The 144,179-nt window shown below is 44.4% G+C and overlaps 1 protein-coding gene and 3 pseudogenes across 5 annotated transcripts; 1 reads left to right on the top strand and 3 right to left on the bottom strand.

The window, feature by feature from the left end:
- Positions 1-25,499: 25,499 nt before the first annotated feature.
- Positions 25,500-53,066, bottom strand: RESF1 (retroelement silencing factor 1). Of its 5 annotated transcripts, none has more exons than XM_012458420.3 (5): positions 52,989-53,066; positions 51,638-51,736; positions 33,826-38,900; positions 32,460-32,543; positions 25,500-26,225 (listed from the first exon to the last, which is right to left on the bottom strand). In XM_012458420.3, the coding sequence occupies exons 3-5, from the start codon at positions 38,831-38,833 to the stop codon at positions 26,068-26,070; spliced, it is 5,250 nt and encodes a 1,749-aa protein (XP_012313843.2). In that variant the 5' UTR covers positions 38,834-38,900; positions 51,638-51,736; positions 52,989-53,066; the 3' UTR covers positions 25,500-26,067. The 5 variants fall into 5 exon arrangements, with proteins under 5 accessions (XP_012313843.2, XP_064233507.1, XP_012313844.2 ...); XM_064377437.1 differs by having other exon boundaries at positions 34,606-38,900; XM_064377436.1 differs by lacking the exon at positions 25,500-26,225 and adding an exon at positions 31,184-32,342.
- A 3,319-nt stretch (positions 53,067-56,385) lies between these two features.
- On the bottom strand, positions 56,386-93,279 carry LOC105721337 (protein FAM98B-like; annotated as a pseudogene).
- On the top strand, positions 74,138-74,215 carry LOC135275592 (U4 spliceosomal RNA; annotated as a pseudogene).
- Positions 93,280-111,495: 18,216 nt separating the features above from the next.
- On the bottom strand, positions 111,496-125,044 carry LOC105721338 (protein IMPACT-like; annotated as a pseudogene).
- Between the last annotated feature and the right edge of the window lie 19,135 nt (positions 125,045-144,179).

Genomic DNA, 144,179 nt, shown 5'->3' with positions numbered 1-144,179 from the left:
CAGACTTTTGCATCCACCTATTTAACTTTCTTTTTTTTTTTTTTTTTTTAAGACGGGGTTTCGCCATGTTGGACAGGCTGGTTTCGAACTCCTGACCTCAAGTGATCCACCCGCCTCGGCCTCCCAGAGTGCTGGGATTACAGGCGTGAGCCACCGCGCCCAGCAACCACCTTCTTAACTTTCTACAAAAAAAAATTACAAGTTTCAAAAAAACCTCCAACATATAAAACATAAAATAAGATATTTAAAACACTTAATAAATAAAAACAAAGAAAAGATAAAGCCTAAACGGGTCAAAAAATGTGTCCTTACCTTTGCCTAAAATTAAAAACGCAAAAAAAGTGTAAGATTAATTAGATATTGCCAATTATAGATTAACTCAGATGCCCTAAAACAAAACCTCTATACCTAAAACTTATCCCAGAGAAAACCTAACCCTCTCCTGTAGACGTCTAAAAAAATCCATCAAGTTGAACCCTGTCTCTACTAAAAATACAAAAAAATTAGCTGGGCATGGTGGTGCGTGCCTGTAATCCCAGCTACTCAGGAGGCTGAGGCAGGAGAATTGCCTGAACCCAGGAGGCGGAGGTTGCGGTGAGCCGAGATCGCGCCATTGCACTCTAGCCTGGGTAACAAGAGCGAAACTCAGTCTCAAAAAAAAAAAAAAAAACACTTACCCATCACTGCCCCTGTCTTACCCCTGCCTTCCCTAAAAAAACCATTTCACCTTTTCATTAACACAAACAAGAGGGTAGCTTTAGGGGTACTTACTTAAAAACAAGGGGGCCGCTTACAACCTGTAGCCTTTCTATCAAAAGTTTTAGACCCAGTATCCTGTAAGTGACCCAGATATATTCAATCTATCGAGGCTACTGCCTTGTTAACTAAAAAACAAACCAAAAAACTAACTTTTGAAAAACCTTAGTGATAAACACACCCCACCAAATTAAAACAATGGCAAATCAAAACACAAAGTCTGTTATAATTAAAATTCAGTTATACTTTTATCCCTAATAATACTACTCCCAAAAAAACCATAACAAAAACACTACAAAGTCTTACTGCTACTTTATCCAATAAGTTAACTAAAAATGTAATAAACAATCCCTTTACTAATTTAATTTAAAAAATTCAACAAATAAAACAAGTCCTCAGTCCTCACTTCCTTTGCCATTATAATAAATATACTTATTTTTATAAAATGTTTTATCATACCTTGTGTCGAAAAATTTGTACGAAAACTTATTAAAACAACTCTCAGCAAAACCTTCTTCAATTTTCCTCCGTCTTATTCAAGTAAGTTTTTTTTAAAAAACAAAACAAAAATAATGTTAAATTTTTTTAATTAAAAAAATCAAAAAGGGGAGTTGTCAAATACCATGATGTAACTTCCTCTTCAAAACTTTAACTTTTAACTTCCTTGTTCTTTGTTCTCAAAATCAACTTCTTGTCCCTTCTCCTAAACGACCTGCTCTACTGTAAAGTGCCCCTATCAGCCAAAACGGCTCTTCCGTGACTACCCTTCCCACCTTTGCCATGTCCTCACAAGCCCAAACATGCCTCATACCACTAAATTCCTCTTCAAACTCAACTTCCTGGTCATAAGTTGTAAGGTTGTAAATCAACCCAAACCCCGCCCCGCCATTACTCATCCCATTCTCTGCTTCAGCCTTCAAAGCTTTCGTTTTATTATCTTATTTTTAAAAGTTTAAGTTTTAGACACTCAAGATCAACTCCAGGCCGGGCACGATGGCTCACGCCTGTAATCCCATTACTTTGGGAGGCGGAGGCGGGCGGATCACAAGGTCAGGCGTTGGAGACCGGCCTGACCAACATGGTGAAACCCTGTCTCTACTAAAAATAAAAATTAGCTGAGCGTGGTGGTGCGCGCCTGTAATCCCACCTACTCAGGAAGCTGAGGCAGCAGAATCACTTGAACCTGGGAGGTGGAGGTTGCAGTGAGTCAAGATCGCATCACTGCACTCCAGCCGGGGTGAGAGAGCAAGACGAAAAAAATTATACAGTCCAACCCCAGCCAATAAAAAAAAAAATACGGTAGGGCGCGGTGGCTCATGCCTGTAATCCCAGCACTTTGGGAGGCCAAGGCGGGTGGATCACAAGGTCAAGAGAGACCATCCTGGCCAACATGCTGAAACCCCGTCTCTACTAAAAATACAAAAATTAGCTGGGCGTGGTGGTGTGCGCCTTAGTCCCAGCTACTTGGGAGGCTGAGGCAGGAGAACTGCTTGAACCCAAGAGGCAGAGGTTGCAGTGAGCTGAGATCAGGCCACTGCACTCCAGCCTGCCACCTGGCAACAGAGCAAGAGTCTGTCTCAAAAAAAAAAAAAAAAAAAAAACAACTACGTTAAAAATAACTCCTTTGTTCAGTGTGCTCTCACAACGACTAAAAGTGCGAGCCACACCCTTCTACAAAAATAAATTTGTCTTGCTGAAAAACCTCTTGTCTAAGTGCTCGTTTTCTTTACAACTCCAAACTCTTGTTTCTAACATGGCACCCAGGCTGGAGTGCAATGGCACAATCTGGGCTCACTGCAACCTCTGCCTCCTTGGCTCAAGCGATTCTCCCACCTCAGCCTCCTGAGTAGCTGCGACTACAGGCCCAAGCCACCGCACCCAGTTAATTTACAAATAACACATTTTTATCTTTTTTTTTTTTTTTTTTGAGAGGAAGTCTCACTCTGTCACCCAGACTGGAGTGCAGTGGCAAATCTTGGCTTACTGCAACCTCTGGCCTACCAGGTTCAAACAATTCTCCTGCTTCAGCCTGCTGGGTGGCTGGGATTACAATTGTGTGCCACCATGTCCAGCTAATTTTTTCATATTTTTAGTAGAGACAGATTTTCATCATGTTAGCCAGGCAGGTCTTGAACTCCTAAGCTCAAGTGATCCACCTGCCTTAGCCTCCCAAAGTGCTGGGATGAAAAGGGAGAGTGCCTTCGATTGGCCCCAGAGAAGCAGTGACCATCCTTTTATCTACATAGGGCACCAGTTCACCTCAGCCTTTAATTTGCCACAGCTCAAATCCTTCATCCAGATAAGAACCTCAGATGGGGTACTTAAAGCCCAGAAAACTTTCTAACTGCGCCCTTGAGCTACTTGCTCAGGCCCACTCCCACCCTTCTAAGTGCTTTCTTGCTTAAATAAATTCCTGCTTTTGCTGCTTCATGCCTGCGTTTCGTTCCTCTACTACTTTGCGCATTTTGTTCAATTCTTTGTTCAAAACGCCAAGGACCTGGACAACTCGTAGTCAAGACCCTCTATGGGTAACCCCTGTTGCGCATATTCCTCCTGGTGCGCATATTCCTCCTGGTACTATTTACATACGTTGTGCCCTGCGGTAGAATGACTTTCTAGCTTCTGAAGCACAGAGGCTTGTGGTGGATGGATTTTCATGTGACTCAGGAGCCCACTGAAGCTTGATCTTGCAGCTGACCACATTTCTTTGTATGGATCACTAAGGGAGAGTCAACCTTCTTTATCATTACAAGGCAAGACCCTGGGCAAAGTGCATTTTAGACCCCGAGAGATTTTGTCCTGTTTGCAAGACATTTCATCTATGATCCTCTTTTTAATCCAGGATGGGCAAAAAAGAAGTTACAACGTTTGTATTCCATATTTGTTGTTACAAAAGAAAGATATTTCCATATTCCAATAGGCAATAACACAACAAAGCAAAATAACAACCACAATTGGAAGGAAGGGCACCAAGTTCAGGATAGTGGTGGCTTTGAAGGAAGAAGTAAGCGAGATTGAAGTTGAGAGGATAAAAAAGAGATTTTAAGCTTTTTTTTTTTCTTTTTTTGAGACAGGGTCTCTGTCACCCAGGCTGGAGTACAGTGATAAGATTTCGGCTCATTGCAAACTCTACCTCCCTGGCTCAAGTGATCCTCCCACCTCAGCCTCTAGAATAGCTGGGACTATGCCCAGCTAATTTTTTTATTTTTTGTAGAGATGGGGTTTAGACATGTTGCCCAGCTGGTCTCGAACTATTTTTTTTTTTTTTTTTTTTTTTTTGAGACAGAGTCTCGCCCTGTCACCCAAGTTGGAGTGCAATGGTGCAATCTCAGCTCACTGCAATCTCTGCCTCCCAGGTTCAAGCAATTCTCCTGCCTCAGCCAAGTGCTGGGATTACAGGTGTGAGCCACTGCGACCGGCTTGAACTCTTGAGCTCAAGCGATCTGCTCGTTTCGCCCTCCCAAAGTGCGGAGATTTTGTGTCATTGTACTCCAGCCTGGGCGACAGAGCAAGACTCGTCTCAAAAATAATAATAACAAAAAGATAAAAAGCTACATAACTTCCTCACAATTTGCCCACAAGGAAATTCCTTGTGGACAAAGGACAGACAGAACTCAAAGTCATCCCTCTGAGGCTCACCTGAGACAAATCCATGTCTGATTGCTTCCCCTGCCCTATTGTTTATGTAAAAATGTAGATTCACTGAGTCAGCCTAACTTGTGTATTCAGTGGAGGAAGATAAAGGATTCAAAAGAATGCAACTTTTTGTCTCTTACCTATGTGTGACCTGGAAGCCCTTGCCTCAAGTTTTCCCGCCTTACCAGAATAAGTCAATGCACATCTTACACATACTAATGTCTCATGTCTCCCTAAAATGTGTAAAAGCAATCTGTACCCTGACCACCTTGGGCACATATCATTAGGACCTCCTGAAGCTATGTCAGAAGCACATCCTTAACCTTGGCAAAATTAAGTTGATTGAGACCTGTCTCAGATACTTTCTGGTTTACGGCAAAATTAAGATTGAGACCTGTCTCAGATACTTTCTGGTTTACAATAGCAAAGTCCTGTCTCTTAATATAAGCATCTAAACAAACAAAAGAAAAAAGAAAAAATGAGGGAAGAGACTATTCTCTCCCTTTTTAAAAAAGCATTTTAGAGAATTTGTCATTGTAAATCCCTTCTGCCCCTATGAGATACATATAAATCTTTCTAAAAGCCTCTTGTAAATTTTTATAACCCAGGAATGTCTTTCTCAAGGACTTGAGATCTCTCTGAAATGTAAGCATCAAAAATGATAGTGCCCCTATCTACCAGTGATAGTGAGATGGAAGGCCTGTGTGAAAGGCCTGTTAAGAAAATTTCCTGAGTGTCTGAATTAGCTGCCTCAGCTACCTTGTCTGCTTTTGTGCTTCTGCTCACCTGCTTCCTGTTTACTAGCCAGAAAGCCCCCTGCAAAACTGCCACGTTGCCTAAAACCTTGAGTTACTTCCCTTGCCCCTAACCTATAAAAGCTGTGTACTGACTCAGGCTGGGGTCCAGACTTTTGGGTACGAACCTATCTGTGCCCGCCGGGTGTAATAATAAACTGCGTTCCTGAGTGCGTTTGGGTTTCTTGTCAGGTGAAATTCCTGGGTAACAATAGGACTCCACTAACTGGAGGAACACCAGGGTTCTTGGTCCTCCTGCTGGTTTAGATAAAACAACATAGACACACGTGGAGTGGTTTTAAGGAGCAGAGAGTTTAATAGGCAAGAAGGGGCAAGAAGGAAGGGAGAAGGAAGAAGCTCCCCTGTACAGAGACTAGGGAGTGTCCAAAGCTGAGAGAGGGAACTCCACCTGCCAGAAATACTGGCTAGATATATATACAGTGGCTGGAGGAGGCGGTGTCTTATTTGCATAGGGCTCAGGGGATTGGTTTAACTACGCATGTCATTCACGGAGCCTGAGAAAAATTGACCCTCCCAGCCTAATCTTTTAATATGCAAATACAGGGCCAGGGCGGTGGCTCACGCTTGTAATCCCAGCACTTTGGGAGGCCGAGGCGGGCGGATCAGGAGGTCAAGAGATCGAGACCATCCTGGTCAACATGATGAAACCCCATCTCTACTAAAAATACAAAAATTAGCTGGGCGTGGTGGCGCGCACCTGTGGTCCCAGCTACTAGGGAGGCTGAGGCGGGAGAATCGCTTGAACCCAGGAGGTGGAGGTTGCAGTGAGCTGAGATTGCACCACTGCACTCCAGCCTGGCGACAGAGCAAGACTCTGTCTCAAAAAAAAAAAAAAACCAAATACAGGGCACCTTGTGTTACAAGTGTAATACCTTGTATTACACACTTGGGGATACATGGGGGCGGCCAGTTTTATTTTCTGGTCTTTCAGATTTGACAGTTAACACTGACAAGTGTCATTTCACTCTTACTAACAATTATCTAAATTATAAAAAATTTTTTTCTCTTGGAGACAGGATGTCACTGTGTCATCCAGGCTGGAGGGCAGTGGTGCCCTCACAGCTCACTGCAGTCTCCATCTTCTGGGCTCAAGTGATCCTCCCACCTCAGCCTCCCAAGTCACTGAGACTACAGGCACTTGGGCACCACTGGGTTTTGTTTTGTTTTTGTTGCTGTTATTGTTTTATTTGGTCTTAAATTTCTGGCTCAAGCAACTTTCCCACCTCAGCCACCAAAAGTGCTAGGATTACAGGTGTGAGCCACTGAGCCCAGCCAAAAACCTTTTTTTAACAGCTTTATTGAGATATGATTCACAATCATTCATCTATTTTTTTTTTTTTTTTTTTTTTTTTTTTGAGACGGAGTTTCGCTCTTGTTACCCAGGCTGGAGTGCAATGGCGCGATCTCGGCTCACCGCAACCTCCGCCTCCTGGGTTCAGGCAATTCTCCTGCCTCAGCCTCCTGAGTAGCTGGGATTACAGGCACGCGCCACCATGCCCATCTAATTTTTTGTATTTTTAGTAGAGACGGGGTTTCACCATGTTGACCAGGATGGTCTCGATCTCTTGACCTCGTGATCCACCCTCCTCGGCCTCCCAAAGTGCTGGGATTACAGGCGTGAGCCACCGCGCCCGGCTTTTTTTTTTTTTTTTTTTTGAGACAGAGTCTCGCTCTGTTGGCAGGCACCAGGCTGGAGTGCAGTGACACAATCTCGGCTCACTGCAACCTCCACCTCCTGGGTTCAAGCGATTTTCCCGCCTCAGCCTCCCTAGTAGCTGGGACCACAGGTGCATGCCACCACACCTAGCTAATTATTGTATTTTTAGTAAGACAGGGATTTCACCATGTTGGTCAGGCTGGTCTCGAAATCCTGACATCAGGTAATCCGCCCGCCCATCTCGGCCTCCCAAAGTGCTGGGATTACAGGCGTGAGCCACCGCACCGGGCTTATTTATTATTTTTATTTATTTATTTTTTGAGTCAGAGTCTTGCTCTGCTGCTCAGGCTGGAGTGCAGTGGTATGATCTCTGCTCACTGCAACATCCACATCCCAGGTTCAAGAAATTCTCCTGGCTTAGCCTCCCAAGTAACTGGGATTACAGGTGCAGGCCACCATGCCCAGCTAATTTTTGTATTTTGTATTTTTAGTAGAGACAGAGTTTCACCATGCTGGCCAGGCTGGACTCGAACTCCTGTCCTCAAGAGATGCACCGGCTTTAGCCTCCCACAGTGCTAAGATTACAGGTGTCAGCCACCACGCCTAGCCTGGGCAAATTATGTAACCTTTCTTGGTCTCAGTGTCTTCATCTAAAATAGGATAATAAATGCTTGTTGCGAGAATTGTATTATGTAATGCAATACAATGTTTCACAACACATAGGCATAAGTGTAAGGAAAAGGCATGAAATCACATGAGAAAGTATCTTTAAATACTTTTCCTTGTTTTTTTTTTTTTTTTTAGGAGATGAGGTTTCACCATGTTGGGCAAGCTGGTCTTGAACTCCCGACCTCAGGTGATCCACCCACCTTGGCCTCCGAAGTGTTTGGATTACAGCCGTGAGCCACCATGCCCGGCCTCTTTAAATTCTTTTCAATTTTATGCAATTAAATCAAGAAGAGTCCTAGATTGTGCCAATAAGATTGTTCATTAACACCACTCTAAAACATTCCAAAGACAGGGTGAGCAGGTAAATCAGCTGCCTAAATTTTTAAAATATATTCTGATTTAGCATTTATTAATTTGAATAAACTTACTCCATCCTCTCCAGGCTCCTTACCCTGAATTCTGTTCCACTGCCCAGGCTTTAGGTCAGGCTCATCCAGGCTCCTTACCCTGAATTCTGTTCCACTGCCCAGGCTTTAGGTCAGGCTCAAGGACAAGTTATTTAGATTTTATTTCTATCTTCTGCCTTTAAGAACATAGATAATATTGTCCTTGGCCTCGGGGGTAAACAAAATCAAGCTATAAGAGAATACTGCTCTCCAGCCAGGGGTCCCACTGTCTTAGCAAAAAATTGGAAGGAAGGGAACAGATAAATGGATGGGGACTGTAAACAACCAAATGTTCTTCGTTTTCTAAAAGTGGGAAATCATCCAAAAGGTGCAAATATTTGGTTGGGTGTTTACATTTTTTTCTCTGTTGTTGATGCTGTGGAACCGGGAGCAAGCTAACACCAGGAGCAAGATAATACCGGGGACTGCAGCAGCCAAAACTCTTGGCTTTCTGTGAGCCGGGTTATTTGTTCTTTCTTCCTTCCTCCTGCTTCTCTGCTGTAAGCCCCCACCTCCCAGCTTTCCCAGTGAAGTGCCTTCTCCTTAAGGGCCTTACTCCTTAGAGAGTGAAGGTGCTTTCCTCTTGACCATTATAGGGTGCACCCCAGGCAAAAGATGTCTTTTATTTAAAATTATTATTATTAGGCCGGGCGTGGTGGCTTATGCCTGTAATCTCAGCACTTTGGGAGGCCGAGGTGGGTGGATCACCTGAGGTCAGGAGTTTGAGACCAGCCTGGCCAACATGGTGAAACCCTGTTTCTACTAAAAATACAAAAAATTAGTTGGGCATGGTGGTATGTGCCTGTAGTCCCAGCTACTCAGGAGGCTGAGGCAGGAGAATTGCTTGAACCCAGGAGGCAGAGGTTGCAGTGAGCCAAGATCGCACCACTGCACTCCAGCCTGGGCAGCAGAGTGAGGCTGTGTCTCAAATAAATAAATAAATAAATAAATAAATAAATAAATAAATAGTACAAGCTCTGGAATCAGTCTGAGTTCAAATACATGGTCTGCCCTTACTAGCTGCCTAACCTTGGACAATGGGGTTTACCTTTCTGTGCCTCCACTTCCTCATCTGTTAAAGGGGAATAATAATAGTACCTACCTCAGAGGGTTATTATGAGGACAAAAATCAGTTTCTATTTGTAAAGCACTTATGGCCGTGCTTTATTATATTTTTTGAAATAAGAAAAATCTTTATTTCACATAAAATTAGTATTTCCGGCTGGGCGTGGTGGCTCATGCCTGTAATCCTAGCACTTTGGGAGGCCAAGGTGGGCGGATCACCTGAGGTCAGGAGTTTGAGACCAGCATGTCCAATGTGGTGAAACCCCATCTCAAAAAAAAAAAAAAAAAACTTAGTATTTCCATAATTAAGATAAAGGAAACACACATTCTTGAGTCCATTATCTAAAGGGGATTTATACTAGAAATGACTTCCATGAGTATGAGAGGTCCTGAATGTTAGTTGACTGTTTCATACATGTTTGTGGGAAGCTTCTGTAGCCTTTTCGTTGTAGGAATTCCAGTTCTTCTGGATTCTTCCCTCTTCTTCAGATATTCCATTTTGCATCCTTCTAAAAGGCTGGATCATTATAGTAAGTGATTAGCCATTCTTTCAAGGCAGAATTTTCTTTCTGGCATTTTACGCCATAAAGATTCTAGAGTTCCTCTAACAGTTGGCAAAATCTGGAACTGGCTCAGAACACCTCTCTGTCCTGTTTTCTCATGATTTTAGGGCTCAAAACTTTTTTCGACCTGGCTGCTCTGCAGGGTCAAGCACTTCCTCTGCAAACGGAGAAGGCAGCCCCCTAGCAGCTCTGGGGCTTGTTTTTGTCAAAAAATAAAAATAAAAAATAGGCGCTTGGAAAAAACCAAAGTTCCTGTCCTCAGAGATTTAAATTCTAGTAGGCGAGAACGACAAACAAATAAGCCTATGATAGAGTGGAGGATTGTGTTAGACACTGTGAGAAAAAAATAAATCAGCCCCAAGGATGCTGGTGTAGTTTCTATCAGGTGACCAGGGAAGGTATCTCTGAAAAATGACATCTGGGGGCCTGTATGGAGTGTCTATGTAGTTATCTAGGCAGACATTGTTTGTTCCAGAGAGACAAAACAGTGTGTGCAACAGTCTCGACATAAAGTCTGCTAAGAACATTTGAGGGCTGGATGCAGTGGCTCACACCTGTAATCCTAGCACTTTGGGAGGCTGTGGCAGGAGGATTCTTTGAGCTCAGGAGTTCAAGACCAGCCTGGGCAACATAGTGAGACCTTGCTTCTAAAAAAAAAGAAGAAGAAGAAGAAGAAGACTTGAGGGCTCCAAAAAAAGGTCAGTATAACTGAAGTGAAATAAACTTACACAAATGTCCACTGCATCCAGAAGAAGAAACTTAGAGCTTTGGAAGGACCCTAGACACAAGCTATTTGAAATATAGCCACATATTAATCATTGTTACTGCTAATGCATGGGATTTTAGATGATTTTTAATTTCTTTTGAACTTTCAACATCATCTTGTGAAGGCCTCATCCTTTTGGAATTAGATGATAAAACAAACTTTAAATATTGTAGAGTGAAGCTCTTCTTGTTTTTTTAATAGGTGAAGAAAGTGAACGAAAAGAACGTACACTTCTAGATGTTGCAGAAGCTTAAATTCTGGTTGGCTGAGTCCTAGTCCAGGGAGTTGTGGCAGCAACAGGCTGAGACCGATAAGCCTCAACAGCCTCCTGAAGGTGCTTTATTGATCAAGTGCCAGGACACTATCACCAACAGGCATATGACAACCGGAGGGCAGTGGTTAGTATAGCAGGTCAGCAACAGAGATAAGCCAAGACAGCAAACAAGCCGAAACTGGGGAGGAATCCTTTTGTCCACAAGAGCTTTTGTGATTTATTTTTATTTATTTATTTATTTTTTTGAGATGGAGTCTTCCTTTGTTGCCCAGGCTGGAGTACAATGGTGCAATCTCAGCTCTCTGCAACCTCTGCTTCCCGGGTTCAAGCAATTCTTCTGCCTCCACCTCCCAAGTAACTGGGATTATAGGTGCCTGCCACCATGCCCGGCTAATTTTTTGTGTTTTTAATAGAGATGAGGTTTGACCATATTGTCCAGGCTGGTCTCAAACTCCTGACCTCAGGTGATCCACTCACCTGGGCCACTCAAAGTGCTGGGATTATAGGCATGAGCCACCATGCCTGGCCTGGCTTTTGGAATTTTTTTTTTTTTTTTTTTTTTTTTTGAGACGGAGTTTCACTCTTGTTACCCAGGCTGGAGTGCAATGGCGCGATCTCGGCTCACCGCAACCTCTGCCTCCTGGGTTCAAGCAATTCTCCTGCCTCAGCCTCCCGAGTAGCTGGGACTACAGGCGCACACCACCATGCCCAGCTAATTTTTTGTATTTTTGGTAGAGACGGGGTTTCACCATGTTGACCAGGATGGTCTCGATCTCTTGACCTCGTGATCCACCCGCCTTGGCCTCTCAAAGTGCTGGGATTACAGGCGTGAGCCACCGCGCCCAGCCAATTTTTTTTTTTTTTTTTAGATGGAATCTCCCTCTGTTGCCCAGGCTGGAGTGCAGTGGCGCAGTCTCAGCTCACTGCAACCTCCACCTGCCTAGTTCAAGTGATTCTCCTGCCCAGCCTCCCACACTGGGACTACAGGCACTTGCCACCATTGCCAGCTAATTTTTGTATTTTTGGTAGAGACAGGGTTTCACCATGTTGGCCAGGATGGTCTGGATCTTTAGACCTCATGATCTGCCCAACTTGGCCTCCCAAAGTGCCTTGATTACAAGTGTGAGCCACCTCACCTGGCGCGGGTTTTGGAATTTGATCTGATATGAGAGGGCCAGAAAAGTGAGACTCCTACAAGTCATTCTAATTAAATGTAGTTACAGCTAAGCCTTCTAAAAATGTGTGTTAAAACTTGCCCATCAGGAGGTCCTCAGCATAGCAAAGGAGTAAGTTGTATTTTAACATGCTTTTCCATATTGGGAGGACAATTATGAGGAAAAGAACTGAATTAAAAGCGAGTTTTAGAAATTCAGTCATCTAGGTGGTAGCTCACTCCTGTAATCTCAGCACTTTGGGAGGCTGTGGCAAGAGGAAAGCTTGAGCCCAGGAGTTCAAGTCCAGCTTGGGCAACATAGTGAGACTCCCATCTCTGTTTTAAAAAAAAAAAAGTCTAAAGAAATTCAGTCATCTGGCCAGTCTCAGTGGTTCATGCCTATAATCCCAGCACTTTGGAAGGCTGAGGCGGGTGGATCACCTGAGGTCAAGAGTTTGAGACCAGCCTGGTCACATGTGAAATGCATCTCTACTAAATATTAAAAAAAAAAAAAAAAATTAGCTGAGCCTGGTAGGGGTGCCTGTAGTCTGAGCTACTTGGGAGGCTGAGGCAGGAGAATCGCTTGAACCTGGGAGGCGAAGGTTGCAGTGAGCCGAGATAGCACAACCACACTGTAGCCTGGGTCACAGCGAGATTCCATCTCAAAGAGAAAAAAAAAAAGGAAATGGACGTTGTCAGGAGCCAGAGGAGAGGTGCCTTTTAATTTTAACAGTATGAAAGCTGTTGGCTGGGCACGGTGGCTCACACCTGTAATCCCAGTACTTTGGGAGCCCGAGGTGGGTGGATCATGAGGTTAGGAGTTTGAGACCAGCCTGACCAACATGGTGAAACCCTATCTCTACTAAAAATACAGAAATTAGCTGGGCATGGTGGTGCATGCTTGTAATCCCAGCTACTCAGGAGGCTGAGGCAGGAGAATCGCTTGAACCTGGGAAGTGGAAGTTGCAGCGAGCTGAGATTGGCTGAGATGGCACCACTGCACTCCAGCCTGGGCAACAGAGACTTCATCTCAAAAATAAATAAATAAATAAAAAAGAAAGAAAGAAAAGAAAATTGTTGAAATTACCTTCAGAAAAAGGAAAAACTATTGAAGGTTTTAGGCAGAGGGTTGGCATCATATTTATATTCTAAAGACATCACTCTGAACTGCCTTGTGAAGAATCAAAGTAACAAACCCAACCACATTGTATTTTCTGTGGATTCGTATATTGTTAGAGTAACTAGGCATATTATAGATGTAAAGCAGGGGAAAAACTAATTGCCCAGCTTCTTCATTTAAAAGACACGAGTCCTAATTTTTTTTTTTTTTTTTGAGATGGAGTCTTACTCTGCAACCCAAGCTGGAATGCAGTGGCATGATCTCGGCTCACTGCAACCTCTGCCTCCTGAGTTCAAGTGATTCCCCTGCCTTAGTCTCCCAAATAATTTTTGTATTTTTAGTGGAGATGGGGTTTTACCATATTGGTCAGGCTAGTCTCAAACTCCTGATCTCATGTGATTTGCCTGCCTTGGCCTCCCAAAGGGCTGGGATTATAGGTGTGAGTCACTGTGCCCAGATTGCATGTTGGTTTTCAGAAGATCCTTCTGGGCTGGGCGCAGTGGCTCATGCCTGTAATCCCAGCACTTTGGGAGGCCGAGACGGGTGGATCATGAAGTCAAGAGATCAAGACCATCCTGGCCAACATGGTGAAACCCCGTCTCTACTAAAAAATACAAAAATTAGCTGGGTGTGGTGGCACACACCTATAGTCCCAGCTACATGGGAGGCTAAGGCAGGAGAATTGCCTTGAACCTGGGAGGCAGAAGTTGCAGTGAGCCGAGATTGCGCCACTACACTCCAGCCTGGCGACAGAGCAAGACTCCGTCTCAAAAAAAAAAAAAAAAGATCCTTCTGGCCTGGTGTGGTAGATCACACCTATAATCCCAGCACTTTGGGAGGCTAAGTGGGGTGGATTGCTTGAGCTCAGGAGTTCAAGATCAGCCTGGCTAACATGGTAAAACCCCATCTCTACTAAAAATACAAAAATAAGCGAGGCATGGTAGTGTACACCTGTTGTCCCAGCTACTCGGTAGGCTGAGGCACGAGAATCACTTGAACCTGGGAAGCAGAGGTTGCAGTGAGCCAAGATCTCACCACTGCACTCCAGCCTGGGCATCGGAGCAAGATTCTGTCTCAAAAAAATAATCTTTCAAGGTAGGGACTTCATTGGAATTGGACCAATTTTATAACAGCAAAATGAAAAATTTGAAGCAACTTTTGATAAGCAAACCGTTGTCAGACAGGCAAACTCGCTGTCCAGGTTGCCAAACCTGTTATCTTAATGGGAGAGTTGTTTCTGCAGATGATCTACTCAGAGAAATTAATTGGCAATCATTTTACAAGGTAGAGTCTTATTTTCAGCTAAAACTAGGCTCTTGTTACATGAGAAAAAACCAAAAACACAAAAACAAGAGTCTTATCTTCCTGGACAGAAATTTCCTGGAACAAAGAATTAGGGCCAGTAGGCTCAAATTCCAGTTTCTTTTCAAAAAAAAATTTTTTTTGAGAGGGAGTCTCACTCTGTTGCCCAGGCTGGAGTCCGGTGGCGAGATCTCTCACTGTAACCTCTGCCTCCTGGGTTCAAGCGATTTTCCTCCCTCAGCCTCCCTAGTAGCTGGGACTACAGGCAACTGCCATCGCACTCGGCTAATTTTTGTATTTTTAGTAGAGACGGGGTTTCACCATGTTGGCAGGCTGGTCTTGACATGCTGACCTCAGGTGATCAACTCACCTCGGCCTCCCAAAATGTTGGGATTACAGGCGTGAGACACCTCACCAAGAAAAATTCTCCTTTTTAAATCCACTTAACTGAGATCAATGAAATATAGTTGAGAAAAATCAGTGTAACAAAAGATTATTTTTATTTATTTATTTTTTTTAAAGACGGGGTTTCACTATGTTGGTCAGGCGGGTCTTGAACTCCCAACCTCAGGTGATCTGCCCACCTTGGCGTCCAAATTGCTTGGATTACAGGTGTGAGCCACCATGCCTGGCCTCATTTTTATTTATTTATTTTGAGACAGAGCTTCACTCTGTAGCCCAGGCTGGAGTTCAGTGGTGCTATCTTGGCTCACTGCAACCTCCGCCTCTGGGGTTCAAGCGACTCTTCTGCTTCAGCCTCTTGAGTAGCTAAGATTACAGGAATCTGCTGCCACACCCGTCTAATTTTTGTATTTTTAGTAGAGACAGGGTTTCATCATGTTGGCCAGGCTGGTGTTGAACTCCTGACTTCAGGTGATCCACCCACCTCGGCCTCCCAAAGTGCTGGGATTATAGGTGTGAGTCACCATGCCCGGCCAAAAGGAATGAAATATTGATACATGCTACAACACAGATAAGCCTTGAAAACATTATGCTTACTTCATCTCTACTAAAAGTACAAAAAATTAGCCTGGCATGGTGGCTGGAGCCTGTAATCTCAGCTACTTGGGAGGCTGAGGCAGGACAATCACGTGAACCCAGCGGAGTGGGAGGGGTGTTGGGGAGGTTGCAGTGAGCCGAGATCCTGCCATTGCACTCCAGCCTGGGCAAGAAAAGCGAAACTCCATCTCAAAAAAAAAAAAAAGAAAGAAAACATTATGCTAAATGAAAAGAGCCAGATGCAAAAGGTCACATATTACATGATTTTATTTTTAAAATGTTCAGAATATGTAAATTGATAGAGACAGGAAGTAGCTTAGTGGTTGTCAGGTGCTGGGAATGCAGAGTGAACTGCTAATGGATATGGAGTTTCTTTTGGAGGTGGTGACAATGTGCTGAAATTAAATAGTGTTGATGGTTGTACAAGTTTATAAATATACTAAAAAAAATCACTGAACTTACATGTCTGAATTACATTTCAATTCTTTTTTGTTGTTGTTGTTAAGGGAAAATGTTGGCCAGTTGCAGTGGCTCACACGTGTAATCCCAGCACTTTGGGAGGCCAAGGCAGGTGGATTCCTTGAGCCTAGAAGTAGGAGACCAGCCTGGGCAACATAGTGAGATCCCTTCTCTACTAAAACTACAAAAATAAGCTGGGTGTGGTGGCATGTGTTTGTAGTTCCAGCTACTCAGGAGGCTGAGGTGGGAGGATCACTTGAGCCTGGGAGGTAGAGGTTACAGTAAGCTGTGCTCACACCACTGCACACCAGCCTGGGCGCCACAGCAACTCTGTCTCAAGCAAATAAATTAAAATAAAAAGGGAAAAAGTGAAAGTCACCATTCCAAACCTTCACCCTTTGGTTCTTTGATTCATGCAGTATTTGGCTATGAGGGAGATGTCGCCAAATACTAGCTACTAGCTTAAGTCAAATATTCATCCTGTAAGACAGCCTTCTAATCCTGCAGGGTACTTTTCTCCAGCTAATGTAGTAACTAAGCTGTTGGCAGGCATTCTGCCATTTTGTCAAGTCCGATGCTTCTGGGTTGTTGGGGCTTGTGGTAATGCTAGTAAATGGCATCAGTGTAATTCTACCTCATTGTGTCCTTCAACTGTAGACAAGTTGCTTAGTGATTTGTATGCGGTATCATGGCAATGAAAAAGGCCTCTGCTTAGTGCCAGCAAGACCATTCTGGCAGGCAAATTCATATTTGGAATATGTCTTTATTCCCAAAGGGACAAACTGCTTCTGTTTCTGTGTAGAAAGGGTCCAACGTATCAATCTACCACCACGTGGCTCATTGGTTCCCTGGAGAATGGTGTGCTCAATCAGGGGCCCAGCACAGCCTTGACTCTTGGTGCATGGGCAGATATGCCTTAGTGAGGGGAAGTCCATGCAGACCTCCTTTCCTGTTGCCATGGCACTTGATAAATGGGCCTATTAAGAACCAGGGTGGCTGCGAAAAAGGCAGACATCCATATGGCTAGATCTCTTACACATCTGTTGAGAGCCTACTGTGCAGTAGATGCCAGACAGGGCATTGTCTACATATATGTTCCAGTAGTTATTTACTGTTGTTTTTTGCCTGTCTGCACTATGCCAGGTTGCAGATGCTACAAAGTACTATCTTTGCTTTTCATTTAATCATGCCCCAGAATTTGCTCTTGTAAAGGCTGTAGTATATTATATCACAGTATAGATAACTCAAAAGCTATTTTTTTTTTATTGAGGCAGTGTCTTGCTATGTTGTCCAGGCTGGTCTCAAGCTCCTATGCCCAAGTGATCCTCCCACTTCAGCCTCCTAAGTAGCTGGGATTTTAAAGCTACTTAAAAGAATTATTCTCATCTGCTTCTGGTAGCAAGATATAATGAGGCTGGCTTTATAATTGTCTTTTAGGGGCATCTCTAAGTGAGGCTATGTAATACTTCTGGTTGGAGTCAGCTTACTGTGCAGATCAATTCATATACCAGGACCTCCCATTTCTATCTTAACTCTCATGAAGCCTTATGTGTGGAATGAGGGAAAGCCAGAGAAGCAGAAGAAAGTGGTGTTATGGAATCCTAAGCAAGCTACTTGTGTTTTAATTGTGCCCTCAGGACCTGCTTGGGCGAGTCTTTTTTATTATTTTTTTAATAGAGATGGGTTTTCACCATGTTGGCTAGGCTGGTGTCAAACTCCTGACCTCAGGTGATCCACCCGCCTCGGCCTCCCAAAGTGCTGGGATTACATGCATGAGTCACCACGCCCAGCCTATTTTTATTTTTTGAGACTTGCTCTGTCACCCAGGCTGGAGTGCAGTGGCACTATCTTGGCTCACTGCAACCTCTGCCTCCCGGGTTCAAGCAATTCGCTTGCCTCAGCCTCCTGAGTAGCTGGGATTACAGGAGTGTGCCACCACACTCGGTTAATTTTTGTATTTTTAGTAGAGATGGGGTTTCACCACGTTGGTCAGGCTGGTCTCGAACTCCTGACGTCGTGATCCGCCTGCCTCAGCCTCCCAAAGTGCTGGGATTACAGGTGTGAGCCACTGCGCCTGGCATATGTTAGTTTTATATATACTATATATACTATTTTCATTTAACAATGAAATGCTGCTGCACGAGTCAAATTTTATAGTTTTGGAAATCAGACATCAAATTCATTAACATCTCAGGTTATACAATTTGTGTTATAGAACGTACTTGTCAGAAAAGAGGACATGGTCATGGGGGTTTACTAGGATTCTTCTAAAATCAAGGTTTCATACAGAGTAGAAATTTACTGTACCATTGGGCCTGCTGGGCCATTAGGCCTGAGGGGCAGGGCAGCTTGCACCACAGCCTGGTGGTGCTGTGAAGCCTTTGCTTGCTTGAGGCCTCACGATAAACTGCTTAGGGTGGCATGTCCATAGGTGGTGTATAATCCCTCCAAACTTCACAAAGCTCCATCAAACATACCTCTTACTTTGTGGTAGATGGTACAATATACACAAGACTACAATCAAACCATAAAAATTTCACGGATGTGGTCATGAATTATTCAAGGTTTCCTTCCCATCCTCTGTCATGCATGTGTTTTAAGTCTTGTAGGATGTTTATTATTTTCTGCTTATCAGATCCAATTGGCATAATATCATCAAAGAAATGGACCAATGTTGTGTGGGGTATCAAAATGACAAAATCCACTCTATTATAACAGAAAGCCAGATATGGAGAGGCACGGTGGCTCATGCCTGTAATCTAGCACTTTGGGAAACTGACGTGGGAAGGCTGCTTGAGCCCAAGAGTTAGAGACCAGACTGAGAGCAACACAGGAAGACCTCATTGCTCCAAAAAATAAAAAATTATCCAAGGGTGGTGGTGCACGCTTGCGGTCCCAGCTACTCAAGGGGCTGAAGTGGGAGGATCACTTGAGCCCAGGTCAAGGCTGCAGTGAGCTGTGACCTCACGGTTGCATTTGAGTCTGGGTGGCAGAGCAAGAACTTGTCTCCAAAATATAAAACCAACAACTATAAAAGAATCACTAGACATTATATATATATTATATATATATATATTTTTTTTTTCTTTTGAGACAGAGTCTCACTCTGTCGCCAGGCACCAGGCTGGAGTGCAGTGGCATGATCTCGGCTCACTGCAACCTCCACCTCCCGGGTTCAAGCAATTCTCCTGCCTCAGCCTCCTGAGTAGCTGGGACTACAGGTGCACGCCACCACACCCAGCTAGTTTTTGTATTTTTAGTAGAGACGGGGTTTCACCATGTTAACCAGGATGGTCTCGATCTCTTGACCTCATGATCCACCCGCCTCGGCCTCCCAAAGTGCTGGGATTATAGGCATGAGCCACTGTGCCTGGCCGACATTTATATTTTATTAAAAAAAAAAAGTAGAATATTCGAAGGCAAATATCTAAGCTTAAAGTACCTACAGCGAAGTATACTAAATGTTATTGGTCCATGTCCTAGAGTTTGAAAGATTTATGATCGGAATACAGAGTTGGCCCTGGTGGTGGGTGCGCTGTCTCAGCTACTCAGGAGGCTGAGGTTCATTCACATGTATATCTCTACAAACCGGCATAGTGCAGACAGGGAAAAGCTAACATTAAATGCCTAGCACATGAATGGGGAATGTCTGCTTTCATGGGCCTTTAGGAAAATTTTGTACAGGCTGAGCACGGTGGCTCACACCTTTGTAATCCCAGCACTTTGGAGGCTGAGGCGGGTGGACCACCTGAGGTTGGGAGTTCAAGGCCAGCCTGGCCAACATGGTGAAACCCTATCTCTACTAAAAATACAAAAATTAGCGGGCATGGTGGCAGGTGCCTGTAATCCCAGCTACTCGGGAGGCTGAGACAGGAGAATTCTTTGAACCCAGGAGGCGGAGGTTGCAGTGAGCCAAGATCACACCAGTGCACTCCAGCCTGGGTGACAGAGCAAGACTTGGTCTCAAAAAAAAAAACAAAACTTTGTACAGTTCTATGACATGCTTCTGTTTTAAGCTATGTTATTAAGAGTTAAAAAGGTCTCATAACCCTGTCTCAAAATGAATAAAATTAAAAATTAAGTTAAATATTTAAAAAGTTCATATAGTTACCATAAGCTAAGATCTATTGAAGTTTTTTTTTTTTTAAAAAGAGAGAGAGAATGGGGAGGAGGAAAAAGGAAGAGAAAGAGAGAGAGAGAATGGGGAGGAGGAAAAAGGAAAAGAAAGAGGGAGAGAGAATGGGAGTATTGCTTTCTTGCCCAGGCTAAAATGCAATTTAGTAATGGGTATTGAAAACCTCTTGTATACTGATAATTATACTTAATAATGTAGTCAAGAAGGAATAAGGGAAGAAGATAACAAACAAACAGCCAACCAATATTTCATTTAAACCTATGAAATGTTATGCGATTACTGAGGAGTGATTTACTTCCAATTATATAGTCACTTTTGGAATAGGTATGAGGTGGTAATGTATGTTTTGTGTATTTGAAGTGGAGAGTTCTATAAATGTTTATTAAGTTTAGTTGTTCCGGGTCTGAGTTCAAGTCCTGCATATCCTTGTTAATTTTCTATCTCATTGATCTATAGAATCGTTAGCTATTCTTGTTGCATTGATCCTTTTGCCATTATGTAATGTCCTTCTTTGCCTCTTTTGATCTTTGTTGCTTTAAAGTCTACTTTATCAGAGGCGAGAATTGCATCTCCTGCTTTTTGTTTATTTGTTTATTTTTACTCTCTGGTTGGTAAATCTTCCTCCTTCTCTTTGAGTCTTTGTGTATTGTTGCATGTAAGATGGGTCTGGATGCAGCATACTGATGGGTTTTGGCTTTTTATCCAATTGCAGTATATATAAGTTTAATACTGGCGTTTGATGCTAGCTGGCTGTTTTGCCCATTAGTTGATGTAAATTTTTCATTGTATTAATGTTCTTTGCTTTTTGATATATTTTTGGAAAGGCTGATATTGGTTGTTCCTTTATATGTATAGTGCTTCTTTCAGAAGCTCTTGTAAAGCAGGCCTGGTGGTGGTGAACTCTCTAAGTACTTGTTTGTTTGCAAAAGATTTAATTTTTCCTTCGCTCATAAAGCTTAGTTTGGCTGGATAGGAAATTCTGGGTTGAAAGTTCTTTTCTTTAAGGATGTTAAATATTGGTCCCCACTCTTTTCTGGCTTGTAGGGTTTCTGCTGAGAGATCTGCTGTGAGTCTGACAGATTTCCCTTTGTGGGTAACCTGACCTTTCTCTCTGGCTGCCCTTAGTATTTTCTCCTTCATTTCAACCCTAATAAATCTGGCAATTATGTGCCTTGGGGTTGGTCTTCTTGAAGAATATCTTTGTGGTGTTCTCTGTATTACCTGGAGTTGAATATTACCTTGCCTTGCTAGGTTGGGAAAGTTTTCATGTATGATATCCTGAAGAGTATTTTCCAACTTGAATTCATTCTCTTCATCACATTCAGGTACACCTATCAAACGTAGATTAGGTCTTTTCACATAGTCCCATATTTCCTGGAGACTTTGCTCATTCCTTTTTATCCTTTTTTCTCCAATCTTGTCTTCTCGTTTCATTTCACTGAGCTGGTCCTCGACTTCTGATATCCTTTCTTCTGCTTGATCAATTCGACTGTTTAAGCTTGTGCATGCTTCGCGAAGTTCTCGTGTTGTGCTTTTCAGCTCCATCAATTCACTTGTATTCCTCTCTAAATTGTCCATTCTCGTTAGCATTTCGTCAAACCTTTTTTTAAGGTTCTTAGTTTCTTTGCATTGGGTTAGAACAAGTTCTTTTAATTCACAGAAGTTTCTCATCGCCCACATTTTGAAACCTGCTTCTGTTATTGGAACACACTCGTTCTCCATTAAGCCTTGTTCCGTTACTGATGAGGAATTGCGATCCCCTGTAGAGGGAGAGGCATTCTGATTTTGAGTATTCTCTGCCTTTTTAGGCTGCTTTCTTCCCTTGATTATATATTTATCCATCTGTCGTCTTTGTAATTACCGACTTTCTAACTAGGTCTCTGAGCGGACGTCCAAATTGTTGATTCCCTGTGCCGAAATCTGAGCAATCCACTGTGCCGGCCAAAACAGCGGTGTTAAGGTTGATGGTGCCTTTCTGCCCAGGAATCTCTGGACTCTGCACCAAGAACTGCCGCTTTAAGGCGGCAGCAAAACCGCTGCACTGGCCACAAGAGTCGCTCTGGCGACCCGTGGAGCTCCTCCGCTGGGAATCTCCTGGTCCGTGAGCTACAAATATTCGTCTGAAAGTGTGGCGTCCTCTCGTTCTCTGTGCTTTCACTGGGAGCTACGTGCCCGAGCTGCTAGTGATCAGCCATCTTGGATCTCTCTCGTGAAGTTTTAAAGAATAAATTTAGTTACAGGCATGCTGCCTCGTGCCTGTGGTCCCAGCTACTTGGGAGGCTGAGATATAGGAGGATAGCTTGAAAATGGGAGGTGGAGGTTTCAGCAAGCTGTGATTGCTGCACTGTATTCTAAGCTGGGTGACAGAGTGAGACTTCATTTCAGAATAAAAATAAATTTAGTGCAACCTAAGTGTACAGTGTTCATAAAGTTGACAGTAGTATACAGTAATGACCTGGGCCTTCACATTCACTTACTCAGAGCAATTCACTGACTTGCAAAAAACTTCATCCTCCAAGTTGCATTCCTGGTTCATGTTCAAGTGCCCAAAGCAGGTACATCATTCATTCATTCATATGGAGTTTTGTTCTTGCTGCCCAGACTAGAGTGCAGAGATGCAATGTCAGCTCACTGCAACCTCTGCCTCCCAAGTAGCTAGGATTATAGGTATGCACCACCACACCCAGCTAATTTTTTTATTTTTAGTAGAGCCCAGGTTTCACCATATTGGCCAGGCTGGTCTCAAACTCCTGATTTCAGGTGATCCACCCAAGCTTGGCCTCCCAAAGTGCTGGCATGACAGGCATGAGCCACTGTGCCTGGCACTATTTATTTTTTATACTGCATCTTTACAATACCTTTTCTGTTTAGAGACACAAATACTGTTATAATTTCCTATAACATTCAGTACAGCAACATGATGTCCACATTTGTGGCCTGTGAGCAATAATGCATACCATACAGATTAGGCATGCAGTAGGACATCTAAGTTAACTACACCTTATTAGAGATGCTTGGGACCGAAAACATTTCAGCTATTTTTTGATCTTGGAATATTTGCATTATACTCACCACCTAGGCATCCCTAATACCAAGATGCAAAATCCAAAATGCTCAAACAAGCATTTTGAGTGTCACATTGGCATTTATAAAGTTTCAGATTTTGGAACACTTTGTTTTTTTTTTTTTTGAGACAGAGTTTCACTCTTGTTGCCCAGGTTGGAGTGCAATGGCATGATCTCGGCTCACTGCAACCTCTGCCTCCTGGGTTCAAGCAATTCTACTGCATCAGCCTCCCAAGAGCTGGGATTACAGGTACCTGCCACTACACCCAGCTAATTTTGTATTTTTTAGAAGGGGTTTCACCATTTTGGTCATGCTGTCTCAAACTCCTGATCTCAGGTGATCTGGCTGCCTTGGTCTCCCAAAGTGCTGGGCTTATGGGTGTGAGCCACCATGCCCAGCCCTGTGTGGGGATCACTCCAGCATAGAGACCCCTAAGTGTCTCCGCCATAATGGAGTTTGAGTCCAGACAGGTTTCTCCCTCCTGGAAGCAGTCGAGCTAAGGGAAAGAAGGAACTGAAAGGAGTTTGATATTGCAAAAGTCTATTTCTGGTTCACTGACCTAACACTATGGCTGGGTGAAGGCTGTGCGGTTTTACTAGACATTGTGTTTCTTGAAGTTCCTGTACTGGGCTAGTTTTATCACTTTGTTTACCAAGTATTCACTGAAGCTTGTGACTATTTGCATGCCATTTGAAATTGTTGTCCTCAAGATTTATCACTTGCTTTGACTGTTGCAAAATGTTATCTTATTCCTGTAAATAGAAAAGGTCATCTGTTTGTTTTATGATTTTTTGGATCAATCTTTATGTACTAGTTTTATCTTGATCCCCAGGCTTGCAATGTTCTGTTCCCCTTTGTTGTAGTGATTTGACGTCAGCTGTTGCGGGCTGAAAAGTATATAATGAGACCCTGTGCACAAAATAAACTGCTGACTGGGACATCGCCTTGTCAGTCCTCCAGACCCCAGCTATCTGTCATTCTTTTCTTCCACGCATTCCCCGGCATATGTGCCATTCTCACAGACCACAACAGCCCTGGATTTTAGATTTAGGATATTCAACTAGGTTTACACAAACCTAGTACATTCTAGGATAGTCACACAAGAACAAAACTGGCCAGGCACAGTGTCTCACACCTGTAATCCCAGTACTTTAGGAAGCCAAGGCAGGTAGAGATCGCCTGAGGTGAACCGATCTCTTATTTAGGCATAATATTTATAAATTTTTACTATCTAAAAAATGAAGTAGGCCAGGTGCAGTGGCTCACACCTGCAATCCCAGCACTTTGGCAGGCTGAGAAGGGCGGATTACCTGAGGTGAGGAGTTCGAGGCCAGCCTAACATGGTAAACCCCATCTCTACTAAAAATACAAAAATTAGCAAGGCATGATGCTATGTGCCTGTAATCCCAGCTACCTGGGAGGCTAAAGCAGGAGAACTGCTTGAGCCCAAGAGGTAGAGGCTGCAGTGAATGGAGATCGTGCTACTGCACTCCAGCCTGGGCTAAAGAGTGAGACTCCATTTCAACAAACAAACCAAGATCACCTAGAGATGCATTTCTCAGAACATATTACTGTCATTAAATAATGTATGACTGTAGGTGTTTCCTAAAGGTTGGCTGTAGTATGAAAGCTAAAAGCACAAGAAATTGCACTGTTTCATGAAAATCCATTGGTCTACCTTGTACATAGTTTATTAAATGAAAATTATAGACATAGCAAGATTTTTTTGAGACGGAGTCTTGCTCTATTGCAAGGCTGGAGTGCAGCAGCACATTCTAGGCTCACCGCAACCTCTGACTCCCTAGTTCAAGCAACTCTCCTGCCTCAGCCTCCCAAGTAGCTGGGATTACAGGCATGTGCCATCATGCCTAGATAATTTTTGTATTTTTAGTAGAGACTGGGTTTCACTATGTTGGCCAGGATGGTTTTGATCTTCCGACCTCGTGATCCACCCGCCTCGGCCTCCCAAAGTGCTAGCCACTGCATCTGGCCAGCATTAAGATTTTATAAAATAACCAACATGCTCTGGATGTGGTAGCTCACATCTGTAATCCCAGTACTTTGGGAGGTATTGCTTGAGCCCAGGAGTTCAAGACCATTCTGGACAACATGGTGAAATCTCATGTCTCCAAAAATATATATATATATATTTAAATTATGTGCTCACTTTGGCAGCACACATACTAAAATTGGAACAATATAAAGATTAGCAAATTAAATCATACATTTTTAATTAGCCAGGTATAGTAGCACACTGTAGTCCCAGCTACTTAGGAGGCAGAGCTAGGAGGATTGTTTAAACCCAGGAGCAGCGATTATAGTGATCCATGATCATAACATTACTCCAGCCTAGAAAAGAGTGAGATCCTGTCTCAGAAAAAAAACTGACCCTCTTCTAGCAGTCATAAAGTAAAACTAGAAATAGTTATATCTTGACTTCCACACTTTCTTGCAATTTCCTGAACCTCGTAAATTTTTGTGTTCTCATCTGAACGCAATCTAAAAACACCTACTGTCACTGCTAATAAGCTGTGACATTTCAGCTTTTGAAAGCACATTCCAAAATGGGTCCTTAAAGGTAAGAAGCCAACAAGAAACTGAGCTGTGAAGATTGCAAATTAGTTTTTTAAAAAATAAATGTTTATTTAAAGTATGAAAAGTAATGTTTAAACATTGTCCAAAAATCATGTTTAGTTTCACAAGTATAAAATAAGACTTCTGGAAAAAAAAAGTTTACGATTCGTTATAAAATACTTAAGAATATACTTTGACATTCACATCACAGTGGGCATTTCTGAAAAATAAGTTTTGCTAATACAGCTTAGAAACCAAAACATATTTACAGTCCCATTTAAATAAACAAGTCCTTAACTGAGGAACAGTCCTCCCTCAGGACGGACAGGATTTCCAATCTATTTGTATAAGCATACCTTTTTAAATAATGGTAAACCTGGTTCAATAAAGTAGACATTCAAATACCTTACAGTTTCCCCGATGAATAACATCCATTTCTTACATATGCCTACCCAAAGTTCTCAAGCTGTTTTCATTAAGCACTTTCAATGAAATACAAAGAAAGTGGGAACCAAACTTTTATTACGGCATTTCTGATTAGTTACAGCAAAATATTCTGAACTGAAAAGGAAAGAAATTTCCCAGTGGCAACTACAAAACCATGTCTTACAATTATTTTACAGGACTGCTACCAAGGCTTCTGCTTCTCTTCTCCAGGAACCTCTGTTTGTAGGTTTCGAATACTGCTTTTGAATCTTTTACAGGGTTTTGTAGCATCTCAAATCCATCTGCACTGAAGCTTCTCTTCGAGTGTCTTGAATTAACATTATCTAAAAGAAACAAAGTTTACTTACCTTAATGTTAGCTGTGGTCGATACATAATCAAAACTGAAAAAATATCTATTTGTGGGATAAAAAATTAAGGCAAGGAGTTGAGCAAAAGTTTGAGAACTGTAGCTCTTCACCCATCGAGTTGTAAGTTATAGGCACATGACAACCTGCCTTTCTTTTGGGAGCTGTTTTGTAATCTCACTTCCTTGCCCCATCCTCAATTCCCTTGGGCTGTTCTGCTCTACCTTACTCTTGGCTAAATAAAATATATCATTGCAAAAAACATTAACGTGACCTTTTAAACAGCTATCTAAACTAGCAATATAAAGAGTACAAGTAGGCCAGGACCTGTGGCTCACGCCTGTAATCCTAGCACTTTGGGAAGCCGAGGTGGGCGGATCACCTGAAGTCGGGAGTTCGAGACCAGCCTGGCCAACATGGAGAAACTCCATCTCTAATAAAAATACAAAATTAGCCAGGCACGGTGGCACATGCCTATAATCTCAGCTACTCGGAAGGCTGAGGCAGGAGAATCATTTGTTTGGGAGGTGAAGGTTGCGCTGAGCTGAGATCGCACCATTGCACTCCAGCCTGGGCAACAAAAGCGACACTCCGTCTCAAAGAAAAACAAAAAAAAACAAAGAATACAAGTATGAGTCTGTTCCCAACAGTACATGAAAAGGATAGTTTTCATATTTTGGTACCATGTCCATACTTTCCTGTTTTTTTAGACCACTTCAGTATTACATTAACTTCAGTATCCTCTCTTTATAATGACCCATCACCTACTGAAAATATGTTAAGGCTAGGTGTAATGGTTCATGCCTGTAATCCCAGCACTCTGGAGGCCAAGGAGGGTGGATCACATGAAGCCAGTTAGAGACCAGCCTGGCCAACATGGTGAAACCCTGCTTCTACTAAAAGCACAAAAATTAGCTGGAGGCTGCAGTGAGCTGATGTTGTGCCACTGCACTCCAGCCTGGGCAACAGAGTGAGACTATCTCAAGAAAAAAATATATATAGATATAGATATATATTTATTTATTGACTGAGTCTTGCTGTTGTTAGCCCAGGCTGGAGTGTAATGGTGCGATCTCGGCTCACTGCAACCTCCACCTTCCAGGTTCCGAGCAATTCTCCTGCCTCAGCCTCCTGAGTAGCTGAGATTATAGGCACCCGCCACCATGCCTGGCTAATTTTTGCCTTTTTAGTAGAGACTGCGCATTTCACTATGTTGGCTAGGCTGGTCTCAAACTCCTGACCTCAGGTGATCTACCTGCCTTGGCCTCTCAAAGTACTGCGATTACAGGCGTAAGCTACCATGTTGGGCCAAAAATATATTTAAAACACGTAACCTACTAAATATCATAGCCTAGCCTAGCCTACCTTAAACACACTCAGAACACTTACATTAGCCTACAATTGGGCAAAATCTAATACAAAGCCTGTTTTGAAAAACAAAACAAAACAAAACAAAACAAAAAAGTGTTCAATGTCTCATGTGATTACAATGTTTTGAGATGGAGTCTTGCTCTGTTGCCAGGCTGTAGTATAGTGGCCTGATCTCAGCTCACTGCAACTTCTGCCTCCCAGGTTCAAGCAATTCTCCTGCCCCAGCCTCCTGAGTAGCTGGAACTACAGGCATGTGCCACCACGCTCATCTAATTTTTATACTTTTAGTAGAGATGGGGTTTTCACCATGTTGGCCAGGATTGCCTTGATCTCTTGATCCACCCACCTCAACCTCCCAAAGTGCTGGGATTACAGGCATGAGCCACCATGTCTGGCCTGATTTATTTAATACTATAGTGAAAATGAAAACAGAATTGCTGTATGCGTACTCGAAATAACTTTCTACTTAATGTGTATCACTTTCATACCATCATAGTCAAGAAATCCTTAGTCAAACCACTGAAGTCAGGGACTATCTGTACATTTCATTCCTCTGTAGCTAATTCCTTCTGAGTAATGGGGTCCTGGTTGTCTTTTTCTACCTGAGTGTGTGGAGTATTCTGTCCTGTTAGTTCTTTATATCTGCTGCAAATTCTACTTCTTTGTTTGCTTTCTTTAAGAATTAGTAACACTGAAGCCTAAGATAATCTCTAAGTTGCTTTCCAAGAAATTCTTGTCATTTCCTCTTCATCTCTTTACCCTAGCTTAGGACTTCAAACATGCTGTAAACTTTGCTACCGAATTTAGGTGTTTGTTTTTCCTGTGTTTTTTTTTTTTGAGACAGGGTCTTGGCTCTGTTGCCCAGGCTGGAGTGCAGTGCTGCCATCAGGGCTTAATGCAGCCTCAACTTGTGGGCTTAAGTGATCTTCTTTCCTCAGGTCTGCCAAGTAGCTGGGAGTACAGGTGCACTCCCCTACACCTGGCTAATTTTTTAGAAAGTTCTTTGTGGCCTGCCCGGTGGATCATGAGGTCAAGAGATCAAGACCATCCTGGCCAACATGGTGAAACCCTATCTCCACTAAAAATACAAAAAAAAAAAAAAATTAGCTGGGCATGGTGGCATGCACCTGTAGTCCCAGCTACCCGGGAGGGGGAGGTTGCAGTGAGTCGAGATCGCACCACTGCACTCCAGCCTGGCACTTGGCGATAAGAGTGAGACTGTCTCAAAAATAAACAAACAAAAAAAAAGTTCTTTGTAGAGAAGGGGTCTCCTGATGTTGCCCAAGCTTGTCTCAAACTCCTGGGCTCAAGCCATCCTCTGGCCTTGGCCTCCCAAGTGCTGGGATGATGCACATGGGCCCCACACGAGGCCAGGTAAGTTTCTTTTATAGCCATCTGGGAGACCGCAGCATTTTTCTCTCACTTTACAGTTGGTTCACAGTTCTCTAGCCTCTTTGTCTGAGGTGTGTAATTCACTATTCCCCAGAGATCCCTTCTCCAGAGCCAGCTTCATTCACCCCTCATAGGCTTCTAAAAATGCCCATGTAGCTGGGCACAGTGGCTCAAGCCCATAATCCCAGCACTTTGGCGGGCCAAGGTGGGCAGATCGTCTGAGGTCAGGAGTTCAAGACCAGCCTGGACAACATGGTGAAACCCTGTCTCTACTAAAAATACAAAAATCAGCCAGGTGTGGTGGCTTGTGCTACTTAGGAGGCTGACGCCAAGGCAGGAGAATCGCTTGAACCCCAGAAGTGGATGCTGCAGTGAGCTGAAATCGCTCCACTGCACTCCAGCCTGGGCAACAGAGCAAGACCTAAAAAATTAAAAAAAAAAAAAAAGGTAAGTAAATAAAATTGCCTGTATATCACCACCTGAGGTTTTCTTTCTTCTCCCTTAGGTCTCACCTACTTGTGTTTTGTCATGCTATGACAGAGATGTATGACTCATCTCTTGGCTAGTCTCACTCAGCTTCACCTTACTGTACTGGTGACCTGGCTTGTGTTTTTCTTTCACCATGATTGAGTATTTTGACCTCACATTTGCCATGCATTGCTCATCCTGCTGTGCTATCTGCACATGTCATTTAGCTCATGCTTATCTCTGAGCGTCTCTGGTCAATCCTGTGTATCTGACTTTTGAGTGTTTTCAGCTTCAGATTTCAAACATGCCTCTTGCTTCCTCTTTGAGATAATGATCATGTCTCTCCTGTTTCCATGGAGCTTTTTTCTTACCCCAATCTCCATGCCCATTTGTATCTTTCTCATTTTTATCTTTCTCCCTTCCAACCCAAGGGGCACTTTTTTCCACTCTCAGGCCTCTCACTGCTCTTCATTCACTCTTTAGGTTATTTGTCCTGTTCTAATTAAGAGTATACTTCTGGATCGATTCAAGTTTTTTTGCATATGCATGTTTCAATGCTATCTGACTCAATTTTTTTTTTTTCAGATGGAGTCTTGCTCTGTCACCCAGGCTGGAGTACAGAGATTCAATCTCAGTTCACTGGAACCTCTGCCTCCTGGGTTCAAGTGATTCTCCTGTCTCAGTCTCCTGAGTAGCTGGGATTATAGGTGTGCCATCACAACCCAGCTAATTCTTCTATTTTTAGTAGAGACAGAATTTCACCATGTTGGCCAGGGTGGTCTCGAACTCCTGGCCTCAGGCAATCCACCTGTCTCGGCCTCCCAAAGTCCTAGGATTACAGGCATGAGCCAGCCACTTCGCCCGGCCTCTGCTCAATTTTTACATGCCTGATTCTATGTATTTGTTTGAAGTTCTCTTCACAACCTTTGTCAATTCCTTTTATAAGATGTGCTTCTTTCTCTTAGTGAAATTCTGCTGCTCTCCATTTTTGAGGCTCTGAACCCCTTTGCCTATTTAATAAACCAAAACTAAGGCAAAACTTTTGAGCTCTAGCTTTTAATTCTCAAAGCAAACCCCTAAAACAAGGTACTTTCACTGTATTAACTATCAAATACTTGGCTGGATGCGGTGGCTCACACCTGTAATCTAGCACTTTGGGAGGCCGAGGTGGGGGGATCACATGAGTTCAGGAGTTTGGGACCAGCCTGGTCAACACAGTGAAAGAAACCTGTCTCTACTAAAAATACAAGAACTAGCCAGGCGTGGTAGTGCACTTGTAGTTCTAGCTACTCAGGAGGCTGAGGCAGGAGAATCACTGGAACCCAGGAGGCAGAGGCTGCAGTCAGCTGAGACCATGCCACTGTACTCCAGCATGGGCAACAGAGCATCTCAAAACTAAACTAACTCAAAACTCTAGCTTCTTTAGTTGGTCCTCAGCCCAAATCCCTTCCCAGCTAGGATCAGTCTCTCATTATTAAAATACAGTCATCCCTCGGTATTGAAGAGGGACTGATTCCAGGACACCTCTGCAGCAGCCACCCAAATAGATACCAAAATCTGGGGATGCTTAAGTCCCTTATATAATGGCATAGTATTTTTACCTAATCTAAAGCATACCCCCTACATACCTTAAATCATTTCAGGATTACTTTTAATACCAAATACAACGTAAATCCTATGTAAACAGTTGTTATACTGTATTGTCTTTTAAGTTTCTATTTTTATTTTTTTTCCCCAAATATTTTCAATCCACAGTTGTTTGAATCTACAGATACAGAACACACAGATATGGAGGGCTGACTATACCTCAACCTTACTTAATGGACTTTGAAGAGAGGGGACCAGGTTCCAGTCCCTATTCAGTAACTAGCAATGAAACGTAAGTCAAATGATGTCACACCTCTTATCAATAAAATGGGAATATCCTTGCCTAAATTGTATTGAGGTTTAATGAAATTTACATGTGAATAATCGAATTCAGGGGCTGGCAAACAGTCCAGCCTGCTGCCTATTTTGGTAGATAAAGTTTAAATAGAGGCCAGGCGTGGTGGCTCATGTCTGTAATCCCAGCACTTTGGAAGGCGGAGACATGTGGACCACCTGATGCCAGGAGTTTAGCCTGGCCAACATGGTGAAACCCTGTCTCCACTAAAAATACAAAAAATTTAGCTGGGTATGGTGGTGTGCACTTGTAGTCCCAGCTATGAGAGGCTGACAGAGAAGAATCACTTGAATTCGGGAGGCGAAGGTTGCAGTGAAGCAAGATCATGCCACTGCACTCCAGCCTGGGTGATAGTGAGACTCTGTCTTTAAAAAAAAAAAAGGTAATCAGAACACAGCTGATACTCATCTACATGCTATCTGCAGCCACTTCCTTGAAACAATAGACTCAAAGCTGAGTAGTCAGGACATACACTTTATGACCCAGAAAACCTAAAGTATTTGCTGTCTGGAACTATACAGGTAAAATATATAAAAATCTTATCTAACCTATTGTGATGAGAATTATTTTCCTGTTGAAAGAAAATTAAGTCCCACAGCATGACAACAGGAAAATGTCCTCCTACCACTCAAACACAAACATTGAATGACTGAAAAAAAGAACATGGGGCTGGGCACGGTGGTTCACACTTGTAATCCCGGCACTTTGGGAGGCCAAGGCAGGCAGATCATAAGGTCAAGAGATTGAGACCACTGTGGCTAGTTTGGTGAAACCTTGTCTCTATTAAAAATACAAAAATTAGCTGGGCGTGGTGGTGTGTACCTGTAGTCCCAGCTACTTGGGGAAGACTGAGGCAGAAGAATTGGTTGAACCCAGGAGGCAGAGGTTGCAGTGAGCCAAGATCATGCCACTGCAGCAAACTCTATCTCAAAAAAAAAAAAAGAATAAAATCATACTTTACAATCATATCATAATCATAATCCAACTTTCATATACCAGATAGGCAGATAAGTAGAAACAAGACTTAAAAATACTTTACCTTTTTCTTGGCTGTTTTTCTGTGTTTTTTTCTTCATAGTAACACATTTTAACCAGTCTTCTTTTGTACTTTTTATTCCTGAAACTATTTAAATATTCATTTTCAGAACTCTAGATATTGCTAATCATCTCCTTTAGTACTACAACAAAGGAAAATCATGTAAGCTGAAAACAGATTTTGGAAGGCACTCAATATAACCATATGTAACACAACTCAATAAAAAGGACTGGAAAAATAATTTCCCCTATTTGAAATGCTTATTTCATCATTAAAAAATGAGTTTATCCTTACTATGTAATTATGTTCCCCTCACCTGAGCTGAACAGGTTAACACATCTCAAGATATTTAAGGACACATGTGATAGAAAGTTACATTGCCCCCACCCACTTCCCATGTTCTGATGACATCCACACCTCAAATTCTAAGGACCCAAATGAAAGAACCTATTGAAAGCACCAATTTTTTACCAAATGAGTATATCCCTATATTCTTTTCCAGGAAAACGTATCTTATTTATGCTATTGTTTTATGAACTCCAACAAACATAGTCAGAAAAGCAAAGACTCCAATTTCCATTCAAATCCTTAAGTTTTCCAGTCTTGAGTTTCTTAGCACAATACTTTACATATAATATCCACAACCTCTAAATGTTCCCTTAGTACCACAAATAACTAGATATCAATTTTCTCCCTCCTTCCTGCACTACATTGAGAAGTCTACCATTAGGTACCTAATATTCATAAGCTGCCAGCTTTGCTCTACAGATTTTAAACTGTAACACTGGACAATACTACCTTCATGGTCCTTCCAGCTTCTGAGTAGGCTAGATGTTACCATTTTAACTATAGTGATAACAGTCATCAACTGTTTCAAAGATGACAATTAGTAGACCCATTTCCATATGAACAAAAAGACTTCATTATTAATAATTACATATCCTCTAATATTTAGAACAAAATTTCAAGTTCACAGGTCTTTCAAATTACAAGTCTAAAGGAAAATTAACAAAACCAAGACTTTACAACACTGGCTACTTGACACTTTTCTGACATTCCCACAAGGAATGTGGAAATGTTTTTCACAGTACAGCCTTTTTGGTACTAACTGAAATACTTCTATTTGGCAAGTTTTATATAGCTTGTCATGACTACCAATTTCCTACAACTTACAATAAGGTGGCAATAAACACAAAACAAATATTCCCCAATAAAACATAGGTTTACCAGGCAAAACAAATACTAGGTAGTGGGCATAACACATTTAAGTCTTTCCCAGCAGCCCAGACAACATAAGAGGTGCTAGCCCAAATATTGACCTATGGCTCTTTACAATGTTGTAGACACCACCAAGAAAATCATACTGGACCTTGCACGCAGGCTTGCTCCTTCCTGGGATGAGGCATTACATCCTTCTGTTCTTCCACAGAGTTTGCATTCTTTAGTAAGATATCTGGACATAATTTAAACTCCAGCATGTTTGATTTATTTGTGTTACCTTTTGCTGATAAAAAGACCTTATGTCTATTTTCCTGTCTCTTCTCTTTATCTTTATGAAGTTTCCTGGGTGAACTGTCTAATCTGGTGAGACAAATGCTTTCACGTTCAGTGCATTTAAACGCAACTCTATTCAGATATAATTTCTTTTGATCCTTTACTTGGGGAGGCATTTGGCTGAATTGAGCTTCATTGCTTATACTGGTTAATTTCTTGTCTAATTTAGTCTGGTCAATAGATATTTTGTCAGACTGCTTTCTATCAACTTTTTCTTTAACATTCTTTAAAATATTGTATGTTTTAGACTCCTCAGAATGGTGGATTTTGAGGTTTTTACCATGGCTTGTCAAGCCATTTAATGATTCTTTAGATGTCTGTACACTGCTGCTGTGTCTCTCATTCGATTTCCCACAACTTCCGACCTGTAGAAATTTACTGGGTCTCATGTGTTCAGAATCACATGGTACATTTTTCACACAGATTTTCGATGCTTTATTACTCACAGCTTCTTTACGCTTCTGCCTTTGTAAATACTCCTTAGGAATTGGAATTCTAAATTTAGATGAACTAGCTTTTGTGTCTAAAGACTTAGTATTTGATACTATCTTTTCCTTAACAACGGCCCTCTCCTTTGGGTTTGACGAAGACTCACCTAATTTGAACATAGCTCCCAAACTTTCATTCTGTTCTTGTTTATCATGTTTCTTCCTCTTTACTTCCATATCTAATATGTTCCCTTGGTCTAACTTCCTTTTTTCCAAATGTTTTTGTTTGAAGCCATCTGGTTTGAATTTCATCTTTTCTGGCGACGACTGTCCCAAGGAACTATGCTTCTTATATAGATCTTTGTTTGACAAAAAAGCTGTTTTTGCTTTTAGTGGGCGTGAGTGCTGTGTTATATGTTTCTTCTGTTGGGTTTCTTGAGAAGCTTGTTCATAAGATGCTGTCGTTTTATTACTGGAGTGAAAGGTTACCTCATGAAACCTCAGTTTTTTGTGTGCGTGATTTTGCAAGGGATCATCTAGTTTATCACATTTAGATGAAAACCGACCAGCAGTTAATTCTTGTTCCATTCTTGGTATGCTTTTATGTTTTGTTTTGGATGCATCTTTTATATTATCGTATTGTATTTCAGGAAAATGACTTTCCCCATCTGGAGGAGTAGGAGGAGTCTTTGGATTATTTAGAAGGATCTTAGATTCAACAACAGGGACAGCTCTATCAGAGGTTCTCTCTCCTTGTTTACAACTGTTGGTCTCCAAAGGAGAACACTGGTCTTTTCCTTTCTCTTCCTCTGAAGTTGAGTTCTTGATGGAATCACACCGACACTGGGGTACTCCTTCATAAATCACGGAGAGCCAACCCAACGCACAGCAGTGGATGTCATCTTTCTCTGAGTCCAGTATCACAGAATCATGACTTTCTCCTCCTGCAGGTTCCTGCAGGTCACAATGGCTACCTACTTCTGTGATGGGCTTTTCTTTCTCAGGTTCTTCCAACTTGTCTACCACACAGGGCTGATCATCCTGTTCAGTAAATATTTCTTTCATTTGCTCTGAGCTTAACATTGTAATTTGTATTTGATCCTCTGGGTCTTTGGAGTCACAACTGGTTTTATCAGCAGTTTGATCTTCTGAGGTCGGGTATGTTGTTTGCTGGCCCACAGAACCATCACATGTATTAACAGCCTCAATGCCATAAGGAAACTCTTTTAAAAGTTCTGACAGCTGGTCATGTAGGTATAAGACAGGTGCCTTATCACTGTGAATTTCATTTCTTGCAGGACCTTGGGCAGTGTAATTGCTGGATACATCAGTTTCCTGGGGGTAAATATCCTCCTGAATAGAAGCTGATGAACACATATCGTTAGCTGTGCTTTCTTCAGTGGCATGCTCCAAACTACTTTCCTCCAGAATTCCTTTGTTTACTTCAAGATTATTAAAAGATGTCTCTAAGGGTGGCTCTGACTCTGGCTGATCACATATTTTATGTGAAACATCTGTGCACTGTACAGGTTTATCTTTTTGAAAACCAAAGTCTTTATTTTCAGTGGTGTCATCTGATTGTTTTTCTGGTTCTCTGCTACCAATCCCTTGCTGATTGGGTAGAGATGGTTTCTGTGGCTCAACCACTTTCAAAGAAAGAGAGCTGAATATCTTTGCAATTTGGGAATTGTAAGAGGTATCACCTTCAACCAGAGAACATATACTGTCAATCTGTAGTACATCACTACTCACAATAGTACTATCCCTTGATTCCTGTGAGGTTTGCTGATCACTCATAGGAGAATGGATAGCTGACTCTAATTTGTTATGCTTTCCTTGACTGACATTAAGTGTGCCTTCTGAATTCCCGTTAGTTGAGTCATTCTGCTTTTCCTTCTCAGTTAGTGGGAAAATCTTGGTTGATACTGCAGTACTTGCTACTGGTCCACTAACATCAACTTTCAAAGCAGCAGCTGTCTTTGCATTTTCTGCCAACTGATTTTGTAAACTACAAACACTGCCTTCTTTAATAACTGGATACACTGTTTCAGGTAATGCTGCAGGTGTTACTCCTTTGATAGATAATGTTTTGACATCTGAGAGAATTAACGGTGAGACTACGGCAATCTGGAGTTCTGTTCCCTTTGTTGTATTTATGCCTGAAGACTCGTAATTGTGCGCTACCACTGACAAAGTTGTTTGCGGTGAGGGATTACTTATTTTATTCTGAGAATTTGAATTTCCCACAACTGAACAAGGACTCTTAAAGTGGATGCTAGCAGGCTTTGAAATTTCAGCTGCTGTTGTGTTTGTTCTGAGTTTATCACACTGCTTTTCTTTTGTAGTTTCTGAAGGTTGCTTTTTCCAAAGAGAAAGACAGGTTGCTAGCACTTCCATGGAACAGCTACTGTCACTTTTAGCAGGCATTCCTTTTACTGAGGATTCTTGTTCACTGCAAAAAGAGTTGTCCGAAATCCCACCACTTACATTAGAAATACTTGGAGTTTCCATGGTCTTCAAATTTAGTTGGTTACCAGTCTTTTGGGTACTTGGGTTCATTTCACAACTGTCTGGTTTAGAATCCTGAATAGTTTGACTAGCATCTTTTAATAGTGTCTTCCGAGTCTTACCTGCCTGTAAAAGCAAACTGATAAGTAGTGCATTTTTATTTTGAATGTCTGATGTACATTCCTCAGTGGACACGGACTTGGGAACAGAAATTGTTTCACAAACTGCTGAATTTTGCTCAACTTTGCTAACATTTTCTGATGAAAGCTGAGTACCCAATATTGCCTGGGTCATCTCAACAGCTGATGTCTTTGAAGTGAGAACTTTCACATCATGAGTCTGGTCTGGCATTGGCTGCTTTTCAGAATAGACAGGATTTGGTAAAACAACAGAATTAACTTGGTTAAACCTTCTGCAATTGATTTTCTGAATGTCAGAATTCAACGTACAATGAGTCTTACTTGTTTCCGTAGATTTCACTACTGTAGGTGGTTGTCTATCTGCATTCTCTGACGTTACTGGAGTTATCTGTGGTGCAGACTGGATTTTGGCAGTTTGTTTCAGAGACAATTCAGAATTCTGAGCTGGTTCACTGTAAGAGGTATTAGTCATTTTAATACAACCTGCTGCCATCAAAAGATCTTTATTGATTTTAATTTTCCTTGCAAGTTCTGAAAACTTCTGTTTTATTTCTATTAATGTTTTAATATCCCTTACTAGCTTTTCTTTTGTAACACTTGTGTCCAGTACTTGATTTGAAGTTGGATTACAAGAATCCTTTCTTTTCTCTTCATTATTTTGAGCAAGAGTCTGAACACCATCCACAGAAGATCTAATGGGATCATTAAAAGGTTGTTTGCTGCTGGTATTTACTTTCAAGTTAGAGAAATTTCCAATTGTGCTAATACTTTCATTAGGGTTTTGCCACTGCTGTTGAAAGCTGGTCCTCATTTCAGATGAGTGCATTTCTCCACTTGGAGGAATTTCCAAAGACAAGTGTTTAGTAATACACTGAGTACTTTGCAAAGGCTGGCTTCCATATCTACAGTTGTAAGGAGGAGGAGGTCTTCTGTCAGTTTGCATGGCATACTGCTGTGATGGTACAGCTGCAGTCTGCTTTGACAATAAAGTTAGTACAGAATTTGGAAGCTGACTACTTTTAACTTGTAACGATGTAGTAAAGTTTCCTTTCTGAATGGCAGGATCTTGTAAAAAGCTTTGTGGTGAGTAACGGTATAGCTTTGGAGGTGGTCTGTAATCAGGGTAAGTCAGTCCCTTAGACATACAGTGTTGTGTCCAATCAACCTGCTGCTCTGAAAAAGACTGGTTAAGTCCCTGGTTTCCTTGGTAAGTCACAGGAAGTCGTGTAGAATTAGAAGGGATCATTTGCATATGCACAGAATAGGTATCTGATGTTACCAATTGACTCTGCAGTGCAGGCATATTGGATGCGTTAGTTCCAAAATGAGTTTGATGAGACCCAGTTGCCCCAATAGGAGAATGCACAGGATTCCTCATTGCTGAGTTCGACCATACGTTTTGTGTAGCTCCTGAAGACATTTGCAAATTTTGAGTTAGCTGTTTGGGTCCATTAACATTTGCATATGTTATTCTTTCTACTGAAGTATGTGAGGCCACAACTGTCCCATTATGCATATCAGAAACAGAGATCTGTTGAGGATAATTCTGGATATTTAGCAGTGGCTGTGAAATTGGATTTGAATTACTGGGATACATGCATGCTTCTTGGTTACTTCCAGGATAGCTGAAAGAACCTGGAGATGTTGTGGTAACTTGGTTTATTACAGACTGCTGCAAAAAAGGTGGCTGGCTTTTCGGATACAGTGGTGGTAATGTAGCACTCTTTGGTTTTGCATTCCAGTTCATTGTCGGTTTGATACAGTAGCAATGTATTCCAAGTCAGTTACAAGTCAGTTGTTTGAATGTCAGGAATCTGTAAGAAACAAAAATCTTTTATTAAAATGCTGTTTTGCCTAGATAGAACCTCTAAAAAAATCAGTAGCTGACTATCCATCCTAATTACTGAAACTTCAGAGCAGCCTCATCGTTAATTTGGGAAGAGAAAGAGCAATAGAGGATACAACAAGGCAAGTGTCAATGAAATTTCTAAAGTGTTTAACAGAAATTCACTCTACACAATTAACAGCTAGCTTTTTGTTACATTTCAATTCCAATCACCTTCTACTTTTACTTATTTTAACAGACTCTCTATTCTAAGTAATCCATGCTAACTGTATTTTAAAAAAAAAGCTAAGATGACAATTAAAAAAAATCTCAAACATATGGTTAACACAACATTAAACTCCCCAGCACTATTCAAGGTTACCTTACTGAACTCAGTAAATTTCTGGCATAAGGCTGGGTGCAGTGGCTCATGCCTGTAATCCCAGCACTTTGGGAGGCTGAGGCAGGTAGATAACCTGAGGTCAGGAGTTTGAGACCAGCCTGGCTAACATGGCAAAATCCCATCTTTACTAAAAATACAACAAATGAGGTGGGTATGGTGATGCACACCTGTAATCCAAGCTACTCAGGAGGCTAATGCACGAGAATCACTTGAACCTGGGAGGTGAAGGATGTAGTGAGCCGAGATTACACCACTGCTCTCAAGAAAATTTCTGGCATAAGCAAGCATTAATTCAAAAATAAAACTTCTTTTAAAACAAATGGAATCCTCCCAAACACATCGTCTGCAATTGCCTGTTTTTCATCTATTTGATCCAGTATATTATATATACACCTCCCATCTACCTCATGGTCTGCAAAGCATTCTACTTTCATCCTGTATTACCTGTGGTATACTAAGAACTGTATTTGGTCTTTGTCACTGGTTCCTCACACAAAGCACCTAAAACCCTTGGAATTTCTTGACTGTCAGGAGTATCTTTTGTTATTCATAATGAAAGCCCTGTGTATGCACACCTGAGTCTATGCTATTGCGATGACTTAAGGTGAGAGCTCCTAGATAGCCTCAGGATAGAGCTGATGGTCACCAAGAACACCAAGTGTTAAAGGGTTGGAACTTTTAGTTCTAACCACTGATCTCCATAAAGTGGTAGGGGAAGCTGGAGACTGCACTCTATAAAAACTCTTGGCTGGATGCAGTGGCTCATGCCTGTAATCCCAGCACTCTGTAAGGCTGAAGTGGGAGGATCTCTTAAGGCCAGGAGTTCAAGACCAGTCTGGGAAACATAGTGAAACCCTATCTCTACTGAAAATTATAAAAATAAAATTAGCCCACCATGGTAGTGCATGCCCATGGCCCAGCCACCTACTCAGAAAACAGAAGGCAGGGTGGGAGGATCACCTGAGCCTGCGAGTTGAGGCTGCAGTGAGTCATGACGGCGCCACTCAACTCCAGCCTGGGTGACAGAATAAGAATTAAAAAAAAAAAAACAAAAAAAAACCCTCTCTGGGTGAGGTGCCTCATGCCTGTAATCCCAGCACTTTGGGAGGCCGAGGCAGGCGGATCACGAGATCAAGAGATCAAGAGATCGAGACCATCCTGGCCAACATGGTGAAACCCCGTCTTTACTAAAAATACAAAAATTAGCTGGGCGTGGTGGCAGGCGCCTGTAGTCCCAGCTACTTGGGAGGCTGAGGCAGGAGAATAGCTTGAACCTGGGAGGTGGAGGTTGCAGTGAGCCAAGATCATGCCACAGCACTCCAGCCTGGACAGCAGAGTAAGACTCCATCTCAAAACAAAACAAAACAAACAAACAAAACACCTTGTGAACAATGAGATTCGATGAGCTTCGGGGTTGGTGAACACATTGAAGTACTGGGAAGGCAGTGACCTCAGAGAAAGCATACTTTGTTTGCTTTATATCCAGGTGGTCAGAAATACAAGACTAGATTTATGAATGCCTTCAAGTAGGGGCAGTCTTGTAGGACTGAGCCCTTTAACTTGTGGTATCTGTTATGGTAACGTCAGGTAGACAGTGTCAGAATTGAATCATATCACAAGCCACCCAGTTGGTATCTGGAGAACTGGTCAGTTGGGGGAAAAAATCCGACACATCTGGTGTCAGAAGTATTGTGAGAGCAGAGAAAAGCATTTTCTCAGACCACCATTTAACCTGTCCTCTACCGATAAAAATTTGGTTTGCTTAAGTTTTGCTTTTATAAACAGAATGTTGGCAACCTAAATGAACTGATGAGAGGGATAATACATGAGAACCAAACTGCTTATTTTAGGAATACAAAGTTTGTTATTTGGAAATCAAAGTAACTACAATAACAAACGCATCATAAGGCCAGCGCAGAGGCTCACATCTGTAATCCCAGCACTTTGGGAGGCCAAGGCAGGTGGATCATTTGAAGCCAGGAGTGAGATCAGCCTGGCCAACATAGCAAATCCCTGTCTTTACTAAAAATGCAAAAAAATTAGCTGAACATGGTGGCGGGCGCCTATAATCCCAGCTACTCAGGAGGCTGAGGAATGAGAATCACTTGAACCTAGGAGGAAGAGGCTGCAGAGAGCTGAGATGGCACCACTGCACTCCAGCTTGGGTGACAGAGTGAGACTCTGTCTCACAAAAAAAAAAAAAAAAAAAAAAAGGGCCAGGTACGGTGGCTCATACCTGTAATCCCAGCACTTTGGGAGGCTGAGGTGGGCAGATCACGAAGTCAAGAGATTGAGACCATCCTGGCCAACATGGTGAAACCCCTTCTCTACTAAAAACACAAAAAAATTAGCTGGGCGTGGTGGTGCATGTCTGTAATCCCAGCTGCTCAGGAGGCTGAGGCAGGGGAATTGTGTGAACCTAGGTGGCGGAGGATGCCATGAGCCGAGATCGTGCCACTGCACTCCAGCCTGAGCAACAGAGCAAGACTCCGTCTCAAAATAATAATAATAAAGAGTCAATGCAATTCCAGTAAACATCCCAGTGGATTTTCTTGGTGTAAATTTACAAGCTTGATTATAAACTTTCCATGGCAATGCAAAACAAGCATGAATAGCAAAGACATGTACTTTTATATATAAAAGATATCTGTTTTATGACAAAGTTAGGAAAAAGTTCTTTTCAATACATAAAGCTAGGTCAATTGGTTATCCATATGCCACGAAATGAAAATAAGCCTTATCCAATTACACATCCAGAGACATACACACAAATCAATCCCATGTAGATTATCATTTTAAAGTTTCTAGAAACAGGCCAGGCGTGGTGGCTCACTTCTGTAAATCCCAGCACTTTGAGAGGCCAAGATGGGCAAACCACCTGAGGTCAGGAGTTTGAAACCAACCTGACCAACATAGTGAAAGCCTGTCTCTACTAAAAATGCAAAAATTACCTGAACATGGTGGCACACGCCTGTAATCCCAGCTACTTGTGAGGCTGAGGCAGGAGAATCTCTTGAACCCAGGAGGGGGAGGTTGCAATGAGCCAAGATCGCACCACTGCACTCCAGAGCCTCAGCGATGAAGCAAGACTCCATCTCAGGAGAAAAAAAAAAGTTTCTAGAAACAATACAAGAGTATATCTTTATGACCTTGGGATAGGCGAAGGTTTGTAAAACAGGGCACAATGAAAAGGTCCATAAAATAAATTGCATAAAAATTAATCACCAGTTTATAAAAAACACCAATAAGGAAGTAAAAAAGGAGTCACGAAATAGAACATTACACTTGCAATACATACCAAAGAACTCATATCCAGCCTATATAGGGAATTTCTTAAAAATAAAAATGTAGGCCCGGTGCGGTGGCTCAAGCCTGTAATCCCAGCACTTTGGGAGGCCGAGAGATCAAGACCATCCAGGTCAACATTATGAAACCCCGTCTCTACTAATACAAAAAAAAAAAAAATTAGCTGGGCACGGTGGCACGTGCCTGTAATCCCAGCTACTCAGGAGGCTGAGGCAGGAGAATTGCCTGAACCCAGGAGGCGGAGGTTGCGGTGAGCCGAGATCGCGCCATTGCACTCCAGCCTGGGTAACGAAAGCGAAACTCCGTCTCAAAAAAAAAAAATAAATAAATAAAAAATAAAAATAAAAATGTAGACAACTCAACAAAAAATAAGCATGAGGCTGGGCTCGGTGGCTCACGTCTATAATCCCAGCACTTTGGGAGGTCAAGGCAGGCAGATCATGAGGTCAGGACTTTGAGACCAGCCTGATCAACATGGTGAAACCTTGTCTCTACTAAAAATACAAAAGTGAGCTGGGCATGGTGGTATGCACCTGTAATCCCATCTACTGAGGAGTCTGAGGCAGGAGAATGGCTTGAACCTGAGAGACGGAGGTTGCAGTGAGCCAAGATTGTGCCACTGCACTCCAGCCTGGGTGACAGAGACACCATCTCGAAAAAAAAAAAAAAAAGCATGAAGCTTAATTAGACACTGTATAAGAGACACTACAGTTGATCCTTGAACATGGCTTTGAAGTGTGTGGGTCCACTTATCTGTGGATTTTCTTTTGTCTCTGCCACCCTGGAGACAAGGTAGACCAACTCCCCCCTCTTCCTCCTCCTCTGCCTACTCAAGATAAATGTGATGAGGATAAAGACCTTTATGATTATCCATTTCCACTTGATGAATAGTAAATATATTCTCTTGTGATTTTCTTAATAAAATTTCCTTTTCTCTAGCTTATTCTAAAAATACAGTATATACTACATGTAACCTACAAAATATGTATATATTAATTGTTTGTATTATTGGTAAGGCTTCCACTAAACAGTAGGCTATTAGTGCTTAAGTTTTGGGGAGTCAAAAGTTAAACGTGGGCTGGGCGCGGTGGCTCATGCCTGTAATCCCAATTCGGGAGGCTAAGGAGGGTGGCTCACAAGGTCAGGAGTTCAAGAACAGCCTGGCCAAGATGGTGAAACCCTGTTTCTACTAAAAATACAAAAATTAGCTGGTCGTGGTGGCGGGTACCTGTAATCCCCACTACTTGGGAGGCTGAGGCAGAGAATTGGTTGAACCCAGGAGGCAGAGGTTGCAGTGATCCAAGATTGTACCACTGCACTCCAGCCTGGGGGACAGAGCAAGACTATTTCTAAAAAAAAAAAAAATCCATATGTAAGTGGATCCACGTGGTTCAAACTCACGTTGTTCGAGGTTCAGCTGCAGTCTCTAGGACTGCAGAATCTACTTTTGGATATAATGTATTCTTAGAACTTTTTATTGTTGTTGTTTTCTTTTTTGTATTCTTAGAACTTTTGAGAATATATTCTAATGCAGATTACCACAGACAAGGTTTCCATGGTTCATCATTATAATTTCTCTGTGAAAATAAATTCTTGCCCCATCTAAGATCTCTACCAGGCCACATCACTGATATTTAAAAAATTATTTTTAAAAAGAATCTGTGCTACATAAAAATAAATAAAAAGAATTTGTGCTTCCATTAAATAAAAAATATGCAGTGAAAATATCATTAAGGAAATTAAAAATAAAGAAATTGAAATGCTACATTAGAAAATACTCATTATGCAAAATAAATCCCACTAAGGAATAAGAAAGGAATAAAGACAGACAAAAACAAAATGTAAAACATTAGAGGTAAATGTAATAATTTAAAAAATATTTTAATATAAACAATTCTGAGAATTTCTCACACTTCTGACACCAGATGTGTGGGTGTTTCACCCCAAGTAACAAGCAATCAGTTCTTCAGTGGACACACCAGCTGGGTGTCAGGAGTTCAACACCAGCCTGACCAACATGTTGAAACCCCATCTCTACTAAAGATACAAAAATCAGCCGGTCATGGTGTCGCACACCTGTAATCTCAGCTACTGGATAGGCTGAGGCAGGAGAATCATTTCAACCCGGGAAGCAGAGGTTGCAGTGAGCCGAGATCGCGTCATTGCACTCCAGCCTGGGTGACAGACCGAGACTCTGTCTCAGTAAGAAAAAAAACCCTAAAATCAAACAAAAAAACTCCCACCATTTTTGACTTATGATATTTTCTACTTAATATGGGTTATCAAGATATAACTCCATCATAAGCTGAGGTACATTTGTACTAATATAAACAACTAATATTTGAAAATCTACTACATGTAAAGAACTCTGTGGAATGCTTCATATACTTTATCTCATTTAAATATCACAACAAATTAACAAAGACTCGCAATCCTCCCTCTGCAGCACAGTGGTGAGAAGGCGCAGAACAGTTCCCTACGCTTCTATAAACGCAGTCTGCAAAAGGACAAATGGATTCATATATTACTAGGTTCAACAGCAAAATCAAGATCAGTATCCCCAGTCTCACAGAATGACACCAAGCCAGATGAGAACACCAAACTGTGGCCATTTTATAGCCTGCAACCATAGCCCCCAAGGTGGTAAAGTCCTAGGCTCAACTGAAACTAAGGAGGCAGATGAGAAACAGCTTTGTGACTGTTACTCACAGGGCTGTTTTTCTCTCACTTTGTTCATGGAGGACCTGCAGGGTGTCTTGCCAGAATATGGGTCAGCCTGTGACTAAGCTTAAGCTTTGCCTGCATGGTCTGTGAGAAGAGCAAGTCATCAGGGCACCAAGGTCAAGCTGTTTACCTACAACTCTGCCTTCTCGTCTTTCATGTATCCAACTACAAACTCTATTCAGAAGCACAGGCCATCCAATCAGATATCCTGATCCACTGTATTTTGTTTTAGGCAACATTGGATTAAAAGGGTCTGTAATTGTGACTCCCAGCAGGATGATCACACCTATTGTGGAGGACACACCACAAGGTTCCCATTGCAGAGCCAAGCCATCTAAATATATCCCAAATACCACACCAAGCTTCACCAATGAGAGCCACAGGGCTTTCTTCGTTTAAAAAAAAAAAAAAAGGAGAAATAAATTGTTCTACTTTTTCTGACTCATTAACACAGATAGAACATGAAGTTCTGGAAATCACATATATCTTGACTGGCCAGCAGGAAGTTCAGACCAATGAAACAATCATCATTCAGGCTAGAATGCTGACACTACCTTGTGCCTTCAGAGCAGAGACAACAGAGACAAATTTCAGACGATGTTTTCTAGTTGTATTATTCCCTAAAATGGAATTACAGACAACAGAAACCAGTTATCCTTCCCAGAATTCTGCCAAGTAATTTGTTTTGGAGCCCTCTGGGTACCCACCTCAAGGAAACATTATCTACTAGAGAAAGCTTGTCCAATCCACAGCCCACGGGCCGCATGCAACCCAAGACAGCTTTGAATGAGGCCCAACACAAATTCATAAACATTCTTAAAACATCTGAGTTTTTTTTGCAATTTCTTTTAAGCTCATCATCTAGTGTTAGTGTATTTTATGTGTGGCCCAAGACAATTCTTCCAAAGTGGCCTAGGGAAGCCAAAAGATTGGATGCACCATGTACTAGAGGTATGGTGGTCTTTAATATCTGAAAAGATCTGACAAATACCCCCAAGTATGCGTGACACATCAGTGTGGGTCAGGCAGGTACAAATCATAAGACAATATTGTGTTGAGGCCGGGCGCGGTGGCTCACGCCTGTAATCCCAGCACTTTGGGAGGCCAAGGTGGGCGGATCATGAGCTCAAGAGACGGAGACCATCCTGGCCAACATGGTGAAACCTCGTCTCTACTAAAAATACAAAAATTAGCTGGGCGTGGTGGCACACACCTGTAATCCCAGCTACTCGGGAGGCTGAGGCAGGAGAATTGCTTGAATCTGGGAGGCAGAGACTGCAGTGAGCCGAGATCACGCCACTGCACTCCAGAGCCTGGCAACGGAGTAAGACTCTGTCTCAAAAAAAACAAAACAAACAAACAAACAAAAAAAAGGACAATATTGTGTTGAGGCAAAAACTGTATTCGACATACAAGTATTGCTTCTTACAATAGGAGTAAGCCAATTTTCTGCCACTGGAGATGGACAAAATGCCCTCAGTGGAACAAATGAGTTCCTCGAAAGCATGTGGTTGAAGGTAGTTGTCCAGGTTCTTGGCATCCTGAACAAAGAACTGGGCAAAACACACAAACAAAGTAGCCAAAGCAGTGATTTATTTTAAAGGAGAGTACACTCCACAGAGGGGGCACGTGTGCAGCAAGCGGCTCAAGAGCATCAGTTACAGAATTTTCTTTTTTTTTTTTTTGAGACAGAGTCTTGCACTGTCGCCTGGGCTGCCAGGCTGGAACCAAGTGGCACAATCTTGGTTCACTGCAACCTCCGCCTCCTGGATTCACGCAATTCTCCTGCCTCAGCCTCCCGAGTAGCTGAGATTACAGGCGCACACCATCACACCCGACTAATTTTTTGTATTTTTAGTAGAGACGGGTTTTCACTGTTGACCAGACTGGTCTCCAACTGATCTCGTGATCCGCCCACCTCAGCTTCCCAAAGTGCTGGTATTATAGGCGTGAGCCATAGCACCAGCCAGTTACAGAATGTCCTGGGGTTTAAATACCCTCTAGAGGTTTCCCATTGGTTCGCTCTATGCAAATGAAGTAGCGACCAGCCACCAGTCCGATTGGTTAGAGGAGCGGACCAATCAGGGCACTTTCATTTTCCACTCACTAACTGCCAGGTAGAAAAAGGAGGGATTAAAAAGGGAGTAGTAGACGGCTGGGCCCGGTGGCTCACGCCTGTAATCTCAGCAGTTTGGGAGGCCGAGGCAGGTAGATCACGTGGGGTCAAGAGTTCAAGACCAGCCTAACCAACATGAAGAAACCCTGCCTCTACTAAAAATACCAAAAATTAGCCGGGTGTGGTGGTGCATGCCCGTAATCCCAGCTACTCAGGAAGCTGAGGTAGGAGAATCACTTGAACCTGGGAGGCGGAGGTTGCATTGAGCTGTGATCACGCCACTGCACTCCAGTTTGGGCCACAAGAGCAAAACAGGCGTGTGTTTGCAATCCCAGCTACTTTGCAGGCTGAGACAAAATTATTGCTTGAACCCAGGAGGTGGAGGCTGCAGTGAGCCAACATCACACCACTGCACTTCAGCCTGGGCAGCAGGGTGTGAGACTCTCTTAAAAACAGTAACAAAAAACAAAACGATAAAACTACAGTAAACAAGACCATATAGTACTGACACAGGACAGGCATTGATCTATGCAATAGAACTTAGAACCCAGAAGTAAACCTTCACATTTATGGTCACCAGTAAGGAATGAGAATAATCCAGGATATATTAAAAACTTACAACTTGACAATCCAAAAACAACACAAATTTAAGGTCAAAGGTTTTGAATAGACACTTCTCCAAAGAAATCGATATGCACATAAAAAGATGCTTAACATCATTAATTATAAGGAAAATGCAAGTCACAACCACAATGAGCTACCACTTCAGGTGCTATGAAAGTTAAGTGTCGATGGATGTAGACAAATTAGAACTCTCAAACATTGCTGTATAAAATGGTGCATCTCTATTCACAATAGCAAAGACACGGAATCAACCTAAATGCCTATCAATGATAAACTGGATAAAGAAAATATGGTACCCATACACTCGGGAATACAATGCAGCCATGAAAAAAGAAAGAGACCATGTCCTTTGTAGGACCTTAGAGCTGGAGGACTTCATCCTTAGCAAACGAACACAGGAAACTGAATATTGCATGCTTTCACATATAAGTGGGAGCTAAATGATGAGAACACGTGGACACTCAGAGGGGAACAACATACTGGGGCCTATAGGATGGTGAAAGGTGGGAGAGGATATGAAAACACACCTGGGTGATGAAATAATCTGTGCAAGAAACCCCCATGACACAACTTTACCTATATAATAAACCTACACAAGCACCCCCAAACGTAAAACAAAAGTTAAATGAGAAATAAAAATAAAATAGTAATCCCAGCTACTTTGCATAATAGTCTGGCAGTTCCTCAAAATGTTAAACAGTTATCATAACCAACAAATTCCACTCCTAAGTAGTTATCCAAAAGAATTAAAAACACATGTCTACATTAACAGTATGAATGATCATAAGCTGCACTATTCATAGGAGTCAGAGTGAAAACATGTCAAAGATCTGTTAACGGAAGAATAAGCAAAAGTGGCACATCCACATAATGGAATATTTGACAATAGAAACGAAGTAACATATATGTTAATAAATAAGCCTTGAAAACATGCTGGTGAAAAACCACAGAATACCACATATTATGACTTAAATTACATGAAATGTTCATGCAAACCTACATAAGTAGATTAATGGCTGCCTATGGAAGGGTGTGCTGAAGAAAATGGGGAGTTACCACTATTGAGTATGGAGATATTCCGGGTGTCAATATAATGTTCTTAAATTGATAGTGGTGATAGTTGCACAACTCTGAATATACTAAAAACCACTGTACACTGGGTGTAAATGGGTGTATAAATGGTTTATTGATTGTATCTCTTAACTGTAGTTACAAAAGGCATGTTCTGAACAACCTGAAGCTGCTTGCATATGTATCTGGACATGTCAGGGGTGCCCAGTGGAGGGATGATCTACCTGAGAACCAAGGCAGAGAACAGCAGAGCTCAAAGATACAGTGTCCCAAACCTTTAAAACATTCAGATTTAGATACTGGAGCCATCAAAACCCAAAGATGCCTCTCCATGAACTTTATTTTCTGAGACAGTCTCATTCTGTCACCCGAGCTAGAGTACAGTGGCTCAATCTCCGCTCATTGCAACCTTGTCCTCACAAGTAGCTAGGATTACAGGCACTCGCTACCATGCCCAGCTAGCTAGACTGGTCTCCAACTCCTGACCTCAGGTGATCCACCCACCCTGGCCTCCCTAAGTGCTGGGATTACAGGCATGAGCTGCTGTACCCAGCCCTGTTCCATGAACTAATAATCTAATGAATTATCCTTTGGGGCTTGAAAAATAATTCTCTTATGGTTTCTGTTTCTTAAAACCTAATGGGACAATACAACTTGATACACTATCATTTTAATCATAAGGCTTTATTTACAAATGAAACCTTATAATTTGATACATCAAGAGTTACTGTCATGAAATCTTCGCAGTCATGAACCCAGGAGCATGAAATGCATACCTTCGATCTCACTTGAGATATTTACCTCTACAGCCTCCAACTTTGCTCTTCATTTACAAGTACACTTAAGGTATTAGGAATAGTAGAAGTACTGCCTAGTTGCCACCCAACAAAGCAGTTAGAATTCCTCAAAGTCCAAGATTCTTCCTTCACCACCTTCTTTGAAAGTCAATGTTAACTTGCATATCTATAGCCAGGGCTAGTCAATTGTTCTCCTGGACTTATCTCAAAAGGAATACACTCCCTGTCTACTTTACATAACAGTGTGCCTCCAATGGGGGAGGTAAGGAGGGCTGATTAGACGAAACAAAGATTCTTGAAATTTATCTTTATAAATACCTTTTTTTTTTTTTTTTGAGACAGAGTCTTGCTCTGTTACCCAGGCTGCAGTGCAGTGGTGTGACTTCAGGTCACTACAACCTCTGCCTCCCAGGTTCAGCCACCGGAGTAGCTGGTATTACAGGCATGCAACATCATGTCTGAATTAATTTTGTGTTTTTAGTATAGACGGGGTTTCGCCATGTTGGCCAACTTGAGGCCAGGGCTGGTCTGGAACTCTTGGCCTCAAGCTATCTGCTTGCCTCAGCCTCTTAAAGTGCTGGCATTATAGGTGAGCCACCACCTCTGGCCTATAAATATGTTTTAAACACATTAAATCAATTCCCTAAGCATTTGAGCTCCAACTATGTCCAAGACACTGATCATCTAGAAAGGAAGAGAGATTCCTGTACAATCAAAGAGATAATGTTTAAGAATGAAGCTTCAGGGCAAGTTTGCCCTGCCTAGGAATTTAGTGGAGGCATTTTTTATTTCAAACAAGCCTGCATGTAAATCCAGATGTGGACCAGTAGTGACAGTACTTCCTAACAAAACAGGACCTACAAAAAAGAGAATCTAAGTTCTACACTGATGGGCTTAACAACAGAAAGCTCATGAATTTAGAGCTTAAATGAACCAACTGAATGTGTGCTAAGCCAGTGTTACACGTCCCAGGCCACAAACCTATTTCCTCTCACATGACAATAGCTAACATTTATTGGGTGCTTAACATGTGTCAGAAGCTGTGTAAGTGTGATATGCATGAAACTCATGTAACTCTACCACAATAATCCCATGACAGAAGTGCCTGTCCCCATTTTATAGATGAGAAAACAGAGGTTTATTTTCCCAAGATCGTACAGATACTGGGCGCTGAGTGCTACAGCCAAGATCTGAACCAAAGCAGTGTTACAGGGACCATGGTCTTAAGTCATGAGGTGAGACTTCCTAACACATTTTGTGGTTACAGGATGAAAGCCCGGAACACGACCACTTTGGCTGTACCGAAGCATCCTTCCAGAGTGGTGCTCTGAGCCACATTCCCCTATGTGCCACAAACAGTAATAAATAAAAACAATCAAATTAAAAAACACAGCACAGACAGAAGCAGACCTCTGCCCGGTAACTTCCACCACAACTACCTTACCACAGACCTCTTCCTTATTTTGCTAAGATTAACAACTGATTTCTCAGCACCATGCCAACAACATAATTTCTTCTCAAGCTTTGTCGTCAAATCCATTGTCCCACAGTTTAATCTTTAACCAATGTGGATTCACCGAGCTGGTAATTTTGTTACATAAAATTTTATTCCATAAAACTACTCCATAGTTGAGCGTAACTGCCTGGTTAAATCAGGGTGGGTTTCTTAGAGGTGACATACTTACCCTTAAGCACAACTTTGCTCTTTAATTACTGTGTATGTTCGTTCCCATTTCCCGCCAAACATGTCAGTCTCCCTCCACCCTGTATTTACTTCTTTGGTCCTAGGGACAGCAAGAAACGTTTTATAATTAAGAATATACGCTAATGTGTTTACTGATATGACATTGCTGTGCAAAACTGTTTCTTTTAAGGCTGCACTGAAAGCATGCTAAGTTTACTGAATTCTTATTAAGTGTCCTAAGTCACAGAAATAGAAACTAGGTCTGGCCTGAAAATACCATTCACTTACGTTAGAATTTATGTGCGCTCCTCTAGGTCCGCTATTGTATTATCATTTCAAAACAACACTTTCTCTCTGCAGTTGTCTTTATTGGATTGGTATTAAACAGAAAAAATCAGACTGCACAGAGGGAAAAGAGCTAAAACCTTAACATACATGACAGTGAAACATGATTAAAGCTAACACATTTAGCAGAAAAAAATCCCCAAACAAGCTCTGAGACCCGCCTATTGAAATGCACCCGACTCCCCTCCCCGCAAAATGAAAATGAGCCTCAAGCTCATACACATCCCTGTCTTAAGACGGTCTGCACTGGATGTACTACAAATAAATTGTTTTCACGGAAATGATTCCCCGAAAGTTTGCTGCCAAACTCCGGACCCTAAGGATGTTTGCTTAGGGAATCCGTGTCCCTCGAGAACACCTAAGATGGGTATGCGTTTGTGCATTTAAAAATGCCTGAAGGAACTCTTGCTGAGGAACAGAAAGCATCTCCGGCACAGAAGCGTTCGCGGATCACTTGGAGATGCGAGTAGAGCAATTCCCATCCAGGAGGCTTCGACTTAAGGGGGTCGGGGAGGAGAACGCTCGGAAATAGCAAAACAAATATATATATTTTTCACTCCAGCGACAGGAAAGACATAAAAACATAAGCAGCTCTCACACCCACCCGTCTAACCAACCACTTCGCAGTTCAACAAAACGCGTCTTCGCCCCCGCCACTCGCGACCTCTACCGCGCAGAGCCAGGCAATAAGGGAAAACAGCCAGCGAGGCCCGCCCTCCGGAGCAAGGCTCGGCGTCCGCGGAGGCCCAAGGCTGGCCCCGGCGCGGCGGGCAGAAGCGGGCGCGGCAGCCCGGCCCAGCTCTGGGCTGCTAACGGCCGGGTGCGCGAGCCGGCGGGGCCCGAGGCCCGGCTTCCGGGGCCGCCCGCGACTGCGTCCTCGCTGCAGAACAAAAGCGCTCTGCGCCGCGCGCCGGCCCCAACCGCGAGCGCCTCGGGCTCCAGGCCCCCACCCCGCCCGGGTCCCAGAAGGCGAAGAGGAGACTTCGGGGTGCTCGCCTCACACTTACCGACCAGGAGAGAGGACCACCCCGCCGAGCAGGGAGAAAACCGGCAGCCTCCCGGGCCCCAGAGTTTAAGTCAAGTGGGGTCCGCCTCCAGGGGCGGGTCGAGGAGCCAGGCCCGGGATCCAGGAGCAGCTGGGCTCCGCCTCGCGCCGGAGGCGGTTGGCTGCGAGGGCCGGGCCGCCGCGGTCCTAGTGCCACCCAGAGGAGCGGCCCGCTGATAGCACCCGAGCTTGCAGAGCGCTTTTACCTGCTCGGCGCGGTTATCTCGCGCAGAGATCTTCTATCTTTCACGTGCACCTGAATCACCCAGAGGGCATGTTAAAGAGGGATTGAGAAGCACCTGCAAAACTGCTGACTCAGTAGATTTGGGGTGGGGCTGAAAATTTGCATTTCTAACAAGTTCCTGAGACGTACTGTTGCTGCTGGCCTCAGGACCAATTTTTTTCTGTAAAGCGCATGGAAGAAAGTCATCGTGCGCTCAAGAGATTGTTAACCCTTAATAAAAAGAAAAAGAAAAAAAGGAGGACTCAACAGGTCAGATGCAAATAAGTGTGAAAGAAAGTGGATAGTCTATTTGGGGATTCTGAAAGTCCCTGAGGAAGGCTGACTTTGGAGACCGGATCACGAAGCACGACCTCTTAATTGCCGACCTTTTGTTATGGATTAACTCCCTTATTTTCTTGTTCCCAGCTCAAACCAGATGGCATTTGAGATAAAATGCGCCTTGAATAAGATAAAACACCCCTTGACTACTACATCCTTAATGTGGAATGTTAAATAGACCCTTCCCAAAAACAAACACTGCCGAAAACCAATCAAATTGCTTTAACTATGCGTTAATCTATGGAAAATGTTGACATCCTGTTAAGCTTCCCAGACCTTGCCTATATAAACGACCCTAAAACTTCTCCATTTCGAAGCACTGACCCCCATCATTTGGAGTCTGTGTCCTACCAAGTCATCGTCAAACTTTGCACCCAAATAACCCAATATTTATTCACATTGCTAGAATCTCATTATTAAGGTTTACGTAAGCGTTTACTCAGCAATGAAAGTTGCAGCCAGGATAGCAAATCAGAGATTGTGCCACCGGAGAGGGGCAGGGGAGCTTATGTTTATAGGAATTTATTTGTTACATAAATTGTCAGATTATTTCATTAGTAGATTAAACAAAGAAGTCTTTAATCATTAGAAGGGTACAAAACAAACTATATACAGAAATTTTTTTTTTTTTTGAGATGGAGTCTCGCACCGTCGCCCAGGCTATAGTGCAGTGGCACGGTCTCGGCTCACTGCAATCTCCGCCTCTTGGGTTCAAGCAATTCTCCTGCATCAGTCTTCCGAGTAGCTGGGACTACAGGCGGGCGCCACCACATCCTGCTAATTTTTTTGTTTTTAGTAGAGACAGGGTTTCACCATGTTGACCAGGATGGTCTTGATCTGCTGACCTCGTGATCCGCCCGCCTCGGCCTCCCAAGGTGCTGGGATTACCAGCCTGAGCCACCATGCTTGGTCACCCCCAATCTTTAAGAATATTCTGGGGCCAGGTGTGGTGGCTCAGGCCTGTAATCCCAGCACTTTGGGAGGCCGAGGTGGGTGAATCACTTTAAGTCATGAGTTCAAGACCAGCCTGCTCAACATGGTGAAACCCTGTCTCTACTAAAAAAATTTAAATTGCCAAAATAAAAATAAAAAATAAAAAAACAAAAATTAGCCAGTCACGGTGGTAGGTGCCTGTAATTTCCAGCTACTGGGGAGGCTGAGGCAGGATAATGGCTTGAACCTGGGAGGCGGAGGTTGCAGTGAGCCGAGATTGCACCACTGTACTCCAGTATGGGCCACAGAGAGACTCTGTCTCACACACAAAAAAGACTGGGAGTCAGGCATGGTGGCTTATGCCTGTAATCCCAGTACTTTGGGAGGCTGAGGAGGGCAGATCACTTGAGACCAGCAGTTCGAGACCAGACTGGCCAAGATGGTGAACCCCATCTCTACAAAAAATATTATACAAAAAGCAAAAATAATTAGCCAGGAGTGGTGGCATGCACCTGTAGTCCTAGCTACTTGGGAGGCTGAGGTGGGAGGATCACTTAAGCTTGGGAGGCGAAGGTTGCAGTGAGCCAAGATTGAGCCCCTGAACTTCAGCCTAGGTGACAGAGTAATACCCTGTCTTGGAAAAAAATATTGGGACCAGTTTTCTTGGGCTGTGTGTTGTTGAGAAAATGGTTGTTTTGAAGGAAATAATTTTCACAATTTCTTTGTGGGTCTCAAAGTTTAGCAGCAGCTGAGCATGGAGTCAATAGCCCAAGATGGAGTCACTGATGTCAAGCGTTGAAAATTGCTAAACTGCATAAGGAGACTTTTTTTTTCACGCTATTGCAGTAAGGACATCATCCATTAATGCAGAGGAATCTCCTCAAAGAAGAAGGAAAGAGACTTCACATTTTTATAGGAGGAGGTAAACAAGGAAATCTTGTCTGAATGATTAATGGATGAGAAAGGGCAGAGGTGGTGAGGTGAACCAAACCAACTCCATCTTAGAGGTTAGCCTGACTGGCTCCATCTTGGCTTCTCCCCCTGCCATTCCTCTCTTGAGTGCATACCTGAGTTTCACGGTGCTGGGTCATGTTGTGCTTAGAACTATAGAAAGATATAACCGTTGCTTGACAAGCCCACTTGCTATTGTGAATATCCCCTTGGTTGATTATATGGAAAGTACCAAACTCCGCCCCCCTTAGTAACCAGCAATCATGAGAACTGCTTGTGTATACCCTCCTTAGTTAATCAACAATCACGGGAGCCTCCTCCCCTAACTTGCTTATTCTGCTTTTGTAAAATTCCACTTTGCCCCCCTTACCCTGAGCAACATATAAAAGGAAATTTCACCCCTTCATCGGGACTGAGAGATTTTGAGTGTGAGCTGACTCTTGGTGGCCAGCAATAAAGGACTCACAGTTGGAACACAGATGTGATATGTGATGCTTTCCTTTTTTTTTTTTTGAAACGGAGTTTCGCTCTTGTTACCCAGGCTGGAGTGCAATGGCGCGATCTCGGCTCACCGCAACCTCTGCCTCCTGGGTTCAGGCAATTCTCCTGCCTCAGCCTCCTGAGTAGCTGGGATTACAGGCACGCGCCACCATGCCCAGCTAATTTTTTGTATTAGTAGAGACGGGGTTTCACCATGTTGACCAGGATGGTCTCGATCTCTTGACCTCGTGATCCACCCACCTCGGCCTCCCAAAGTGCTGGGATTACAGGCTTGAGCCACCGCGCCCGGCCGATGCTTTCCTTCTAACTCGCTCAGATACAATAGTGGTTAGTGAGTGCTTGCGATACAAGAGGGCAGACTACTCCTTTGCCCTTGAAGCTTGTTGGTTTTGGTTTTTAATTTTTGTAGTCTTCAGTATCTCCTGTATCCACCACCATCACCACCTCCTCCATATGGATCTCCATAATCTCTTCCACCATAATCTCCCCTCCCACCATCATCTCCTCTGCCTTGGAAACCTCCTCTACCAACTCCACCCCACCTCCTCCTCACTACCTCCTCCCTCTTTCCCACCATTTCCCCATCCTCCTCCACCCCCAGCCACCTCTTCCACCTCCACCCCCACAGCCTCTTCTACCACCTCCATCTCCACCACTACCACAACCACCCCTTTCACCACTGCCTTCTTGTCTCTTTTGCCAAGGGGGCATTTCAGAAGGTGGTGGTTCAATTTCATTCAGCCAGCCTCCCCTGTCAGGCAGGCACTCTTCCCATTAGCCCCTTATTGATGGCACATGCTGTCTTGTTCCAGCTGGCTCCACTGTTTGCCCTAGTGATCTTGGATAGATCTTCATGAGCAGCAAGTAGATGCACTATTGTAATTGCTGTCTTAGGTGACAAAGCATAACACAAGTAAATTCTTGCTGTGTCATCTATTCTTACTTTTGCTGTATCACACCATCCAAAGGACTGTACTGCCCCTTCTAATTGTTTCATTAACACTCGTAGGAAGCACTTATGTTCACAGGAAAGAGCATCATTGACTCTTTCTAGTTGTTCTGCTTGTGTCAAATTTGATTTTCGGCAGAGTGGTTTTCCCACATAATTTTTCTGGACTTTTGAAAGAATATCTTCCACCTTAAAAAAAAAAAAGCTTTTTTAATTTTTAAAATTTGAAATAAGATGGGATCTTGCTGTGTTGCCCAAATTGGTCTCAAACTCCTGGGCTTAAGAGATCCTCCTGTCCCCACCTCACAAGGTGCTGGGATTATAGGCATGAGCCACTGCACCCCTCCTGTCTCTCATCTTTGATTCCAGTTGGTTTAGCATAACTGGAATGTTGGAAGTTGTTGACTTGGGTACACCAAGGTTATCACATAGAACTTGAACTTCCTGATAAATTTCACTCTTTTTATCTAATTGAGAATTTTAATGTTTCTTGTTCTGTAATATCTGTGAAGCTTGAAGTTCTGTACTTAAAAATAATAGAAGTTTCAAACAGTCCTTTTCACGTTTTTTTATTTACAGTGGCGTGATCTCGGCTCACTGTGGCCTTGACCTCCTGGGCCTAGGCGATTCTCACACCTCAGGCCCCCAGCATGCACCACTACACCCAGCTAATTTTTCTATTTTTTTGAACTCCTGCACTCAAGCAATCCGTCCACCTTGGTCTCCCAAACTTCTGGAGTTACAGGCATGAGCGACTGTGCCCAGCCAGTCCTCCTTTTTAAAAATGATCTTTAGTATCTCCTGGTATGTGTACAGAATACAGACATGCCATTTCTTTTTAAAAAATCACTTATCTCAAGCTGGAAGCTCTTTACATCATCTCTTTGAGCATAAGTCATCTTTCTTCCAAGTTGCATAATGATTTTATTTGAAAGACTAACCATATACCGTATAGGAATATATATAGTTTATATATATTCTTTTATGGTATATACCACCTCCTCCCTACGTAAGAGCCTATATATAATCCTATACAGTATATATTCCTACATCTAGTCCACGCTCTGCTGCCTTAGTAAGGGCTTGCTCCTCTAGCAATGGTCCCTTATACCCCAGTGCCTCCAGTGTGTCTCCCTCTATGGTTGGTTTGGGACCCGACTCTGGCCATCTGGTGGCCCGACTCTGGCCATCTGGTGGCCCTTTGGCTCAAACCTGTTCAGTGCCCTAAGTATGCCTCAAGGTTTGAATCTTGGTTCTGCAGTTCCCTAGTGATACAACTTTGTGGGAAAATCACTTCATTTTTTTGCTTCATTTTCTCATCTGTAAAATGGAGATAACTGTAATACTTACCTCATTGGATTTTTGAGATAGTTACATGAATTAATACATATACTTCACCTGGAGCAGTTCCTGAACAAAGCAGGGCACACTTGGCTCAGATAAGGGGTTTTCTAGCACCTAGCCACACAGGTCAGCAAGCGAAACAAAAGAAACAAAGAGAGGGAATCTGGTTGCCAGAAAGTCTGATAGAGACCCTACTCATATACAGCCTGAGGAAGGCTATGTGTCCAACGGGACTTAATGCCCAGGAAGCTACAACTCACTCTACTTGGGATAAAGTGACTGATCTCTCTGCCACGTATCCTTGTCTGTACTTGTGCTGATTTTATCCTGTCTCTGTTAGGTAAGTAAAGGTTGTCTGATTTTTCCAAAAGCGTTTGATCTTTGCGCAGTCTTAAAGTACAAGTGGTATTCATTAATAGAGTAGTCTTGAATGTCACCAGCAAGGAACTTACAAAGGGAGAATGCAATCTTACGGACCTAAAAGTTTACTTAAGAGCCAAGCTTTACACTGTCTTTTCTTTAAGAGATTTACAACCTACTGTGCCAAAAAGCCTTGTCAACTGGTCAGGCTTGGGAAAGATTCCCCTCATAGATTAGATTGCTCCATACTATGCTTCCTTTCATAAATTACAAATCCTCTCCCTGTGTTTTCCAGTATTCAAAAACAAAGGCTCTCTTAGATGCTATCTCAATCTTTCATGAGCATAATTCTTAGCCTTAAGGCTTATTAACTCTTTTTTTTTTTTTTTGAAACAGAGTTTCTCTCTTTGTTGCCCAGGCTAGAGTGCAGTGGCATGAAATTGGCTCACTGCAAACTCTGCCTCCCAGGTTCAAGCGATTCTTTTGTCTCAGACTCCTGATTAACTAACTCTTTAACTTATAAAACATGTTTTATAAAATGATGTTTTAATGATATCACTAACATCTATAGTAAAAATTATGTTGGTTTGCAAAAAAATACCCATTATTCATTTAAGTTGTAAATAAGGTCATTAGTTCTTTTCATGATTGCTCCTTATAATCTGCTTCCTCTTCTTTTTTTTTTTTAACGACAAAATCTCTGTCATCCAGGCTGGAATGCAGTGGCATGATCTTGGCTCACTGCAACCTCCGCCTCCTGGCTTCAAGCAATTCTCCTGCCTCAGCCTCCCAAGTAGCTGGGACTACAGGACTGCACCACTACACCTGGCTAATTTTTGTATATTTAGTAAAGATGGGGTTTCACCATGTTGTCCATGCTGGTCTCGAATTCCTGACCTCAGGTGATCTGCTCACCTCAGTCTCCCAAAGGGGATTACAAGCGTGAGCCACTGCACTGGGCCTCCCTTTCTTTTTTGTTTGTTTGTTTCACCTTCTTGTTAATAATAGTTAGCTGGGTACAAAGTCACTTGGTATATAGTCAGTTAGAATGTAAGTAGAGATTACATCCTCCCAAGTCTCTCTTGCAACTAGATGTCGTGAAGTTTCACTTCTCACTATGACATATAAGCAGAAATGTTACATGCAATTTCTGCCTAAGGGAATGGCTTACCCTGAAACTCTTCTTACATTCACTTGGATTGGAATGTAGAAATGGGAGTAACTTAATTTCAACCATGCAAAAAAAAGAAAAAGATAACTCCTGAGGGCAGGAACTCATCTCTGTTTTTTTGGCTACAAACCTCTTTGGTAGTTTGGTGGAGCCCATGGACACCTTAGAATACTCCTTTTGTTTTGTTTTGTTTTGTTTTTTTGAGACGGAGTCTCACTGTGTCACCCAGGCTGGAGTGCAGTGGCATGATCTCGGCTCACTGCAACCTCCACCTCCCGGTCAAATGATTCTTGTGCCTCAGCCTCCCAAGTAGCTGGGATTACAGGCGTGGGCTACTATGCCCGGCTATTTTTTGTATTTTTAGTAGAGACGGGGTTTCTCCATGTTGGCCAGGTTGGTCACAAACTCCTGCCCTCAAGTGATATCCCGCCTTGGCCTCCCAAAGTGCTGGGATTACAGGTGTGAGTCACTGTGCCTAGCCAGAATAATCTTTTGAATGCATAAAATAAAATACGTGAGATTACAAAGGAGATTAATTCAAAATGAACGTTATCAAATATTTTAAAAAACCAAATATGTGACATGGTAATATGCATCTTCATTAACACAATTACTAAGATCTAGTAGCTGATCAAATAATAGCTGTGATTTTGTTTTGTTTTGTTTTGTTTTGTTTTAGAGACGGGGTTTCACCATGTTGGCCAGGATGGTCTCGATCTCCTGACCTCGTGATCTGCCCACCTCGGCCTTCCAAAGTGCTGGGATTACAGGCGTGAGCCACCGTGCCCGGCCCAATAGCTGTGATTTTGAAAGTGATGAACATAAATGATATTTCAGCATTATCTGCATTAACTCTGATATAAATGAGGATGCCTGTGAATTTTTTTGGGGGGGACAGAGTCTCGCTCTGTGGCCAGGCTGGAGTACAGTGGCACGATCTCAGCTCACTGCAACCTCTGCTTCCTGGGTTCAAGTGATTCTCCTGCCTCAGCCTCTCTTGTAGCTGGGATTACAGGCATGCACCACCATGCCTGGCTAATTTTGTATTTTTAGTAGAGACGGGGTTTCTCCATGTTGGTCAGGCTGGTCTCAAACTCCGGACATCAGGTGATCCGCCCGCCTTGGCCTCCCAAAATGCTGGGATTATAGGCGTGACCCACCGCACCTGGGTGATGCCTGTGATTTTTATGGTGACAAGATTAATATTGGTACTGTCATTATTACTGTGGGTTTGTTGCCAACATTGATAATTGGAAGAAATGGCGCATTTCAGTAAATGTTTGTAAAAATATAAAGAGGTATTTGTTTTGCCATCCAAGCTTATGGTATTCCTGAATTCTATCATGGATGTAGTAGGTAGAATTTTTGCTCCTGTGACCTTTACTTCCTGGTGTTACTCCATACCTATGTTACCTGCATCCAAAGGGGACTGTGCAGATATAACTAAGGTTGCCAATCATCTGACTTTAAATTAAGGTGATTATCCTGGATTATCTGGGTGGGCCCTGTGTAATCACAGGAGCCTTTAAAGCAGAAGAGAAAGGGAGGAGATGAGGTCAGAGAGATGCAGCAGAGGGGGATGTCTGAGTAATTCAAAGCTTGAGGTGGGCTCCACCCACTGTTGCTAGCTTGGATATGGAAGGGGCCACACAGAAAGCTTGAGAAGAAAATAAATTCTGCCCACAATCTGAATGAGCTTGGAGATGAACTCTTCCCCCAGATCCTTCAGAAAGCAAGGCAACTCAGTGAACACCTTGATTTCAGCCTTGTGAGATCCTATGCAGAGAACCTGCTTGAGCTCCATTGTACCTAGCCTTCTTGTTACTGAAACACCAGGAGTTCGATCTAGGTCCTGCTGCTCTCCACACAGAAAACCAATCACTGACACAATGATTGTTGCCAAGGAAGAAGGCTCTAATTGGTGCTGCAGCAGAGGAGATGGGAGATCAGTCTAAAATCTCTCTCTCCCTGACCAAATAAAATTAGAGGTTTATATGGCAGGGAAAAAATGTAACAATGTGTAGAAAAACAGGAACTAGGGAATGGTAAGAAGCAATCATGATGAATGAGAGGTCTGGCATCTCCTTGTTTGCATGCCATGATCTGGTGAGTTGGTTCTATACGTTTTTTTTTTTGCAACCTCCGCCTTGCAGGTTCAAGCAATTCCCATGCCTCAACCTCTGGAGTAGCTGAGATTACAGGCATATGCCACCACACCTGGCTAATTTTTGTATTTTTAGTAGAGACCAGGGTTTCACCATGTTGTCCAGGCTAGTCTGGAACTCCTAACCTCAAGTGATCTGTCCACCTTGGCCTCCCAAAGTGTTGGGATTACAGGCATGAGCCACCACGCCTGGCCCGATACTTTCTTTGAGTGGCCTAGTGGGTCAGTTTCCTGAGGAAGGAACTCAGATAAAACAAATGTAAGTTTCAAGTTTTAAGACCAGAAGTGTCAATTTCTATGTTTTTCCAAAATAATTATCTATAAGACAATTGGGTCAGTTTTATTCTGACCCACAGAACTGTGAGAAGATAGGAAGGGGTTGTTTAAGCAGCTACATTTGTGGTAATTTGTTTGGACAGCATTAGAAAACTAATATAACAAACTCCAGGCTATACCCCTGCCCAAGGGAATGTTCAAAGAACAAAACAGAAGAAAACTAGATACTGAAAGATGAGCAAGGAAGAGCTCTCTACCACCCTGCAGATGCAGCAGCAGGGGAGTCTGAGAAACTGACAAAGCTTCAGATGGGCTCCACCCACTATACCCACCCACTACAGCCCTCCCTAGGCTACTACTGAGAGAGAAGTAAGTTTATTTTAAAAGTTGATCAAAGCTCTGGATATGAAAGAGATAGCTTATATTGTTCTGGAAAATCTCACCTGACAAGAAACCCAAGCGGCACTCAGGGGATGGAAGAAACTCACTTTATTACGCCGGCGGGCCCAGAAGGGTTCACACCCAAAAGTCTGGATCCCGGCTAAGAAAAGTACATAGTTTTTATAGGTGAAGGGGCAGGGGAAGTAACTCAGGACTTTTTTAGACAAGGAGGCAGTTTCTCTTAAGGTTTTCCAGTTAGTAAGCAGTAAGCTGAGGCACAGAAGCAGAAATAGGCAGTTACTAACAAAAACAGGGTCAGTTTCAAAAATAGGGACGGTTGCTGACAACGTGCTGACAAAATCCTGGGCAAAATTTCCATATTAATTTGAAGTCCAGAATGAGGTAGGACAATAGTCCTCAACCTTTTTGGCACCAAGGACCAGTTTTGTGGAAGACACCAGTTTTTCCATGGATTGGGGTAGGGGGTGGGGTGAGGTGGAGGATAGTTTGGGTATGAAATTGTTCCACTGCAGATCAACAGGCATTAGATTCTCATAAGGAGCTACTTGGGTGGATGAGGCAGGAGGATTGCTTGAGCCTGGGAGGTTGAGGCTGTAGTGTGCTATGATTGTGCCACTGCACTCCAGCCTGGGCAATAGAGCGAGACCCTGTCTCAAAAAAAAAAAATTCCACACTGGTCCTCTCATGTCCTTGTCCCTCAGCCAGCAGCCCCAGCTGGTCCTCCTCATCCCTTCTTGCACATGACCTTACCCCCTACCTACTGTCCCCCATACCTCTTGATCAAACAATGGCTACCAATCCACAAAAACAATTTCCCTCTTTTCCAAGGAGCCATCTTTGACCAACTCCTCCAGTAACAAGCTAACCTTTAACAGACCCTTCCTGCTAAGGTTGCATCCTTTCACAAGTTAGAGTGTTCATCTGAAGCCGTAGCAGACCCAGCATTCTCCGATAAAGGTTTATACTAACAGTGTTCTGGTCCATTTTCTAAAAGTGTGGTGCCTCAGTTTGATTCAGGACTGAACCCTCTTCTTCTCAGCCTGGGCTTGTATGATGGACAACAGGATATGCCTGTGATCCCTTGGCATGTACCCTCCAGTCTCTTAGCCTCAAATGAGAGACCGAGGCCAGAGTGTCAATCAATTGAGCCTTGTTGGGCCAGAGCCTGAGGGCTCACCCAGGAAAACTATGAGTCACAGAAATGTCTGTGGCCTGTGCTCTCTAAACTGGTTTCTAAAGCCGGGCATGGTGGCTCATGCCAGTAATCTCAGCAGTTGGGAGGCAGAGGCAGGAGGATCACCTGAGGTAGGAGTTCGAGACCAGCCTGGCCAACATGGCAAAACCCCTTCTCTACTATTTTTAATACAGAAATTAGCTGGGCATGGTGATACATGCCTGTAATCCCAGCTATTCTGGAGGCTGAGGCAGGAGAATCACTTGAACCCGGGAGGTGGAGGTTACAGTGAGCCGAGATTGTGCCACTGCACACTAGCCTGGGTGACAGAGCAAGACTCTGTCTCAAAAAAAAAAGAAGTTTAATAGGAGGCTCTGTCTCCCCACTCAAATCTCATCTTGAATGATAATTCCTATAATCCCCATGCATTAAGGGAGAGACCAGGTGGAGGTTACGGGGGTGGTTTCCCTCAGGCTGTTCTGGTGATAGTGAGTTCCCCTGAGAGCTGATGGTTTTATAAGGGACTCTTCCCGCTTTGCTCAGCACCTCTCCTTCCTGCCACCTAGTGAAGAAGATTCCTTGCTTCTCCGTCTTCTTCTGCCATGATTATAAGTTTCCTTAGGCAGTCCCCAGTCATGTGGAACTGAGTCAATTAAAACCTCTTGTCTTTATAAATTACCCAGTCTCGGGCAGTTCTTTATAGAAATGTGAAAATGGACTAATACAGTATTTACACATTCGTTTAAACGGGAGAAGACATGTGGGAAGGAGCGGGGTAGGGCAGTGAGGTTATACTTTTGTGGGGCTATTAATTAATTAGAGCTAAGTAAATCTACATTTTATGTAAGATAAGGTGAATATTCAGAGAAAAATGGAGTAGAGGAAGAATCAGTTATGCAGACGTCTCAGGGTAGGTGGAGGAGCGATTTGTTCTGCACCTGGGAAGATAAGCTTGTAATTGACATTATCATTGTGACTCTAATAAACTTTAGTTTTAGGAGCTAGACTTAGATGGCAGACCTAAAGTTACAATGGACATGTTCTTGCTTTATGGGAAGATGTACATCTTGAAAGGTTTTGAGGCCAGCAAAGAGTTTACTTAGGAAATATTTGTGAGGACCATCATCTGGAGATATACAAAGTGTGCTGCCTTTCTGTGAGGGTCTGGGTAATGTGTGATGCTTTGACACCAGGGTGTAAAGTAATATCTATTTGGGAACAAGATAGCAGTGCTGCATGACTCAGTCTCTGGGCGTAACTTTCCCTTTGGCATAACAAGTTTGCGGGTCCTGAGATGTTTTTATTTCTCCTATACAAGTCACAGGGACTGCTCAGCTGAATAAGCCCTGCTTCCAACCCTCTCTCAACTTTGTATAATCACCTCAGCAATTTTTTTTTTTTGAGATGAGGTCTCACTCTGTTGCCAGGTTGGAGTGCAGTAGTAAAATTATGGCTCACTGCAGCCTCATCCTCCCACCTCACCCTCCAGGGTAGCCGGGACTACAGGCATGTGCCAGCACACCTTCTTGTATTTTTTTGTAGAGGTGTGGTTTCACCATGTTGCCCAGGTTGGTCTTGAACTCCTGGGCTTAGGTGATCCACCCACCTTAGCCTCTCAAAATGCTATTGATTATAAGTGTGAGCCACTGTGCTTCACCCACGTAAGCCTTTTTTTTTTTTTTGAGATGGCGTCTCACTCTGTTGCCCAGGCTGGAGTGCGCTGGCACAATCTCAGCTCACTGCAACCTCCACCTCCCAGGTTCAAGCAATTCTCCTACCTCAGTCTCCTGAGTAGCTGGGACTACAGGTGTGGGTGATCACTCCCAGCTAATTGTTGCATTTTTAGTAAAGACAGCATCTCACTATGTTGGCCAGGCTGGTCTTGAACTCCTGGCCTCAGGTGATCTGCCCACCTCAGCCTTCCAAAGTGCTGGGATTACAGGTGTGAGCCACCGTGCCTGGCCTCACTTAAGCCTTTATTATCTCTATTGTCCTTGGTATAAGCCTCTTGATGTGATTTGTGTTTTTACTACTCAGGGTTCTTGCAGATGACCTGGGCTCATAGTTCCAAGAGATTTTCAGGGCCTGTGTATTTATGTCTTCTTTGTTCTTTTTTTTTTTTTTTTTCTTTTAAAGACGGGGTTTCACCATGTTGGTCAGGCTGGTCTTGAACTCCCAATCTCAGGTGATCCACCTGCCTTGGCCTCCAAAGTTCTTGAATTACAGGCATGAGCCACCGCGCCTGGCCCTCTTTGTTCTTATTATTTGAATATGAGCTCAATGTTGTGGAGCAAATAGAATTAAACATTAGATGCTGTGGCAGAATTTTACTAGGACATTCTAGAACTTTAGTGGCTGTTCTGGTGAACTTTGAATGCAAATAAGATAATCCATGTTTGGCATCTTACAATGAATGGTTAAAAGTTTCCAGGTATTCAATAGTTAGCATTTTTTTTTTTTTTCGAGACAGAGTCTCAAAAAACAGACCCTTGCTGACAATGTGAGGGCACTAGTTATGACCCCTAGTACTGGAGGATTGACTGCCCCTGCTCCCACCAAGGGACTCAGTCAGTCAAAACTCTAGCAGTACAAACGGAGGAATTAGATAAAGACTGAAGGGCCCTGGGGTCTTCCTCAATGCTCCTGTCCAGGAACATTGTAATTACTGCTGAGGAACCCTGGGTAACTCTGGACGTCATGGGCACCCAGATTCAGTTTCTTTTCGATACAGGGGCAAATTAGTCTGTCCTTAATTCTTGTGCAGGAAAACTTTCCTTCTAGTCCACGAGCATTATGAGAATGGAAGGAAAGCTACAAACAAGATTCCTTACTCCTCCTTTGATTTGTCAATTTGAGAATCAAATCTTCCAACCGGAATTTCTAGTAGTACCAAGCTGCCCAGTCCTCTTGTTGAGAAGAGATATTATGATTAAAACAGGGACACTACTACAATTTAAGCATCACCTTGTGAAATTGCTAAGTCAAAAACACAACGTCCGGGACCATATTAATAAACAGGCTAACCTGCTAGCATGGTACACTGGGAAACCGGGGAAGGCTAAAACAGGAGTGCCAGTCAAAATACAGCTTCAAGACCTCAGCTATTTTCCCAGTCGAAAATAATACCCAGCCAGGCATTGTGGCTCACACCTGTAATCCTAGCCCTTTGGGAGGCCGAGGCAAGTGGATCACCTGAGGTGAGGAGTTCGAGACCAGCCTGGCCAATATGGTAAAACCTCGTCTCTACTAAAAATTCAAAACTTAGCTGGGCGTGGTGGTACACCTGAAAATGAGCTAATAGAATGGGCCCCAGAAATCAGAGAAGCCTCCACCAAGCTAAAACAGACCCTACCCAGGCTCCTACTCTTGGCATCCCAGACCTAACTAAGTCCTTCTCCTTATATGTAGCGGAGAAGACGGGCATAGCTGTGGGAGTGCTAGTCCAGAAATTAGGATCAGAACCCAGACCAACGGCCTACTTTTCAAAGAAATTGGATGAAGTGGCCTCAGGGTGGCAAAGTTACCTGCAGGCAATAGTAGCCACTGCTACGTTAGTGGAGGAAGCCACTAAAATCGCCCTGAGCCAACCGCTGGAAGTTCTAATCCCCCATCAGGTGAAGTCATCTTTTTTTTTTTTTTGAGGTGGAGTTTTGCTCTTGTTGCCCAGGCTGGAGTGGAATGGTGCGATACTGGCTCACCGAAGTCTCCGCCTCCTGGGTTCAAGCGATTCTCCTGCCTCAGCCTCCCACAGGGATTACAGGCATACGCCACCACACCTGGCTAATTTTGTAGGGTTTCTCCATATTGGTCAGGCTGGTCTTGAAGTCTCGATCTCGGGTGATCCACTACCTCAGCCTTCCAAAAGTGCTGGGATTATAAGAGTGAGCCACCCATATCTGGTGGTAAAGTCAGTTTTAGAGATAAAGGGACACAACTGGGTGCAGTGGCTCATACCTGTAATCCCAGCACTTTGGGAGGTGGAGGCGGGTGGATCACCTGATGTCAGGAGTTCAAGACCAGCCTGGACAACATGGTAAAACCCCATCTCTACTAAAAGTACAAAAGTTAGCTGGGCATGGTAGTGGGTGCCTATAATCCAAGCTACTCGGGAGGCTTGAGGCAAGAGAATCTCTTAAACCCAGGAGACAGAGGTTGCAGTGAGCTGAGATTGCACCACTGCACTCCAGCCTGGGTAACAGAGCAAGATTCTGTCTCAAAAGAAAACAAAAGACATAAAGGGACATATCTGGATGACAGGAGAAAGGTTAACCAAATACCAGGTCATTCTCTTAGATAATCCAGTTATAACCTCTAAAACCTGTAACACCTTGAATCCAGCTTCATTGCTGCTCACAGGCCCAATAACTGGTCATTCCTGTGAGCAGGTCATCATATACACATATGTTAGCTGACCCGATTAAAAAGATCAGCCTGAGGGCCAGGCACGGTGGCTCACACCTGTAATCCCAGCACTTTGGGAGGTAGAGGCAGGTGGATCACCAGGTCAGGAGATGGAGACCTTCCTGGCCAACATGGTGAAACTCTGTCTCTACTAAAAATACAAAAATTACCTGGGTGTGGTGGCGCATGCCTGTATTCCCCAGCTACTCAGGAAGCTGAGGCAGGAGAATCACTTGAACCAGGGAGTTGGAGGTTGCAGTGAGCTGAGATCGTGCAACTGCACTCCAGCCTGGTGACAGAGCAAGACTCTGTCTAAAAAAAAATTCCAGATTCTGAGGATGACTGGTTCATAGATGGCAGTAGTTTTGTGTCAGATTGGGAGTGCAGAGCTAGATATGCAATAGTGATTGCAACACCATCATTGAGGCCCAGCCACTGCCCCCTGGCACAATCAGTACAAAAGGCTGAAATCATTGCTCTTACTGGAGCATTAATGTTGGGATAAATGAAAAAGCTTAACATCTATACAGATTCAAAACATGCATTCCTCGTGGTTCATGCTCATGCTACAATCTGGAACGAGAAGGGACTACTACTAACTAGCAAACACTCCCCTATAAAGCATGGGCGTGACATTCTTCAGTTATTAGAAACAATACACCTGCCAAAGGCCATGGCTATAATCCACTGTAGGGAGCATTAAGGGAACTTAACCCCTATAGCACAAAGAAACAGAAAGGCTGATAGAGAACTCAAAGCTGCGCCCTCAGGGTGCAATCCCAACAGATCCTAGTACTGCTTCCTTTCTACAGTTCCCCAGTAGAACCTGAATACACACTGCAGGAGGTACAGTTACTAAAGGAGTGGGGGACAAAAGGATCCTGGTGGTATATGGGATGAAAAGCTTCAAACAGCCCAGTGGAGAACTGTAAAAACCCTGCATGACTCCTTCCTTGCGGGGACAGATGCCTCCCTGGCCATGCTTAACATTGGGCCTAACTTAGAAGGTCTGTCAAGTCTGCTCACTGGGTGCACTTAACCCAGGAAACAAAATGCCTCCTCTAATTGAACTAGTCCAGAGGAGAGAAACTTACCCAGGGGAAGACTGGCAATTAGACTTCACCCATATGAAGCTTGTAGAGGATACAAGGTTGTTTTTTTTTGCCACGGAGTCTTGCTCTGTCACCAGGCTGGAGTGCAGTGGTGCAAACTTGGCTCACTGCTATCTCCGCCTCCTGGGTTCAAGCCGTTCTCCTGCATCAGCTTCCCAAGTAGCTGGGATTAGAGGCATGCACCACAACACCCAGCTAATTTTTGTATTTTTTTTTTTTTTTTAAGTAAAGACAGGGTTTCACCATGTTGGCCAGGATGGTCTCAATCTCCTGACCTCATGTGATCTGCCTGTCTCAGCCTTCCAAAGTGCTGGGATTACAGGTGTGAGCCATCGTGCCTGGCCAGAATACAAGTTTCTTACCCTACCAGAACAGAGAAGGCTAATGAGGTTATAACGGTTCTCTTAAAAGAAATAATCCCTCTGTTTGGGTTACCTCAGAATCTTCAAAGTGATAATGGCCAGCCCTTTATCTCCCAAATAACTCAACGGGTTGCTAAGGCTCTGAAAATTTGTATTAGAGTTCTCTAGAGGGACAGAACTAATAGGGTAGATGTGTATATATAGGGGAGTTTATTAAGGAGTATTGACTCACACGATCACAAGGTGAGGTCCCACAATAGTCTGTCTACAAGCTGAGGAGCAAGGAAGCCAGTCCGAGTCCCAAAGCTGAAGAACTTGGTTGGAGTCCAGTGTTCAAGGACAGGAAGCATCCAGCATGGTAGAAAGATGTAAACTGGGAGACTAAGCCAGTCTAATCCCTCCACATTCTTCTGCCTGCTTTTATTCTGGCCGCGATGGTGCCCACCCAGATTGAGGGTGGGTCTGCCTTTTCCAGTCCAGTGACTAGAATGTTAATCTCCTTTGGTAACACCCTCACAGACACATCCAGGAACAATACTTTGCATCCTTCAGTCACCTCGACACTCAATATTAACCATCACAGAATCAAATACTATTTACATTCCTCATGAAGTCCTCAATCCTCCAGGAAAGTAGAAAGGGCTAACCAAACTCTAAAATGAGTGTTAGCTAAGCTATGTGAGGAAACATTAGAAACTTGGGTCAGCTTACTGCCTGTAGCCCTCTTGAGGATCTGTTATACCCTTAGAGCAGAAATTAATATAAGCCCATACCATATGATATATGGAAGGCCATTCTTAACTAATGATCTAATTACTGATCGAGAAACAGCCAGTTTAGTAAAATACCTGGCTAACCTGTCACTTTCAGCAGGCTTTACAAAAGTTTGCAACTCAATGGCTTCCCATACTGGGAACTAACCAGCAACCCAAAATCAGGCCAGGAGATAAGGTACATGTTAAAACACGCGAAGAGGGATTGTCTGCTCAACAATTGCAACCCAAATGGAAGGTACCATTTTCAGTGGTACTGGCCACACCTTCTGTGGTCAAAGTCCCGGGATTAGATCATTGGATACATCTTTCAATGATCGAGTGTGATACCTAAAGCCCCAGACCTGGAACGGGAAGTTCCCATTAGCCACTACAGCTGTGGACCTGTGGAAGCTCTGAAGCACCTTTTAGAAGGCAGCCAAAAGAGAAGGAAAGGCCTACCAGCTTTCCTTGGTGTTTTTGCTTTCTTTTACTTTTCTTTTCCTGAACATCTTTCTTGAATTAATTCCTTGGTGTTTTTGATGAAGAGTCACTATAGGCTGCAGAATAGTAGCCACGTTTTTATTTTATTTTACTTTTGCAGATTATTTTCTATCTTTCAAATGGTTAGAATCACTTCCTTTGTAGTAATTAAACAGAATGCTTTAATCCATTCCTATAACAAACATTCCTGACAGCATACATATTCACCCCCTGAAATTTCCATTAAATCTTTTAGCCAAATTCATTTCCTCTTTCCTAGAGACCATCAAGCTTCAGATGATCATGTGACAGGGTTTCCAGCCAGTTCCAAATGAAGACAGCACCTTTGGCCATCAAGAAAGTACTCTGTTGGCGGGGTTCAGTGGTTCATGCCTGTAATCCCAGCTCTTTGGGAGGCCGAGGCAGGTGGATTACGAGGTCAGGAGATCAAGACCATTCTGGCCAACATGGTGAAACCCTGTCTGTACTAAAAATACAGACATTAGCCGGGTGTGGTGGCATGTGCTTGTAGTCGCAGCTACTCCGGAGGCTGAGGCAGAAGAATTGTTTTAACCTGGGAGGCAGAGGTTGCAGTGAATGGAAATTGCACCACTGCACTGCAGCCTGGGCGACAGAGTGAGACTCCATCTCTAAACAAAACAAAAACTACTCTGTCTCTACTGGACAGAGCAGGGCAAGAGTTCTATGATCCCCAATAGGTAGGGAGTGCACCCCAAGTCAGCATGAAGCAGTTATAGAAGAAAGACCACCAGTCTCTCTGCCTCCCATAAAGATGTATGGGGATCATGTCTCTCAGGGTAGAAATGAGGCAGGAGAACAGGATGTGGAAGCTGGGAACCTAAAGCCGATTCATGCTGACTGGTATCAGCGACTACTCCCTTTTCAACCTGTCCTTTTTCTGCGTGGCAGTTGCTGAGTGGCAGCTGGAAAATGAGAGTACCTCTGATTGGTCCCCTCCCACAACTGATCAGACTGGTCACGATCCCCTACTTCATTTGCATAGAGTGAACCAATGGGAAACCTCTAGAGGGTATTTAAACCCCAGAAAATGCTGTAACCAATGTTCATGAGCTGCTCGCTCCAGCTGGCTTCCACCCTGTGGGGTATACTTCCATTAAAAATAATCTCTGCGGCCGGGCGCGGTGGCTCACGCCTGTAATCCCAGCACTTTTGGAGGCCAAGGAGGGTGGATCACCTGAAGTTAGGAGTTCGAGACCATCTTGGCCAACATGGCACAACCCTGTCTGTACTAAAAATACAAAAATTAGCTGGGTGTGGTGGCGGGCACCTATAATCCCAGCTACTTGGGTGGCTGCTACTCAGGAGTCTGAGGCAGGAGAATTGCTTGAAATTAGGAGGCTGAGGTTGCAGTGAGCCGAGATTGAGCCACTACACTCCAATCTGGGTGACAAGAGTGAAACTCAATCTCAAAAAAAAAAAAAAAGAAGCTGTCTGTGGATGGGCGCTATGTGAGAATCAAGGAAGCTATCAAGCTGTATATGCTGTCACAACCCACTGAGATTTGCTTGGATCCAACCATCCCTCAGGCCAAATCTGCACAAAAGTTTGACAGTTTTTACTTTGAACAAATCTCTATTTAGTGTGATATCTTATTCATGCAAAATTACACCTTTTGAGGCAAAAAAAAATTTTTTTCTAAGAGTCAGGGTCTGGCTGTGCTGCCCAGGCTGGAGTAAGTGATGCAATCATAGCTCCCTACAACCTCAAACTCCAGGGCTCAAGTGATCCTTCACCTCAGCATCCCCAGTAGTTAGGACTATCGGCACCGCCACTGTACTTGTTGTTTTCTGAACTACTGTAGGAGAGCCTAACAGTTACCCCTACTCATCTTAGTTCTTAAGTAGGACTTTCGGCTGGGTCCAGAAATCAAATTGACACAGACATTAACAAGGGAAGAGCGTACACATTTTATTAATTTTTACATGTACATGGAGACCCTCACAAGACAGTGAAGACTCAAAGAAATGAAAAAAGTAGGAAGATTTTTTACTTTTCAGATGAAGAATGATAGATTTGTGAAAAAATGACAAGGCAAAGCGATCTGGGCTGGAGCAGTAAATTCCAGGGCAGTCACTAGGAGATTTATGGAGAAGTGTAAAGCCAGTGGAAGATAAGGGTTACTTTAGTCTGTTTATTTATACAGGCCTGTTGGAGCATCAGTTCCCAGTCTCTGGAGATAGGGGTTATTTTCTCACCCTGGTACAAAGAAGGCATCCTCCTCAAAGGAATTTTTATGGATTGTAACAGATAGGAAAGGACAAGTCAGCTACCTCTTTTTTCTTTCTCTCTTTCCTTTTTATTTATTTATTTATTTATTTATTTATTTATTTATTTATTTATTTTGAGATGAAGTCTCACTTTGTCGCCAGGCTAGAGTGCAGTGGTGCGATCTCGGCTCACTGCAACCTCTGACTCCCTGGTTCAAATGATTCTCCTGCCTCAGCCTCCCAAGTAGCTGGGATTACAGGCATGTGGCACCACACCCAGCTAAATTTTTGTGTTTTTAGTAGAGACAGGGTTTCACCGTGTTAGCCAGGATGGTCTCCATCTCCTGACCTCATGATCTACCTGCCTTTGCCTCCCAAAGTGCTGGGATTACAGGTGTGAGCCACTGCATCCGGCCTTTTTTTTTTTTTAAGACAGGGTCTTGCTCTGTCTCCCAGGCTGGAGTGCAGTGGCATGACATGGTCTTCACTCCTTGCAACCTCTGTCTCCCTGCCTCTCGGGTTCAAGCAATCCTCCCACCTCAGCCTCCCGAGTAGCTGGGACCATAATGCATGCTGCCCTGCCCAGCTAATTTTTGTATTTTTTGTATAGATGAGGTTTCACTGGGTTACCCAGGCTGATCTTGAACTCCTGAGCTCATAAAGATCCACCGGCCTTGGCCTCCCAAAGTGCTAGGATTAGAGGCAAGAGCCACTGCACCTAGCCTTTTCTTTCCTTTCTTCTTGACTGACCAACATGGAGAAACCCTGTCCCTACTAAAAAAAAATACAAAATTAGCCAGGCATGTTGGTGCATGACTGTAGTCCCAGGTACTCAAGAGGTTGAGGCAGGAGAATCACTTGAACCTGGGAGGTGGAGGTTGCGGTGAGCCGAGATCAGGCCATTGTACTCCAGCCTGGGCAACAAGAGTGAAACTGTCTCAAAAAACAAAACAAAACAAAACAATAGCTTTGTGTAGTGGCAGTATCATAGCCAATGAGGTTTATCCGAGGCACAATTATTGCCATTTTAAAAAATTTAAATGTTTTTATAAAATTAAAAAAAAAAAAAGTAAACATCAGTTAAGGGTTTCCCTGCGTTCTGTGAGTCACTCCAGCAAATTAATTGAACCCAAAGATGGGGTAATGGGAAACTCAACTTGAAGCCAGTTGGTCAGAAGTTCCAAAGGTGCAGACTCGTGACTGCTATGTGAGTGTGGGGGAGTCAGTCTTGGGTACTGAGCCCTCAACCTGTAGCATCTGACACTATCTCCACTATCTCCAGGTAGATAGTGTCAGAATTAGAGGGCATCCACATGATCTTCACTGCTTGGTATGTGGGGAAAAAAAATCCCCACACACATGGCCACAGAAGTCTTCTGCATGGACTGTTGTGGTGTAAGAGTAGAGAAACATGGTTAGGGAGAGTTTTCCCTACACGGTAGTATCCACGGTTCCTCAAGTTCCTGCCATATCTCCTCCTTCAGCTTTTCTTAGTCCTGGGCCAGGTGCTTGGGTGGTTCTGTGGCAAAGGGCACCAGTTTCTCCTGCAGGTCATCCAATGTCATTGCTTGTCCTTGTGGTTTCTAGTCTATCCTTATGGATTCCAGGTCTTGCTCTTCCCTGCTTTACATCCAGCCCTCCTGACTGCCAGCCTGGGTGACTTCAGGCCCTACACAACCCAAAGGCGACAGCCTTGTGTAGATCTCTCCACCAGCTCCCACAGTTACCTAAACTCTAATCCCTATGATAAACTCTCTATAATCTCTACCATAGACCTTACTGTTTCTCATAGTGAGTGTTTCTGTTTCCCTGGTCAAACTCTGTGTAATATTGGGGTTCAGGGGTTCAGGGTGTCCTCAGCTCCCCTGAGAGTATGTTTCTCGAGGTTCTTGGTCTCCTGCCCTCTCAAGAATGAGAGAGGGGACCACGGCGCAGTGCGCAGTAAATGCCAGATTCAAAAGTGTTTGTAGAAAGTGATTTAGAGAGAGAGAAACAGGAGGAGAGAGAAAGAAGCAGCTAACTCTCACACTGAGTGAGAGAATCCAGACAGATGTAATCCAGGAGAGGAAAGCAGCTTCCATCCTGAGTGGAAGGGAATAGAGAGAGAGAGAGAGACGGAGTTTAGGAGGGGAAGACAGGCTTCTATGAGAGAGTGTGGAAGGGGACCCCAGAGGGAAAATCCAGGAGAGAGAAAGATGGCTTCCACGAAGGGAGTATTCGTGGAAGGGGACCCAAACATGGTGTCCAAAGGGGTGTGGAAGAAGGAGACTTTTAACCTGGGAGGAACCCCCACCTTCTATAAGACCCCAGGCCAATCAAAGGAGTTCCTTAGAACTTCCGCTGAAGTGATTGAATCTTAGTTTATTCCCGAACCCGTGAAATTTAAACATAAACCATTAAATCTCCTGGATGGAGAGAGATGGGAGGAGGACATGGCTCTGGGAAATCCTTGCCCTTAAAACTATGCCCCTTGTGGACCAGAAAGAGAACACATTTCCTCAGTAGGTGTCACTACAATTACGAAATAAACATCTGAAGAGGAATACAAAATTTTTGCCATGTGTCAGGCATTTTGCTAAGTGTGTCTTATCTCACTTGATCTTCACCAGAACTCCACTGTACAGGTGAAGACACTGAGCTCAAAGAGATGAATACATTTTCCCGAGGGCATATTGCTAGACTATGGGAAGCTGGGCAGTCAAGAGAAACTTTATAAACTCTGTGGCATCTTGTAACCACCCAATGGGTTCACCTTCCTCGCTGTCTAGACAGACAGGGTCTCACTCTGTCACCCAGGCTGGAGTGCAGTGGCGTGATCTCGACTCATTGCAACCTCTGTCTCCCAGTTTCAAGCGATCCTCCCAGGCAAGCCTCCTGAGTAGCTGGAACCACAGGTGCACACCACCACGCCCCGCTAATTTTTGTATTTTTAGTAGAGATGGGGTTTCACCATGTTGCCTGGGCTCTTAAGCTCAAGCAATCCACCTGCCTCGGCCTCCCAAAGTGCTGAGATTACAGGCATGAGCCACGGCGCCCAGCCCGAGAGTTATGCATGAAGACCTCACTGTATGGAAGATCAGAGTTTTATTATTACTCAAATCAGTCTCCACAAGCATTTAAATATTCGTGATAAGAGTTTTTAAGGATAATTTGGTGGGTGGGGAAGCCAGTGAGTTGGGAGTGCTGATTGGTTGGGTCAGAGATGAAATCATAGGTAGTTGAAGCTGTCCTTTTGCTTGAGTCAGGTCCTGAGTGGGAGGCCACAAGATTAGATGAGCCAGTTTATCGACCTGGGTGGTGCCAGCTGATCCATTAAGTGTAGGGTCTGCAAAATATCTCAAGCACTATTCTTAGGTTTTACAATAGTGATGTTATCCCCAGGAGAAATTTGGGGACAGTCAGAATCTTGAAGCCTCCAGCTGCATAACTCCTAAACCATAATTTCTAATACTGTGGCTGATTTTTCAGTCCTACAAAGGCAGTCTAGTCTCCAGGCAGGAAGGTGGTTTGTTTTGGGAAAGTTAAACTATAAACTGAGTTCCTCCCTGAGTTCTGCCTATACCCAAGAGTCAAGTCAATGTGGACAGCTTGCAGCAAGATGGAGTTGGTTAGATCAGATCTCTTTTGCTGTCATAATTTTCTCAGTTATAATTTTGCAATGACAGTTTCCAACTTGTCTCCCCAAAGAGCATAATCTTTACCTGGTGCCTTCAGAATGAGAAATGTTTACCCATAGGTGTTTTGACTTTATTCATCTTTGTTTGAAGGGAATCTGAATATGCCACCCCAAAATATGACATATTGTCACAGGAAAATTTTGAGCTGAAGGCAATTGAGAGTCAGAAGATGCAGGTGGCTGGGAGTGGTGACTCATGTCTGTAATTCAAGCACTTGGGGAGGCCAATGAGGGAGGATCACTCGAGCCCAGGAGCTCCAGACCAACCTGGGCAACATAATGAGACCTCATCTCTGTGGCAGGCCAATTCTCCCTGATGGTCACACAAACAGGGCTCCATAGCACTCCAGTTACATAGACAAACTTCCACAGTGCTTGCCTTAACACTGGGCTAACAATTAAGTCTAGGGAAAATCAATGCCTGGACATCAGAACCAGAAATGAAACATATGTTCAGTAAGTGCCTTGCACAGGCTTCCCTGAAACCTGGAGCAAGTCAAGATAATGGAGACAGCCTTATATTCCTTGTACCAGGATCTGTTTCAGGTTGACGTCTGGGGCGAGTCAAGGTAACCGAAACAGTCCTTGAATAGACTTATTTTGCAGGGGAGTGTCTGGAGCAACTCTTAGGACCAAACCATAGGTAAGATAAAATAGAAGTAATCACTCTGGTGCTAGGATCCTCCTTAAGTAAATTTAGGAGACATTTCTTAATCACTCTGCTATCAGGACTCTCATGGATTAGGTAGATTTAGAGGACATTTTTGGCCTCTGACCTTCTAGTTGGAGAAAAATTACTTATAAATTGAGGCGAATGTGATACTGCATGAAGGCATATAGTCCAAACATATATAAGCATGGGAAGAATTGTAACACCTTGAGTTGGTCTGGCGAATTATCTCCAACCTTCTCTCTGTATCCGGTTACAGAAATAAACTCCCTTCATTCCCCGTCCATCTGCATCTCGTTATTGGGCCGTGAGAACATACAGCCAGACCCAGTTTGGTCTGGGAACATCTCTACTAAAAAAATTTTTTTTTGAGACTGAGTTTCACTCTTGTTGCCCAGACTGGAGAGCAATGGTGCAATGTCGGCTCACTGCAACCTCCACCTCCCAGGTTCAAGTGATTCTCCTGCCTCAGCCTCCTGAGTAGCTGGGATTACAGGCGCATGCCACCACATCCGGCTAATTTTTTGTATTTTTAGTAGAGATGGGGTTTCACCATGTTGGCCAGGCTGGTCTCGAACTCCTGACTGCAAGTGATTCACCTGCCTTGGCCTCACAAAGTGCTGGGATTACAGGCGTGAGCCACCTTGCCTGGCCTCTACTAAAAAAATTTTTTTTTAATTAGCTGAGTGTGGTGGTGCTCACCTGAGGTCCCAGCTACTCAGAAGCCTAAGGCAGAAGGATAACTGGAGCCCTGGAGGTCGAAGCTGCAGGGAGTTATGATCATGCCACTGCACTCTGGCCTGGGTGACAGATCCTAAAAGCAGGGCATAAATTTAGCATTGAGGAAGGTTCCTCTCCACCCACCCAGTACTAGGGAGAGAAGAGTGATTCTTATCAAACATGGGAATTAACTCTAAGACGAGTTTGCTTAAACAGAGCTTTCTAAAATAGCCCTTATCTTCCATTAATGCCCCCATACATTTCCTAGTCAGTGCCCCATAATTTGTTCCTTGAAGCCCAAACCCTCTTTCCTTTGTTAAAAAGGTACATAAAACCCCAAGTCTAAGTGCTTCTTTCCTGAGAACTCTTCTGCATGCAAATGTTAATAAAAACGGTGTGCCTTTTCTCCTGTTAGTATGTCTTTTGTTAGTTTAATTTGGAGGCCTCCAATTACCAAACATAAGAGGGCAGAGGAAAATTTTTCCTCTCTGACAATGTTTAGGATAAAAAGGAATGTTGTCCAAATAGGTAAATCAGCTGAGGCCAACCATGGTGGCTCATGCCTGTAATCCCAGCACTTTGGGAGGCTGAGGTGGGTGGATCATGAGATGAGGAGTTCAAGACCAGCCTGACCAACATGGTGAAACCCCATCTCTACTAAAAATACAGAAATTAGCTGGGTATGGTGGCGTGTGCCTGTAGTCCCAGCTACTCAGGAGGCTGAGGCAGGAGAATCACCTGAACCCGGGAGGCAGAGATTGCAGTGAGCCGAGATTAGGCCATTGCACTCCAGCCTGGGCTACAGAGCAAGACTCTGTCTCAGAAAAAAAAAAAAAAAAAAGAGGCCAGCACCTGGCTCACACCTGTAATCCCAGCACTTTGAGAGACCAAGGTGAGCAGATCATCTGAGGTCAGGAGTTTGAGACCAGCTTGACCAACATGGTGAAACTCCATCTCTACTAAAAATACAGAAATTAGCTGGGTGTGGTGGTGCATGCCTGTAATCCCAGCTACTCAGGAGGCTGAGGCAGGAGAATCGCTTGAACCCAGGAGGCAGAGGTTGAAGTGAGCTGAGAAGGCAAGATTGCATCATTGCCCCCTAGCCTGGGCAATAGGAACAAAACTCTGTCTCAAAAAAAAAAAAAAACCACACACACACAAAAGAAACAAAAAAAGAGGCCGAGCACTGTGGTGTGGACCTGTAGTCCCAGCTACTCAGAAAGCTGAGGTGGGAGGACTGCTTGAGCCCAGGAGTTTGAGGCTGCAGTGAGCTATGATTGTACCACTGTACTCCAGCCTGGGTGACAGAGTGATACCCTGTCTCTTAAAAAAAAAAAAAAAAAAAAAAAAAAAAAGAATGATTGCATCTGTACTGAACACGTACAGACTGTTTTTCTTGTCACTATTCCCTAAACAATACAGTATTACAACCATTTACATAGCATTTTCATTGCATTAGGTATAGTAATCTAGAGGTGATTTAGGTGATTTAAAGTGTATGGGAGGATGTGAGTAGGTTATACACAAACACTATGTCATTTTATGTAAGAGTCTTAAGCATCCGTGGATTTTGGTATCCAAGGGTGGATCCTAGAACCAATTCCATATGGATACTGATCATTTCTTAAGAGTGTGACATTTGGGCAAGTGGACTTAGAAAATGCTCTGGCATGGTATCAAAAGTCAAGCAATGATCATTTACCACTTTACGGAATTGGTACACATTTTCTTTATATATACATACGGTATACATATTTAAGATATATACTTATACACACATACTGTCTCAGGAAGTTATGAAAGTATTTTCTGAAATGTTTTTTCTGTTAGCTTTATACCTTTGTTTAGCTTTAAATTTTTAAATCCCCCTGCCTGCCACCAAAAGTATTTATTATTTGATGTGTTGTAAGGACTTTTATTTTTCTTGAAAACAAACAAAACAGCACCTGTTTTTATTTTTATTATTTTTTTCCTTTTTCATTGACCACTGGTGATCAAACAGCACCTGTTAAATAGTTCATCTTTCCCCACAATTTGAAATGAAACTTTAGGTTGCTGTGTAGTATATATATGCACTTGAGTCTATTTCTGGACCTTATTCTCTTTCAGTGGCCAATTTGTCACTGCTTTAATATGACAATGTTTTCTTTTTCTTCTTTTTTTAAGACAGAGTCTCATTATGTTGCTCAAGCCAACCTCCCAAACCTCCCAAAGTGCTGGGATTGTAGGCATGTGCCACCACGCCCTGCCAACAATGTTTTGATAGCTTTATATTTTGATAGATGGGATAGCATATCTCCCACATTTATTCCTATACTCAAAATATGTGATTTATACTAATCAACTGTTCTTGTTCTTTGCGGGTTTGTTTTGTTTTGTTTTGTTTTGTTTTGACACAGTCTCACTCTGCCACCCAGACTGGAGTTCACTGGCATGATCTCCGCTCACTGCAACCTCCGCCTCCTGGGTTCAAGCGATTCTCCTGCCTCAGTCTCCCAAGTAGCTGGGACTACAAGTGTGTGCCACCACACCTGGCTAATTTTTGTATTTTTTAGTAGAAATGGGGTTTCACCATACTGGACAGGTTGGTCTCAAACTCCTGACCTCATGATCTGCCCACCTCGGCCTCCCAAAGTGCTGGGATTAGAAGTGTGAGCTACTGCACCCAGCCAACCCTTCATGTTCTTATTAAAAAATTATATTCCTTTTAACTGGTAGAACCCAGGCATGGTCAAAAGAATAAAAGGAAAAATTAATCACACTCCCAATTTTGCATCTGAGCCATCCAGTTTGCTTCTCCAGAGGCAACTAATATTCTAGTTTCTTGGGTATCACCATATGGATATTCTATTTGAGTTGGATCATAGTTGACTTGTTTCTATATTTGGGCTTTGACAAAATTAAAATTGACATTCTTGAATATAATAATATATATAATATATTGAATATATCTAATAATATATATAACAATAATAATAATTATTTATTATTATTATTTTGAGATGGAGTCTCACTCTGTCACCAGGCTGGAGTGCAATGGCCACTACACTCCAGCCTGGGCAACAGTGTGAGACTCTCTCAAAATACAAAACAAAACAAAACAAAAAAAACCCACAGATAACTTTGTGGCTTTACTTGTCACTTTGGGGGATAACAGCTTTAACTGTTTATTTGCTATTTGCAATTCCTGTTTTATGTAATGCCTGCTTAAGACATTACCATGCTTGGGAAGAGGATGTACATCTTTTCCTTGTTTTCATTATGGATTTACAATTTTCCAAAATGTTTACATCTTTGATCCACCTAGAATTGGAAGGTAAGCTGAAGGAGTTTAACTCTCATTTTCCAGATGGCTACTCGGTTGTCACAATATTATTTATTGAATAATTCATTCTAGATAAATATAGAATCAGTTTTTGTGCATGCCCATGTGTATCTATTGGCAACTAGTAAGAAGCAAAACCCACACCACAGAGCAGCATACAAGAGAAGATATTTTAATTGAGATCTTTTATAAATTGCAATTTGAGAGACACAAATCTAGCAAGCAGCTAAATCATGTTCTGTCCAGACAAGGCTGGGAAGAGGCTTATAAAGATTCCCGGCAAGTTTATACCAGTAGAAAATTTTAGCACAGTCTATGATTGACAATGGCTGATTGACAGCTTAGATGTCTCTAGGTGATGAATGGCCTAATTTGGCACAGCTGTCTTCTCAGGAGATTTGTGATCAGGCCCACTGTAAACAATTCACATCAAATCCAGCTGCTTCTTTAGTATATTTGTGATTTGGTCCAATTCAAACAGGTCAAATTTCATGTGAGTATATGGGTGTGGGGGTATGTGTATGATATATGTTATATCTGTATGTATTTATATGTCTATACATATGTTTGTATATTGTCTACATGGTACCAAATTAACTAAAAATAAATGAGTGCTCATAAATAAGTTGAAATATTTTTTAAGTTTACGTGACTTTAGTGAATCTTTTGGTAGACAAGACTAGTTTAATAATGTTGGTTTAATAAAAACAACTATGTCTCCTGAGTTGTCAGCAAAATATGCATGCATTTAAGTTTCTTACTTTTATGATATTTACCTAACATATAGTAATAAAAATGGTTACCCTTAGAGTTTTGCTAAGCTAAATTAAATTATGGATACTTATTAAATATCTAGGTCATTTCCAATTAAGATATAATGCTAAGACATTAATTATTAAATTTGAGTTTAGGCTTATATACTATTGACTCTGTTTATTTGAGATAGAGTCTCACTCTGTCACCCCCGGCTGGAGTGCAGTGGCATGATCTCGGCTCACTGCAACCTCTGCCTCCCAGGTTCAAGGGAGTCTTGTGCTCTAAAAGTCAAAAGTTGACTTTTGACTATAGAGCTCTTAAAAAAACCTTTTTGCCAGGTTTTAGACAGACAAATAGCAAACATTCCTGTCTATTGGCTTCCTTTCTGAAATTTGCACCAAGAAGTAGTTTTTTTTGTTTTTGTTTTCTGTGTTTGTTTGATTTTTTTCAGGGATGGGGGTATATTTGCCTATTAAAGGTCTAGAATAATCACTATTTTATTTATTTGTTTGTTTTTCCCAAGACAACTCTGTCACCCAGGCTGGAGTGCAGTGGCTCGATCTCAGATCACTGCAACCTCTGCTCCCAGGCTCAAGTGATTCTTGTATCTCAGCCTTCTAAGTAGCTGGGACTGCCGGCACATGCCACAATGCCTGGCTAATTTTTGTGTTTTTAGTAGAGATGGGATTTCATTATGTTGACCAGGCTGGTCTCAAATTCCTAGCCTGAAGTGATCAGCCCGCCTCAGCCTCCCAAAGTGCTGAGATTATACGCAAGAGCCACCATGCCCAGTGCTAGAAAATCACTATTTAAAGCTGTTGTCAGCCAGGTGTAGTGGCTCACGCCTGTAATCCAAGCACTTTGGAGGCCAAGGTGGGCGGATCATCCGAGATCTGGAGTTCAAGACCAGCATGACCAACATTGTGAAACCCGGTCTTTAAAAAAAAAAAAAAAAAAAAAAGCTGTTGTCTTTGAAATGTTTTAATAAACTTTCTTGTGAGTATATGGTTCCATTTAGCTTAGGAGAGAAGGCTGACCAAAGCAACAAAAAGTTTTCATCATATTTAAAATATAAACCATATTTTAAAATCAAAGGTATACCTGAACAAATGACAAAACCAACACAAATAAACACACATGAGACCAAAACCAAGATGCCCTTTTAAACCAAGCCCTTCATTAAAAGTTGATTTTAACCAAGTTTCTCAAAGAGGGAGCAAAAGTTAGCAGCCCTTACAAGATCCGGACCTCTCCCAAGGACAGCTTAGAGAAAGTTTCCCTAGCGACAACCGGGGTGCAACCCACAGTTGTTCACCATATTCTCTATGGTCTCAGCTTTTCAGCTGACTGTCTGCCTGACCTTCCACAAAGGCAGAGCTTCCGGTATGTGTGCCCTGCAGACGGAAGATGAGAAGAGACCGTCGCTAAAAGAGGAAAGCAAAAGCTGCCCTCGGAGGTGGAAAGAATTACAAATGGGCACCCCAAAACCTCAAGAGTCACACCAAAAATTCAAAACAAGTAATCAAACCAATTCTTACAAATGTTCTCTTCTAAGCTAAACATATCCCCTGAGGAAAGGAATGGTTTGGTCCGTCCAGAGAACTTTAGCTCTGTTTCAAATCCAATCTCAGCTGGAATGCTGCTTAGTTAATTCCCTGAATGCTAACATTTCAAAAACATGGTAAGGTTTACATCTTCAAAGGACTGAGAAAGGCCTGGAAAATACCGGAGTGACTTTTGTAAATCCTGCAGCAAAGTTGAGCAGGCAATTTGAACATTTAAAGAATTTTCTGAGGGTGTTAAAAGAGAACTCTCCAGAAAAAAAAGTTTTAGTTATAACAGTCCAAATTTCCAAAGGTTGGCCAGGTGCATTTGCTCATGCCTATAGTCCTAGCACTTTGGGAGGCCAAGGCTGGAGGATCACTTGTGTCAAAGAGTCTGAGACCAGCATAGGCAATATAGTGAGAATTTCATTTCCACAAAAAAATTTTAAAAAAATTAGCCAGGCATGGTGGCACATGCCTGTGTAAGTCCCAGCTACTTGGGAGGCTGAGGTGGGAGAATCACTTGAGCCTGGGATGTCGAGACTATAGTGAGCTATAATTGTGCCACTGCACTCCAGCCTGAGCAACAGAGACCCTGTCTCAAACAAAACAAAACAAAAAAGTTCCAAAGGTATACCTCTAACTGGGACTCAAAACCTGTAAACCTTTTTATGGCGTATAATCAGATGCATAAATTATGCCTGAAGAGGGTGCAAATATGCAGTTCCCCTCAAGATCTGATGTTTCTTCCAAAGATAGCCTAAGAAAGTAAAGACCCTCGGCCAGGCGCGGTGGCTCATGCCTGTAATCCCAGCACTTTGGGAGGCCAAGGCGGGTAGATCACTTGAGGTCGGGAGTTCAAGACCAGCCTGACCAACATGGTGAAACCCCATCTTGTTAGGAAAAAAAAAAAAAAAGAGCAATAACCAATAGTACCTGAAGTCGAGCTATAAGAGTCACAGTTCAAAAACTAATTGATTTTTCTTTATTTGTAAATGTTTTTTCCTGCCAAACTGAACGTGGAAAAGAAGAAACAGAATTTTTTTACCTTCCTCTCTTGACCAGATACCACAGATAGAAGTGTGGGAGATCTTAGGAGATCTAATGGTTAAAAAATTAATAAAAGAAAAAAAAAGTCTGGGAGAAACTGACTTCGGTAAGAAATCCTACCTATTTCTATTGGCTTCTGCAAGTTCTCCCAGGATTCCATTCATAGGTCTTGGAGTGAGTGGAGTGTATTTCTATTGGTCCCATTTCAGTTGTCAGATTGTAGGGAGAAAATATAATTTTTTTCTTTCCCTCATAGGATCTTATCTTAGATACTCTCCAAAACAATGAAGCAATCCTTGTAATCAAAGCTGGCAACAGAAAACACCTGAAAACAGGCCTGAACCTCAACCATCTCAGGAGGTTTGGAACACAAGAGGACTCACCTAATGAATTCCAGGGCTGTCAAGAGTCAATGGATTGCAAGAGGTTCCTGCAGGTACCTTTGCTTGGGTCCAAGGTGGCACCAGAGATCAAGAGGGAACTGCTCTGTATCCCACTTCTGACACCATGTGATAGAAACTAATAAGAAATAAAACCAATGCTGTGGATCAGCAAACAAAACAGAAGATATTTTAGCCCAGCATGATGGCTCATGCCTGGGATTTCAATATTTGGGGAGGCTTAGGTGGGAGGATTACTTGAGCCCAGGAGTTTGAGACCAGTCTGGGTAACATAGTAAGACCTTATCTCTATAAAAAATGAAATTAACTGAGCATGATGGTTCATGACTGTAATCCCAGCTTGGGAGGCTGAGGTGGGAGGATTGCTTGAGCCTGGGAGGTGAAGGTTGCAATGAGCTGAGATTGTGTCACTGCACTCCAGCCTAAGTGACAGAGCAAGAGACGCTGTCTCAAAAAAAAAAGAAAGGTATTTTAATCAGGGTCTTTCATGACTTGCAATTTTGAAGACACAAATCTGTTCCATCCATACAAGACTGGGCAGGGGCTTATAAAGGCTTCCTGCAAGATTACACAGATGGAAAAATTTAGCACAATCCATGATTGACAATGATTGATTGACAGCTTACATGTCTCTAGGCAATGATCCGCTTAATTCAGCACAGCTGTCTTCTCAGGAGGTTGGTGATTAGACCCTGTGTAAATAGTTCAAATCAAATTCAGCTGCTTCTTCAAGACATTTTCAGTTTGGCCCAGTTCAAAAAGGTCAAATTCCTTCTAGGTGTACACATGACTGGGGCCCAACTCCTTATGCCCTTAGACTCCTTTTTAGCGACCTCTGACATAGTCATCTCCATTTTGGATTTCTTTTCACTCTATCTATCGATTGATCGATCAATCATATATGTGTGTATGTATAAATGTGGTTAAGAATTCCTTTGTATTTCACAGAATGCATAGATTAATTGGAAGAGATTTTCATTTTTTTTCTTTTTTTTTAAATCTTTTGAGACGGAGTCTCTCTCTGTTTCCCAGGCTGGAGTACAGTGGTGTGATCTCAGCTCATCAAAACCTCTGCCTCCTGAGTTCAAGCAATTCTCCTGCCTCAGCCTCCTGAGTAGTTGGGACTACAGGTGCGCATCACCATGCCTGGCTAATTTTTGTATTTTAGTAAAGATGGGGTTTCACTATGTTGGCCAGGTGGGTCTCAAACTCCTGACCTTGTGATCTGCCTGTCTTGGCTTTCCAAAGTTCTGGGATTACAGGTATGAGGCACTGCGCCCAGCTAGGAAGAGTTATTCTTTATATATTTAATGAGATCAGATGTTTCACCACTGATATTGAGCCATGGATAAAGGGGGCCACTAGGGACAGCACAAATTAGACCAGAGGCATTGGTTGAGGGAGAGAGGCTGGAAAATGAGCCAGTTGAGGAAATGTTCCATTTGCATCAGGTGATACGTAACAGTCGATTCAGTTAGTTTGATGGTGAGAGGTGTTTAATAATGATAGTGCATTGCTATTTGTCAGCATATTCCCAAATGAAATGGCGGATGGTATGTAGAAGAGGGGAAACAAGAGCAAAGGGGGCCAGCTTTTGTAAATGGGGTCTAGTTGTTTTGAAAAATATGCCACTGGTTGGAGGGAATCTCCCATGGGTTGGGCTAACAGTCTAAGGGCCTGGGGTTTTTGTTTGTTTATTTATTTATTTTTTTTGAGATTGAATCTCGCTGTGTCATCCAGGCTGGAATGCAGTGGCTCGATATCAGCTCACTGCAACCTCTGTCTCCCAGGTTCAAGTGATTCTCCTGCTTCAGCCTCCCAAATATCTAGGACTACAGGCGCATGACACCATGCCTGGCTAAGTTTCTGTATATTTAGTAGAGACGGGGTTTCACTGTGTTAGCCAGGATGGTCTTGATCTCCTGACCTCACGATCTGCCTGCCTTGCCCTCCCAAAGTGCTGGGATTACAGGCATGAACAACCATGCCTGGCCTTCTCTGAGTTTTTCATAATTAACTACCTTATGGACATTTTTGTCCATGCCCACAAGAAGACAGGTAATCATGTGGTCTCATCACCTGATGCCATTGTCTTCCTGTTGGTAAGTCCAGTCTGGGTCTCTATGGGTGACTGCATCACTGGCCACTGGATTTTGTATGGGGCTTGGTTATGGAGTTCATCTGCATGTGTTTCAGCTGAACGCCAGATGTGCTCTTTTTCATCAGGGGTAAGGGTGGAGGTTAGACTTATATAAATGTCATATCAAGTTAATTAAAGGATTGGGTTATGTTTGGGAATTCCCTGTAATAATTTTGAATGGATTCTCAGAGAAAGATCCCAGGTGCTGTTTGATCTGTGACAAGTCAGACATGGAGAAACGGACATGAACGAGAGCAATGCCTTTCAGCTCCAGTCACTTCCTGGAGAGGGAGAATGGCAGAGGTGGTTTGATTGGTTGTAGTTTTTGAATGGGTAACAAGTGGAGAAGGAGGAGGGGCCGAGTATGGGGCTAAAGGCTGGGGGCAGGAGGGGCCAAAAGGGTGGAGGGTTTGGACAGGCAAGAAACAGATGCAGAGGGTTGAGAGTACAGAGGTTCATCTGCAGAGGTTGCAGTGTACCTAGATCGGGTCATTGTACTCCAGCCTGGGCAACAAGAGCGAAACTCTGTCTCAAAAAAAAAAAAAAAAGAAAAGAAAAGATAAGATAATTATGCTAAATACAAGGAGCCAGACACAAAAGATTATACTATATCATTCCACGTTTATAAAATTTTAGAAAAAGGCAATTATTGCATATAGTGATAGAAAGCCGACTGATGGTTAGATTAATGTGAAATATTTTGTCACATAATGCAATGAAAATAACATAAATAAATATAAACAAAAAAGTCAGTGTCCATCATCAAGATAGCTTCTAAGGAAGCTTCTACTGATATTTGCAATTTATAGTCTATATCAAAGGCTATTTCATTTGTGGCTTTTTGGAGAGGCCAGTGGAGATTAGAGCTCTGACAAATTACTCTTTTGTGAAGCTAATTTGCAATCATGTTCTTGTTATATGGAGAAAATCCTTGTTCTTGAAGGGCATTCTTAAAGGGAAGGAATGGTTGCTGTCTTACTCTTCTTCATTTTCCAGTAGATAGCTAATGTATATTCACTTGAAGTAAGTCTTATTTAGGGAGTAGCAATGTGTGTCAAGGCATGTTGGAAACAGGTTTATGACATCTGGAAAAATCCACACCGAGACAATGGATCACTCAGTAAGGCTAGTTTACTGCCTGCAGGAAGGGTGCAACTCACCAGCAGTCTTGCCATGAGAGTACACCTGAACAAGGGAGACAGGGATATTTACAACTTTCATAACCTGACGCAATCATCCTACTGCTGTGTCCAGTTTCCATTGGCCAGAATGGGCCCTCACATTCTATTGGCTAAAAACTTGGAAATTTTCTTTTCTTTCTTTTTTTTTTTTTTTTTTTTGGTGACAGAGTCTTACTCCGTCGCCAGGCACCAGGCTGGAGTGCAGTGGCGCAATCTCAGCTCAATGCAACCTCTGCCTCCCGGGTTCAAGCAGTCTCCTGCCTCAGCCTCCTGAGTAGCTGGGACTACAGGCGCGCGCCACCATGCCCATCTAATTTTTGTATTTTTTAGTAGAGACGGGGGGGTTTCACCATGTTAGCCAGGATTGTCTCGATCTCTTGACCTCGTGATCTGCCCGCCTCAGCCTCCCAAAGTGCTGGGATTATAGGCGTGAAAAACTTGGAAATTTTCTAAAGTGGTAAAGGCAGAGGAGAACAAAGGAAAAGAGGAAGTAACTCGAGGAATGCTTAGAGAAGCGATAACATTTCCAAATAAGGAAGGGAAATAAGCTGACCTAAGACTTGCCTGGGCTTGTCCAGGCATGTCAGGGCAAATATCTGGGTTAAAGTGGAAGAGCTAAGAACACAGGATGCACTTGTTTCTTTATTATGACTAACAGCTACTTTAAGATTACTTTAAAAAGCTTTAATCAACCTTTGAAGAAACTGTTATTTATTCATAATGAACTAGGAGGAAAGCTTTGAAGAGGAAACTTTTTTCTTATTTCCTACAAGGCACTTAACATTGTGCCAAGCGTCACAGTGCCAAGCACCATGTGAAGGCAGAGGGAAGATGACTGATGATGTATCCTGAAGAATACTGGAGTCAACACTTGGAGAATGAGTTGAGTGCTGTGGAAACCCTGATGACAGGGATCACAATCAGGAAGACCCAAAGCAGCAAAAGCTTTTGCAGTTTGGCCAGGGAGACTACAGTGTAACTAGGTATTCTGGATTTATGCAGAGGCTCTATCATGAGATTACTCAGTTTAGAATTGGATTAACCTGTCATTTCTGTGGTCTCACCCAGAATTGCCTTTACAGTATGATGTAGGGAAATGCCTTTGACCACTCCCCTATCTCTTTACCAATACCAGAGTCACACCTCCTACTGTGATAACCTGCTTTTTGCCAGCTAAAACTAACTCACTCTTCCTCAGACTAAGAGCTGTTCAGGCTTTACGTTAGCTTCTCGAGCCGGACAGACTCCATCTTAGCTTCTTCATTTCAGTTATTTTCCCACCATTAAGTACATAACTATAGTATGTAGCTGGGGCGGGCTGCCATTGGGCACCTCCAGGAATACATTTGTTGATAAGAGGCCGAGTTAAGTGGTACCAGCAGAGCCTGGGAATGCAGGTGCTGTCAAGCGCCCAGAGCCCCCATTATCTATAAGTTGTATGTATTTTATGACAACTTTATCCCTCACACCTGGCACTGTTTTATTTCTCACATACTAGTTTATCTTTTAACTTTTTGCTTACTCTGCTTTTGTGAAAAATTTGCTTCAGCTAGATTCTCCCTTCCTTTTAAAATTAGGGTATAACAGATCACCTAACTTTTTCTTAGGGGCCGAGAGAATTTTGGGCATTAGCCACCTCTTGGTCGCCAGCATAATAAAGGACTCATAATTCAATCTCAGAGTGTGGCACATTCCTTGACTCACTCAGGTACAACATACCTCATCTCTTTCTTTCCTTTGTTCCCTTGTTCTTTCTGTCCTTTTTTTTTTTTTGAGATGAAGTCTCGCTGTCACCCAGTCTGGAGTGCAGTGGTACCATCCAGGCTTACTGCAACCTCTGACTTCCAGGTTCAAGTGATTCTCCTGCCTCAGCCTCCCAAGTAGCTGAGACTACAGGTGTGCACTAACATGCCTGGCTAATTTTTGTATTTTTAGTGGAGATGGGGTTTCACCATGTGGCCCAGGCTGGTCTCAAACCCCTGACCTCAAGTTATCCACCCGCCTTGGCCTTTTGAAGTGCTGGGATTATAGGGGTAAGCCACCCAGCCCAGACGCTTTCTTCTTTTTTCTCCTTCCTGCCTCCTTCCCTTCTTCCTTCCTTCTTTCTTTCCAGAAACTAGTGTCAGTTCAAGCTTTCTTTTTTATTGACTAGATCAGGGGTCAGCAAACTGACCTGCAGCCTATTTTTGTTTTTCTTAGGCCATGACCCATGGGCTAAGAATGGCTTTGTCTTTTTAAACGGTGGAAAACAAATCCCCAAATGCCTGTCTTTTGAGTTACATCTCTCCCAATCTGGATCAGTTGCTTTCTACACTTGCTGTTTCTGATCCTGTGATTTTCCTTTACCATCACTTTGTGTATCTCCTGTTTTCTCTATTCCCTTCCCTTCCCTTTCCCTCCCCTCCCCTCCCCCGCTCCGCTTCTCATTCCCTCTCTCCCTACGTTCCTCCTTTCTTTCTTTCTTTCCAGGGGCATCAGCACCGGAGCAGGAATTCAAATCCCCCGTCATCATGTAACTCTTGGGACTCCTTCTTCTCTTGTTGCTTCTCCTTCGTAGTAAGGGCAGGGCCAGCAGCAGAAGCTACAGAGCCGGGGCAGCAGAGAAGGCCACGGCCCCATGGGACAGCACACTGGCAGCTTGCTGATACCCTGGGCAATGACATCTTGAATGTTTTTTCCATTCAGCTCACTGATGATTTTAACACTGGCTGTCATCCTGCGCAATGGGTTCCCCCGAGGGCAGCCAGTAGGTAGGGAGGACAACCTTCTGTGTCCAGGAAGAGAAGAAAATCATAGCCTCCTCTTTTAGTTTGTTCCTTTTCTTATTCCTGTGTTGCTGTTGAGAAATTCAAAGCAATTCTGACTCCTGTTCCACCCTTTTGTGCCACCCTCCTGCCCCTTTTGGAAGTCTGAGAATCTCCTCTTTGTCTTAGATATTTTACATTTCACAATCATTTGCTTTGGTGTGGGACAATTTTGATCTATTATGATGGACTGTCTCAATTTGGTCTTCTGTTCTGAGTGTGTTTCTTGAACTATTTCTTCTTTTTTTGGAGATGGAGTCTCGCTCTGTCACCCAGGCAGGATGCAGTGGTGCTATCTTGGCTCACTGCAACCTCCGCCTCCTGCGTTCAAGTGATTCTCCTGCCTTAGCCTCCTGAGTAGCTGGGACTACAGGTGCACACCACCATGCCCGGCTAATTTTTGTATTTTAGTAGAGACAATGTTTCACCATGTTGCCCAGGCTGATCTAGAACTCCTGAGCTCAGGCAATCCGTCCCGTCTGCCTCGGCCTCCCAAAGTATTAGGATTACAGGTGTGAGCCACCACACCCGGCCTGAACTATTTCATTGTTGATTTCTTCCCCTCTGTTTTTCTCTTCCTAGAAATTCTATTATTTGGCTGCTGAACTTCATAGATTTCATAGATTTTCTTACCTTTTTTCTCTCGTTTCCTATCTCCTTGTCTTTTTGCTACACTTTCTGTGTAATTTCCTCAATTTTATCTTTCAATTCTTCACTAAAATTTTCATTTCTTATCATGTCTTTAACTTCTAAATGTTGGACTTTCCGCCGAGCTCAATGAGGAAACAGAGACCGGAGTGAGGAAATTAAAAGCCAATTTATTCGGCTCCCGGGCGAGGTTCTATGGTCCGAGAAGGGGCCAGAGAAGTCGCGCTTCTCTTCTTGGGGCGTGGGGTTTTATAGGGAGTAGAAGTGGCTGATTGACTACGGGGGAAACAAAGACAAGGTAGTTCTATTGGGTGTTAAAAGACTGGGGACGGGCGAGGTGAACAAAGCGGGGGCATTTCCATTGGGTATGAAGGGATTGAGCACGGACGAGGGGCTGGCCGAGGATGTACGGGGGAGCTACCATAGGGCAGGCTCTTGGCAGGCCTTTTCAAAATTTATGGCAGGTGCAGGGCTGAGATTGGAATGCGGACATGGGCAAGGGGAGCCTGCGTGGAGAGGGCAAATGCTGAGCAATGTGCTCAGTATGATGATGTAGTTTTCAGGCACGGAGAGAGAAGGGCATGTCCATTCGGCTCCCAAGGAGGCACCGGCCTTACATTCCGACCTTTTTGATGATATAGGACGTCGCTTCTTTTCTGGCTACTTCCTGCTGAACAGGGGCGATGTGGGGGGGTCAGTTGGCTGGTGCCTCAGTCGGGATTCGGACATAGGGGTGAAGTAACATCTGGTTTACGGCTACCCTGGAAATTTCCCTTATGCGTGCTTGAAAAAACCTGAGAAAGAACGGGGCTAACATTAGTAAAAGACAAACTATGATTAAGGGAATTACAACGGGAGCCAGCCAGGTAAATATGGGAGATTGCCACCAGTTAAAGAAAGAGACTTGTACATTCTGTTTCCTTCGGAGGTCTTCCTGGAGGCGGTGGAGAGTATTGACATTTTCTTCTACTAGGCCTGTTTCGTTGATGTAATAGCAACACTGTTCCTGGAGAAACAGACAGGTACCCCCTTTTTCTGCCGTTTACAGGTCTAGGGCCCGCCGGTTTTGGAGAGTTACCTGAGCCAGTGACGTTATCTGTCGCTGGAGAGATGCCAGAGAGGCGGCCGATACTTCAATGGCCACCCGGAGCTTGTCCTCCAGCTGAGCGGCCGAAGTGACACTGTAACCCATAGCTCCACTTCCTATCCCAGCTGCTGCCAGAGAGGTTGCTAAAGAGAGGCCTATTACTATTGGGAGGAAGACTGCTCGTTTGTTCTGGTGATTAGGGGAGGGTACGATGAGGGATAGGAACTCAGCTTGCCCATACACTTCTAACTGTGGGACTAGGGTGACGGGCACACAGGGGAACGTGAAGGATGTTTTGATAACTTTGGTTAGGGTTTCATTATACCAAAAGTATTCTCCTGGGGGCACATAAAGGGAAGATTTTACATTTACTGTGGTGTTGCACTTGAGGCTGGGGTTATTAGCTATTCCATAACATAGAGAGAGAGAGTGGGAATGTATTTTGAATAATGGGATTCCTGTTAAGGTGGTGTCAGGTCCTGTGGGCGTTCGTGACAGGTTGAATCCGGTCCGGAGGGGAACTGCAGCTAGGGGGGGGTTGGTTAAGAGATGCACATAGAGAACAATTTGTGAAGTTATCGGCTTCAGTTAAGCTCAACATGTTAGCACCTTGTTGTACTAGTGTTATCCATGAGAAAGGCTGGGGAGTGTTACTCGAGGGTTTGATTTGGTCAGTTAAGGTGGCTTCATTTTGTCGGATGGTGTTGCTCAATGAGTTAAGTCGGTCTATTTCTATGGGCAGAGTGCGGGTATAGACTCGATATATTAGCCACGTACCACTGGGGTGGCTATTTTGAAACCAGAAGTATATTTTGCCTATAGTGCCCTTTTCCCAGCGGATGTTCCAGGGGTCACGGATAATAAGAGACACTTTACCTTGGTTGTCTAAAAGGAGCATATCACTTGGTGGGGCACCTTCAGTATGAAAGGGCTTGTGTATGACACAGTTAGCGTACGGGCACCCACCATAGGTTTGATTCCATAAACGACAGCGGTCCTGGGTTTGCTGATATAGGAAACAGAGGGCAAAGGCATCTTTAGAACTCCTAATAGTGTTGGACTTGGATTGTGGGAATTCGAACTTTATAGCTGACTGACACCCCGCGGGTTGGCAGTCTGCTTGGGCGAGGTAATGAGTTTTAGTGGTGGGGCCATCTGCCCAGGACTCTTGAAGGTAGAACCGCCAGACATAGTAAGGACTGGCGTTAAGGGGAAGGACTAGAATGACTGTGATGAGAAAGGTTTGGAGGGTCAGAGGATAACGAGCAAGGGCCCCGTGTGAGGCGTAGGCGAGTGGGGCCCAAGGTTTCAGACCTCCATTGACGATCCTCAGGGGCCAATTTGAGGCGGGACACATGGTACCAAGGGTTGTGGCCTAAAAGTTTGGCGGCAGTTGGGGTAGTTAGGACAACGATGTGGGGTCCTGACCACCTGGGCTGCAGAGACCCCGGTTTGAGTTCCCGGAGGAGGACGCTGTCACCTGGCTGGAGAGGTACTGCAGGATGGGAGTCCTCCAGTCCTGGAACTACAGGAAGAGTGCGGTCTGCGTGTTCCCTGAGTAAGTGACGGAGAAGAGAGAGGTAGGGGAGGTAAGAAGCCAGAGGGGGTGGTTGTGCTGGGAGATTGTGAGAAACCAAAAAAGGCTTGCCATGAGAGGGCATATGGGTAAAATTAATTTGCTAGTCTTGGGCTGGTAATTTGCCCCGCATCTGGTGAGTAGGGAACTGTGGCTTTAAGCCACCCTGAGAGGAGACTTTAGAGCAAGTGGCACATGCTTTGTATACTTGCTCTATTGTCTGTTGCAAGCCCGGTAGGGAAAAAAGGGGCTGTACAAAGCGATATAACGCCTTGGGTCCTATATGCAAGGATCGATGTATTTCAGCAATTATCTTTGAGGCCTGTGCCCGAGGAAGGGCGATTTTGTTATCCAGGAAAATGCAGCCCTGGTCTGACTCATTTCCCCCTTTTAATATGAGGGCCTGTTTTTCTGAGGGTGAGTAAACTGGCGGTGTAGCTGTGGCAAGGAAAAGAACTGGAGTCGGGGCTGGTCCGATATTAGTTAAGGATTTAGCTGCTGCATCTGCCCTTGCATTGCCCCGGGAAACAGCATCTTGCTGGGGCTGGTGCCCTCGACAATGAGTGACAGCAACATCCTTGGGCAGCAGTAGGGCCTTCAGGAGATTAGAGATTTGAGTAGCATTTACTATGGGAGATCCCTTTGTAGTGAGGAATCCCCGTTCTTTCCAGAGGGCAGAATGGCAATGGGTAATAAGGAAAGCATACTTTGAATCAGTATAAATATTCACTCGCTTTCCCTGTGCAAGCGTGAGAGCTCGGGTTAAGGCAACGAGTTCTGCTTTCTGCGAGGTGGTTCCATCAGGAAGTTGGCCAGCCTCGAGAGTAGCTGAATCTGTAACTACTGCGTAAGCTGCTCTTCGCTGTCCCTCAGCTGTTGTTATGGAACTCCCATCTACATATAGAGTGAGGTCTGGGTTAGGTAGAGGAAGGTCGGTTAGGCCTTCTCTGGGTTTGGCAAATGTGTTTATGAGTTCAGGACAGGAGTGGGCTGGGGAGGGAGAGTGAGATGGGAGAGGAAGCAAAGTAGCCGGATTAAGGGGGGAGGTGTGATGGAGGCTTACTGAAGGATTTTCAATGAAGAGTAGATGAAACTCCTGTAAACGGGAGGGTCCTAGATGCATGAGGGATTTATGAGAGAGAAGTTCAGTAAGTCGATGAGGAGAGAACACTGAGATGGGCTGGCCTAAAGTAAGCTTTAGGGATTCTTTGGTCAGCTCTGTTGCCGCTCCTAGGGCTCGCAGGCACGGCTGCCATCCTCTGACAGTGGGATCGAGCTGTTTAGACAAATAGGCTACAGGACGATAGATGGGGCCTAGAGGTTGGGTTAAGACCCCCACTGCTGTTCCCTGTTTTTCATCAGTGAACAAATGGAAAGGACGTGTAAGATCTGGCAATTGAAGAGGAGGTGCCGTGGACAGGGCAGCCTGCAGAATTTTAAAGGCTTTCTTCACAGCCCCTGGATGGGAGAGAGGTCCCGTGGGAGTGTCTTTGGCTGCCGCATATAAGGGCTTAGCCAAAGTGGCGAAGTTAGGAATCCAGTGACGGAAAAAACCCACAAATCCTAGAAAGGAGAGGATTTCGTCAGCCGTTTCCGGGGGCTGCAGTGCAAGTAGTGCCTTCCGACGGTCAGTAGTTAAGCCTTTAGTTTGGGGAGTTAAATGAACACCTAAATAGATTACCGAGGTGACCGACAGCTGAGCTTTGGAGGGGGAAACCCGATATCCCCTAGACTTAAGGAAATTAAGGAGAGTGGCAGTATGCTGCCGTGACCTGGAGAGGGAAGGGCTGTAAAGCAGCAGGTCATCCACGTACTGCAAGAGGAGACTAGGCTGCAGGGGGCAAGAGGTTAGATCAGCACATTAGGAGGGATAGGGGGTTGAGACAAGGGGTTGAGCCCAGGCATAGGGTTGGTTAGGAGGGGCAGTAGGAGGCGAGTGGGTGATAGGTTTGAGTATGGGGGCCAGTAAGTTGGAGAGTGGCCCCCACAGTTTGGAAAATATCTCATCCTAATAGGGGAACTGAGCATGAGGGTATGATTAGAAAAGACTGAGAAAAGGGGTGTTTTTGGAGGACACAGGCTAAAGGATGAGTATGATTAGGGTAGGAAGGCTCTCCGTTAATTCCCATAACTGAAACCTGGGAAGGTATACTAGGCCCTGAGTAGGAAGGCAATACAGAACAGGCAACTCCCATGTCCATTAAGAAGAAAATGGACTTACCCGCTACTTGCAGCATTTTCATAGGCTTGGCAAGGGTGATGGAGGTCCTCGAGTCTGGGCTGCATCAATTGTCCATGAGGCCGAGGAGTTTAAATGAAGGGACTGCATTCTTTGGACTGGCCTGCCCCTCACATGGAGATGCAGGGGGTGAGCCTGTAGTCCGGAACGGGCAGTCTACCTTCTAGTGTTTAGTCTGTTTGCAGATACGACAGGGTCCAGGGGCTGGACCTGGACGGGGGCACAGTTAGGCCTAGTGCCCCTCCTGACTGCATTTGAAGCAGGGCCCGGGCGGGATCTTCGAAGCAGTCTGGGCAGGTCTCGAGGGACCCCTTTGGGGGGGTCTTAATGAGCCCCCTACGCCAGACGCTTGGTAAGCTGCTGGTCTTAGGGCTGCTACAAGAGCTTGGGTTTGGAGGCTCACCTGTTGCTGTAAATGGGCCTGGCGGATGGCCTCAGCCTTTTCCTCTCGGCCATTAAAGACTTTAAATGCCATGTTCACCAGGTCCCTTATGGGAGTTTGGGGGCCCTCCTCCGCCTTTTTCAGTTTCTTTCTTATGTCTGGTGCTGACTGTGAAATAAAATGGGCCGCCAGGAGGGTAGCCCCTGCCACGGAGTCAGGGTCTACCCGAGTATGGAGGGCCATAGCATTAGTGAGTCGGTTAAGGAAGGCAGCTGGGTTTTCAGTCGGACCCTGGGTAATCTCCCGCAATTTATCATAATTAACTATCTTTTGGGATGCATTCTGCACGCCCAGCAGGAGGCACTGCAGCATCTGGTCTCGGCGGTGGCGGCCGTTCTGACCAGTTTGATAGTTCCAGTTTGGATCTGCCTCAGGGACTGCAACCACACCCACGGGCATTTGAGGATCAGTGAGATGTACCTGATCAGCGTGTGCCCTGGCTGCCTCAAGGATGCGGTTGCGCTCATCAGGTGTGAGGGTAGAGGACAGGATTACATAAGTGTCATGCCAGGTTAGGTCATATGCCTGAGTGAGATAACGAAATTCCTTGATATAAGTAGTAGGGTCAGCAGAGAATGACCCTAAGCATTTCTCAATGGTGGACAGATCAGTAAGAGAGAAGGGAACGTGCACTCGAACAACGCCCTCTGCTCCAGCCACCTCGCGGAGAGGACAAAGAAGGGAGCTTCTGGCGCTGGGAGCACTGCGTGAGCGAGTATGGGCACTAACAGGAGAGGCCATGTCAGAACACAGTGGAGGAGGCGCAGAAGGGGGTTGGGAATAATTTAAAAGAGGAGGAGGAGGAGGAGGGGCAAGTTGGGGATAACTTGGAAGAGAAGGAGGAGGGGGCGATTGAGAGTTACTTGAAAGAGGAGGAGGAGGAGGAGCCAGTTGGGGATAACTTGGAAGAGAAGGAGGAGGGGGCGGTTGAGAGTCACTTGAAAGAGGAGGAGGAGGAGGGGCCAGTTGGGGATAACTTGGAAGAGAAGGAGGAGGGGGAGGAGCTGGGAGCAGGTTGAAAGAGGAGGAGGAGGAGGGGGTTGGGAGCAGCTTGAAAGAGGAGGAGGAGGAGGGGGGTTGGGGGCAGTTTGAAAGAGGAGGCCCACACAAGCCCCGTAGCTGTTAGGCTGTGGGACTACACATAAACTCAGTCACACAGACACTCACTCAAGAGCAGGAGAAAGGAAAAGTACGGAAGCGGGAGCCGGCTCGCCAAAGAGCGAGTTGAAGTTTGAGACCCAGAGGTTTAAAGGGCTCCTAATTACCCAAACCGCCGCCGCTGCGGAGATGATCGGTAGGGCGGATCAGCGTCCCGAGCCGTCCCACCGAACACCGACGAGCACGAGAGGATACAGGATCCACGGGACGTCTCCCGAAGAACTCTGCTCCTGAGTGACCCCTTACGGGGAGAAAGACAAAAGTGTACGGACGTCTCCAGCACACTTAAGTCTTTGAAACGAGACGAGACCGGGGCTGCGGGGCCCGCGGTAAACGAGGGGAGGGGGAGTCCCTGACGCGGCCACGTTTTCGAGCAGGGAGTCCGAGGAGCAGCCAGCGGGAAAAGTTGTGGGTAATAGAAGCCTTACCTCGGGGCGGAAGGCTCCTGGTCTCGCAGAGGGTTTCGGCACCAAATGTTGGACTTTCCGCCGAGCTCAATGAGGAAACAGAGACCGGAGTGAGGAAATTAAAAGCCAATTTATTCGGCTCCCGGGCGAGGTTCTATGGTCCGAGAAGGGGCCAGAGAAGTCGCGCTTCTCTTCTTGGGGCGTGGGGTTTTATAGGGAGTAGAAGTGGCTGATTGACTGCGGGGGAAACAAAGACAAGGTAGTTCTATTGGGTGTTAAAAGACTGGGGACGGGCGAGGTGAACAAAGCGGGGGCATTTCCATTGGGTATGAAGGGATTGAGCACGGACGAGGGGCTGGCCGAGGATGTACGGGGGAGCTACCATAGGGCAGGCTCTTGGCAGGCCTTTTCAAAATTTATGGCAGGTGCAGGGCTGAGATTGGAATGCGGACATGGGCAAGGGGAGCCTGCGTGGAGAGGGCAAATGCTGAGCAATGTGCTCAGTATGATGATGTAGTTTTCAGGCACGGAGAGAGAAGGGCATGTCCATTCGGCTCCCAAGGAGGCACCGGCCTTACACTAAAACCTCTTCTTTGTTCTTTTAATGTTCCTCTTTTTATAAAATAGCATCTTGTTTTTAAGAATGCAGTATCTTTTCTTATCTTTCTCAAGACTGAGAAATGGAAAACTACAGACCACAACCTGCAAAACAGCACAAAAACCACAATTTGCAAGACAGATAAAATATCTCAGCTATAGCTCAGCTTGGACCCAGGTGTTCAGGAAACATAAAACCACAGACTTTTTCACCGACAGGCTTGCCTAGCCTATCAACACAGTCAGTGACTCAACTTTGCAAATTTTGACCAATTCTTTCCTGCCCTAACCCTACCCTTCCTTCTTGCCCCTCCCCCACTCTTGTTATCCCCGCCCTAAAAGCATCCTTCAGCTAACTCCTCCCCTACGAAACTTTATAAAACTCAAATGCTAAAGCTACTCGGTGTCTATTTGACTGACTTCATTTGGTCACTACCTCCCTTGCCTGGCACATTTCTAGTAAACTAAACTTGCTCTTTATTGCATTTGTTTGTTCTATGTTTTAACCGTAACAGATTTCTTTGCTGCTCTTTTATGAGAAGCTTTTTTTTTTTTTTTTTTTTTTTTGAGACAGCATCTCACTTTGTCGCCCAGGCTGCTGAAGTGCAGTGGTGTGATCTTGGCTCACTGCAACCTCCAACTTAAGCGATTCTCCAGCCTCAGCCTCCAGAGTAGCTGTGATAACAGGCATGCAACACCAAGCTCCACTAATTTTTGTATTTTCAGTAGAGACAGAGTTTCATGATTTTGGTCAGGCTAATCTCGAACTTCTGACCTCAAGTGATCTTCCCGCCTTGGCCTCCCAAAGTGCTGGGATTACAGGTGTGAGCTACCGCGCCTGGTCTTTCATGAGAAGCTGTGAATGACCATGAATTAGTTTTCTTTCATCCACATAGTATTCTGTTTCTCCAAGGTGTTATCTCTGCTTGTGTGGTCTTTATCTTGCATGATAGAAACTTTCTTTAGAGTTCTGGTAATCTTTGTTTTCTTACTCACCATGAAGAGTGAAGGACTAAAAAAGCTAACTGGGGCCTGACATGGTGGCTCACGCCTGTAATCCCAGCACTTTGGGAGGCCGAGGCGGGAAGATCACTTGAGGTCAGGAGTTCGAGATTAGCTTGACCAAAATGGTGAAACCCCATCTCTGCTAATAATACAAAAAATTAGCTAGGCATGGTGGTGGGTGCCTGTAATCCCAGATACTTGGGAGGCTTAGGAGTGAGAATTGCTTGAACCCCAGAGATGGAGGTTGCAGTGAGCCGAGATCGTGCCACCGCACTCCAGCCTGGGTGACAGAGTGAGACTCCATCTCAAAAAAAAAAAACCAAAAAGCAGCTGATTGGAAGTTTGGAGTATATGGAGAGCTCTTGTATTTCTGAGTTTATTGTAGGGCCATTAATTTGTTGGGTAATTTCTTTTTTTTTTGAGACAGTCTCGCTCTGTCACCCAGGCTGGAGTGCAATGGTGTGATCTCAGCTCACTGCAGCCTCCACCTCCTGTGTTCAAGCGATTCTCCACCTCAGCCTCCCGAGTGGTTGAGACTACAGGCACCTGCCACCACATCCAGCTAATTTTTCAATTTTTCTGTAGAGACGGGGTTTGGCCAAGTTGCTCAGGCTGGTTCTCCAACTCCTGGTTGCAAGCGACTGCCTGCCTCGGCCTCCTAAAGTGCTGGGATAATAGGCGTTAGCCACTGCACCAGGCCAAGTGTGTTTTTCATAAGCAAAATGAAATCAATGAATTGTTCATCAAATAAATGCAGCAGTTTCCTGTTCAAAATTCTCCTCGGTATTGTCTGAATTGCAAATCAAAAGTGTCTCAAGAATGCACTGGGGTTGAGGGGGTAAGAGGAAAGGAAGACAGAGGAGAGAGTAAGAGAAGGAACAGATGAGGGAGATGAGAGAAAGGAGTGAACTTTTGCCTTCACCTATTGAGGACAAGCTGCTTTGTCCAGACTTCTCACACTATTTTGGCAGCATTATGCATTCCAAGGTCTGGTCCTTAGTTTAGAAATGAAGGCTGGGTGTGGTGGCTCACACCTGTAATCCCAGCACTTTGGGAGGCTGAGGCAAGAGGATCATTCAGAGGCCAGGAGTTTGAGACATCAGGCAACAAAGTGAGACGTTGTCTCTACAAAAATAACAATTAAGAACTTAGCCAGGAGTGGTGGCACATGCTTGTGGTCCTAGCTACTCAGGAAGCTGAGGTAGGAGGACTGCCTGAACCCAGGAGATGGAGGCTGCAGTCAGCTATGATTGTGCCACTGCAGTCTAGCCTGGGCGACAGAATGAGATCCCATCTCAATAAAAATAAAACTAGTTATAGAAATTACAATGTTAAATATATCCAAAGTTGATTGAACTTCAAACTCAATATTTTAATGCATTCATTCTTTCATTAAAGAATTAGTGTCCAGGCAGGGCAACGTGGCTCACGCCTGTAATCCCAGCACTTCGGGAGGCTGAGGTGGGTAGATCGCAAGGTCAGGACATCAAGACTGTCCTGGCTAACACAGTGAAACCCTATCTCTACTAATAATACAAAAAATTAGCTGGGCGTGGTGGCATGTGCCTGTAGTCCCAGCTACTTGGGAGGCTGAGGTGGGAGAACCACTTGAACCAGTAGGTGGAGTTTGCAGTGAGTGGAGATCGTGCCACTGCACTCCAGCCTGGGCGACAAGAGCAAGACTCCAACCCCCACCAACCAAAAAAAAAGAATTATGTGTCGATCCATTATGTGTCGATCTTTGTGCTGTGTGCTGACGATACAAAGATGAATAAAACAGTTGGCTTTTTGTATCTGAGAGTTCTGCTTTCTCGGATTCAACCAACCACAGATCAAAACTATTCAGAAAAAAATTCAATAAAAATAACGATAAAACAATAAAAATAATACAAATAAAAGATAATAAAGTATAACAACTATTTACATAGCATTTGCATTGCATTAGGTATTATAAGTAATCTAGGAATTATTTAAACTATGTGGGAGGGGCTGGGCATGGTGGCTGAAGCCTGTAATCCCAGCACTTTGGGAGGCCAAGGCAGGTATATCACCTGAGGTCAGGAGTTCAAGACCAGCCTGGCCAACATGGTGAAACCTTGTCTCTACCAAAAATACAAAAATTAGCCAGGTGTAGTGGTGGGCACCTGTAGTTCCCAGCTACTCAAGAGACTGAGGCATGAGAATCGCTCGAACCTGAGAGGTGGAGGTTGTAGTGAGCTGAGATCGTGCAACTGCACTCCAGCCTGAGTGACAGAATGAGACTCCGACTCAAAAAAAAAAAAAGTATGTGGGAGGATGTGTGTAGGTTGTATGCAAATGCTACATTCTAATAAAAGGGACTTGAGTATCCGTTGCTATTGGTACTGAGTGTAGGAAGGTCCTGGAACCACTCCCTCTTGAATACTGATGGATGACTGGTACATAATCCTAGGCCTTAGGATGTGTATGATCTACACTTAGAGATTTCTACTTCTATATTTGTTCATTCACATTGATAAATATCACTATGCATGAGCATGCCAGATGTTACTCTGAAAGCACATTATCTGGCTACTGATCATGTCAAAGAGATATAGAATCTGCTCCCTTGTGTGCTTTGCATACTTTACCGAGTCATTGAGAATGTCTTAATCTTCGGCATTTTTTTTTTTTTTTTTTTTTGAGACAGGATCTCCCTCAAGTCACCCAGGCTGGAGTTCAATGGCATGATCTGGGCTCACTGCAGCCTCAACGTCTCAACCTCCCAGTCTCAAATGGTCCTCCTACCTCAGCCTCCCGAGTTGCTGGGACTACATCTCTATTTTTTGTAGAGATAGGGTTTCACCATGTTGCCCAGGCTGGTCTCAAACGCCTGGGCTCAAGCGATCTGCCCACCTCAGCCTCCCAAAGTGCTGGGATTGCAGGCGTGAGCTACTGTGCCTGGCCAGTTTCCCTTTTACAGATGCCCTGTTGATCATCTCAAGATTGTTAAACACATTCCTTTTGTAGAGAGAATGAAACAATATAATTACCCAATGGATTCTTCCTGACTGATGCACATACAAAATCAATTCACTGAGACTGCAGCATTGCATGACGAAAGAGTTTAATTGGGGCCGGGCGTGGTGGCTCATACCTGTAATCCCAGCACTTTGGGAGGCCAAGGCGGGTGGATCCCGAGGTCAGGAGGTCTGGACCATCCTGTCCAACAAGGTGAAACCCCATCTCTACTAAAAATACAAAAAGAAAAAAATTAGCTGAGTGTGGTGGCTCATGCCTATAGTCCTAGCTACTTGGAAGGCTGAGGTGGGAGAATTGCTTGAACCCAGAGGATGGAGATTGCAGTGAGCGGAGATCAAGCCACTGCACTACAGCCTGGGTGACAGTGTGAGACTCTCTCAAAAAAAGAAAAAAAAAAAAAGGAGTTTAATTGACATGAGGTCTGCCATGCAGAGAATGGAGTTATCACTCAAATTAGTCTCCCCAAAAGCTTGGAGGTTAGGATTTTTCAAGGATAGTTTGGTGGCCAGGGTACCAGGGAAGGGATGCTGCTGATTGGTAGAGCATGAAATCATAGGGGTGTGGAAAATTGTGAGCTGTGTCCACCTCTGTATGGGGGCCACAGGACCACTTGAGTCATGAGTCACGAGTCCAGGTGAAGTCAGCCTGAAAAAAAATCTCAAAAAAAAATCTTAGTTCTGCAATAGTGAGGCTATCTATAGGACCAACTGAGGAAGTTACGAATCTTGTGACCTCAGGCCACCTGACTCCCCAGCAGGAAGGGATTGTAGAAACTACACCTACATCTTAGCAGAGTTCAGGCCTCTCTCATAGTCCTATCCTTGTGAACATTCATTAGTTTTACAAAAGTGATTTAGTTTTGGGAACAGTTATTATTGTTCTTGCTTTAAGGTTAAACTATCAAAAAAATTCATCCCAAAGTTAGCTTAGGCTATGCCCAGGAATGAACAGAGACAGTTTGGAAGTCAAAAGCAAGATGGAGTCAACTATATCAGATTTCTCTTACTGTCATAATTTTGCAGAAGTGGTTTCAATACCATTCATAGATCTCTGCTTTTTAGCTACAATGACATTCCAGTCATGCTTTTCTGAGATTACCTCCTATTGATCTTGATTAGATTTAGGTTATTCCTAATATTTTTTCCTCCAATATTTAAGACTTGCAAAAAAATATGTAAAGAATAGCTCACCAAATACACGAATAGCCACTATCTAGTTAAAAAAAAAAAAAAAGATTGCCAATGCATTTAAATAATCAGTTTATTTGCCTTTCTACTTTCTTTTCTAGAATTATGTCCTACCCTGAATTTGGTGTTCAATAATTTCATTACGTATTTGCATTTCATTATGTATTTTATTATGTAGTTTATATTATACATATGTATGTGTAAGCAACATATAGAATTGTTTTGCATGGTTTTTACTTGATATCTTGATATAAACTGTATCATTCTATACTTGCATTCTCTATAGTTAGTCTATCACAGGTTTTTTTTTTTTTTTTTTTTTTGAGACAGAGTCTCGCTTTATTGCCCAGGTTGGAGTGCAGTGACATGATCTCGGCTCACTGCAACATCCACCTTTCAGGTTCAAGCAATTCTCTGCCTCAGCCTCCTAAGTAACTGGGATTACAGGTACCAGCTACCATGCCTGGCTAATTTTTGTATTTTTAGTAGAGACAGGGTTTCACCATCTTGCTCAGGTCAGTCTTAAACTCCTGTCCTCAAGCGATCTGCCTGCCTCAGCTTCCCAAGTGCTAGGATTACAGCTGTGAACCACTATGCCCAGCCTATCACAGCTTTTTATTTTGGATGAAGATTGTACACTGAGAGATGAAAGTGCAGATATAGGGCAAGTGCATCTTCAAATTTACTATATGTCTTTCAATATTGCTTTAGCAATTTACCATCCCTTTCATCCTTTCCCCATGGTATATTGTTGGGTCCCAGCCCCAACCCCGTACGTGGGTGCCCTTAGTCCCGGTGGTGACGAGGGATTAAGAAAAGGAAATAAAGACAGAGACACAAGAGTAGAATTTACAGCATGGGTCCAGGAGACCAACGCAAGCATAGGAACCGCGCTGGCCCCGAGCTCTGGTCTCCAAACACGTTTATTATATGCATAATCTCATTGATCTTACGGGCGTGGAAGAGGAGGGTGAAGGGGCAGGTAAGATAGTGGGGTAGGGGGGCGGAGAGCACTTGAGATCCTTCTAAGATGTGCTAAACTAGTACTCTGAGCTTATCACGATTGTTATCAGGGTGCAGCTGCATCAGAAGTATAGTGGATGAGGAGCAACCTGGTCTGACCACACGCAGTGCATCGAGGGGCTTTTATCTCCGGAGCATTGAGGACACAGAGCAATTAAAATCACTCCATAGTCCCAGAATCTAGGCAGAGCCTGAGGCTTTCCATGATCTCTGCCCTGCTAGGCTTTTCCCTTCCTTGCCAGCTCCCATCTGCAAAGACCCTCCCAGATCTTGTGAGCAGAGGTCACCTCCCTTCTCAGAGATCTTTTCATAAGCCCTCTTTAGGAGACCCTCATGCAGTCTCCATGTTGAGAAGGCATTCGTGGGACCAGAGCAGTATTCCCTGCTCTGCAGCCACCCCGAGGTGTTCCCCGGTGTTACTGTGCTCTTGGATGGTCGTTACCTTAGGCCTCCTGTTGTGGCTTGATTTCTAATTAACTGCACCAATAATATAGTTTAGTTTGGTGTATAAACTTCAGTGTACTCTGAGCCAAGCAAGCTTATAATTATTTAACTATAATTAATATAGGTCTCACCCTGGCTGTCTTGACCCACATATATAAGAGTTCTTGTTGCTTCAAAATTTTCTTCAAATTTAGTATTGTCCCACTTAAGAATTTTTGGTAGTATGATGGGTTTAAAACTGTATCAAATTGCTGCTCTGATTTACATTCCTTGATAATCAATGACCTTGAGAATCTTTTCATACGTTTATTGGCTATTTGTGTTTTCTACTTTGATGAGCTGCATATCTACAAGAATATAAATTTCATGAATGCAAGAGCTTTTTAGCCCCAGCACCATCAATCTCTAATACTGCTAACACATTGTAGATAATAATCAATATATGTTTTGTTGAACATGACAGTTGTCCCTAAGTATCCACAGCATATTGATTCTAGGACCTTCTGTGGATACTAAGATCCTCAGATGCTCAAGCCTCTTATATAATGGCATAGTATTTGCATATAATGTATACACACCCTCCCATGTGCTTTATATCATCTGTTGATTTCTTGAAATACCAAATACAGTGCATATACATTATTTATGTGGATTTGATGTAGTACTCAGTGTGTGGCAAATTCAAGTTTTGCTTTTTGGAACTTTGTGAAGTTTTAAAAATTTCAGCATGGAAGGAGGCTACTGACACTCCATATTTGTTGCTTTACATCACAATAATTAAGAAAGACAAAGATTAGAAAATAACTTTTTGAAAATTTACAATCACCAATTTAGAAGAGAAATTGAGACATAACACTTATGCCAACAAATACGTTAGGTGAATTATCACCTCAGTACATAATTGCAGATGTCTACCTCTGGACTTTCACTTAATCCACTACTCAGTGAACACTATAAAATGAAAGGTCACATATGTATGAACTAAAAGCACAAGAAGAAACTCTTCAAGATCAATCTTAAATAAGCTCTCATATGGTTTGGCTGTGTCCCCACCCAAATCTCGTCTTGAATTTTAATTCCCATAGTCCCCGCATGTCATGTGAGGGACTTAGTGGGATGTAATTGAATCACGGCAATGTTTCTTCCCATGCTATTGCTGTGATAGGGAGTAGTTTCTCACAAAATCTGATGGTTTTATAAGGGGCTTGCCCCTTTACTGGACTCCCATTCTTCTCCTTCCTACCGCTCTATGAAGAACAATGTGTTTGCTTCTCTTTCTGCCATGATTGCAAGTTTCCTGAGGCCTCCCCAGGCCATACTGACCTATGAGTCAATTAAACTTCTTTCCTTTATAAATTACCCAGTCTTGGGTATATTCTTTTTTTTTTTTTTTTTTTTGAGACAGAGTCTTGCTCCTTCACCAGGTGCCAGGCTGGAGTGCAATGGTGCGACCTCAGCTCACTGCAACCTCTGCCTCCCGGGTTCAAGCAATTCTCCTGCCTCAGCCTCCCGAGTGGCTGGGACTACAGGCGCACGCCACCACACCCAGCTAATTTTTTTGTATTTTTAGTAGAGACGGGGTTTCACCATGTTGGCCAGGATGGTCTTGATCTCTTGACCTCATGATCCGCCCACCTCGGCCTCCCAAAGTGCTGGGATTACAGGCGTAAGCCACCGCGCCCGGCTGGGTATATTCTTATAGCAGCATGAGAATGGACTAATACAGTAAATTGGTAATGCAAAGAGTGGGATGCTGCAATAAGGATACTCAAAAATGTTGAAGCGACTTTGGAACTGGGTAACAGGCAGAGGTTGGAACAGTCTTGAGGGCTCAGCAGAAGACTGGAAAATATGGGAAAGTTTGGAACTTCTTGGAGACCTGGAATGCTCAGAAGATAGGAAAATGTGAGAAAGGTTGGAACTTCCTAGAAACTTGTTGAATGGCTGTGACAAAAATGCTAAGAGTGATGTGGACACTGAAGTCTAGGCTGTGGTGGTTTCAGATGGATATGAGAAAATTGTTGGGAAATGGAGTAAAGGTCAGTCTTGCTATGCAGAGACTGGTGGCATTTTGGCACTGCCCTAGAGATCTGTGGAACTTTGAATTTGGGAGAGATCATTTAGGGTATCTGGTGGAAGAAATTTCTCAGTGGCATAGTATGCAAGAGGAAGCAGAGCATGAAAGTTTGGAAAATTTGCAGCCTGACAATGAAATAGAAAAGAAAATCCCATTTTCTGGAGAGAAATTCAAGCCTGGTGCAGAAATTTGCATAAGTAACAAGGAGCCAAATGTTAATCACCAAGACAATAGGGAAAATGTCTTGAGGGCATGTCAGAGACCTTCACGACAGCCCCTCCCATCACAGGCCTGGAGGTCTAGGAAGGAAATATGGTTCTGTGGGCTGGGCCCAGCTCCCCCCATCTCTTTGCAGCCTCAGAACGTGGAATCTTGCATCCCAGCTGCTTCAGCTCCAGCTGATTAAAAGGGCCAACCTACAGCTTGAGTCATTGCTTCAGAGGGTGCAAGTTCCAAGCTTTGGCAGCTTACATGTGGTATTGGGCCTGCAGGTGCCCAGAAGTCAAAAATTGAGGTTGGAGAACCTCTTCCTATATTTCAGAGGATGTATGGAAATGCCTGGATGTCCAGGCAGAAGTTTGCTGCAGGGGTAGAGCCCTAATGGAGAACTTTGCTAGGGCAGTGCAACAGGAAAATGTGGGGTTGGCAACCCCACACAGAGTCCCCACTGGGACACTGCCTGGTGGAGCTGTGAAAAGAGAGCCACTATCCTCCAGATTCCAGAATGCTATATCCACTGACAGCTTGCACTGTACCCCTGGAAAAGCTGCAGAAACTCAACACCAGTCCATGAAAGCAGTCAGGAATGAGACTGTACCCTGAAAAGTCACAGAGTCATGGCTGCCTAAGGCTGTGGTAGCCCACCTCTGGCATCAGCATGACCTGGATGTGAGACATGGAGTCAAAGGCAATCATTTTGGAACTTTTAGGTTTAATGACTGCCCTATTGAATTTTGGACTTGCATGGGGCCAGTAGCTGCTTTATTTTGGCCAATTTCTCCCATTGGAGAGGGTGTATGCCTGTACCCCCATTATATCTGGGAAGTAACTAACTTGCTTTTGATTTTTTTTTTTTTTTTTTGAGACGGAGTTTCACTCTCATTACCCAGGCTGGAGTCCAATGGCGATCTCAGCTCACCACAACCTCCTCCTCCTGGGTTCAGGCAATTCTCCTGCCTCAGCCTCCTGTGTAGCTGGGATTACAGGCACGCGCCACCATGCCCAGCTAATTTTTTGTATTTTTAGTAGAGACGGGATTTCACTATGTTGACCAGGATGGTCTCGATCTCTTGACCTTGTGATCCACCCGCCTCGGCCTCCCAAAGTGCTGGGATTACAGGCATGAGCCACCGTGCCTGGCCTGATTTTTTTTTTTTAAGACAGGGTTTCACCATGTTGGCTAGGCTGGTCTTGAATTCCTAACCTCAGGTGATCCACCCGCCTTGGCCTCCCAAAGTGCTGAGATTACAGGCATGAGCCACCACGCCTGGCCCTTGCTTTTGATTTTAAAGGCTCCTAGGTGGATGACACTTGCCTTGTCTCAGATGAGACTTTTGAGTTAATGCTGGAATTAGTTAAGACTTTGGGGGACTGTTAGAAGGGCATGATTGTGTTTTGAAATGTGAGGACAGGAGATCTGGGAGGGGCCAGGGGCAGAATGATATGGTTTGGCTGTGTTCTGACCCAAATCTCATCTTGAATTTTAGTTCCCATAGTCCCCACATGTTGTGTAAGGGACCTGGTGGGATGTAATTGAATCACAGCGGCAGTTTCCCCAATGCTATTGTTGTGATAGTAAGTTCTCATGAAATCTCATGGTTTTATAAGGAGCTTACCCCTTTGCTTGACTCCCATTCTTCTCCTTCCTGCCACCCTGTGAAGAACATGTTTGGTTTCCCTTCCACTATGATCCTAAGTTTCCTAAGGCCTCCTCAGCCATGCTGAACTGTGAGTCAATTAAACTTCTCTTCTTTATAAATTACCCAGTCTTGAGCGTGCTCTTATCAGCATGAAACTAATACAAGCTCCTATGTCAATAAGCCATAAAAAGCAGTAAAAGGGCCAGGCAGGGCTGGGCACAGTGGGTCATGCCTATAATCCCAGCATTTTGGGAGGCTGAGGCAGGTGGATCACCTGAGTTCAGGAATTTGAGACCAGCCTGGGCAACATGGTGAAATGCCATCTCTACTAAAAATACAAAAAGTTAACTAGGTATGATGACAGGTGCCTGTAGTCCCAGCTACTCGGGAGGCTGAGACAGAAGGACTGCTTGAACCGGGGAGGTGGAGGTTGCAGTGAGCCGAGATTGTGCCATTGCACTCTGGCTTGGGTGACAGAGTGAGACACTATCTCAAAAAAACAAAAACAGGCCAGGCGTGGTGGCTTACACCTGTAATCCCAGCATTTTGGGAGGCCGAGGTGGGCAGATCATGAGATCAGGAGATCAATAGCATCCTAGCTAACAGAGTGAAACCCCATCTCTACTAAAAATACAAAAATTAGCTGGGCGTGGTGGGGCCCACCTGTAATCCCAGCTACTCGGGAGTCTGAGGCAGGAGAATCACTTGAACCCCGGCAGGCGGAGGTTGCAGTGAGCTGAGATCAAGATCGCGCCACTGCACTCCAGCCTGGGCAACAGAGTGTGACTGTCTCAAAAACAAAAACAAACAAATCAGTTCTCCCAAATAAGCACAAAACACACTGAATATAAGTTCTCTATTTTTGTCAGATAATATAACCAAAGAAGAAAAGATAATGTTGGTGTCCATGCTGAACTGGTTTACTTATTCTTTAAAACTATGGAATTGGCCAGGCGTGGTGGCTCACGCCTATAATCCCAGCACTTTGGGAGGCCGAGGCAGAAGGATCATGAGGTCAAGAGATTGAGACCATTCTGGCCAACATGGTGAAACCCTGTCTCTACTAAAAAATAAAAAAAATTAGCTGGGCATGGTGGCACGTGCCTGTAATCCCAGCTACTCGGGAGATTGAGGAAGGAAAATTGCTTGAACCCGGGAGGCAGAGGTTGCAGTGAGCCGAGATCGTGCCACTGCACTCCCGCCTGGCACCTGGTGACAGAGCGAGACTCTGTCTCAAAGCAAAACAAAACAAAAAACAAAAAAAACCTATGGAATGCGTATATCGTTATAGACAAAATCTCTTTGTATCAGCGTGACCCGATCACCATGGCATTTCTCACATTTAAAATCTCCATCAGATAAAGATATCCACCAGCTGCTGTCTCCCCATTATCCTCTTGGCCCTGCAGGAAGGTCTGTTTATCTTTGCAATATATCTGTAGGTGTGCTAACCTACCCTGTGTTAGCCTAACTGGCTCCATCTTAGCCTCTCCCCACCACATTCTGCTATCCCCTTCCCTTGAGTGCATAGCTAGGTCAAGCTGTACTCAAGGGCACTCAGGAATGTACTTACTGATAAGGTACCGCTTCAAGCTGTACCATCTCCACCTAGGAATGTGCCTACTGATGATAGCACGGGAGCCCCCAAGCCCCAGCACCGCTTATCTTTTAACTTCTGCTTACTCTGCTTCTGTAAAAAAAAAAAAATTGTTTCAGCTAGCCTCCCTCTCCCCTCCTTTAAGCAAGGTATAAAAAAAGAATCAAGCCCCTTCTTCAGGGCCGAGAGAATTTTGAGCATTAGTTGTCTCTCGGTCACTGGCAGTAAAGGACTCCTGATTCAATCTCGTTGTGGCGCTTTCTCTCTAACTCGCTCGGTTACAACATAGGCATAGGGTGTTGGGGGTGACGTGAGCTATTTTCTTTTCTTTTCTTTTCTTTTTGAGAGTCTCGTTCCGTCACCAGGCTCCAGGCCGGAGTGCAATGGCGCGATCTAGGCTCACTTCAGCCTCCGCCTCCCAGGTTCAAGCAATTCTCCTGCCTCAGCCTCCTGAGTAGCTGGGACTATAGGCCTGCGCCACCATGCCCAGCTAATTTTTGTATTTTTAGTAGAGATGGGGTTTCACCATGTTGGCCAGTATGGTCTCTATCTCTTGACCTCGTGATCCGCTAGCCTCAGCCTCCCATTTTTTTTTTTCTATTTTTCTTTTTATTTTTGTCAGGCCCATACTGGCTGAGATTTTCTTATTCTCAAACTATTTGACAAGAATTATTCTCACCTAGTTAGGACAAACTACTGAAGCCAAGTGTGCCTGAAAAGTGCTTATTTGGCCTGTAATAGGAATGTCATCTTAAATAGTTCCTATCCCTATAAACCATAAAAAGCAATTGGAGGTAATTCTTTTATTTCTCTTAAATTTTCACTGATATCAAAATCCAGTACTTTAACCAGATTTTCTGGCTGACAGGCTAGATGAGATCATTTTCACATTCAACATCTTCCTCTTCAGTTTCCTTCTTTTTTTAAAAAAAAAAGTTGTTGTTTTTTTTTTAAATAGGTTGTGGGAGGGAGGTCTGGCTATGTTGCCCAGGCTGGTCTTGAATTCCAGCCTCAAGTGATCCTCCTGCCTTAGCCTCCCAAAGTGCAGGGATTACAGGAGTAAAACACTTCCTGGCCCAGTTTTCCTCTTTATATCTGGCCTTGGTTCTGTCATTTGAGATTTTCACATTAGAGCATCTCTTATTTTCTCCAACTACAGGTAAAGAATACTTTCACCAATATTCTGAATTATATTTTCTTCAGGCTATTTGATAAATCTGCACTTTTTCGTCCTTTAAGCCAAGGGGTTTGCCTAGTAATAAGTAGGTGGAGCTTAACCCAGAAATTATTTTAATAGCATCACCTATGAGCAAAGTGTCCATTTGGGGTAATCCATACCATTGCTAATTCTAATACAAAATGTTTTGGCATAGTCATCAATGACACATAATTTCTCGAAATAAGTGGCTGTCATTGATTCAGTCTCTTTTATTCTGTCTCTGGTAGCTCCCTGCACTCCCTTCAAACCATGTGGCTCCTAGAGCACCCTTGGGGCTGGGGCTGAGGTCCAGAAGCTCAGGGTGGAAATTTTATTTTCCAAATATTTTTTTATCTGTGGTTGGTTGTGGATATGGAGCCCACAAATACTGAGGGCCAAGTGTGTGTGTGTGTGTGTGTGTGTGTGTGTGTGTGTTTGTGTCTGTGTGTACACATGTTGAATGTTTGTATTAGTTTATAACTTATGTTCATTTTTAAAAACTATCTTTTTTGTGTGTGACAGGGTCTTGCTGTGTTGCCCAGGCTGGAGTGCAGTGGTACTTTCATACTCACTGTAATCTCGAATTCATGGGTTCAAGGGCTCCTCCTGCCTGCCTGCCTCAGCCTCCAAAGTAGCTGAGACTACAATGCTTGCTACCACATCTAGCTAATTTAAAAATTTTTTGCAGTGATGAAGTCTCACTCTATTGCCCAAGCTGGTCTTGAACTCCTGGCCTCAAGTGATCTTCCCAGCTCAGGTTCCCAAAATGCTGAGATTATAGGCATGAGCCACCACACCCAGCCTGATATTTAGTATTTTCATTATATTAGTCCATTCTCCCACTGCTATAAAGAAATGCCTGAAACTGGTAATTTATAAGGAGAAAAAGTTTAATTGGCTCACAGTTCCACAGGCTGTATACAGGAAGCATGCTGGGGAGGCCTCAGGAAACTTTCAGTCATGCCGGAAGGCAAAGGAGAAGCAGGCATGTCTTACAGGGCCAGAGCAAGAGGAATAGAGAGAGGGGCCAGGTGCTACATACCTTTTTTTTTTTTTTTTGAGACGGAGTTTCGCTCTTGTTACCCAGGCTGGAGTGCAATGGCGCAATCTCGGCTCACCGCAACCTCCGCCTCCTGGGTTCAGGCAATTTTCCTGCCTCAGCCTCCTGAGTAGCTGGGATTACAGGCAGGTGCCACCATGCCCAGCTAATTTTTTGTATTAGTAGAGACAGGGTTTCACCATGTTGACCAGGATGGTCTCGATCTCTTGACCTCGTGATCCACCTGCCTCGGGCTCCCAAAGTGCTGGGATTACAGGCTTGAGCCACCGTGCCCAGCTCTACTTTTTTTTTTTTTTTAAGATGGAGTCTTGATCTGTCACCAGGCTGAAGTGCAGTGGTGCCATCTTGGCTCATTGCAACCTCCACCTCCTGGGTTCAAGAGATTCTCCTGCCTCAGCCTCCCAAGAAGCTGGGACCACAGGCACCTGCCACCATGCTTAGCTAATTTTTGTATTTTTAGTAGAGACAGGGTTTCACTGTGTTGGCCAAGATGGTTTCGATCTCTTGACCTTGTGATCTGCCCACCTTGGCCTCCCAAAGTGTTGGGATTACAGGCGTGAGCCACTGCACCCAGCCCAATTTAAGTATTTCTTAAAATGTTTTAAAATTATTTTTTCATCTTTTAGCTGATGAAGTGCAAATATTTCTTAATTTTTCTCATAAGATCTGCTTGGTCCCAGGAGTTACTTAATGGTGCACTTTTAAGTTTCCAAGTAAATTTTTTTTTTTTTGAGATGGCGTCTTACTCTGTCACCTAGGCTGGAGTGCAGTGGCATGATCTTGGCTCACTGCATCCTCTGCCTCCTGGGTTCAAGCAATTTTCCTGCCTCAGCCTCCCAAGTAGCTGGGACTACAGGCATACCCCAATGCCAGCTAATTTTTTTTTCTGTATTTTTAGTAGAGATGCGGTTTCGCTGCATAAGCCAGGATGGTCTCAATCTCCTAACCTTGTGATCCACCTGCCTCAGCCTTCCAAGTGCTGGGATTACACATGTGAGCCACCACGCCCAGCAAATTTTAAGTAATCTTTAACTTTACAATTTTAATTGCCTGAAGGTCAGAGACTGTGGCTAGTAGAGTATTCTGATTAGTAGATATTTGTTCCCTCCATTCTAACTCAGTGCCCTCTCCTTGAGTTAAACCTTTTCTTCTTAACTCCATTTTCCTCTAGAATAAGGGAAGATATTTTCAGGAGGTTCTTATTTTCCTCTGACCTCTGGCCACTAGTTCAACTAACAGGCAACACATAACTGAATCCTAGAGTAAGTGCAGCATAGGATTAAACTATAACTCATGCCAGGCGTGTCATTTTCAGCCCTCTCCATAGTGCATTGCACATAATACGAGTAGATAGCATTTCTTGAAGGCTCACCATGTGCTGGGCATTGTACCAAGAATATTGTATACAGTATCTCAATTAATCATCACAACACCTTTGTTATCTGCCATTTTGTGCACAAGGAAATGGCGGGAATGAGAAATTGAGTACCTCTCCCCAAGGCACACAGCTTAAGGTGATAGCACCAAGAGAAGTGCCCAGTGTTTGCTATGTGAGCACTCAAATGAAATGTGCTGAACAAATCTTGTTTTGCCATTTGCTGAAATAAGATTTGTTCAGCAAATGAACAGATTCAGTGACTCTGTTAAGCAGTTCATGGCCAAAATGGAATGTGTCGCCCCTGGGTTATGCATCCACATAATCCTCTTTGTTATCACTTTATATAATACACTCAACACTTGCTGGAAAGTCCTCAGGAATTTGGAATGATCTTCCTTTCTGACTATTTTCAAACTACCTCTGAAACAACAATGTGAAGAAATACCAGGCTGGTAAATTCTCATGAAAGCTGCTACCTATCTTTTAATGCCAGCTGTTTTCGTGTTACGTCTTTCTGACAAACCAATAGACACCTAACCACATCCTTCTTCTTTTTTTGCTTAGTTTTGTTTTTGTTTTTGAGATGGAGTCTCGCTTCATCGCCAGGCTGGAGTGCAATGGCGTGGTCTCGGCTCACTGCAACCTCCGACTCCTGGGTTCAAGTGATTCTCCTGCCTCAGCCTCCTGAGTAGCTGGGACTATAGGTGTGTGCCACCATACCCAGCTAATTTTTTATATTTTTAGTAGAGATGAGGTTTCACCATGTTGGCCAGAATGGTCTTGATCTCTTGACCTCGTGATCCACCCACCTCGGCCTCCCAAAGTGCTGGGATTACAGGTGTGAGCCACCACACCAGGCCACATCCTTGTTCTTAATGCTTCCTGAATGCTGTTAAAGCTCAGGAAATTGTGAATTTTTTAAATTACTTAAGAAAATTTGCAATCTTCCTCAAAAATCACTTTTTGGTTACTTCTTCTTATTGCATAACTTTGCTTGCTAGTCCAAGCACAGATTAAAAAAAAAAAATGAGAGAAAAAAAACAACTTTGCTTTTCCCTCACTATAGATCTCATTTTCCACAAATAATTATGTATATATTTTAAATTTGTATTGTGTTTATGTTCACACATACAAAAATAAAATAAGAAAAAATTGATACATAAGGCGTACCTTTATTATTTGTTTACCTTATTTATTTTTTGAGAGGGAATCTTGCTCTGTTGCCCAGGCTGGAGTTCAGTGGTGCAATCTCAGCTCACTGCAACCTCTGCCTCCCAGGTTTAAGTGATTCTCCTGCCTCAGCCTCCCAAGTAACTGGGATTACAGGTGCCTGACACCACGCCTGGCTAATTTTTGTATTTTTAGTAGAGACAGGGTTTCAGTATATTGGCCAGGCTGGTCTCGAACTCTTGGCCTCGTGATCTGCCCGCCTCAGCCTCCCAAAGTGCTGGGATTACAAGAGTGAGCCACCACACCCAGCTGGATTTTTGCTGTTGTTGTGTTTGTTTCATTTCTTATTATTTTGTTTATTTTGTGTCTCCATGGATTAGCAACAGTTCAGCGCCAAAATCAATTAACTCCCCCCTCAACCCCCGCAAAAAAAATATTTACTTTCTCCAGTTTATAGTCACACTGAGAAATAGCCTTATTTGTTTCTGGGGAATGTTTCACTGAAGATCCACAAAACACACCTGTGGTCACATTGCAGTGTCCTTTGGGACTCCAAGTCTGTGAACTAGCTTAGTTCAAGAAACTGGCTAAGAGTATGTGAATTCCGACTACAGTGTCTTAAACTAGGTTTCTTCCCACTAGACCTAGAATGACTGCCTGGATATGTTAAGAAGTACTTTTCGGCTACCCTTGTATTTAATTCCTACGGTTTTATGACTGATTACACGATGTTACATATCCTGAGAGGTCATACCCTCTGATCATACACACCTTTTTTTTTTCTTTTTCTTTTTTTTTTTATTCTTTTTTTTTTTTCCTAGCAAACAATATTCTATCACATGATCATACACACCTTATCCCTGTGGGTTACTCTGGTAATTGTACTCACCTTGTGTTATGCGATTTGTATTCCCCCAAAATTCGTAAGTTGAAACCCTAACCCCAACGGTATTAGGAAGTGGGGTCTTTGGGAAATAATTAGGTTTAGATGAGCTCATGAGGGTGGAGCTCCTGCTATAGAATTAGTGTTATTAAAGAAGAGAAAGGGGCCAGGCAAGGTGCCTCATGCCTGTAATCCCAGCACTTTGAGAGGCCGAGGCGGTGGATCACGAGGTCAAGAGATTGAGACCATCCTGGCCAACATGGTGAAACCCCATCTCTACTAAAAATACAAAAATTAGCTGGGCATGGTGGCACGCGCCTGTAATCCCAGCTACTCGGGAGGCTGAGGCAGGAGAATCACTGGAACCTGGGAGACAGAGGTTGCAGTGAGCCGAGATCGCACCACTGCACTCCAGCTTGGTGCCTGGCCACAGAGTGAGACTCTGTCTCAAAATAAAATAAAATAAAAAGAAGAGAAAGAGAACTCTCCGCTGTATCCTCATGTGAGGATACAGTTATCTGTGAACCAGGAGGCAAGCCCTCACCACGATCCAGCCATGCTGGCACCCTCATCTAAGGACTTCCAGTCTCCAGAACTTGAGAACAAATGTTCATGATTTAAGTACCCATCTATAGTATTCTGACTGACTAAACCCAAATTGACTAAGACACCTTGTCACTGAAAGCTAAGGATTGCCACTGGCCTCTACCACTCCTGGATCCCTTTATTCCAGTTGAGATCAGGAAATTCAATTCCATGGCAATATCCTTTGCCACCATCTCCTGCTGGCAAAGAACAGCAGCAACAGAGTTTTATAAGAATGCTCAAGTCTTCTTACTATTGCCTCTGTAATGCTTGGGTGTAGGGAACGTCCTCCTGGCTCTTCCAGGGATGAGTGTGTTTCAGAGTGGCAGGGCAGGCTGTTCATAACAGATTCATGCCATCATTCTTGGGTCTTTGGGCTTTTACACTCCTTCTTCTACACTATGCCAGAGACATTCAGGCATCTCAAGTCCGAATAGGTAGTAAACTGGACCCTGGATTCTATTAGTTGACTTAGTAGAACATCCATGTTTCTTCTAGGCATTTGAAAGAATACTAGGCCAGGCATAGTGGCTCATGCCTGTAATCCCAGCACTTTGGGAGGCTGAGGTGGGCAGATCAAGAGTTCAGGAGTTCGAGGCCAGCCTGCCCAACGTGGTAAAACCCCGTATCTACTAAAAATATAAAAATTAGCTGGGCATGGTGGTGCACACCTGTTATCCCAGCTGCTCAGGAGGCTGAGGCAAGAGAATCACTTGAACCCAGGAGGCGGAGGTTGCAGTGAGCCAAGGTTGTGCCACTGCACTCTAGCCTGGGTGACAGAGTAAGACTCCATCTCAAAAAAAAAAAAAAAAAAAAAGAAAAGAAAAGAAAAAGAAAAAGAAAGAACACTAAATTCTGATTCCCAGAGGAGGGCACCAAACTGATCAAATCTTATACTTCTCATCACTGCCCTAACACATTTTACATGTTCCCTAGATTCCTGCCAACATACTGCTGATATCTTGCAACATTTTTCACATATAGGGTTTTTTTTTTTTTTTTTGAGACAGAGTTTCACTCTTGTCGCCCAACCTGGAGTGCAATGGCACAATCTCGGCTCATTGCAACCTCTGCCTCCTGGATTCAAGCAATTCTTGTGTCTCAGCCTCTCGGGTAGCTGGGATTATAGGTTTCTGCCACCACGCCTGGCTAATTTTTGTATTTTTAGTAGAGACAGGATTTCACCATGGTGGCCAGTTAGTCTTGAACTCCTGACCTCAGGTGATCAACCTGCCTCCCAAAGTGCTGGGATTACAGGAGTGAGCCACCTCGCCCAGCCCTCAGTAATGTTTTGTATTTCCCTGTCTGGCTTATTGTCATGAGTTGAATTGTCCTGAAAATTTTGTAAGTTGAAGTCTGAACCCCCAGTACCTCAAAATGTGGCCTTATGTGGAGATATGGTCTTTCTAGATATAATCAAGTCAAAATGAGGTCATTAGGGCTTTCATCTAATATGACTTGGTGTCCTTATAAAAGGGGGCTATTTACATACAGACATGCAGTCAGGGAGAACGCCAGGCAAAGATGAAGGCAGAGATTTAGGTGATGTTTCTACAAGCCAAGAAACACCAGACAATGCCAGCAAACCACCAGAAGTTAGTACAAAAGGCAAGAAACAGAGTTTCCCCTGAAGCCCTCAGAAGGAACCAACGCTGCCGATACCTGGGTCTCGGACTTCTGGCCTCCAGAGTCATGGGACAATACATTTTCATTGTTTAAGCTGCTCAGCTTGTGGGACTTTGATACAGTAGCCTTAGCAAACTAAGACATTTATGATGGGTCTAACTCTGATCTGGGACTAGAAAAGATGAAAGATGGTAGAGGGGATTGACCTTGCAAAGCTACTGCCCAAGATCCAGTCGTTAAATTTTGTGCAGAGGAAGACTGGTGTCCTCAGACAGCAAAGAGGATCTGTCCTTTGTCAGGAAAAAGATTTTAAGGGTTGAGGTGGGTAGGTATTAAAGCTCTTTTTTTCTTTTTTTGAGACATGATCTTGCTTTGTTGCCCAGGTGCTGGAGTGCAGTGGCCTGATCTCTGCTCACTGCAACCCCTGTCTCCCAGGCTTAAGAAGTCTTCCCACCTCAGCCTCCAGAGGAGCTGGGACCACAGGTGTGTACCACCACACCCACCTAATTTTTGTATTTTTTTGTAGCAACAGGTTTTGCCACGTTGCCTACACCGGCTTCGACTCCTGAGCTCAAGTGGTCTGCCCGCCCCGACCTCACAAAGTGCTGGGATTACAGGCATAAGCCACTGCACCTGGCCTAAAGGTCTTAAAGTTCTCAGCCTCGTTTATGTCTGTCAAAATGAGCCCATTCTATATCTCAGGGTCTGTTTCTTACCCACAAGTGCCTTTGCTTTTACAAAAGAGATCCTGATGGTGTTGAATGTCAGTTTTCTTACAGCTGTGTTATACTAAATTCAGCCCCTGCCCTTGATGTTCAGCAACATTGACCCTGCAACTTCAAAGCTGCTATGGAATCTTTCTAATCTTCTACTCGGTTTCTGAATCAAGCATCCAAGTCCTATAATTTTTCTTTTATTCTTCCTAAAGCCATCAGAAATAGTCACTAGCCTGCAAATCTTTATAATTACTATTGTCACCACAATCACTAAATGCCATAGTGAATTGATTTCCCAGTGCCTGGCCTTCAATTCGCATGCCATCCATGGTACCATTCAGAATTTTTGTAATCATGATGGCACTATATTCTGTGGATTATCAGTGTTGTACTCTCCTCCAGCAAAGGGGCTAGCTATTGTTCGTGAAATACATTAGCAGCCTAACCCCAGATCCCATTTTGAGGGAATATTTCTTGGGACCACTTCTGGAGTGCCAAATATTGTTATCAGTGAATTTCTAGTAGGAAATATTGCACATTTAAATAGAGATATTATGTGTAACCCCAGCACTTTGGGAAGTCAAAGCAGTAGGACTGCTTGAGCCCAGAAGTTCAAGACCATTCTGAGCAACAAGACAAGAATCTGTCTCTACAAAACATAAAAAATTACCCAGGCATGGTGGTGCATGCCTGTAGTTTCAGCTAATAGGGATGCTGAGGTGGGAGGATTGCTTAAGCCTGGGAAGTCAAGGCTGCAGTGAGCCATGATCACACCATTGACCTCCAGCCTAGGTGACACAGCAAGACCCTGTCTCTCCCCACCACCCCCCCCAAAAAAGAGAAAGAGTGACAGAGGAGAGAGAGAATATAAAATGATATATCTGCTTTTGTTCTGGAAGTTCTTCAAAGGGTTGCCTCCCTGCCTCCTTGCCTGCCTGCCTGCCTTCCTTCCTTCCCTCCCTCCTTCCTTCTTCTTTTCTTTCTTTCTCTTTGTTTTCTTTTCTGTCTTTCTTCAAGCCCAATGGGAGTTACACCTGCAAAGGGTTACACATAGTTACCATATGACCTACTAGCTGCATTCCTAGATATATAGTCAAAAGTACAGAAAATATGTTGATACAAAAACTTGTATACAATGTTCATAACAGCATTGTTCATAACAGTCAAAACGTAGAAACAACCCAACATGTGTTCATTGGCACCATCCTAACACTTGCTGTTCATCTGCCCTTTATTTAAGGTGAAGAGGTTTTCCTTGGACATCCATTTATTCACCCTGTTACCAAAATGCCAAGGGTTCTGTCTAGGTCCTGCTTCTTTTTTTTTTTTTTTAATATTTTATTGAGACGGGGTTTCACCATGTTGGTCAGACTGGTTTTGAACTCCTGACCTCAGGTAATCCACCCGCCTCGGCCTCTCAAAGTGCTGGGATTACAGGCGTGAGCCACCGCACCCGGCTAGGTCCCACTTCTTGATCACTGAGACAGTGGGTATGGCCAGGGAAGAAGGCTTTAGTTGGGTGCTGCAGCTGAAGAGATGGGATATCAGTTCTAGGTCAGTCCCAAATCCATCTCCCTGACTGATTAAAATTAAGAGTTTGTAGAACAAAAAAGAAATGTAACCATCTTTGAGAAAACAAGAATTAGAGAGGGGTAAGGGAAAGGAGTTGGCCAACAGAAAGCAGGGTGGTCACTTAGGCAATCATGAGGGGTGAGGGGTCTGGCTCCTTATTGTCCAGATGCAGTGATCTGGTAAGTTTCAGCAGCAACAGAGTTTTATAAGAATTTTTGTATTTTTAGTAGAGATGGGGTTTCACCATTTTGGTCAGGCTGGCCTTGAACTCGGGACCTCGTGATCTGCCCACCTCAGCCTCCCAAAGTGCTGGGACTACAGGCGTGAGCCACTATGCCTGGCCTAGTATTCTTTCAAATGCCTAGCAGAAACATGGATGTTCTACTAAGTCAACTAATAGAATCCAGGGCCCAGTTTACTACCTATTCGGACTTGAGATGCCTGAATGTCTCTGGCATAGTGTAGAAGAAGGAGTGTAAAAGCCCAAAGACCCAAGAATGATGGCATGAATCTGTTATGAACAGCCTGCCCTGCCACTCTGAAACACACTCATCCCTGGAAGAGCCAGGAGGACGTTCCCTACACCCAAGCATTACAGAGGCAATAGTAAGAAGACTTGAGCATTCTTATAAAACTCTGTTGCTGCTGTTCTTTTTTTTTTTTTTGAGATGGAGTTTTGCTCTTGTTACTCAGGCTGGAGTACAATGGCGCGATCTCGGCTCACCACAACCTCCGCCTCCTGGGTTCAGGAAATTCTCCTGCCTCAGCCTCCTGAGTAGCTGGGATTACAGGCACGTGCCACCGTGCCCAGCTAATTTTTTGTATTTTTAGTAGAGATGGGGTTTCACCATGTTGACCAGGATGGTCTCGATCTCTTGACCTCGTGATCCACCCGCCTCGGCCTCCCAAAGTGCTGGGATTACAGGCGTGAGCCACCGCGCCCAACCTGCTGCTGTTCTTGATAGTATCTGGGAGATCTGATGATTGGCTTCATGAGGAAGGAACTCAATGTAACTTTCTCAAGTTTCAAGACTGGGAGTGTCAGTTTTCTTTCAGTTTCTTTCTCAAAGGAAACCACAAACATCAGTTCTATCAGACAATTGGGCCAGTTTCAACCCAAGGCATCTGAGTTCCTTCTCATCAAGGCAGGGTGACTTTAAATGTCTACAAAGGTAGGATGGAGGTTGTCCTCGGATTGTAGGGGTGTGTGAAAAACTTCCTGTATCATTTAGCCTTCGTGATGTAAGATCTTTTTCTCCTTTCAAGGAACACTTTTACACTGTTGGTGTAAGTGTAAATTAGTTCAACCATTATGGAAGACAGTGTGGCGATTCCTCAAGGATCTAGAAATAGAAATTCCATTTGACCCAGCAATCCCATTACTGGGTATACAGTATATACCCAAAGGATTATAAATCATTCTATGATAAAGACACATGCACACATATATTCCTTGCAGTGCTGTTTACGATAGCAAAGACCTGGAATCAACCCAAATGCCCATCAATGATAGACTGGACAAGGAAAATGTGGCATATATACACCATGGAATACTATGCAGCCATAAAAAAATGAGTTAGTGTCTGTAAGGTCTGTTCTCGCCGAGTTTAAAAGGAAAGAAACTGAGGCCAGCACAAGAAGAGTCAATGCGAAGGGATTTATTCAGGCTCCCAGACGAGGTTCTGAGGCCCGACAGGAGGGGCTGGTAAAGTCACGTGGATTCCTCTTAGACGTGGGGTTTTATAGGGAGTGGAGGCGTTTGATTGGTTGTGCTCGAGGTGAGTGGGGCAAAATGGTGGGGAGTGGGGCCCGGATGGAACAAAATGGCAGGCAGGGAGTGGGGCCCGGATGGGACAAAATGGTAGGCGAAGAGTGGGGGCCGGATGGGACAAAATGCTATCGGGTAGGTCCTGGTGGGGCTTTTGTCCAGGTTCCCGGTGGGGGTGTGTGTGTCTGAGCTCCCAGCAAGGGGAAGGGGGTGTGTCCGAGCTTCTGGCGAGGGAAGGAGGTATGTCCGAGCTCCCGGCGAGGGAAGCGGGGAGTGTCTGAGCTCCCGACGAGGGAAGGGGGGAGCGTCTGCGCTCCCGGCAAGGGAAGGGGGAGCGTCCGAGCTCCCGGCGAGGGAAGGGGGGGGTGTGCGCAAGCTCCCGGCAACGCAACCAGCCTTACATTCCGACCTTATGATGATAGAGGGCACTGCTCTTCCTGACTACTTCCTGCTGAATAGGGGTGGAGTAAGGGGGACTGGTCAGTTGGCTGGTGCCTTGACTGAGAATTGGATGAAGGGATGAAGCAGCATTTGGTTAACAGCCACTCATCCAATTTCTTGCATAAGAGCTTGTAGGAACCTGGGCCAGTGACGTGATTTGTCACTGGAGGGAGGCCAGAGAGGTGGCTGATGCTTCAATGGCCACATGGAGCTTTTCTTCCAGTTGGGCGGCTGAAGTGACACTGTACCCTAGAGCACCGCTCCCGAGTCCGGCTGCTGCTAGAGAGGATGCTAGAGAGAGACCAACAACTATTCCCTCTGCTCATTTGTTTCGGGGAGCAGAGGGAAGCGTAAGGAGAGATAGGAGTTCAGCTTGATCATATACCTCCAACCACGAGACTAGAGTAACAGGCACACAGGGAGAGGGGAGAGAGGCACTTATAACCTTGGTTAGGGTCCCATTACACCAAAAGTATTCTCTTGGAGGTGAAAAGGTGAGGTCTGGGGTAGAGAGGAAGGTTAGACAGGCCCTCCCGAGGTGTAACAAATGTATCCATTAGTTTAGGACAGGAATGGGCTGGGGAGGGGGAATGGGATGGAAAAGGAAACAAAGTAGCCGAGTTGAGTAGAGAAATGGGATGAAGGCTGACTGAAGGATTTTTAAAGAGAAAGTAAGACTCAAAGTGTAGATGAATGGTAAAGAAGGACTGAGACCTGGGAAGGTATGCTAGGTGCTGAGTAGGAAGGTAATACAGAGTAGGTAGCCCCCGTGTTCACCAAGAAGGAAATGGACTTACCCACTACCTGCAGCATTGCCCTGGGCTCGGCAAGGGTGATGGGGGTCCTCGGGTCCGGGCTGCATCAGTCATTCAGAAAGCCAAGAGATTCAGGTGAAGGGACTGCCTCCTGCAGACCAGCCTGCTCCCCACATAGAGGTGCGGGGAGTGGGTCTTTGGTCTGGGACGGGCAATCAACCTTCCAGTGTCCAGTCTGCTTGCAGTTTGGGCAAGGTCCAGGAGGTGGACTAGGACAGGGGCACTCCTGGGCCCAATGTCTCTCTCGACCACATCTGAAACAGGCCCTGGACCAGGCCCTTGGAGCCTTTTGGAAGGGTTTTGATGGACCTCCCCCACCGGATGTTCAGTGGGCTGCCAGCCTCAGGGCTGCTACAAGAGCTCTGGCTGCTGTAAAAACCCAGTCCTGCTCATTTGGGGTGAGGATGGATAGATTGCAGAGGGAGAAGGGAACGTGCACTCGGACAATACTCTTTATTCCGGCCACCTTGCAGAGGGGGCAAAGGAGGGAGTTTTCATCATTAGGAGCACAGTGTGAGCAGGTGTGTGCACTAACAGGAGAGGCCAGGTTGGAATTAGGAGGTGGAGGAGCTGAAGGGGGTTGAGGTCTATCATAAGGCAGAGGATTATTGGGTTGGGCCAGTGGAGAAGAGAGTTCCTCAAATGCATCGGGGTCAGAAAAGGAAGAGGAGGAGGGTGGAGAGGCTAAGGGTGAAGAGGAGGTTTCTTTGGCTGGGAGCATCTGGGTGGTGGTGCAAGAGGAACAGAGGGTGGGTCGGGAATGAAGATACCAGAAAGCCTGCACAGTTACAATGATTATTATCCAGAAGAAAACAAAAAGAGACAGGGCTAGGGCTATCTGCCACATGGGTAAATTAAAGGTTACAAGACTGATGGACAGAGGGTGGGTGCCCCCCAGATGGGAGACCAGTCTGATGGCTTCCCAGCCACGTCCCCGTGGAACCGCAGGTTGAGGCCCACACAAGCCCCGTAGCTGTTAGGCCGTGGGACTACACATAAACTCACTCACTCACTCGCATCGGAATTAGAAAGAGAGAGAGAAAGTGGCCACCATCTTAAGGGCGAGGCACAGCCGCCATCTTAGATGGGAGAGAAAGAGAGAGCTAAGAGCAGGAAGTGGCTGCCATCTTAAGGGCAAGGTACGGCCACCATTTTGAGAGGGAGAGAGAGAAGAAAAGAGGAAAAAAAAAGAGAGAGAAACAGAAAGAGAAACTGAAAATACAGTTTCTTAAGTTAACGGGAGGCTTTTATGCCAATGGGCTAGTTTAAAATAGAGAATTTGGTATAAGCCAGGGGGTTTGGCTCTGCTGTGAGGCAGGGCTGCTTGAACGGGGCTTCTGAATACCCACACCTCAGTCACTGGTGAGGGTTCAGGAAAGTGGGGACATCTCCCTCAAATTCCTGACCCTAAAACACCCCTCACGGGGGAGAGAACAAGAGTGTAGGGACGTCTCCTCTTATACTCAGGTCCTAAGCTGGGGCCCCAGACCCACCGCAGGCAGCCAGAGTCCTGGACCCACGGCTGGAGTCCCGGACTCAAGTCCCGTGGGTAGCGGTTTTGGACAGGGATCACGAGAACAGCTAGTGGGGTGGTGGGCAACAGAAGTCTTACCTTGTGGTGAAACGGCAGCTCCCCGGTCCGGCTCTGTGTGGAGGAGTCAGTTTCCCCCAGGAGGGGTCTTACAACTCCTCCTGGGTTTCAGTACCATATGTAAGGTCTGTTCTCGCTGAGTTTAAAAGGAAAGAAACTGAGGCCAGCACAAGAAGAGTCAATGTGAAGGGATTTATTCAGGCTCCTGGACGAGGTTCTGCGGCCCGACAGGAGGGGCCAGAGAAGTCGCGCAGACTCCACTTAGATGTGGGGTTTTATAGGGAGTGGAGGTGTTTGATTGGTTGTGCTCAAGGTGAGTGGGGCAAAATGGCGGGGAGTGGGGCCCAGATGGAACAAAATGGCAGGCAGGGAGTGGGGTCCAGATGGGACAAAATGCTATCGGGTAGGTCCTGGTGGGGCTTTTATTCCCGGGCTCCGGTGGGGGGGTGTCTGAACTCCCGGCAAGGGAAGGAGGTGTGTCCAAGCTCCCAGCGAGGGAAGGGGGTATGTCTGAACTCCCGGCAAGGGAGGGGGGAGCGTCCGAGCTCCCTGCGAGGGAAGGGGGGAGCGTCTGAGCTCCCGGCGAGGGAGGGGGGAGCAGCTGAGCTCCTGGCAAGGGAAGGGGGGGTGTGCGTGAGCTCCCGGTGATGCAACCAGCCTTACAGTGTCCTTTGTAGAGACATGGATGAATCTAGAAACCATCATTCTCAGCAAACTGACACAAGAACAGAAAACCAAACACCACGTTTTCACTCACAGGCAGGTGACGAACAATGAGAACACTTGGGTACAGGGAAGGGAACAACACTCACTGGGCTAGGTGGGGGGGGAGGGGAGGGACAGCAGGGGGCGGGGACTATGGGGAGGGATAACACTGGGAGAAATGCCTGATGTAGGTGATGGAGGGTGGGGGTGCGTGGAGGGGATGGAGACATCAAACCACCATGGCATGTATGTACCTGTGAAACAATCCTGCAGGATGCAGGATGTGCACAGGTACCCCAGAGCCCGAAGGACAAAAAAAATAACAATAAAAAAAGATCTTTTTCTCCTTTCTTCTTCATTCCAAGTCTCTATTTCCTTTTACTTTCCCCTGCAATCAAGCTGCCTGTCCTTCGGTCTCCTCCCTATTGTCAGCTGTATTATATCTAGTCTTTGTGAATTAAGGAACTGGTTTAAGAAACTGGTTTGTAAGCATGCATCTTAATCCTTTCAAGTCATGGTCAAGTTAGCAATTTTTGAACTTTTTTTCTGTAACATTGTGGCCTGGGGTATGGGGAAAGGAGCTTTTAGGGGATCATTAAGAGAGCATAGCACAAAGGTATACATCAAATATAAGCAAATGTATACTTCAAGACCTAATCACACCACATCAGTATAGAAACACTTTTTCCAGGATTCTTGGGATCCAGATATGTTTGAGAAGACACAAATCATTCTGACTTAAAGAATCTTAAAATCAGTAAATATTTTTTGAGGATCATTGCTGCACCAAGTACCATGCAAAATGCCAGGAATACAACAGTTAAACATAACGCATGGTTCCTGCATTTGTGGACCATGTCTTTATGAACCTCATAGTACCAGCTAGAATTGTGAAATCATTGTGGCACCATCTCTACTCTACTGCAGAGAAGAAAACTTTTGCATGTATTGGAGAACTGAGCCTCTAGTCATATTACAATATTGTCTCCAACTCCCTTTTAATTCAAGGCCTTCTTCATTACAATCCACATCCTAGAATAGAAACTTAGACTAGTTGATAGCCTACAAGAGAGGACAAGGCAGAGGAGATGCTCAGAGATAGAAAAGGAGACTTGTCAGAGTTTCCAAGTTAACTACATTGTATATCTCAGATGGGAGAAAAAGGGTTTCTCTGGTTAATTAAGAAATCCCTTTGGAGGTTAATGAGGACAGAATGCAGGATGTACAAGAGAATATTCTCAAACCAAACAGATTTTAACCTGGGAGAATAAAGAGACCCAAAGTGCTAGTCATCATGATAGTCTTTGGCTAGAGCAGAGAAAACATAGAAGAAAATTTAATAATATTCTTCCATTCCCATATTTGTGTAATCTTGAGGAAAAGGCCTTTATAAGCGAAAGACAAAATCTTTAATCCAGAGGATACAGAAGAAAAAAAAGATTTATGTTACAGCTACATAAAAATTAAAAACAGCAGCCCGGCACAGTGGCTCATGCCTGTAATCCCAGCACTTTGAGAGGCTGAGGTGGGTGAATCATGGGGTCAGGAGTTTGAGACCAGCTTGGCCAACATGGTGAAACCCTGCCTCTACTAAGAATACAAAAAATTAGCTGGGCGTAGTGGCAGGTGCCTGTAATCCCAGCTACTTGGGAGGCGGAGATTGCAGTGAGCTGAGATCATGCCACTGCACTCCACACTCCAGCCTGGGCGGCAGAGCGAGGCTCTGTCTCAAAAACAACAACAACAAAAACAAACAAACAAAAACCCAGCATAGTAAAACATGCAACTAAAATGTTAAAAAGCAGAAAATATTCTGGGGAAAAATATTCGCAACACTTAAATTGGCACATGTATTTCTTTTCTTTTCTTTTTTTTTTTGAGGTGGAGTTTCCCTCTTCTTGCCCAGGCTTGAGTGCAGTGGCTCAAGGTTCCCTGCAACCTCCGCTTCCCAGGTTCAAGTGATTCACCTGCCTTAGCCTCCCAAGTAGCTGGAATTACAGGTGCCTGCTACCATGCCAGGCTAATTTTTTGTATTTTCAGTAGAGACGGGTTTCAACATGTTGGGCAGGCTGGTCTCAAACTCCTGACCTCAGGTCATCTGCCTGCCTTGGCCTCCCAAAGTGCTAGGATTACTGGCTTGAGCCACTCTGCCCCACCTGGCACATATATTTCTTTCTTTCTTTTTTTTTTTTTGAGATGGAGTTTCACTCTTGTTGCCCAGGCTGGAGTGTAATGGTGCAATCTTGGCTCAATGCAACCTCCACCTCCCGGGTTCAAGTGATTCTCTTGCCTCAGCCTCCCTAATAGCTGGGATTCCAGGTGCCCACCACTATGCCCAGCTAATTTTGTACTTTATTTTTTTAAGTAGAGACGGGGTTTCACCATGTTAGGCTGGTCTCAAACTCCTGACCTCAGGTGATCCACCCACCTCAGCCTCCCAAAGTGTTGGGATTACAGGTGTGAGCCACCACGCCCAGCCTTATATTTCTTATAAGTAGTAAGTCCAACAACTCAATAGGAAAATTGGCATTCTACTGACATTCATCTGCTTTGGGGGAAAAAATTTTTGAAAAGAAAATTGAGAAAGATATAAACCTACTGTTAATAGAAAAATAACTGTTAAATAAAATATTAAATATTAAACAAAATAAATCTTAATGGCATATTAACAAATGAGAACTGCATTCATAATTAAGAAAATGTAAATTAAAATAGCAGAATACCATTTTAACTTAGATGGATAAATTCCATGGTGCTGGGGAATTTGCTGGAAAATAGACATACTTGGAACTATAAATCTTTGTAGCTGCATTGGTGGGCAATTTGGCAATTTTTAAAAATTATTATACTTTAAGTTCTGGGGTACATGTGCAAACTGTGCAGGTTTGTTACATAGGTATACATGTGTCATGGTGGTTTGCTGCACCCATCAACCCGTCATCTAGGTTTTAAGTCCCGAATGAATTAGGTATTTGTCCTAATGCTCTCCCTCCCCTTTCCCCCCACCCCACTGACTGGCCCCCATGTGTGATGTTCCCTTCCCTGTGTCCATGTGTTCTCATTGTTCAACTCCCACTTATGAGTGAGGACATGCAGTGTTTGGTTTTCTGTTCCTGTGTTAGTTTGCTGAGAATGATAGTTTCCAGCCTTATCTGTGTCCCTGCAAAGAAAATGAATGAACTCATTCTTTTGCATGGCTGCATAGTATTTCAAAATGTAAAACATAATATTCTTTGCATCAATCATTAACTGTTTGCTTTCTGCCCTTCTGCCACCCTTCTGTTCCACTCTGTCCTACAGGGGCTGAGCCCTGCAAACTACAGTTCCCAGGCCCCTTGCCAACTGGCTTTCATTAGAATCAACCAATGAAGAGTCTTGGCAGAAGATTGAAGGGTGAATAATTGCATGTACAGTTTGAGCTTTGAATAATTGAATGGGAGAGCCAGCATATTTTTTTCCTCTTTCTGCTTCTGAGGGCCTTCCCAGCAGTGGCTGCATCTGTCTCATATATGACCCAGCTTTCACCAAGCAAGACCGTCCTTCCCACCCAGCTTCTAGCCTCTGGTCATACCAACTCCTCAATTTGTCTCTCTAGCCCCTGGTGGTTTTATGTTGTTTCTGATCTTTTTTTTTTTTTTTTGAGACAGGTTTTTGCTCCTGTTGCCCAGGCTGGAGTGCAATTGCACAATCTCAGCTCACTGCAACCTCTGCCTCCTGAGTTCAAGCGATTCTCCTGCCTCAGCCTCCTAGGTAGCTGGGATTACAGGCATGTGCCACCATGCCCGGCTAATTTTATATTTTTAATAGAAATGAGGTTTCACCATGTTGGTCAGGCTGGTCTTGAACTCCCGATCTCAGGTTGATTGCCCACCTTGGCCTCTCAAAGTGCTGGGATTACAGGTGTGAGCACAGGCATTGTTGCTGATCTTTGAGTTGCCTATTAATTTGCCCTTCAGACTCTTCTACCAGTTTTAAAGCTGCCCATAAGAGGCCGGGCATGGTGGCTCATGCTTGTAATCCAAGCACTTTGGAGGCCAAGGTGGGCAGATCACCTGAGGTCGGGAGTTCAGGACCAGCCTGACCAACATGGTGAAACCTCATCTTTAAAAAAAAAAAAAAGAAAAGCTGCCCATATTGAATTTCCTCTATTGAAAGTGGCCTGGAGTGTTTTTTGTTTTCTTTTGTCAAACTGGACTCTAACTAATAGACTCTTTGATTTAGCAGGTTTTGTTTGTTTGTTGAAACAGGGTATCTCTTTGTCACCCAGGCTGGAATGCTGTGGCACAATCATGGCTCACTGGAGCCTTGGCCTCCCAGGCTCAAGTGATCCTCCCATTCCAGCCTCCTGAGTAGATGGGACTACAGGTGCACACCATCATGCCTGGCTAATTTTGTTTATTTTTTGTAGAGACAATGTCTCACTTTGTTTCCTAGGCTGGCCTCAAACTTCTAGCCTCAAGCAATCCTCCCGTTTCAGCTTCCCAAAGTGTGGGGATTACAGGTGTGAGCCACCTCACCTGGCCCAATCATTTTATTTGTAATAATTTTTCCTACATTCTTAGCTATGTCAGCATCTGCATGCAAATACCTCAGCACAAGGATACTCAGTGAAGCATTGTTTTTAAGGGCAAATGCGTAGAATCAATCTAGGTAGGTATTTATTGACTGGTGATTCATAAAATGAAATACTATACAATGAATTAAAGGAATGAGGTAGATTTATATATGTGGAAAGATAGGCAAGATATTGTTAAGTGAAGAAAGCAAGATGCCAAACAGTATGTACAGTTTGAGTTTAAAAAAATACACCCAGCCAGGCGCGGTGGCTCACGCCTGTAATCCCAGCACTTTGGGAGGCCGAGGCAGGTGGATCACCTGAGTTTGAGATCAGCCTGGCCAAATGGTGAAACCTTGTCTCTACTAAAAATACAAAAAGTTTGCTGGGTGTGGTGGCATGTGCCTGTAGTCCCAGCTACTCAGGAGGCTGAGGCAGGAGAATCACTTGAACCTGGGAGGCAGAAGTTGCAGGGAGCCGAGATCATGCCATTGCACTCCAACCTGTGCAACAAGATCAAAACTCCATCTCAAAACAAAACAAAACAAAACAAAACAAAACCCCATTACACTGTAGAATCTAAGATTTATTTGGTTTAAAAGATATAAAGCTATCGGGAATCTTTAGGGGTTCATCTGGGATGGTTTGTTGCATCCAGAGCTCCATTTGAGGGCTAGTTCATTTGCAAGTTCACAGGAAGGCAGAGATAACATGAACTGCTATTTTCCACAGCAACTTGTCAAGAGTTTTATCTTTTCTCCCGTGGGTTTGGATTGGATACTTACAGCTCTACAGCTGCTCTTTGGAAGAATCTTACAAATTCTGAGGAGAGAGCACTTCGCCTGCAAATCATGCTAAAGTGATCTTTGTAGCTACTTCCCTTATCTATTGCTAGATAATAAACCACTCCAAACTGCTCCTGTTCCTGTAGGTCTGGACATTAGGCAGGGCTTGACTGGATGGTTCTTTTGGTTCATATGGTGACAGCCATGGTCACTCACTATGATGGCTTCAGTGACAGGCTGGGCTTCTGACAAGAAAAGCCAAAGTGGAGATGGTTCTGTTGGAGGCATCTAACTGTTGAGTTGAGAAGGCATGAAGAGCTGGATATCCAGATAAAATTTGACTGGAACCAGGCCAAATTGTAAAACCAGCTGCATTTGATTTGAACTGTTTATGCTTTGCCTGATCACCAACTTCACGAGTGTAAATCAAACATTATATCCTAAGCCCTCAACCAATTGAACAGACTGCTGTCTAGGCCAACGGGACCCAGACCAAGCTGAAAAATGAAATTCCAGGCCACGATGGGAAGGAAGGGTTAGACGTGCCTCATTATACTCCCTCCCCTTTAAAGTTTAGGTACAAGGGACCAGCATTAACATTAAAATAGAGATCATAAGACTGACAAAACAGACTCTTTAGTAATAAGATACCAAATTCCAGCCTGACTCTGGTATAACATCACATGACAGATAGCTGACCTTGAAGAAAATTAAAATATCTTACCCCAAAATGTCTTTCTCTCCTCTGTCTCTTTCTTTCTTCTTTTTCTTTTTCTTTTCACCAGGCTGGAGTGCAGGGGTGTGATCTCGGCTCACTGCAACCTCCGCCTTCCAGGTTCAAGCAATTCTCCTGCCTCAGGCCTCCCGAGTAGCTGGGACTACAGGTGCATGCAACCATGCCCAGCTAATTTTTGTAGTTTTAGTAGAGACAAAGTTTCACCATGTTAGCCAGGATGGTCTTGATCTCTTGACCTTGTGATTTGCCCACCTTGGCCTTCCAAAGTGCTGGGATTACAGGCATGTGCCACCACACCCAGCTAATTTTTGGTATTTTTAGTAGAAACAGGGTTTCACCATGTTGGTAGGCTGGTCTCAAACTCCTGAGATCAAATGATCCATCTGCCTTGGCCTTCCAAAGTGCTGGGATTACAGGTGTGAGCCACTGCGCCTGGCCACAGCTATCTTTTGTGGAAGAAATTCTGCATCTGTAGAGGATCTTTGTTAATGCAGCTAGGCTTTTTCCAGATCCAGTAGAGATTAACTAAGAGTCTGACATCTGTTAAATTCCAAAAGACACATTTACCATCTATTCTCTCTGAAGCCTGCTACCTGGAGGCTTCATCTACGTAACTAAAACCTTGGTTTCCACAGCCTCCCTCTTATCTCCACCCAAGCAGTTCTTTCTACTGACTTTAAGTCTTTAGTGTAAGGTCTGTTTTCACCGAGGACGAAACGAAGAAACTGAGGCCAGCACGCAAATAATCCAATGCAAGGGAATTTATTCAGGCTCCCGGACGAGGTTCTGCGGTCCGGACAGGAAGGGCCGGAGAAGTCGCACGGACGCCTCTCAGGCACGGGGTTTTATAGGGAGTGGAGGCATCCGATTGGCTGTGGCCAAGGTGGGTGGGACAAAATGGAGGGGAGTGGGACCCGGATGGAAGGAGGCGTGTCTGAGCTCCCGGCGAGGGGAGGGGGCATGTCCGAGCTCCCGGCGAGGGGAGGAAGGCGTGTCTGAGCTCCCGGCGAGGGGAGGAGGCGTGTCCGAACTCTCCACGACGTGGCCAACCTTACATTCCGACCTTTTGATGATAGATAGAGGGCGCCGCTCTTTCTGACTACTTCCTGCTGAATAGGGGCGAAGTAAGGGGGACAGGTCAGTCGGCTGGCACCTCGACTGAAGAGTCGGACACGTCCAACTTCTCACATACAAGCTGGTAGTGCTGTATTGGGTTCTAGTGGTGGGGCCTTGTTTCCAGGATTCCTGCAAGTAGAATTGCCAGGCATAGTAGGGGCTGGCCGATGACTGAGGGTGGTAGGGGATGTGTAGTTTCCAGGAGATGTTGAGAGACTTGACGACCAGCTGGACTACCTGGGCTATGAATGCTGGACCGTTGTCTGACTGGATGGTGGCAGGTAGGCCAAAGCGGGGGATGATCTCTTGAATAAGAATGGATGCTACCGTATCTGCTGTTTCACGAGAGGTAGGGAAGGCTTCAATCCAACCTGAAAATGTATCTACAAAGGTTAGGAGGTAGAAAAAGGAGTGAGAGAAGGGGTGTCCCTTGAGGAGACAGGTTAGGAGAGGGGTTTGGTTGGAATAGGAAAAGCCTTCCATCAACTCCCATGACCAAGACCTGGGAAGGTATGCTAGGCCCTGAGTAGGAAGGTATAAAAGGACTTACCCGCTACCTGTAGCTTTACCCTGGACTCGGCAAGGGTGATGGGGGTCCTCGAGTCTGGGCTGCATCAGTCATCCAGAAGGCCAAGAAATTCAGGTGAAGGGACTGCCTCCTGCAGACCGGCCTGCTCTCCACATAGAGGTGCAGGGAGTGGGCCTTTGGTCCGGGACGGGCAATCAACCTTCCAGTGTCCAGTTCGTTTGCAATCTGGGCAAGGTCCAGGGGTTGGTCGAGGACAGGGGCACTCCCGGGCCCAATGTCCTTCTCGACCACATTTATAACAGGACCCGGGTGGGACCCTTAAAACATTTCGGAAGCGTTTCACTGGACCTCCCTCACCAGATGTTCGGTGTGCTGCCGGCCTCAGGGCTGCTACAAGAGCTTGGGTTTGGAGGCCAACCTCCTGCCTTAAGTGGGCCTGTCGGGTGGCCTCAGCCTTATCCTCTCGGCCATTAAAAACTTTAAATGCCATGTTTACCAGGTCTCTCATGGGAGTCTGGGGGCCCTCCTCAGCTTTTTTAAGTTTCCTCCTTATATCAGCCGCCGACTGGGAGATAAAGTGGGTGGCTAGGACCGTAGCTCCTACTGAGGAGGCCGGATCCAGCCGTGTATGGAGGATCATAGCATTAGTTAAGCGGTCAAGGAAGACGGCTGGGTTTTCATCAGGTCCCTGAGTTATTTCCCTTAACTTATCGTAATTGACTACCTTTTGAGCTGCATTTTGCATGCCCGCCAGGAGGCACCGTAGCATCTGGTCTCGGCGGCGGCGGCCATCTCGACCGTCCTGATAGTCCCAATTAGGGTCGGCCTCTGGGACCGCTGCTGCACCTACTGGCATCTGGTTATCAGTAAGATGTTCCTGATTAGCGTGTTCCCGGGCTGCTGTAAAAATCCGGTCACGCTCGTCTGGGGTGAGGGTGGAGGATAGGATGACAAACGTGTCATGCCAGGTTAAATCATATGCCTGAGTAAGGTAACGGAATTCCTTGGTGTAAGCAGTAGGGTTGGTGGAAAAGGAACCTAGGCGTTTCTCAATGGCCGATAGGTCAGAGAGGGAGAAGGGAACATGCACTCGGACAATGCCCTCTGCTCCGGCCACCTCACGGAGGGGGCAAAGGAGGGAGGCCTTGTCGTTGGGAGCACCACGTGAGCGGGTGTGAGCACTAACAGGTGAGGCCAGGTTGTAATCAGGAGGTGGAGGAGCTGAAGGGGTTTGAGGTTTATCATAAGGTGGAGGATCATTGGGTCGGGCCAGTGGAAAGGAGAGCTCCTCAGGCGCATTAGGGTCAGAAAAAGAAGAGGAAGGTGGAGGGGCTAAGGGCAGAAAGGAGGTTTCTTTGGCTAGAAGTACCTTGGTGGTGGTGCAAGAGGAACAGAGGTTGGGTTGGGAACGAAGATACCAGAAAGCCTGCACGTTTATAATAATCATAATTAGGCAAAAACCAAGAAAAGACATGGCCAGGGCTATGTGCCACATGGCTACAATAAACACAGTACTACATGCAAGACTGACAAACAAAGGGTGGGTGCCCCCCAGATGGGAGGCCAGGCTGATGCTTTCCTGGTCACGTCCCTGTGGAACCGCGGGTTGAGGCCCACACAAGCCCCGCAGCTGTTACGCTGTGGGACTACACATAAACTCACTCACTCACTTGCATTGGAATTAGGCAGAAAAAAAAGAAGGATAGAATTAAAAGTGTCTTGAGGGCGAGGCACAGGATAAGACTAAAAGTGTAAGGCGGCCACCACCTAAGGGCGTGGCACAGGATAAGACTAAAAGTATAAGGCGGCCACCACCTTAAGGGTGAGGCACAGGATAGGACTAAAAGTGTTAGGCAGCCACCACCTAAGGGCGTGGCACAGGATAAGGTGGCCACCACCTTAAGGGCGAGGCACAGGATAGAATTAAAAGTGTAAAGCGGCCACTATCTTAAGGGCGTGGCACAGGATAAGACTAAAAGTATAAGGCGGCCACCACCTTAAGGGCGAGGCACAGGATAGGACTAAAAGTGTTAGGCAGCCACCACCTAAGGGCGTGGCATAGGATAAGACTATAAGTATAAGGCAGCCACCACCTTAAGGGCGAGGCACAGGATAAAGTTAAAAGTGTAAAGTGGCCACCATCTTAAGGGCGTGGTACAGCCACCATTTTGAAAGGGAGAAAGAGAGAAAGCTAAGAGAGACAGAAAAAGAAAAAAAAAGACCGAAAATACAGTTTTTTTTAGAAAACGGGAGCCTTTTATGCCAAATGGGCTAATTTACAACAACAAATTTGGTATGAGCCGGGGGTTTGGCTCTGCCGTGAGGCAGGGCTGCTTAAACAGGGCTTCTGAGTACCCACACCTCGGTTGCTGGTGAGGGTTCAGGAAAGTGGGGACGTCTCCCTCAAATTCCTGACCCTAAATATACCCCTCACGGGGAGAGAGAGAACAAGAGTGTAGGGACGTCTCCTCTTACACTCAGGTCCTAAACTGGAGTCACGGACTCGTGGGGAAGGAAGCCGGAGTCCTCACGGACTCACGGCGGGAGGCCTCCTGGGGTCATGGACCCGTGGGGAAGGAAGGGAGGGAAGCCGGAGCCATGGACTCGCGGTGGGAGGCCTGCCGGGGTCACGGACCCGTGGGGAGGGAAGCTGGGGGTCACGGACCCCGCAGTAGGGAAGCCGGGGGTCACGGACCCCACGGCGGTGCGAATCCCTGACGCTGCGCAGCGGTTTCCTGACAGGGACTCCCTGAAAGCAGCAGGTGAGGTAGTGGGTACCAGAAGTCTTACCTTGTGGTGTAACAAACAGCAGCTTCCGGGTCCGGCTCTGCGTGGAGGAGTCAGTTTCCCCGGGGAGGGGTCTTACAACTCCCTCCTGGCTGGCTCGCCATCTGTAAGGTCTGTTTTCACCGAGGACGAAACGAAGAAACTGAGGCCAGCACACAAATAATCCAATGCAAGGGAATTTATTCAGGCTCCCGGACGAGGTTCTGCGGTCCGGACAGGAAGGGCCGGAGAAGTCGCACGGACGCCTCTCAGGCACGGGGTTTTATAGGGAGTGGAGGCATCCGATTGGCTGTGGCCAAGGTGGGTGGGACAAAATGGAGGGGAGTGGGACCCGGATGGAAGGAGGCGTGTCTGAGCTCCCGGCGAGGGGAGGGGGCATGTCCGAGCTCCCGGCGAGGGGAGGAAGGCGTGTCTGAGCTCCCGGCGAGGGGAGGAGGCGTGTCCGAACTCTCCACGACGTGGCCAACCTTACATTTAGCTTAACTCTTTTGACCAATTCCAAATCAGAAAATCTTTGAATCTACTTTTGACCTGTAATGCTCCTTCCTTGAGATGTTCCATTTTTCCTGGCCAAACCAATGTATGACTTAGATGTATTGATTTGTCTTTGCCTGTAACTTCTGTCTCCCTACAATGTATAAAACTAAGCTGTAATCCAACTGAGGAAGGAGACCCTTAATCACCCTTAAGCATTTAAGACCACCTCTCCCTTGACTTCCACGTTGCATTTCAATAGGGGAAGTAAAGGCTGGCAGACCCTTCGGCACCTTTAATCACCCTCCTATAGATTGCAGGCATGGCGTGGAGGAATCTTTCCAGAAGGCATTGTTTTTACTTAAATACCATCAAACCCCACCTAAGTCACTGTATCCCACCCTACTCCACGGCCCAAGACCCTTTCACATGTAAATTCTAGAGCTGTAAACCCAAGACCTTTTCAAGTGTAATATCTAGAGTTGTGAGCCTTTATAAAGGCAGAGATTTCCTTTGTTAGATGAGCTTGGCTGTTAGGCAGCTATGCCACCTTGCTCCTGGCTGAATAAATCATCCCTTCCTTCCCAGTTTGGTGTTCAAGAGGTCTCTTTCCCATGGCCACTCCTGCTTCACAACCGCATCTGGCATGCTTTCTCAGGACCTCTTTTAGACTGTTCCCTGGGCCATGGTCACTCACATGGGCTCGGAATAAACCTCTTTAAACATTTTGCAGAGACTAGCTTTTTTTTTTTACAGAGACAGCTATGCTGAAGTAGATTGATCATCAAAGATGTCCTAAATTGTTAACCAGCCATCATCCATCATGACCTGTGCTAAAACCTTCCAGATGTGTAAACTCACAGTAGCCCTTATAAGCCTCTCCCTAATCTCACCAAGATGGAACGTGATTTTCCTATTTGCTACATCTGTGGCTCCCAAATTGCAATTCCTGAGACCCTGATTAAAATGCATTTTCTTTTGTTTGCCACTTCACAGTGTTGGTTTTATTTATTTGTTGACTGGCTCAAAGGTCCAAAAAGGCATCACTCACATGCACGGAGCCTCAGTGGTCCTCCATGTGGCTTTTCTCTCTCCATGTGGTCTCTTCTCTTTTAGTTGTCTTGGATGAGCTTTTTTACAGCATAGATCTAGCTTTCTGAAACAAAACTGGAAGCTTCCAGACCCCTGAAAAGCTAAGTCTTTAACAGGCACATAAAACACAGCTGTGTTGGGAGTAAGACCTTTCTGTTCATAGCTTAGGTTCAAGTGATGGTCGGGGGCAGGGGATGTGGGCCTGCAAATTTCCTGCCATTAGACAGATTAACTAGAGGGAAAAAAACATGCTTTATATTCATACGTAGGAAAGCATTCAAAAGAAGGAGCTTGCTGAAGACCTAGGGGTAAGGATATATATATATCAACTTAATAGGGAGAAGGAGCAGGAAAGATAGGGCTTCTATGGGAAATACAAATGCGCTTTTAGGGAAACACATGGCAGGTATTACATTTATGATAATGTTTGTTTATGCAATTTCTCATTCAGGTGCTAACAGTCAGTCTCCTTGGCTGGAAGCTCCCCCAGAGAGGGGATTTATGGCAGCTTCATTCCCCAAAGGCCCTGCATATAGTCAGATAAGGGAAGCTCAGAAGAGGCTTCTTTCTGCATCTATAACTTGAATGTCTTAAAAGAATCATTGCTGGCCGGGCGCAGTGGCTCACGCCTGTAATCCCAGCACTTTGGGAGGCCAGGGTGGGTGGATCACGAGGTCAAGAGATCGAGACCATCCTGGTCAACATGGTGAAACCCCGTCTCTACTAAAAATACAAAAAATTAGCTGGGCATGGTGGTGTGTGCCTGTAATCCCAGCTACTCCGGAGGCTGAGGCAGGAGAATTGCCTGAACCCAGGAGGTGGAGGTTGCCGGTGAGCTGAGATCGCGCCATTGCACTCCAGCCTGGGTAACAAGAGTGAAACTCCGTCTCAAAAAAAAAAAAAAAAGAATCATTGCTATATGGTGGGTTGTGAGTCCCTTCTATTTCCACCTCATTCTATGCATTAGTCAAGGGAAGTCACAAGACCAGATGGAATTCAAGGGAAGGAAACAGACTCCACCCCTAGTGACTGGAACGGTATGCACATTCAGGGAGGAAAGGAATGAGTAATGGTCATCTTCTGGACCATCTACCACAGTGGCTAGAGTTAACGCCTAGAAAGGAACTTCCTGTTTTCAGCTTCCTTGACTGCTGCTCCAGGAACTGAAGACTGAATGCTTATTTTCTCCTCAAGAAGAGAACTATGTTGAAAATGTGGCAGGCCAGTTCTCCTGACAATCACACAGACAGACCTCAAGACAGTCACACAGACAGGCCTGCATAGCACCCCAGTTACACAGACAAATTTCCACAGAGCTGCCTTAACATTGAGCAAATAGTTAAACCAGGGAAATTGGTGCACAGACAGCAAAGCTGAAAATGAAACATATGGTCAGTAGGAGCCTTGCATGGGCTTCTCCCTAACCTGGAGCAAACAAAATCAGAGAGACAGTCTTACATTCCTAGTGCCAGGACCCATCTCGGGTCAACGAAATCTGAGACGAGTCAAGGCAACAGAGGCAGCTGGGTGAATAGATTTATTGGAGAGTCTAAGGCAGCTCTCCGGACCAAGCTGTAAAGGAGGTAAGATAGAAATAATCACTCCGGTACCACAGTAGACAGGCCTTAAAGGTACTGGGGCCCTCACAGCTTAATTGGACTTAGCAAGCATTTTTTGCCTCTTACCTTCTAGTTGAAACAAAATTAGTTACCAATAAACTTAAGCGAATGCTATACTGCACATAGGCACATAACCCCAACCTATGTAAGCACTAAGAAAACTGTTAATACTTTGAGTTGGTCTAGTGGAATTGTCTCCAGCCTACTCCTAGTATCTGGTTACAGCAATAAATTCCCTTCTTCTCTAGTTTGTCAGCTTCTTGTTATTGGGCTCAAGAAAATGCAGCCAGACCTGGGGTTGGTTCCAGGAACAAAAATGGATATTTTAGATAGGATGCAATTGTAGGGATTGGCGATCAAACACATACAATGTACTGAAACCATGGACTATGTGTAGCATTAGACAGAAACAGGAAACACACAGGACAGGGAAATGGCTGCTTCCTGGAATCTCTCCACACCACTCACCACCGCCGCACTGGCCACTGAGATATGTGGCAAAGAACCCAAGACTCACTGTGCCCAAGAGGTTCTGCCTAGGAGGGGAAAAATTGTTTTTCCTTCTACCCATCTTAGATTTATTGACTGGGTCCTGTAAATTAGACTGACAAAAGAGAGATTAACAAGAGAAAAAGCTTATTAACATGTGCTGCCTGTATACACGTGGGAGCACTCAGTGATGAGTAACTCAAAGGGGTGGCTAGAACTTGTGCTTATTCAGCATCTTAACAAAATGATGAAGGGAAAGAGTGAAGGGTTATTCAAAGCACGTAAAATGGAGTTGGCAGGCCATTTCAGTTTGAACCTCAGGCCTCTCTTTTTTTAAAAAAATTTTAAATTATTTATTTAATTATTTATAGAGACAAGGCCCTACTATGTTGCCTAGGCTGGTTTAGAACTCCTAGGCTCAAGCAATCTCCCGGCGGCCTCCATCTCCCAAAGTGCTAGGATTACAGGCGTGAGCCACTGCGCCCTACCACCTCATGCCTGTCTTAAGCAGAGAATACTAGAGGTCACAGCTTCCTGGCTGAATAACTGCCAAAACATCTGTGACTGCTTCCTGCTGAGCTGGGAAGTCCCCAAGCACAGGCCACCTTTTAAACAATTACGACCCATCTCCTGACTCCAAGACTGCTTTAGATATGATCACACTGATCATAAGAGTTGAAAAACAACTTTTTTCCCCCTTCCCTTTCCTCCTTGCCTTTCCTCACCTCTTCCTTCCTTTCTTCTTCCTACCACCTCCTCACCCTCTCCCCATATTCTCACGCCCTCCCTACCTCATCTCCCATTGTCTTGTGGTACTGATGGAGTTGATATTTGATGGTCTGGGAGGCCTATGTGGATCCCAAGCCCTTGGCCCCTTGAAAAGTATAGTCTGAATCTTCATCCCACCCCTCCAGCGCAGCCCAGTCTGCCATGTCACTTATAAAGCAAGCTCAATCTTGGTGTCTCCTCCTTTTCATGTAGCTGTCACCAGAGGCCTTGGTCCAACAGGCCCTTTTGGGATCTGGTGGGCAGGGGAGGAGCCACTTGACTTCAAGAAGGCATGTGACCCACTGTCCACCTCCAGCATCTGGTCTCAGCCCGAGGAGGTCATTAAGTTCTTCTCCTTTCTAGGCCCTGGGCTGAGGTGGTGAGTGAAGGAGCAGCTGGAGAGATTGCAACTGCTTTGCTCTCTCCTCCCCTTCCCTTGGCAGTCCACGCTCTGCTTTCACTCACCCGGTACCTGGTACTCTAGTGCCTGCCTTTCCAACCACCCTGCTGGCACCAGGCCTGTTTATCTGCATGATGAGAGTGCTCCCATCCACCCAGCATCTCCTGCGCTTCTTAAAGATTTAAAGGAACTTGGAAATGTCAGGTTCCGTTTTGCAAATGGGAAACCCACCTCCCCAAAGCCCCAGACCTAGCAAAAAACTTCTGTAGTCACTCCCTTTCCTGATTCATCTCTTTTTCTTTTAAAGCCTGAGCCTCTCTTTTGATCTCTGGAGCATTTCTCAAGGTAAGTTGGAAGTGTTTTCAGGCTGCAGTCACTCACGTTTGGCTCGAAGAAATTATTTGATGTTTAAACCATGCCTGTTTTTTCTAGGTCCATAAGAAAGAACAACACATTTGTAGAGAAATGACAAGTCAAAGGAAAAGGGTTTTAAGTTTCTAGGGCAATAAATTGTGGGAAAGTAAACATGTTTCTATGGGGGAACTAACAGATGATAAGAGCTGGCTAACGACGTTTGAAAGGTAGGTTCCTCTGGTGTCATCTCTGAGTGGATCAGGATCTATGGTTGTCTCCAGTGATTAACTTTGGTCCTTCCTGGCAGAAAGGGAAGGGCAGACACCTTTAAAAATTTATCCTGGCTGGTGGTGGTGACTCATGCCTGTAATCCCAGCACTGTGGGAGGCAGAGGCAGGAGGATTGCTTGAGCCCAGGAGGTTGAGGCTGCTGGGAGCCACGTTTGTACCACTGCACTCCAGTTTGGGTGACTGTGAGACCCTGTGCCAAAAAAAAAAAAAATTATGTCCTGCTTTTAGACAAATATGGAGGGCAGTCAGAGAACTTTTCTTGTATCTGCTTCTGATACGGACAGTAGACAGGGAAATACTGGGTAGAAGCGGGTGGATCCCTGGCCAAGGCCCCTTACTCAAGTCTAAAGGCCTGCGGTCCTAAATGAGGACAGGCATTCCTGTTTTCATGCCAAAGGAGTTGGCTTTTGGCCCACCACACCCCTATCCTGCCCCTATATAAACCACAAACCCCGAGCTCCACAGCAGAGCAGCAGGTGAGGAGAGGAGGAGACCAGCACATGGACGGTGGAACAGCACGGCAGAGAAACAGAAGAGGAGGGACATCTGGATGCTAAGAGTCTAGCTGGGGGTGGTAGGAGAGGAGTCCAGCTGCTAGGAGACCTGACTCCAGGGGAAGATCACCTTCCCATTCCATCCACCATCCCCCCCACCCGCCACCACGTCTGGCTCTCCATCCATCCTGCTGAAAGTCACCTCCATCTGCAGGGCACGGTGGCTCATATCTGTAATCCCAACATTTTGGGAGCCTGAGGGGGGTGGATCACAAAGTCAAGAGATCATCCTGGTCAACATGGTGAAACCCCGTCTCTACTAAAAATACAAAAATTAGCTGGGTGTCGTAGCGCACGCCTGTAGTCCCAGCTACTCAGGAGGCTGAGGTAGGAGAATC

Source organism: Aotus nancymaae, unplaced genomic scaffold (assembly GCF_030222135.1).
Source record: "Aotus nancymaae isolate 86718 unplaced genomic scaffold, 86718_ANA_hifiasm-v0.15.2.pri h1tg000016l, whole genome shotgun sequence".
NCBI classification, from domain to species: domain Eukaryota; kingdom Metazoa; phylum Chordata; class Mammalia; order Primates; family Aotidae; genus Aotus; species Aotus nancymaae.
The sequence above is the reverse complement of the archived record's forward strand: the minus strand, read 5'-3'. Positions and strand labels throughout refer to the sequence as shown.

What these genes read in the sequence shown, in the direction of transcription:
- RESF1 (XM_012458420.3), bottom strand. Translation starts at nt 38,833, where the DNA reads ATGAACTGGAATGCAAAACCAAAGAGTGCTACATTACCACCACTGTAT. An exon ending in GGAGCAAGCCTGCGTGCAAG is followed by an intron (nt 32,544 to 33,825) that starts GTCCAGTATGAT and finishes ATATTTAAATAG; the next exon opens with TTTCAGGAATAAAAAGTACA. An exon ending in GAAAAACAGCCAAGAAAAAG is followed by an intron (nt 26,226 to 32,459) that starts GTAAAGTATTTT and finishes TGTTTCTTTTAG; the next exon opens with ATAATGTTAATTCAAGACAC.